General features: G+C 42.3%; 3 protein-coding genes and 1 non-coding gene across 8 annotated transcripts; 3 read left to right on the top strand and 1 right to left on the bottom strand.

Annotated features, from left to right (window-relative positions):
- Positions 1–18757: 18757 nt before the first annotated feature.
- TMEM131L (transmembrane 131 like) lies at positions 18758–89769 on the top strand. 5 transcript variants are annotated; one of them, XM_053403074.1, is made up of 35 exons: positions 18758–19071; positions 19901–19971; positions 30054–30097; positions 50582–50650; positions 51776–51899; positions 53270–53386; positions 56478–56588; positions 59739–59816; positions 61975–62128; positions 62237–62295; positions 62694–62802; positions 63920–64025; positions 66016–66169; positions 66784–66954; positions 67546–67615; positions 68109–68226; positions 69933–70071; positions 71606–71715; positions 72465–72537; positions 74264–74406; positions 74732–74874; positions 75268–75454; positions 77583–77768; positions 78558–78701; positions 79215–79831; positions 80573–80727; positions 82559–82683; positions 83189–83343; positions 84056–84241; positions 85075–85153; positions 85606–85691; positions 86247–86367; positions 86495–86586; positions 87377–87519; positions 89350–89769. In XM_053403074.1, the coding sequence occupies exons 1-35, from the start codon at positions 18948–18950 to the stop codon at positions 89626–89628; spliced, it is 4842 nt and encodes a 1613-aa protein (XP_053259049.1). In that variant the 5' UTR covers positions 18758–18947; the 3' UTR covers positions 89629–89769. The 5 variants fall into 5 exon arrangements, with proteins under 5 accessions (XP_053259049.1, XP_053259050.1, XP_053259048.1 ...); XM_053403073.1 differs by having other exon boundaries at positions 18759–19071; positions 78558–78707; positions 84059–84241; XM_053403072.1 differs by having other exon boundaries at positions 18759–19071; positions 78558–78707; positions 85609–85691.
- On the top strand, positions 58740–58876 carry LOC128421564 (small nucleolar RNA SNORA66). Its single transcript, XR_008332346.1, has one exon. It is a non-coding gene; the product is annotated as a small nucleolar RNA SNORA66 (small nucleolar RNA).
- A 9515-nt stretch (positions 89770–99284) lies between the features above and the next one.
- TLR2 (toll like receptor 2) lies at positions 99285–107214 on the top strand (the record flags this gene model as incomplete). Its single annotated transcript, XM_053403305.1, has 2 exons — positions 99285–99692; positions 104751–107214. Coding segments are annotated over 2 exons (2748 nt in total), but the record flags the coding sequence as incomplete, so codon positions are not given.
- Positions 107215–122998: 15784 nt separating this feature from the next.
- On the bottom strand, positions 122999–130054 carry SFRP2 (secreted frizzled related protein 2). Its single transcript, XM_053403070.1, has 3 exons — positions 129300–130054; positions 126848–126928; positions 122999–124457 (listed from the first exon to the last, which is right to left on the bottom strand). Exons 1-3 carry the CDS (start codon positions 129796–129798, stop codon positions 124153–124155), a joined length of 885 nt encoding a protein of 294 aa, XP_053259045.1. The 5' UTR covers positions 129799–130054; the 3' UTR covers positions 122999–124152.
- Positions 130055–131606: the final 1552 nt, after the last annotated feature.

Here is a 131606-nt window from a genome sequence, read left to right as displayed (position 1 = left end):
TTTCAGCTTCTTCGTGACAAAAACCAACAGGAAATATAAATGAGTGCCAGATGTGAGAAAAATGCAGCTTTTAGCTGCCCTCTGTTTGGAGCTCTCAGATGTTTTGCCTTTTTGCTGCTTGTTTAACATCTGGTGATGATGGTTGGATACAGATGGCCATGTACCAAATTATAACTTGACATGCGGTAAGCTGTTTGTCAGCCATATCTTGCCAAAGGGATGGTGAGAAATCTACTGCATTTCCAGATATCTGCAGAAAATGAGAAATAGTGAATTTCTGCTGGCTTACCCGATGATTATAAAATTGCCACTTGGTAAATTATTGCCTGAATTCACACCATTTCTTATGTGCCTTCTTGGATAGATACTCTGTTTAATTATAATTTGAAGGATTAACTCCATGACCAGATTTAGGAACAGTTACCTGTTCACTTAACTGCTGAAACAAAGAACTCAGCCAGTTTATCTTCTCATGCAAAGCTGGCAGACTAACTCATGAGACCAGTGTTCCCTTAATGTTCTGTTTGTTACTTTTGGGGTGGGGGGAGATTCTTATATTGGTGTCCATTCAACAAACTCTGTCTACGTGTGAGTGGTTGTGATCAGATCCAGGCTTGTCAATTTGTCATCTTACAGGACAGAGATAAATCATGCATGCAGATTGTGTTTCAGTGTGATGAAATGAGCTAGAGATTTTTTTGGGGGGGGGTTAAGATAGTCAAAAGTTGGTCAAATAAAGTACAGATACCAAAGATGTTCATTGTTTAGGATGCCATCAGTGGTCAAGAGCCATCTCTGTGTACCTCTCCCTGGCACTGCAAAGTGTTAAGGATCATAAAAGTAAAAGGTAAAGGACCCCGGACAGTTAAGTCCAGTCAAAGGTGTCTGGGGTTGCGGTGCTCATCTCGCTTTCAGGCCGAGGGAGCCAGCGTTTGTCCACAGACAGCTTTCTGGGTCATGTGGCCAGCATGACTAAACCACTTCCGGTGCAATGGAACACCGTGATGCACAGAAATGCCATTTACCTTCCCGCCACAGCCCTACCTAGTTATCTACTTGCGCTGGTGTGCTTTCGAGCTGCTAGGTTGGCAGGAGCTGGGACACAGCAACGGGAGCTCACCCCGTCGCCGGGATTCAAACTGCACACATTCTGATCAGCAAGCCCAAGAGCCTCAGTGGTTTAGACCACAGTGCCACACGCTCCCTAGTTAGGGATCATAAACTAACTAGAGCCCTCTGGACCATATTTGATTCAGTAGGTGTGGTTAGTGATAACTACCACACACGTCTGCTGACAAAATACCAGTAGGTTTCTGAAAGAATCATAAAGAGAAAGAAAAATACTATCTTGACTTACTATGTCTGCTCATGTTTTTATACTTAGGAACAGTTCTTTCAGTGTCCCACCTGTCCCTGGAAAAACATAATATTTGTCCTGGGATATTGCGATGGCACTTTCCATTTTCACAGCAGCAGACTTTTAAGCTGATATGGTCACAGAAATGGTTTCTGGGAAGCTGCAGGTGCATATGGATTCCAGGTAGCACATCATGTTATCCATAAAAAAAATACATTCCTGATGCAAGAATGCTTCACACGGAGATGAGCGTGGATGTGGAAAATCCTCAGATACTTTCACACCTGGTTCGGAGTTGGTCAAATCACTAGAATCAGATTCTTATTGACTTATAATAGGTTCTTCAGTTGATGGAGTTACAGTGCAGTTGAGGCAATAAGTTCAGAAACAGCTAATATGTTGCAAATACTGGTCTTTTAAAAATACATTTTGTCAAGTACTGTAAGCAGCACACATCTTAATTATAAATTACTCCATTTATAAACAGTAGTAAATAAAAGTTATGTAAACTTCAAAACATGAGTGTTCTCACAAATTCTCTACATGCTGTTCTTAATGTGCCAATGTTAAGTTTGTATAAGTACAAACAGATTTGTAAGTTTACTAGGATGACGTTTGCAATGTTTTAACAATTTGTTTTTTTACACGGTGTAATATGTGTTGTTGTTCATCTGAGGTTGTATTTACCTTATTTTAAGACCTGCTAAGGAACGGATGATTGTTAATTATGTCCTGATATGTAAAACCACAGAATTCAGACAGGGTGTACTTTCTTTTTCCCCTGACTGCATATCTACACACACAAAGAAATAACAGTCAAAAAACAAAAACAAAACCCTCATATACCCGTATATATACACAAACATACAAGAATTTAATCTCACAGATTTCATTGTCTTTAGGACACACTAGAATTCCTGAGTGCTTCATCTACCTCATGTTTCACCCAATCCCTTTCTTTTCTCTTAACTAGTGATATGAAACACTAATTAACACTCTTTCATCTGACCAGTTCTTGGTTGGAAAAAATCTTACTAATGTTGGATAGAGGACTGTTTATGGGGATCAAATGGATGTTGCCCCTCCAGTAAGCATCTTGCAGATAGAGAAATCCCACTAGTAAGTCATGGGTGAGAGTTTATTGGAGCCTTAAAAGTTCCTTACTACTTAGCTCCATATGTGTTCCCCACATCAAGGTTAGAGTCCTTAACTGTATCCAAATGTCCCAAGTATCAAATGTTTGATTAGAGATTGCCCTCTTGCTCCCTAAATTACATATGTTTAACTTAAATATTTCCATAAAACATTAAGCTCTTTTTGATTATTCTCTGTATGTTAAGAAAGCACAGACCTCACTTAACAACATTAAGCCTAAACATAGTAAATTGCTAAAAAGATTATTCCCAGTTGTGGTTTACAGGTTTAGCACTCTTTCTTTGTGTGAGCCATGAATCTTGCATCGGTGTGGGCAAGAACCCTAATCCTTATTTTTAAGCATGAAAGATGGTCCATTCTCTTGTTATAAATAATGCTTATTAGGAAATTGTCCCATCATCTTAAAATACATGGCTGTGTACTTGACTGGTGTATCTGTCAGTTGAATAACTATTACTCACTAAAGCATTTCATTATTTCCTGATTTTCAATAATTGCAAGGATGGTGAATATATGTGTATACAGGTGATTACATTTTTTTCAGCAGTAATTTTTTTAAAAAAAACAAAAAAGTAGATTATTTGGCTCCACGGTAGAAGGCTGGTGCTAATAGGCAAAAATGACATTTTAATGGCACGTTTTGAATAGGAAAACCACAGGTTTTGTTATGTAATATGGCAAAGAATTGGTAGATGCAGGCTCATACAGGTTTTGGCTGTAAACTCCACCCCCCAATCACTAGGCAGAAAGAAAAATAGGAAAAATAAGACATTATTACACAGTTTCTGTTTGGGCCTCTCTCTCTTTTTGCTATTTTACTTTAAAAGGCTGTCTTTTCCATTAGAAGATATTCCCATACATCTCAAGGAATCCTTCAGAATAAGTTGTTGCCTGGCGCTCCATTGCTGTCTGAGCCGTATCTGCGCTTTGCCAATGAGTGCCCTCTTTCCGTTTTTCTCCCAAGTGGCTCACTGCTGTTGGAAGTGGCAGTACTAGATCTGTCAGTCCTGACTCAGCTTGTGGTGCACATTTATTCCATCTTGACCCTATTTGCACTATAGATTTAAAGTGGTATCATGCCACTTTGGACAGCCAACAGATCCAGGCCGCAGTTGTTTCTTGCAGTTGCTGAGAGTTGTTTGGAGACCCCTTTTTGACCTCACAGAGCTGCATCACAAAATTGGGGAAAGTGTGAATTTCTAAAGTTGGCTGCACTGCATGTCCTGTTTTGGTACATGCAGATTAAGTAGGCACACATGAAACTGCAAACTGAACTAAGTTTCTTCCCTATCCCTAGGGCCTCTGCTGCTGCAGACAACATTCACCCTCATAATTTCCACCACTGTTGTGGGTTTCCATTACGGACAACCCAAATTCTTTTTTCTGTATGAAGCCTTAATAATCTCTGAGTGATGGACTAGCCTGTCCGTGATATCCCTGCTTCCTTTCCTGTCTAAAGCAGTCTGGGTCAGGCACAGTGAGGTGACCATCTGAAGTAGTGGATGCTGGGTGGCGAACAGCAGTGAGTTGTTGGAGCTGTGTTTGCTGTGCAGTTTGCCCTGTGCCTGCTAAGGTAGTTTGCTTCTCTCAAATGTGATGGAAAATGCTGTCTCCTCACCAGTGTTTCAAAGTCTAACTGGGGGCTGAACACAGAGTGTGGGGTGCTGTCTTGTCCTTCACTTTGGGCAGTAAAATTTAATTATTGGGCTGGTCCTAGGCTAGGAAAGTAGGACACCCAAGGACTGCAGAACACTATCAATGTCCCTCTAACTCTGAGAAGGCTTTCAAAAGCAGTTTTATCAGATAATGTTTGGGATCTACTGTTCAAAGGAGAAGAAAAGGCTCTTGCTGGGCATGCTTTCAAGTAGCTCTTTGGATCCCGGCCTCTGTATGTTTTTGTTTCAGTTTCACTAATTATTTCCCTCTGTGCTGTTAGGCTGAGGTCTTCTCGTTTACTGTTCCCCATGGTCCACAGGGATGATAAGTTTTTTAAGTACCTTTCGAAGGCTTGTTTTCTTGCTAGCAGAGAGTCTTTGAAATATATTACAGGCTGAAGAATTCTGAGGCTATGTAATTTCAGCTCTATATTTCTACACAAGTACACTGGCCTTATAGCACCATGTCTCTGAAACTGCTCCTTACAGTTTCTCTCAATGTTATAGATGGGCTTCGGATTCCTCCCGGGACAGGGTGGGGCAGGGGGAGGAATAAAAACAAAGGCCTTACCAACCCTGTCAATCTTTCCTCTCAGACTGCAATGTCAGTGCTCTTAACTCCCAACAAGTCCAGGCACGTTACAGCTGGTATTTTGGTCATGATCTTGACTTGACTTATTTAGTGTGTCGAACATAGCACTAGGCCTGTGGGGCTTTGATGACGACTGGATGTAATGTGCTTAGTCTTGTGTCAAGCCTCGAAGTCAGACTGCTGTCTGACCTTACCCAAGAGAAGGTTACCAATATCATGGCAACCCCAGCAACTCAGTCATAACATTTCTACAGCTGTCTGGAGAATATAGTAGTTCCCTTGCCATACCTTTGGTGTTTGTGCGTATGTTTGCACATATGTATATGTGTGTGTTTATATAGATTGTGTGTGTACTTCTATTTATTATAAAGACGTGACGTCTCCACCAGCTTTAATCTCATTCTGGAAGTGTGCATGCTGGATTCTTTCTCCAGTCTTAAGCATAAAGTAGATGAGCATCTTTCTCTTTCAACATACAGTCATACCTCGGGTTGAATATGCTTCATGTTGAGCGTGTTTGAGTTGCGCTCCATGGCCACCCGGAAGTAACGAAGCGCGTTACTTCCGGGTTTTGCCGCTCGCGCATGCACAGATGCTCAAAATGACATCATGCGCAGAAGCGATGAAAAGTGATGCGCGTGTGTGCAGACATGCTGTCGCTAGTTACATTTGCTTCTGGATGCGAACGGGGCTTTGGAACGGATCCTGTTCGCATCCTGAGGTACCACTGTAGTTCATAGAAGAGAGTAGCACTTTCTAGTTTGTTGTCAGGGACCAAGCATCCCTTCCATACTGAAGCTGCAAAGCCAGGAACTGTGGTCTGAAGAAGAAACAGTTCAAGGATGGCAAGAGAGAGAGAAGTTCGGGAACATAAAGCAGGGCTGGGAAACCATTTTATTCTGTGTGAGGAGCCTTCCATTGGTGGGTGGGGCCAGAGGCAAACATGGGTAGAGCTATCAATCTGAATTTTCCACAGTAGGTTACATTTGGTCAGAGGTTTCTGCACCCACATCTCCATCCAGGCAAGCAAAAGATTTTGGGGGACCCCCCCCCCCGTTCATATAATACTCTTTACTGTATCTTTGTTTTGATTGTACTGTTTATTGTTCAGTATTTTTATCTGTTAAGTAGCTTGGTGATGAATTTAAAGCAAACAAATGGACAAATCACAGTTCAGTCAGGCAGAAGCACATGAAGAGGATGCAGAGCGGGGCTGGTGAGGGGGCTGGCCTGGAGGGAGTCCTGGAGGGCCTCATTAGGCTCTTAGACCTCAGGTTTCCCACTCCTCATATAGAGCATGTCAACTAGGCCGCTGCAATGCCTTCTTTGTGGGGCTTACCTTTGAGGTTGGTCTGGAGGTTGCTGTTGGTGCAGAACATGGCTGCTAGGTTGCCTGAGAGGGTAAACTACTCCTAGCACATAACACTTTGTTTCTGGGACTTCCACTACTTACCAGTCTTCTACAAAATCAAATTCAAGGTTTTGGTACTGACATGATTTTATTTTGTAAACCGCCCTGAGTCCTGCAGGTATAGGGCGGTATTCAATATAATAATAATAATAATAATAATAATTAATAATAATAGTCCCTATACACCTCAGGACTAGGTTACTTGAGAGACTGTCTTATCCTTTATATACAGTGGTACCTCTGGTTACGTACTTACTTCGTTCCGGAGGTCTGTTCTTAACCTGAAACTGTTCTTAACCTGAAGCACCACTGTAGCTAAAGGGGCCTCCTGCCGCCACTGCCGCGTGATTTCTGTTCTCATCCTGAAGCAAAGTTCTTAACCCAAGGTAATATTTCTGGGTTAGCGGAGTCTGTAACCTGAAGCGTCTGTAAACTGAAGCTTATGTAACCCGAGGTACCACTGTACTCAGTACGTCACTATGTTCTGCAGGAGAGTTTCTCCTTAAAGTCCCCAAAATATCAGGTCTACTCCACAATATCTTGGAGCAGAGCTTTCTGTGGCTGCCCCTCTTCTGTCCATTTGACCCTTCCCTGTCCTTTTCTTCCGAGTTAAAATGTACTTTTTGTCAGTACTTATGTTTCTCTCTGCATGTGTGAGCCCTGGGCATGTGCCCCTACTGTTTCCCTACCCCCCCCCCAAAAAAGACTGAATTTAGTTATTCATAAAATTTAAAGACCATTGATCGGCTTGAGAAATATTTATTTCAGAGGAAAACATGTACATTTCAAACAAAATAGTGAGGAACTCTACAATGTCTGTATTGGTATAGTTACGGGTAGGTAGCCGTGATGGTCTGCCATAGTCGAAACAAAATTAAAAAATTCCTTCCAGTAGCACCTTAGAGACCAACTAAGTTTGTTATTGGTATGAGTTTTTGTGTGCATGCACACTTCTTCTTTTTTTTTTAATAATTTTTATTCATTTTCCAAACAAGTTTTATACAGTCAACAAATTATTTTACACTCATGCTTCAATTTTTGACTTCCCTCAGTTTCTCTGTCAATCTTTCGAAAAATTTCTATTTATTGACGCATTTCTAAACATGATATTGCCTTTCCCCACTCCTTTTCCTCTCTTTTTTGCAGTATTTCTTACTATTTCACAGAGTCTCTTCAAAACCAACAAGCGTTGTCTATCACATATATTTTTCAGATATTCTGTAAATTTCCCCCAGTCCTCGATAAACTTTTGGTCTTTCTGGTATCGTATCTTCCCAGTCAATTTGTCCAATTCTGCATATTCGGTCAATTTCCTTCTCCATTCTTCCACTGTTGGAATTTCTTCCTGTTTCCATCTTTGGGCCAGAAGTATCCTTGCGGCAGTCACTGCATATTGAAACAGTTTACAGTCTCTCTTATTGATGCATGCACACTTCTTGACACGGAAGCTCATACGAATAACAAACTTAGTTGGTCTCTAAAGTGCTACTGGAAGGAATTTTTTTACTGTGTTGGTATACTTACAGGTTCTGAATTCTAGGTCTGGGGCTAAATTGTGATAAAAGGCTCACAAAGGTTTAATCTGTAGTTCACTCACTACTTGATTATTTTCATACAATGCCTGGAGAAGTAGCTGTGCCCCATTAGCAGGAATTGGAGTCTGCTGTATGAGAAGAGAACATATGTCTTGAATCAGCAGCAAGGGAATGTTTGCAGCTGTATTATGTTTTCCACTGAAGCTTACCTACCTACTCTAACAATCAGTTTATAAGAAATTCTGGCATCAGGGTAAAGATATAAATATATCTAATTAAAAATGAATTGCTGTGTATGTAACCAGTAAGAGAGAGGTGGATACAATTAGTCAGAAAAGCTTAAGCATATTAAACATGCAGTGCATTTTTATATTTGGGGATAGACAAACTTCTTACCTGTCAATTGTACCTAACAAAGCAGAGGAAGGAAAGTAGCGTTCACAATTATTTGCTGAAGTGAATATCAATTTGAAAATATGCATTTTGATGAGACACTGGACAAATATTGATGCTTACTACAACATAACTCACAGACAAAATGAGGCAAGAGCAAAATTACTTGCTCTAGCAAGCAAAAAAGAAGCAGCAAATGTTTAGGTCCAAGATGTAGTCAGAATCACCTATAATGCTGAATTTAATTCCAAAAGTTAATAGAAAAAGGTGGGATTGTGTATGGAAAGAGTAAGTGTTAGATTTTTATAAATATGCTTAAATGTGTATCTGAAGGTTAACAGATAGAGAACAGATGTTACATTTCCCTTTGATCAATTATTTATGGATATATAAGGAGGATATGCAAAATGCACACATGCATAATAAAGCTTACAAGTTTATTGGTAGTATTCATTTAAAACTAAAAAACAATTCTTTTTTTAAAAAATGGTGTGTGGTTAATTAGTTTGCATGTAGTAAGGACTATAGCTCAGTGGTAAAGCACATTCCTTGAATGCACAAGATTAAATCCCGCAGCATCTCCAGAAACGAATTAAACCGTTTAAATTCCTAGAGTGCTGGTGCCACTTCAGTTGACTACACTGTGCAAGAAGGGTTGATTGTAAGGCATTTTCCTAAGTTCCTAGTCAGCACCAGGTTTTATATACTGTATGCTGCTAATCGCCCAGTGTGTCTAAGATACTATGAAACTGTTCCTGTATAGAGATAATATGAGCCACATACTGAATCAGACCCTTGGTCCTTTTAGCCAAGTACAGGGCTGATTGGTATTTCCCAGTTTTGTTATCCTAGATCCATTTTTAACTGAAAATTCTGCAGATTGAAACAGGGATCCTTTCAAAATACATGCAATTCCCTTGAGATATAGTACCCCCTACCACAACTCATATTCTGTACGAGGAGTTTGTTGGCAACTGTCTGCACCTTGAACCAACAAGGAATATATAGCTGCACATTCCATTGATGTTTTAATAGTATCTACTATTGCATATGGATTCTGATTCTGGGGGTAAATTAATATCTGGGTTTGGAACATGCTCCTGAATGGGAGTAATGAACAAATTCACTCATTTTCCTGTAACACTGGGTTCCTCAAGCACCTAATTGGTCACTGAGAGAACAGGATATTGGATTAGATGGGCCACTGGCCTGATTCTGCAGATTCTTTATCTTCTTACGTTAGTCCAACATTCGAACCACTCCATCATTCTGTTTCTTCCAATATAATTTTGCAATGAGGTTAGACAACCCTGTTTATTTGTTTTTGTTTTGTTTTTTGCCTCTGCAGAGAATAGCTCCAAAGTTGTAATATCATGCTGCTTAATTGAACTGTTATGCAACTTACTCAAAGGAGTTGCTTACATACATAAAATAAATGCAAAATGTAATAAAACGATAAGCTGGAACATCAGGCAGCAAGGATCAACAAATTGAACCAAATTCAGTATGCAGGTGGGCAAAATTAAACAGACTCACCAAAGGCTCATTAAGACCAAAGGGGGGGGGAAGACTCTTACAACCTTTCCAAAATATCCAAAACCTTTCCAAATAGTCTCCCATCACAGTGGGGAATACTAGTTATGTAACCTTTGGGAGAATTATTTTAAAATCTATGTTCCTGGTGGTAGATATTCTAATCAAATGTACTGGAAGTACACACACAGTAGAGCCTGATCCAAATTTAAATACTGCAAGGATAACTGTGATAATTGTTTTTCATGATTCCACATGGGAATGTGGGCCCTCAGATTGAAAATCACCCCCTACTCCTGATCTAGGAAAGAAACCCTTGGCTTCAAACTTGCTTCAATAGAGATATTTTAACCCGTTCTATGAAAGACATATATGTCTTAAGTTTTTATACCAGCATCAACTCTGTGTTGTCTGGATCCCGTATCTACCGTATTGGTTCCACCTTTAAGTGCTTAGCCGTGGCAGCCAATATTTGTCCAGGGCAAAAGGAGCAGTAGCATTCCTGCATACAGTTAGAGAAATATACAGTTGGGTTGCAAAAAAGAAAGAAGAATAGGTCTTTTCAATCTTACCTGCTTAATGTTTGCTGAGACATTATGCCAGAGTACCTGCACAGAGGTGTTAGTGGGGTTTTTGTTTGTCTCATTTTAAAAAAAAACCACAGTCAAGAATTAAACTAATGGTTTGTAACAACAACAAATAGATTTTCAGGGCAGACATGGCAATCAGTAAGGTTTCCAAACCTTACTGTCTTTTTAATGGAACTCTTTAAACACTGCCGCATTTATAGCAATATCACAACTGTTACTCTTGCTCTTCTGGTTTTATAGAAGAACATTAAAAAGAAACAATTGTTTTGACTTCCAGACTCCCTGTTGAATTAAATGTCCGTGTGGCATGCTAAGCATTATGAACATGGCTCTTTTTAGGAACAGAAGCTGCATGTCTAATCCTCCAGCGCTGTGTTAAAGATCGACTGTTTCTGTCCCAGCTGCTGGTTTTCAACTGTCGACAAGAAATGCAAGTGAATAGGCTCAGGAGTTCTGGGCCTGTGCTAAAAACTGCAAGATGGTTGAAATGAAAGGAAATGGAAAAAAAGAATGCAATGTATTAGAAAAGTCATACATATTTGAAGACCTCCTGCTTAGATTATTTAAAATTACAAGCTTGTTTGTTTTGAGATCCTTGTGAAAGGATATGTTTTCCCCTAAATCCATGGGAGTGAGGAAAATTTGGAATTCTTAACTAGATGACAAGCAAAATCTTCTTATTTATTTTTTACTGTCCTTGTTCATCAGTGAAATAGGCAAGCTGGTCTGTTCAGCCTCAGTAAAAACTTTGAAGCAGTCCTTCTCCCTTATCTTTGTTATGGCTGCAGTAGCCGAAGCCAATGTGGTTAGTGAGCTCCAGTGTGAGAATTCTTGTTACCTGGAAGGTCTGATGCAAGATCATAACACCACTCAGCAGGTGGCCTTGACTGGTCCTTATCCCTCGGCCAACCAGAATTATTTCCAGAATTGCTGTAAAGGTAAAAGGAGGAATATGGAGGAATGGTGGAATAGAAATAAGACAGGAACAAAGTTAGACTACAATCCTATGCATACTTACCTGGGAGCACGCCTCATTTAGCATTGTGGTATATACTTCTGACTAAACCTGGATAGGATTACTGAGTTACAGTACCATGAACCTTTGTACATTACTTCAGCTTCCTCCAATATGAATCTTGGTAAGTTTTTAGATACAGTGAAAGAAATGTTTTGATACGCAGTGCTGGAAAGGTTTCTCCACTAATGTACACGTGGGCCAAACTTGACATGATGTTGAAGATGCATGAATGCATCTTCCAGCATCTCTGTGTATGGCTAAAAGCAACTCTGTTATTTGAATAGGGACTATGGCATTGGAAGTGGGTCTAATCGTTTTCTTCTACACTAATTCCCCAATGCCTATTGCACCCCTATGTTGTTTGCCCCTTCTTAAGCTATTGGGGATGCATTCATATATCCTACATGTCAGATCTAGTTTAACCCTAAGCCTACCAGGTTGTTTTTGTTTTTTGTTTTGTTATGACGAAGTAGTAGACTGAGATTCCTGCATTGCAGGGGGTTAGACTAGATGACCCTCGGGGTCCCTTCCAACATTACGATTCAGTGGCTACATCTCATAAAAGCTCATTTCACAATACGTTATTCAATCTTTAAGCTGCCATGGGACACTTTGCAACAATCTAGCACCTCATCTAGAATTCTGGAATGAATAAGGAGATTTATTTATTTTTTTAAAAAAAAAGACAATTCAAGCTTGGATTTGTTTAATTTCTTAGCAGAAACAGAACTCTTAATTAAATCCAACAAGAAACTTTATCCATTCTTACCTGTCAGTTCTTGAGAGTCTTTTTGGACCTATGTCTTACAGGGTTCAGTTCAGTTCCATGTTTATTGTTGCTGTATTTAAAAGTGCTGTGAGATCATTTATGACTTCAGGGAATCCATCCAGCTTCATTGTCTTGGAAGATTTCAAAGCTTTGCATTCAGTTTTAAATGCCTTTTTAAGCACGGACAATGCTCAAACAGGCTTCCCAAAACTCAACGAAGCTTACAAAGCTTGGAACGCTGTTATAACGCAGTAGGCCTGACAGGAGTGGACTCCAAAATTATGCTTTGGATAAGTATCTGTGGTACTTAAGTAGAGGACTACTTATGCTGAACAATGTAGATTGAGCAGAAAGAAAAACACATGGTGTGTTCGTATCAGCATTTTCTTCTAATAATCAAATTATGCCACATTAGTAATTGGTCAGACTGCTGCTGTTTTCTCAAATGTGTCAGCAGCAACTATAGAGAAAGGGAACACCTAGCCTGGGAACGTCAAAAGGACTGGTACACACAAGGACATCTCCACTGTGAACAGGACATTTTGTCTTCCTTGGCCCTGAACAGTGGCTTTGCATGAGTTGGTAGGAGCATCAGCGATACCACCATAATGGATATTGACATATATTAAAGGGGTTTCAGTATGTGTGTTTTTCGATGAAGAGTGGTATTCACAGGAGTATTATAGGCTTTAAGTTTCACCTGTTATGCTCAATAATATATACTCCCTTGCTTTTCCATACCTGACACATCGTGCAATTATTAGCGAAACGGCAAGCAAACGTTCACCTCAGGATGAAAAGAGCAAGCTTTAATTGTTGATTTCAGGAATGACCAGGCTCTTTAAGAGTATGGCTGACTCAAATATTTCCAGTTGGACTGGTCAGCTTTCCAGGCATTGACAGATGCCATGTAAGCATTGTGTATAAAACATGACTCAGTGGTTAGTGAACTGGGGGTTACTTAAGGGGTGGAAAGTTCATCTTGTAATTCAACAGGAAGTCACACCTGAGTTCTTCAAGGCTCGCCCAATGCTGTATGCTTTCCAGGAGGCAAAAGGCGAGCAGATAACTTTTTGCAAGCAGAAGGCGTTGTTTTTTCCAGTGCCTACAGTGAGTAGGCAGCCCTCGATGCGTGTGCAAGCAGGTGTGTGTACCAAAGCAAGATAATATGGTCTGAAGCTATGAAGATTATAAAATTGCAGTGAATTCATTCTTAGCTGTCAAACGGTACAGTGGTACCTCAGGTTAAGTATTTAATTCGTTCCGGAGGTCTGTTCTTAACCTGAAGCACCACTTTAGCTAATGGGGCCTCCCGCTGCTGCCGTGCCGCTGGAGCCCGATTTCTGTTCTTATCCTGAAGCAAAGTTCTTAACCTGAAGCACTTTCTGGGTTAGCAGAGTCTGTAACCTGAAGCGTATGTAACCTGAGGTACCACTATATTCTACTTGCAAAAAGTTGTATGGTTTTTATGTACAGTTGGCATGAACAGCTTCGATATTTTATTTATTAATTAGTGCTTTTATAAAGAAAAAAACAATCCCGTGGTACCTCAGGTTACATATGCTTCAGGTTACAGACTCCGCTAACCCAGAAATAGTGCTTCAGGTTAAGAACTTTGCTTCAGGATGAGAACAGAAATCATGCTCTGGCTGCGCGGCCAGAGCAGATATTCCCATTAGTTAAAGTGGTGCTTCAGGTTAAGAACACTTTCAGGTTAAGAACGGACCTCCGGAATGAATTAAGTACTTAACCTGAGGTACCACTGTAATATAAATAAAATAGAGCAAAGAGGTCACAGCCGTACATGCCTTGGGAATATCTAATTACTGCCACATTATATATGGACTGTCCTATGAAAAGCAGCTGTTTTTCAGGATACAGCACCCTGGTACTAACTAGGTTGTGCTGCACCAATCATGTCTACACAGTGTTAACCACAGGCTTTTTGTTTCTTCCTTGGCACCAATGATGGCTGGGTGTGTCTTCTGGGACCAGAAAGGTGGAAAGCACAGATGGGAGCAATCCTTGGTGCCAGAGTCAAGGACATCCTCTTCCCTTTGAGTTTAACAAGGGCAAAACTGAGAAGCAGACAGCAAGCAGGGTCGCCTCCTAGATTGTAAGTAAGTAAGAAGGCAGGCAAGTGGTGACAGGCTGATGACAAGCAGAGGTTAGTGGGACTGTGCCCCATTTGCTCTAATGGACCAGCCTCCACTGGCACAATTCCAGTTCTGGATTTAGCCTTTAAAATCCTAAATGGGTATTTGAGGGCTGTGGAACCATGAACAGAGCCTTCTCAGTTAAGGCAATCCTCTTGTAGAGAGCCCTCTCCACACGTTTGCTTAGTGCCGCTGTTGCATTAATGTGAACAGTGGTTCCTATCCCCACAAAGCATCTCCACTCCATGGGCTCCCCATCCAAATTCTCAATGTCTTCTGCAAATCAGAACTTTCTTACTCCTAAATCTTCAAGTGAAAACTATTATTTCTCCCAAATACTGCCAGTTGTTTTAGTTGCTTTCCTGTGATGTTACTGACTGCATGTCTCTTTGGCCCTGGGTTTGTGTGGCATGTCAGTCAATTTTATTGTTGTTGTTTTGGAATGTGATGTAAATTGAATGCAAACATGGGGTATATGCTTTTCAGTAAACATAAATACACAACTGTCTACTGGCCATTTGTGTGAGTATACCACATAATTAGAGGTCTGGCCCCACCTCAACCTATGTGAGTGCTTCAATCACACACTGAAATCATGTCCCGGGTGTTTTGAATTTAATACTAGGTGTAAGTGGTTGCCATTGGTACTGCAGTGCATAGAGAGGTGTAGTTTAAGCCTCTGCTCTGCTCTTCTGCTGTGATCTCAGTAAAAAATCCCCCATAGCAATTGGCATCAGGGAAAATTATGTCATTGGGAGCCCCCTCCGATTCTAATTGCCACTCTGGGGGTGTTGGTGGTAACAGTATAGCAGATGATGATCCCTTGGGGGTCCCCATGCTTAAGTATTTCATTTCAAAACACCCAGGCCATGATTGCTAATCAGATTGTTAAAGTAGCATGTAGTTAGAGCAATGTGGAGTTATGTAATGGGGAAGTGACTCTTGCATTGCTGCAGGTGCATACAAATTGAGACACTGTTTTAGGCTGGGGGAAAGTGATTAGCCTGCAGGCTGTGCCTTGCTTGATTAAGTTAAGTCTCCACAATCAGTCAGGGGAATCCCCGATACTGGATGGAAACAGCCATATGTTTGATGCACGCTACTCTGCAGAAAGCAAGGTGCTCCCTGACTAAACCTTGAAGCAAAACTATATTTTTAAATATACAGAATGTTCACAATACAGAGCACAAACCATTTCTTTTGTCAAATAATGGGTGCATTTAAAGAAGAAAAAGCAATATTATTATTATTATTTTAAAAAACATTTCTAAACACCTAATTGTATGACTGCCCCTCTATTTCTTTCTATCCTTTGCATTTTAAAAATGGCAAATGCACACAAAAATAGAATCATATGAACTACTTTCTGCAAAGCTTTGATACACATATATGTAACAAAAAGAGTCTAAGAAATATGTAAAAATACTACGTAATTATGCAGTGTATAGAAAAGAAACCACAATTCTAATATATCTTGGCAGAAGAAACAATAATTGCTTTTAAAAAAAAGAACCGCTTTTGCTCTCCCCCTTCTCTCTGCATCTTTTGGGGCTGCTTCCTGACGAAGTATTCTTCTGCTTTAAAAAAACAGAAAGGGAAAACTCAGCACCCCTTTATCTCTTTGCACGTACTCAGGGCGTGCCTTTTTAAGTGAAGAGAAATTAAAGTTTTTGAATGCTGAATTTAAGCAGCTGTGAACCAGCAATTATCCGTGATCTAAGAAAGGGTGGGGCTCACTGTTTGCTGAAGAGGGCAAGTGGAACTTCGTGTTGGGAGCTTGCTCACCTACCTCTGCATTTCAGAGCTTGTTTCTTGCTTTAATATTGTGGAGTTCACAGATCAGGGGTTGAGAACTTCAAGGGTGGGGCTCCCTAGGCCTCCCTGTCTGACCTTGGAGACTCTTCCCCAGGCCATATCCATCACTTGTCCTGCTCCCACACCCTCCTCAAGTGCTTCTGCCTGGCTAGAATGTGGCCTTGAACTGGGACAATGTCTCTTGCTTGTCTGGATGGAGGTTGTGTGTGTTCACCACACTGCCTTTGGTGAAGCTGGAATGTAGCCCATTTTTGCCTCTGGCCTCACCTACCCCTGACATGCAGGTAGGGTGGGGTCAGCCCAGAAATCCCCCCTTGAGGGAATGCAGCCCTGAGGCTGGAAAAAAATAAATCCCTACCCTAGTCTTGGAGGAATAAGAGATTATGTGAGGCGATGGAAAGGGATAAGCAGGGATCAGCAAACTTTTTCAGCCATGGGCTGGTCCACTGTCCCTCAGACCTTGTGGGGGGCTGGACTATATTTTTTTTTTGGGGGGGGGAAATGAACAAATTCCTTTGCCCCACAAATAACCCAGAGATGCATTTTAAATAAAAGCACACATACTACTCATGTAAAAACACCAGGCAGGCTCCACAAATAACCCAGAGCTGCATTTTAAATAAAAGAACACATTCTACTCACGTAAAAACACGCTGATTACCGGACCATCTGTGGGCCAGATTTAGAAGGCGATTGGGTTAGATCCGGCCCCCGGGCCTTAGTTTGCCTACCCATGGAATAAAGGGACAATTCTATCCATCTGCAAGACTGCTAGGAGGAAAGCAAGCCTCAAACTGGGAGTAAATATGCTTATTTTGGGGGGGGGGGATGAAGCACAACATTCAATTAAAATATCCCATTAATATTTCCCCCCTCTAGTTTTAATTCTACTTTGACCACAAAGTTGGTATGAAGATGGAACAACCACCAGAGCCCCCCTTTTAGATAATATTTCATTTGTACTTGACACCAGAGTGCTGTCGAAGCCTAACCTACTGAAATGCCACCTCTTTGCTGCTGTTTTTCGAATGAGTGCAGTATCTTTGCTGACATAGACTAGGTGTTTTTGTTTTTCAGGTTTTGAAAGTTCTAAAATTTGTGAATTTGTACGAGGCGTTATAATATTACTATTACTATTATTTTATTGGTGTGAGTTTTGATCACCTATGAAACGGAATAATGCACAGCCAGGCAAATGTTTGCTACAGAACTGCTGTCACTGAGCAATGCCTCTAATGTGTTGTTTGCACTTGGTATTTGCATTCTAGGCTGTTATGTTAAACAGCCAATAACTCATTCTGAACTCAGCGATACTTTGTTTTAAATTTGTATAATATTGGCCTGCGTGTGGGTAGATGATTTATCAACAACGGAAAATTGTTTCTTAACACTCATAATGTTCTCAAAAAACTCTTCCTGTGCCCTTTGTAGGTAGAGATAAAGAGGTAGCAACATATTATCTGGATCCAGTTATGATTCAGATACATTGTTTTGTGTTTGGGTGTTGCAGCAAAAATATAAGAGTGTCGTGTGGTACCTCAAGAAGGCAGACACTTTGGTGGACGGGATGCACAGTGTAGTCTTTTAAGCTGCAACAAGACCCTCTACTGTGTTGTGTTCCAACATCAGAAAGTAAAGGAGGACCCTCATGAAATCAAACTGGAAAGTCCTTCTCATCTAGAATCTGAGTTTCTAGCTAAGTTTCTCATGAGATTCACACTGCATCTGTAACTGGAGAGCCAGTGTGGCACATGGGTTAACGTGCGGGACTAAAGTAAGACTTGGCAGATGACTTGCATGCACACCATACATTTAAAGCACATTTACCGTCCTGTCCGGACGCGGTGGTGCTGTGGGTTAAACCACAGAGCCTAGGACTTGCTGATCAGAAGGTTGGCAGTTCGAATCCCTGCAACGGGGTGAGCTCCCATTGCTCGGTCCCTGCTCCTGCCAACCTAGCAGTTTGAAAACATGCCAGTGCAAGTAGATAAATAGGTATCGCTCCAACGGGAAGGTAAACGGCATTTCCGTGCGCTGTTCTGGTTTGCCAGAAGCGGCTTAGTCATGCTGGCCACATGACCCGGAAGCTGTACACTGGCTTCCTCGGCCAATAAAGCGAGATGAGCACCGCAACCCCACCCAGAGTCGGTCACGGCTGGACCTAATGGGCAGGGGTCCCTTTACCTTTACCGTCCTGTCCCCCACATGGGAACTCTAGTTTCAGGGCACTGGGAATTGTAGCTCTTTGGGAATAAACTACAACCCCCCCCAAAAAAAAACTGGGTGTGTGAAATGTATGGCATGCATGCAGCCTAACCCTCAGCCATGGGAACTCGCTCTGGTCTCAGACCAGTTTCTCAGACGCATATTTCATCGAATGAATGTGCTTATAAAATGGTTGGCAGGGCTGGAGAACAAGGCTTACCACGTCAAGCCACCCAGAGGTCCTGAGAGGACAACAAATAAACATGCTTCTGGGGTCAAATAACTTGGGTTCTGCAGTCATCATGACTGGCGGGAATTCCCCCCCCCCCCAGCCCTGTTGTGCGGGTGTCTGGTGACTGCTCTGGAGGGGCTTCCGTTCTTCTGGCGCAGAGCAGGGGCTTCAAGCTGTGGCCCGCTCCGTCTGCCGAGGGCCTTCCCCGCTCTCTCCTGTCTTCCCCTCGTGCGCATCGGCCTGGCTCGCATTCCCATGTGCTCTGGGGAAAGAGCAGCGCCTCCGCCTCCTCCTCCTCCCGCGGGGCGGAGCCCAGCGCGAGGAGGGGAAAGCTGCCTTCTCATTGAACATGTCCCACCCCGCGCCTCGCCGCGCTCTCTTCCTCCCTATCTGTGTCGCACACGCGCGCGCAGCAGAGGGAGGCGGCGGCCGCCACCGCAGCAGCAGCAACAGCTGTAGCTCGGCCAGCCAGCTCCGAGCCTGAGCGCAGAGCAGAGGCGAGGCGAGGCGAGCGAGCCGAGACCAGGCAGCATGGCGGGGCTGCGCTACCCGCCGCAGAGCAGCTACTGCCGCGCGGCCACGGCCATGAACCTCCTGCTCGGCGTCTTTCAGGTCCTCTTGCCCTGCTTTCGCCCGGGAGAAGCGCAGGGCCAAGGTAAGAATGAATGGCTGGAAGAGGCGGCCAGCTTGGAAAGGAGAAGGGGGGCTTTTTGCAAAGCGGCGCTGAGGTAAAACGGGGCTGGAACGAAGGGAGACCCCCACACGGGCCCCCACGAGCCGCCCTCCTCATCCTGCCTTTGTGCAGCGGCTCTGCGCTGCCGCCTTAATGGTTCCCAGCCCCGCTGAGGCGACGGAGTTCCTCTTCCTGCCTCGTCCGCGGAGCTCCGTTTTGCTTCTTATTTGTTTATTCGCTTTGTTTGGACTGCGAAGGGCGGCTGCGACCTTGTGACAGGCGGGCAGGCGGCGGGGAAAAAAGCGGGCGGCGGCGGCGGCCCACAATGCGGGACTCCTTCCTTTCCTGGCGCGCTGCCGCTGCACGGGCTCGCGCTGCTGCTGCTGCTGCTGCTGCTTAGGCGGCGTCGGCGATGCCGCCCTGTCTGCAGCCCTCGCGGGTCACCGCTTGGAGGAAGAGGAGGCCCTTGTTTGGACTCGGCCCCAGGCTGATCTTTCCGTCAAAAAAACCCCCCACAAAACCCTGGCTTCCGACGCCCCTTTTGTGCGCCGAGTCTGCCTGCGTTTCGCACGTTGCTTTTGCTGCTGCAGCAGCAGCGTTTTAATATGGAAGCGTCTCAGGGACGAAACAAAACAAAGCCCAGCCTCCTGCTGCTGCTGCTGCTGCCGCCTGCAGCGCTCTGGCTGTGAAAGGCCCGCGAGCCCAGCTCGCGCCGTGTGCGTGTGGGTCGAGGCCACAGGCCTCTGCACGTCCCCCTCTCTTGTTGCTGGTGGAAATTGAAAGGAGCTTTCTGTTTTGTTTCCGCCCCTAGCCATGGACCCCATCCCCAACGTGGTGGAGTTGTGGCAAGCGGAGGAAGGGGAGCTCCTGCTGCCTGCTCAGGTAAGGAAATGAGGGGCGGGGCGCGGGGGAGGGGCGCGCGCGGGGTATTGCGCAGGCGTAGGAAGGTGGCCTTGGGGAGAAGTTCTCCTGCCTTTAACTCTGCGCAACGGGAGTTTGCCCTCCTCGACGATGCTGCCTGAAGCTCAGTCTGTTTGCCCTTTTTTCAACCTTGCATGATTTTGCAAGTTACGGTGGCTTCGGATTCGGAGATGGTGAGACCCGGTCAGTACCGGAAGTGGCGCTTCCGCCTCACCTTGCCAGGATTTTGGCAGCAGACGCAGTTATGATTTCATTATGCTTCTGAAAGGGGAATTGGGTAGGCATCAAATAACATGTGATGCTGTTGGGAGGCGCACTGAAGTCTGGCTGCAACTGATATTTGTAAGACAAACCCAATTGATGCAGCATCGCAGCATTACTCCTGCAGGGAGCAAGTCTTATTAAATTCAGTGCATAGGATCAGTTCTGCTTTTCTCTTCTGTTGGTTTAGTGCTTTTCGAGACTGCATCAGTTTATAAACTGTAACACTTATTTTCCCCTCACATTTACAACATAGCATCTTTCGTTTTCCCCTTAAATGCCAACCATAGTAAAGTGAGAAAATACAGTGTTTTAGAATTTTTATGCATAGTGAACAGGCTATTCTCAATTTAAGTTAATATTTTATTGAAAGGAATTTATTTTTATTTATACAAGTATGAATATACTGCTATATTATAAATATCAGGGCATTGTACATTAACACAATTCAAACCATACATAACAATTATTGAAGTGTCTGACTAATAAAAATGTCTTCAGCAGCTGATAATAGCTTGTCGGCATACAAATGCCTGAAGCCTGAAATTTGAAAACCAGATGACTTACTTACTTAGTTAACATGTTGAATGTTTCCAAATGAAATAATTATTTGTTTATTTATACTACGTTTAAAGCAAATGAATTGGTAGGCTGAGTGCAGGTGGGGAGAAATTGCCATTTCTTGTTACAGATACAATGGAAAAAAAAAAAAAAACCAAGCAGCTGCAACTTAAAAAAAAAATGGTTTGTCTGTAGTTGTACACAGGGAAGCATCAATAAATGCAGTTTTCGGAGAAATGCATGATTGTACATTGCAGAAATCTCAATTCACCAGTGCAGTGTCAGGATATTAGTAGATTGATCTAGTAAAGTCTGGTGTACTGAAGCAGGTGTGGGGAACCTTTAAACCTGCAGATGTTTCTGAACAATAAGTCATAACACCTGGCCATTGGTCATGGTGCTGGAACTACTAGGAGTTGCAGTTCAGCAACACAGGGACTACAACCCCCATCACCCCTAGCTAGTATGACCAGTGGTCAGGGAAGATGGGAATTGTAGTCCAAAAACAACTGGAGACCCAAGCTTGGGAAACCCTGCTCTAAGCCACCTTCACTGCCTACAAGCCTGGGAACCACCTCTGCTAACACTTCAGAAGACTCTCTGTTTGAACTAGCAATACATCTGCTGAAGAGCATACATCCTGCTGCAGCTTCTGCGGAAGAGGCTATATTTTACATGAGCGGGTGGTGGGTTGACTGACGGGTTTCCCCTTTTGCACATTGCCTCTTCATGTAGCATGTAGTGGTGAGAATGTTCTTCTCCTTTCTGATGCAAGTCCCCTGGGATCTTTCTTGTGAGAGAAGGCTTTGTTAGGGCTATGGTAGTCAACATGGTGCCCTGTAGGTATTGTTGGCTACTAGCTCCCATCAGCTCCAGCTAGCATGGTCAATATTTAGGGATGATGGGGTTGTAGTCTCTTGCAGAAGACAGAAGGTGATGGCCCAGGATGAGGGCGAGAGCTGCTGCATATCCAGAGTCCCATTGTTTTTAGTTTATTGTTGAACTTTGACTTGTGATATGTGGGTAGGGTGGGATGGGTTAATTGTATGAAGCATGAGCTTTTTATTGCTCCAGTACTTATTTACTTATGGGACGCGTATGGTGCTGTGGGTTAAACCACAGAGCCTAGGACTTGACGATCAGAAGGTCGGTGGTTTGAATCCCCACAACAGGGTTAGCTCCCGTTGCTCAGTCCCTGCTCCTGCCAACCTAGCAGTTCGAAAGCACACCAAAACTTGCAAGTAGATAAATAGGTATCACTCTGGCGGGAAGGTAAACGGCGTTTCCGTGTGCTGCTCTGGTTTGCCAGAAGCGGTTTAGTCATGCTGGCCACATGACCTGGAAGCTGTACTCCAGCTCCCTCGGCCAATAAAGCGAGATGAGCACCGCAACCCCAGAGTCGGCCACGACTGGACCTAATGGTCAGGGGTCCCTTTACCTTTACCTTTACTTATTTTGTCTTACTGCAGTTCTATTTAACTGTGCACTTTTTTATAACTTAATTTACAGCTGTTAGGAATCTTTTCTATGTTTCTGGGATAATATTGGATTTGGGATGCATGTGTAGGGATGTTTATTAGTATTCCGATGTTAATACTCTTATATTTTATATGAAATAGATACCAATTACTATTAATTTTTTTTAGATTAATTATGGATGTCCCCGGAGTGTTATTTCTTGCTTTATTGTTCTTAGTGATATTGTGGTAGCAGTTTACATAGCTGATTTGAATATTCATTGGAAAGTAAAAGCACAGTGTAAACAAGGAGTGAAATGAAGGTGGCTTGGTTTTCTGATTCGTTTACTGATTTCAGTTAGAAGAAACCACAGTTCCACAAGACATGACATGACTGTTGTTTGTTCTAGTGTGAAGCAGAAGGATTCACACCTGCTTACATGAGGCAGAGGAAAGGGGAACATTCATACTTAAGGCCCACTGTAGTTTGTTCACAGTAATTCAAAAGAGTCCTCACCAAGTTAGTATCTGCCAGATGTTTGTAGTACAATTCTCATCAGCTCCATTCTGGAGGAGAAAAGGTTAGGCAAGGTAGATCTGAACTATGGTTGTCATGGAAGTTAGGGATGCAACTGTTTATTGTGCATAATTTGTATTACTTATAACTCAGTACCTTGCGGGTAGGATTGACCTCTACCTCACCCCTTCTCAGTATCCGGTAGCTAGTCAGACCACTGCATCAGTTCTGCAAGCAAATACTTACAAATGCATGATCAAGTGTATTCAGTTGACATTGATAGGATAGCTGTTTTCTATCTTTTGATTTCCTGGTAACTGTTGCCTTTTAATTTGTATCATCTGCTGCATGAAAGTTATGACCTGCTGTCACATATGTTAGGGGAAGTTTAGAACAAACATTTTCTTTGCTTATTTAGTTAGCTGTAATTCCCTGTTCTGTGTGTTTTGTAAATAAAACCTGGTCATTTGGTTAACTACATTGGTGTGTTCTGATCCAAAGGGATTCTGATCAGCCTAGTTTATTGCACCCTATCTTATGGTTTTGGGTCTTCTTACCAGACACCTGGGATGTCTCAGTTGGTAGAGCACAAGACTCTTAATCTCAGGGTTGTGGGTTCGAGACCCACGTTGGGCAAAATATTCCTGCATTGGAGAAGGTTGGACTTCCTGGCGGTCATAACCCCTTCCAACAATAATAATAATAATTTATTATTTATACCCCGCCCATCTGGCTGGGCCTCCCCAGCCACTCTGGGCGGCTTCCATAGAAACCAAAAATACAGTAAAATATCACACGTTAAAAACTTCCCTGAACAGGGCTGCCTTAAGATGTCTTCTGAATGTCAGGTAGTTGTTTATCGCTTTGACATCTGCTGGAAGGGCGTTCCACAGGGCGGGCGCCACTACTGAGAAGGCCCTCTGCCTGGTTCCCTGTAGCTTTGCTTCTCACAATGAGGGAACCGCCAGAAGGCCCTCGGCGCTGGACCTCAGCGTCCGGGCAGAATGATGGGGGTGGAGACGCTCCTTCAGGTATACTGGACCGAGGCCGTTTAGGGCTTTAAAGGTCAGCACCAACATTTTGAATTGTGCTCGGAAACATACTGGGAGCCAATGTAGGTCTTTCAAGACCGGTGTTATATGGTCTCGGCGGCCGCCCCCAGTCACCAGTCTAGCTGCCGCATTCTGGATTAGTTGTAGTTTCTGAGTCACCTTCAAAGGTAGCCCCACATAGAGTGCATTGCAGTAGTCCAAGCAGGAGATAACCAGAGCATGCACCACTCTGGCGAGACAGTCTGCAGGCAGATAGGGTCTCAGCCTACGTACCAGATGGAGCTGGTAAACAGCTGCCCTGGACACAGATTTGACCTGTGCCTCCATGGACAGCTGTGAGTCCAAAATGACTCCCAGGCTGCGCACCTGGTCCAACTCTACAATTCTATGTTTCTAGCTGCTGTTAAAGTTGGTATCTAATATTGAGGGGAGTTAGGTGAACAGAGATTGAGAACTGGCAGAGTGGTGGCTTGGTGTGCCACTGAGATTATTCTTTCCTAAATAATTCAGAGTCATAATGACCTAATAGATGAGGTCAGCTAGTGATTCCTTGACCTATTCTAGGATTGTTTTAGTCCTGGTGGGAACACTTGGGCAATTAGATATACGCAAGTAGGACCCTGTGATAAAATGTTGCAGTGTTGAGTGCTTCTAGTTATGGCCCTCATCACTCCATTCAGTCCCCCCCCCCAAGAGTCTCTGCATCAGCAGAGCATGCTGAGGTCATCATTTGCCTTTTGGGGGTTTATTTGAGATTTTTGTGGTGGATGCAATGTGGCATTTCATTATTATGCAGTGTATATAGCATATCCGTAAATATTGTTTCTTGTACGCCAGTGTAGGGAAAATAATTCTTTCAACTTCAACGTAAAATAGTCTTTCTTCTTTTCTACCAAGAACATTTTCCAAGCTATTAGAAAAGGAAAGTTCTTATTTCCTTAGTGTATTGTATTACAGTGGTACCTCGGGTACCATACGCTTCAGGTTACAGACTCCGCTAAGCCAGAAATAGTGCTTCAGGTTAAGAACTTTGCTTCAGGATGAGAACAGAAATCATGCTCCAGCGGCACGGCAGCAGCAGGAGGCCCCATTAGCTAAAGTGGTGCTTCAGGTTAAGAACAGTTTCAGGTTAAGTACGGACCTCCGGAATGAATTACCGTATTTTTTGCACCATAACACTCACTTTTTCCCTCCTAAAAAGTAAGGGGAAATGTCTGTGCGTGTTATGGAGGGAATGCCTACGGGTGGCATGCCTACGGATTTTCCTCCTCTAAAAACTACGTACGTGTTATGGTCGGGTGCGTGTTATAGAGCGAAAAATACGGTACATAAGTACTTAACCCGAGGTACCACTGTACATCACTTTGAAAACTTTTTAGGTGATGAATTCCTGCTCATTTTTTATTTTTTTATTGGCAGACATACTAGTATCAAAATAGAGTCAAACTCATTTAGATATCTCACTGCTGACAGTTCTAAGAAGCAGCAGTGAATTGCTGACAGATCATCATTCTTTGCTGTAGCTGCTAGGAGAAGTGCATGCCAAACAGAAGGGCCATGTTGATCTTTGTTTGACTACTTCTTAAAATGCCTTACAAGGAAGGGATTTAGTTTTTAGATTCATATTGTTTCATTTCTCCCTATGGCTTGCCAATTTTTGTTCAGCCTGTATGAAATTCCAATGCCAAGATCATAGAATTGTAGAATTGGCACCCCCAAGGATCTTCTAGTCCAACCTCCTGCAATGCAGGAAATATATTAACAAAATGTTATAGTTAACAAAATGAATTGAGGGTTAAGTTTTTGTTTGTGAAAATACCCAGCCACCGGAGTAATTATTTTAAGTTCTGTCAGAACTTTAGTCATTGTTGGATGGCTTTGGAATGCCACCGGAGGGTAGAAGAGACCTTTTCTATATGTAGAGGTAAAAGGTAGTATGCAACTAAGTTTTACTCAGAGTAGACCCATTGAAATGAATGGACCAGACATAAATGGTCTGAGTAAAACTTACCTGAACACTGGTTGAAGGAAATATGAGTGCATTTGGGTGCATATGATACAGTGCAAATGTGGTTAAGTAATATGGGATGAGACAGTGCTATAACTGCTCTACTGAAATAATATTGTGCCATAGTATACCTATTTTTAGTCACTTGCAAGTTGAAAAAAATAAAATAGCCAACTTAAGCTTACCAGGCTGCATGGAGAAAACCCTCACTTTCTGCCAAGCAGTTGTGCAGTGACCATTCTCCCAATGATGTCTGTGCGAACAAGCCCTCCTATCCACTATGAATTGGAAAGAAATGTTGCATATACATATATGTGTCTGTGGTTACCTAAATTTCCTTGTGTGCCCTCAGCTGTATGACGAGGCCGTCTAGGGAGGCCTAGCCCATTCAAGAAATGATTTCCAGTTAACTTTCAGGGAAGTAGGAATGACTTTGTGGCAGTGGCTATATCTGATGCCGTCCCTACCCCCAACCTCTTAACTGCACTCCTTGGTGCCCAAGGAGAGCCGAACCTGAGTTGTATTTGGTGTGCTTTAAACAAGCATGTTTTTGTATTTATACATCACTACAACAGTGATTGCTGTATGTGAATATATGCCATCAAAATGCATATAAAAGCAACCACAAATAGCAGGTTTCCTTTGAACTTTCCTTTGTGGGAGCATTGGTTAATTTGTTGTGTTTTTTTTTTAAGGACTAGTATTTCCTTTTTTATTTTGGTGGTACTTGTGGGCAAAGATTAAATAAAATGGAGCAGCTGTGAAGGTGTTACAAATACAGTTTTGTCTCAATTATCAGCAAGCTTCCACATTTATTTTACTTAAGCTACTGTGGGCATTTCCTAAAGTTCTTGGAATCAGACTGATACAAAATATATGATACAGTTATAACTTGAAACTAATGAGAAACAAAAGAAACATTGAAACCAAGAAAAATTAAGCTGGACAAAGCCAAGTCTGGAAACATAAAGCAGCAGCTGCTGCTTCTCCAAATATGAACACTGCCCCAGATACATGAAGAAATTGGTGCAGAGGCTGCCAGCTGATTAGAGCCCTATCTTTGTTTTTGCTTGTTGCATGAAGAGCTACAGCCAGATAGAGTTAATCACTAGCTTGTGTAGGACTGCTGGTAATACTTTCCTTCATCTATATTTTGACAATACACTGTTGCAAACTTTCAGAGAGAGAGAGAGAGAGAGAGAGAGAGAGAGAGAGAGAGAGAGAGAGAGAGAGAAGGGAGATTGGTTAAAAAAACTGAAGAACTACCATTGATGGTTTAAAATAACTCTAAATATGGAATCTGCATAGCAGACTCTGGTTACAGAATTACAGGCCTACAAGGAGTCTGAAGGTCGTTTCAGTCTTTGTGTTAAATCACATTTATACCACAATTAAACTCCATTACAGATTAACTTTATCCTGATAACATGCCACAAGCCATGACCCGGAGCTAAAAAGTGCTTTGTTCTAAATTTCCCCATAGCCAACGGATTCATGAAATGTTTTATTAGGGCTGTCTATATAGTTCAATTGAGCAAACCTAGAAACATTTTGAAGGAAGGGGAAAGCAAAATCCTTAAGGGCATTGGCCGTCAAACCAGCATGCAAGAATATAGCCAACTGTAAGGAGAATGCACCCGTTTGTCTATTTTAAGGGTATTATTTGCACACATCCGCACATACACACCTGTGTTACAAAGCTATAGTTGAAGCTGTTGCAACTTTCAGAGGTTGCATGTGGTTTCATGGGGAAAATGGATTCTTCTCTTTCCTCTTGACAGAGATTCTTCAAGAGAGAATTGGGAGGTATAAATATAATTTGAGCATATCCACCTAGATTCCAAAATGTATGACACTGGATTCACTACTTGCCATGAGTCACTGGGTTGCCAGCAATGGGCTTTGGGGACATTGGTTTCCCAGAGTCTGAGCTTATGAATGGAATGCCATTCCCATCTTTTATGAATCTGTGATTTCCGGGACTCTCCCAGGAGTTTTCAAGCAGCTGTAATTTTCTGCTGATATGTAGGCTGTTAGCCAACTTAAAAAAAGAAAAAAAATATGGATGGTGCTTTTATTATTGACATTTGGTGGACACGGGTGGTGCTGTGGGTTAAACCACAGAGCCTAGGATTTGCAGATCAGAAGATCGGCAGTTCGAATCCCCGCAACGGGGTGCGCTCCCCTTGCTTGGTCCCTGCTCCTGCCAACCTAGCAGTTCAAAAGCACGTCAAAGTGCAAGTAGATAAATAGGTACCACTCCAGCGAGAAGGTAAACGGCGTTTCCGCGCACTGCTCTGGTTCGCCAGAAGCGGCTTAGTCATGCTGGCCATGTGACCCAGAAGCTGTGCGCCGGCTCCCTCGGCCAATAAAGCGAGACGAGCGCTGCAACCCCAGAGTCTGTCACGACTGGACCTAATGGTCAGGGGCCTTTACCTAACTGCAGAATAGGTGGACAGCATCAATTTGTAAGTGATTCTTCCAGACTTATCTTGACAGTGACTGTGCACTGGTATCCTATCCACATATTATATTATGCTCAACTATATTTTATACAGTGAATTATAGATAGCTAGTTTTTTGACATACTGAAATCAAATGCTATCTGAAATGATATCATGGTATAGTTAGCTTGTGGAGTTAATAAGATGCTGAACATTAAATAAAAGATGCCTGGATAATCTTGCTGGACACACATTTACAAATGCATGTATTCATATGTGTTCAGAGGAGTTGGTCAAACTTCCATGAGAATAGAGTTGGCAGTGCAGATGGGCCTGCTGCCATGTAAACCTTTGGATGCCCCCCCCATTACTTGTTAAACATGAGTTATTCTTGCTGCTCATTCCTATATCTGAGGACACATAGGAGTGAGGTAGGGGTAGAAAAACAATAGGCTTGCCATATGTCAGGAAAATTCCTGACATGTCCTGGTTTTCTGGTGTAAAAATGGCGCCAGGGGAATTTAGTCAGGGAAAACCTGGATCTATGGTAGTGCTATGGAAAAAGCAGCGGAAACAGCTCCAAAAAGCTTTAAAACACCATGGGGGGAGGTTTCCCCAGAAAAGCTCAACAAAGTTTGCGGGTGTTAGGAGTTGTACCTTTTGAAATATGGCAACCCTAAAATACAACAATTAAAATGCATATGTTTGACCTATGAAGTGCTGCATCATTTTATCCTTGGACCTTTCTTCTAAGATAGGCTTGGATGTTGGTCACTTGAGTGGTTTGTTTTTATATGAACTCAGAAGGAGCAAAGCTTATATGGGTACATTTTATGGCTTGTACATCTGTTTTCTCTGGATGACTGATACAGATTCATTTTGTCTAAATGCACACACTTTAGGTTTTTGGGTGGGCAACAAGCAACAGATGTGTTTCATCCTGGCACTTAAGGTACCTCAAGTAAAACAAAATAATTTTCATTAGAACCAAGTACCTGGATGTTCACAGGTACTTAAGTGGTTCCTCAAATTTGTATGTTCTCCTCGATGCTGTTGGACTCAAGTTCCCATCAGTCCCAAACAGCACAGCAGTGGTGAGGACTGATAGGCACTGTTGTTTGAAAGGATGAAAATGACTCAGTATTTCAAAATTCCAGTTCTGAGGGGAGGTTGTACTGAAAAAAACAAAAAACAATTTGGCACCCTCCAGCCTGAAAATAGTCCCAACAATTTAGGGAGGTTGTAAGGTTAGGAAATGATGCTTCAGTGCTTGTGGGGTTTTCTGAAGACCGTTTGGAGTGATATACTTGGCTGTTTATGCTACCTTCTGAAATTATACTGACTGCTTTTACTAATCTCAGAAGTGATGCTTGCTATTCTTTCACATCTTAACTTTTTTATTTAAAAAATGTAGTCTGGACAGATGAATGAATTTAATTTAGAATAAGGTATTATTTGTTTGTTTAAAATTATTGACCACTGTTAAACTGATAAATGTGATAAACCAGACTCTGCAATTTCCTCAGCTATATTGAACTCACTTGTACTGGTTCTTAAATTTGTCTTGTTCGCTGATGAATCAGTGATTAGCAAAATGAAGTGGGCTGATTCAAACATCATTCAGTATAGGGGGTCCCACTGAACAGAATATCCTTAAACAGCTCTGGGATTGCTAAAATACAAATGTATGCTGGAAACTTATATTTGCTGCTTATATTTCATGGTATTTTCTCTGTCCACTAGGCTGAATCAGAGGAGGATGTGGAAGAACATCCACAAGAGCAGAGGTAAGTAGTGTTAAGATAAAAATAAACATCTTCCATCATACAACAATAAAGTATGTTTGCATTATTCCCTATAGTAATAATGAAGTCGGTTACTTTGAATAATTTAATTTATGCTTGCTCTCTTAGTTGAGTGATGAAGATTAACAGCTTAACCTGTTGTTTTTGTCAGTGTTGTGGTTTTATGTTGTATGTTGCCCTGCAATATTTCTATGGAAATCTGGTTTATTTATCAATAGATCAATGAATGAGGCTTTAATAATAATAATTAAAAAATGCTTCTCATGCAGTATTCATTACCCATGCATTATAAGTTTAATTTTTTAAAATGTTGAAGTACCAGGGTCTCTTCTGATAAAAGAGTCTTTTTCCAGAGAATCCATACTAACAGAAATAAAATACAGAAGAGAGAGGGGGGGTGCCTTGTTGATGCTTTGTTTAATTAAAACTGAATTCAGGTTTTCTTATTAATGCATATTCAGTCTTACTGTCTAAGAGTATGATCAAGTTTCTTTTACCTTCTTATTGCCAGCAAATGATTAAAGCCTAGAGCAGATGGTAATTGCACTGCTCCTTGTTTTCCTGCCAAGGAAAAAAACAGGATTTTTTTTTCCAGTCAAGGCTGTTTTGAGAAGCGTATTGCTTCATTTAGTTTTCTGAATGTAAAAATTGAAATCTACTTGGCATTGAAGAACTTGGCATTTTCAGGCCTTTTGGTAAGGTAAATGTGTCACCTGCTGCAGCTGCATTCTCTCTCAGCAGCTGTTCTGTTCAAGGGCATTCATACCATATCATGACTAGCATTAGCCAGTACATACGGTATATTTTTAATAACCTTATGGCATTAACTAGTTGTATAAAAACACTAATCCATTTGGATTACTCCAATGCATTGTATGTGGTGCTGCCCTTGAAGATGGTTCAGGAACCTTAGGTAATACAAAGCACAGCAGCTAGATGGTTAACTTAGGCTCCAGAAACCTAGCCCATGTAACCAGTTTTAAACCCACACCGAGTTCCTTTATGGTCCATTTTGGGGCTTTACCCTGCTCCATCTATAGAGTTTTAAAAGTGATATCAAAGACTGTCTTTCCTCATATAACCTGCATGAGTATTCAGATCTTCATTCGAGGTCCTCTCTGGGTGTGTCTCCTTTCAGATGTAAGGTGATAAGGAATAGGACCTTTTAGTGCAGACACCCCAAGTCTAAAATGCTCTCTCCAGGGAGGCTCACCTGGTCCTGGGCTTGATGTCTTTTAACTCACTCTGGTCTTTCCTGGTATTGTAGTATAGAATTAGATCTTGGTATGGCTTCATCTTGCAAGCAAACCTATGGTTATTACCCACCTTGTGGAGTTAAAAAAAAACAACAACACAAAAAACTGGTTATATCAACTATCTCTCACACTTTATTTTTCCTTAACAAAGTTGACAGTGTTGGTTTTTCTGCCTGGAATTCTTTAGTACAGCTATTAATGATTGGAGCAAAGACTGGCTTACCTTTGCAGTGAAAACAGAATGGCTTGGTGCACCCAGTTAAGAGCAAAGTCCAACTTTCAACTAGTACTCTATAGAGTACATCTTCCATAATTTCGATGGCACTTTTTCTTTTAGTCTAAAAAAAGATTTAAAAAAGTTGGGCCCATTCTCAAACTATTAGACTTCAATGATACTTCCTAGAGCAGGTGTGGGGAACCTTAGACTCTCCAAATGTTGTTGAACTACAGCTCCCATAATCCCTGGCCACTGGCCATGTTTTCTGGGGCTGATAGGAGTTAGGAGATGCTTTGACCTCCCTCAGTAGCCTTCTCTCAACATGTGTTGTGTGCATGCGAGACATCTAAAAATGAGTGGTTTTAAAACTGGTTTGAAGTGAGCTGCTGCCTAATGCCTACACCAGACTTCACAGGTTAAAATTGGTCTCCGTTATTCTTTATTATCCCAGAAGATACGCTTTCACAATTTTAATAAGCTGATAGGTATGTATTCCTCCTATTCGGTGATCTGTCTTCTGTTCATATATTCAATGAACTTGGATCATGGAATTGCTTTAGCAGGTGAAGAAAAGACCTGTTCTGTTTTGAGCAATCTAGCTCCTTTCACTTATTCATGGGAACATTCCCTTAATATTCCAATAGCATGGAGAGAGAATCTAGAAGTTGGAATATATCTTCAACTTTTCTTAAGAATTTATTTTCCTATATTTGGATAAAAGTAAGCACAGGCCAGATCCAACCAACTCCCAAAACTCCCCCTCCACCCCCGATTTCTATAAAGAACAGGTACAAATTAATGGGCAAAAGCTAAATGCATAACAATTTCTGAAAGTTGATAAAGTATCTTGTAGCGATCTGCTATCATGTTAATTAACTCTTAGCGATCTGCTATCATGTTAATTACAGATAACTCTGTAGCGATCTGCTATCATGTTAATTAACTCTTAACTTCTTAGTCTAATTTTAGAAATAACCGGTGATGCACAGACAACTGACTTCCTGTGTGTATGTGTGTAGGCAAACCTCAGAATATCTCTATAAGGTCATTTAATATGATGTGCAGATAAGATGGTGATTCTATTACCTGTTTTCTTTATATCCAAAATCCAAATGTCTGCTTTGGGTTAGAACTGAATATATAAATGTCATTGTCCAAGATGCCATCATGCTAGACATTTTTGAAGAAGTCTTTCTCTTTGCAGCTTTGTAGGCTGGTCACCATAAATGTATCCTAATGGACTATTAGTTTCCCATAACCAAAGGGAAGATTTAGCTCATGTGTCTCTCATTGGTCTTAGTCTTTACCGGGTAGTTGGTATTTTGTTTAGTGTAGGAAATGTAGCCATTTACTAGGTGAATGCTTTAATTGAATCTACTTTCTTTATCTAGCTGATAAAGAAACCATCTCAAACTAGGAGACATTGAATGTTCTACCTGCTCCTTCCTAAATTATGGGCGGGTCCTTTGGGGATAATGGAAGCTATGAGTTGAAGAGCATCATTAGAAATGGGGTGGTAATAAGTTCCAGCAGTACTGTAGATTGAAATACATATTCTGACTTCTTAGGTGGACCCTTGAGGCCAAGCTCCCACTGCTATGTTTTGATGCCAGTATCCAGTGGGAAGGCTGAAACTGAATACATTGTTTACATTATTCACATGTTAGTGGAGAAAGCAATTCCCTGCACCAGGTGAACCAGTTGAAATAATGTAATAACTGCCATAGTTGAAATAGGTCAGCCAGACTGCCTATATCTGATTATGCTAAACTTTTTCAGAGACACTACTTTTCTACTTATTAAACTCCAGACAATCAGCCTTTCTGCTTGTCCTCCAAGTGCATTTTACCATGTTAAAATGGTGTGCAACACATTACCAGTCTGCTCATTGAGAAGCTGACATGAGATTTGGTTTTTGTGCCAAAACAGGTTGTCCTTGTGCTCCACATGGGAATCTCAGCAAATTATGTTTTTGCAACCACAAAAGGGTAGCAGCTGGGAGTTCAAGGAAACTATCAGGGGACATGCCTTAATGAATCTAGTATTTATGTGTCACTATTGGTAGTTCCATGTGGGCAAATTCCATTCTAGTTCTTAGTACTCCTGGGAAAATGTACAGTAAGTCACAAAGTTGATTGCTCTGGATATAAGCAATTATATGAATCTATAGAGATATGTGATGTCTCTGTTGTTAATGGATAATTACTAGTTTTTTGGTGGTGGGGAGCTAGTATGGAATCCATGCAGAATAAGCATGATGTGGTTACTACTTTTTATTATTCTTATAAAAGCCTCTAGTAACATTGTATATATATCATATCAAGGTTCTCCAGCTGCATGAGAGCCAGGATTGTGGTGCTGTTTGTGCTGCTGGTATTTTTCACAGCACATTGCACAGTCTACAGTTTTATCTTTTGAGGGTGGAGGGCATCTCAAAAGATCTTTTACTTAAAAGGAAAACAAAAATACTGCATAGAAGAACATGAATGTGGAAAATAGCTTTGTTATTCCTGTATTGATTAAAAACAGCTTTCTTGGATGTCAGAGTTGTGACATTTGAAACATTTTGGTGAAGCCTCATATAAATGCCTTTAGCTTGTTTACAATCCTAACATTTGAAGAGGGTTTTGTTTTCCAGGAGCCTTTAAACCAACATAATCATTCTTAATCTGACTATTCTTCAAATCATTTTAAAGTCTGAAATATTTTATGGTCCTTGAGTTTATAAAAGATTTCCATTATGGGTTCAAGTTAATGGTCCTTGAGTTTCTAAAAGTTATTCGGAAAGTATAAGGTATTATGTACTTAGTATAAGGATCAGGAAACTGCTAGTGTATTTATGTTCTTCTGAGAGTTAATGTTTATTTGTTAATACAAATGAAAGTAAAAAAGGCAGTAACACGTATTTCTTGTACGGTACTGCACATGTCTATACCTTTATGTACTGCATGTCAAAGCTGCAATTCCAGTATTAAGCCTACTAAGCAGTAAACCTTATTGGACTCAGTGGGATTTACTACTGAGTTAACATGCACCCTGTTGCACAGTTAATATATATTTCAGTTAAGACTGCTCTGTGTCAGGATTGGGAGAGGGGGAGTGTTACAAAATAAACACAGAAGCGGCAGTAAAATCACAAGACATGCTATCTACATTATAAATCTAATCTAAAGTTCAGTTGTTTGTCTAGCATCAGTCTCCTTGACATTGAACCATCAGACATTTTAGGACTTGGAAAATGAGGTTATATATGTTATGTGCTACTAAAAAAAATGTTTCTATATAGGTTAGAGATCAGAATATGCAGAAAGGGAGATCTGGTTCTTTTAGGAGCTGGGATTGAGTCTGTTCAGGAGCAACTACGTTGCTGGACATCCATACTGTTGGTAACTTTGATCACTATTCTTCATCCTCCCCCTGCTGTATCCGTAGGCCAACTTTGATGGGTGGGTGAGATTGCCTGCCTGCCAGTCACCTGATGGTCTAATGTCATGCGGACAGTGCATGTCAGAGTTAAAAGATCATTGTAACTGCAGATCAGCTGGCCAGTGGTTACATTACATTACAGGTGCACTCCTTTGTAGATGCACTTCCAGCGACAATCAGCTGATTGGCAGTGAGAGTGCACCTTCAAGGGGGTTTCCTGTAACTGCTGATCAGCTCATTTGCAGTTACTGGGCACTTCTTCTGAGTCTTTTTGGAGCAATCACTTGAAACACAAACTCCTTCCTCTGTAGAAGGAGGAATGACCTGTTTAAAGATGTACCATTTTTTCCTACATATGTTGGGGAAGTGGTTTGTATTCAAAGTGCTGCCTGCAAACGGAACAGTTTTTTTCTCTGCAGAGAGAAAAGTGCTCCATTTGGAAGAAGTACTTCGAATCCAAACTGCTTTCTCCAGCCCACTAAGCTGCTCCAGGCAATTAGATCCCAGTGGGATCTCATTATGATATTGTACACAATACAGCAGAGTACAATACAGTGGTACCTCGGGTTAAGAACTTAATTCATTCTGGAGGTCCGTTCTTAACCTGAAACTGTTCTTAACCTGAAGCACCACTTTAGCTAACGGGGCCTCCCGCTGCCACCACACCGCCGGAACACAATTTCTGTTCTCATCCTGAAGCAAAGTTCTTAACCTGAGGTACTATTTCTGGGTTAGCGGAGTCTGTAACCTGAAGCGTCTGTAACCCGAGGTACCAATGTATAATAAAAACAAAACATTAAAACAGTGTTTGAGTGCACAGACAACAAGCAAAACGGATCTGTTTCAGGGGCTCATAACTGTATGGTCATCAATTGGAATGACCAGAGTGATTTATACTGGGTCAGGCAGATGGTCAAGCTCCAAAAGGTGGCTATCCTAGTTATGGTACAGGCATTTCTAGAGCAGCAACTCTGTATAATGAGAGCAATATTACCATGTTGTAGATAGTGATAATGGTCAATTGTAGCTAGTTAACTTTTGCCTTTTAGCATAAAAAACTTCCCAAACCAAGCCACTCCTCATTGTAGGCTTGGGGAAACTGTGGTCCTCTAGATGTTCTAACACTCCAGCTCACATCAGTCAGCAAGCCCAATGGCCAGGAGTCTAGGAACATCTGCAAGATCACAGGTTCTCATCTCTGCCCTGTTGACTACCTAGATCTCCTGTTCTGGCTAGACTGATGAGGTGTAGTAGCCTCTTCTTGCCATTAGCTCCTTGTGCCGGTTCACTGGTTCTGTAAGCTCTGCTCTGTTTAAACTATGACCCCAAAAGGGTAATCAAGCGCCTAAAATACAGATCCTCATAAACAGTAATTTCACCATCTCATAATTTCTGTTATACCAATAATGGAATTCTCTTTCTCTGTACTGATGTGTTTAACCTATTCTAATGTACCACTTTTTGATATATTTATCAATATGCTATCCTGTTTGTGGTAATTTTTTTGTTCTTGTTTTGCTAAAGTAAATATGGCAATTTTATTACCTATATATTTTAGTTCTTGAACCTTGTAAATAACAGTAAGCATCAGTTTTGTAGGTTGCATTAAAAATTTATTAAGGAGAGAAGGAAGCTGAAATTACTTCAAATTAATTATCTGGTGTGCGTTTTCCTCAAGATTATCCCAACAGCAGCTGGTGAAAATAGCATTTGAGGACAAAAGAAAGAACATAGTCTCTTAAGTTTTATAGCTAGTGACAGTTGCTTTGTCTGGGTATTCGTCAAAGGGCAGCCAAGTGTCAGAATAATCCTCGATTCCTATCTTGAACTGAAGTAATTTAATACATACCATTTTCCCATTGCTAATGCTTCTCTCAATTATTTTTCTGACTGTTGTTTCTCTTTTGTGTGTATTTAATGGAGTTCCAATTTCAAATTAATCTTAAAAGACAAATATCTTGTTAATATTTTATGAAAGAAATGCAGGCAGACATAATTGCCACTTTTGCTGCAAGAGGCTGGAACAAGAAAGTGGAGCTTAATATAATTGTGAGGAGTGTAAGAGGTTTAAAATCAGAATGTTTTGCTGGCTATGTTTGAAAGTAATGCTAAACGATCATTTAGTGTAAAGTGATCAAGCCACAGGCCGTACCTGCAAGGAAGAGATTAGATGTTTTATCTTTCTCTTTTCAACTAAGCACAGTTTGTTCCTATGCCTGAATCTGGACAAGCTGTGTTAATGACAGGAATAGCCATTGAGATGCCATGTGGGTATTGGACTACAACTTCCATGTTGCTTAACCATTGGATATGCTGGCTGGGGTTGATGGGAGTTGATGTCAAACATCTGGAGAACGCACATCAGCTACCCCGGGTTGGGAAACAGGCCAATATTAGAAACCACTTGGCTTGTTTCCCTTGAGTTGAGACTAAACACAATTTGTATGGGTTTGGACATAACAAACACAGCTGATATTGCAGCTCTTGTAAGGAGAGGGAAACTAAAGCATAGCTTGTTATTATGCCTAAATCCAAGAATTGTGGTGGACAAGTTCTCAGTTTTGAAAAAAAAGGAGTATGAAAAACCAGAAATTAAATGTTTTAACTAGAAGCAGGGATATATCTGAGAAAAATGCTGGATATAATCTTAACTGGGAAATGATGCTTCAGAGATGAAATAACTAAAGCGAAATGAAAGAAAACAGACTCGGAGATCTAGTCAGATAAATACAGTTGGCAACGCAAATGTTCTGAACCATCTGTTGTGCTTGAGAGGACAAATCGTAAATTTACTGAATGAGGTTTCATTTTCCCTGTGGTTTCTTAGTTGAGTAGACCTAGCCAAAACTTATATTTTAGAGGTGAAGTGTTATCTAAACTTGGGTGTAGCAATGCTTTTTTGTTTTTTTGTTTTTTAAAAAGCTTTTGCAACGACATGGAAAATGTGCTGCCTTCTGAGGGGTTAGATTGTGTTGAAAGACTCTTCCACAATATCTTGCTGTTTGTCATTTTCAAAGCCTTGTTCACGGCAAGTAGCAACAGAATGCCAGGAGCTGAAGGGGCTCTTCTACTTGACCAGCTCCTTGACCCATGACTTACATGCTTTGTTGTGGCTGTTAACTGCTTTTCTTCAGTGCCAATTTGATTTCTGTTGCAATGTTTCCACTTTGAGTCTCTTGTCCCATCCCCCATCCTGTCACTCCCCTCCTCCTCCCATTGTAAATAAGTCCTGCTAGCAAGTACGATTACTGGTAGTAATCGTCCACTTTTTACAGCACTGGTGAATTTCTAAGATTGCGGTCTTTCTAAGTGCAGCTCAGATTGTCTGGTTTTTATACCCTGTTTTAAAGATAACATGTTTGGGAGTGTGTGTGTGTATTTGTCTTTTAAAGAGGTATACTCTTGCGCAGCTGATTTATACTGCTCTTCTCCCTCCTTTTTACAAATATACCTTAGCAGTGTCAATTAGAATTCTAGTTAAAAAGGTTGAGATTACTACTTGGCTTCATCCCAAAGTCCTAAAAGAAGGTACTGTACATTTTAAGGATAACCTAGGGTGTTATGTTCCATACTGCCTTTAAAGACAGGCTGTTTACAAGGAGAGTCGTGTCAACATCTGGATGTCATGGCAGAACGTTCAGTGTGACATGAATAAGCCAAGGTGAACTTCAAGCCCTCTCCTTTTCAGCATGACCACAAAGATGAGTTTGGAACCTTTTTATTACTGCTCAGTTAATGACTGATAATGTCTTTGGCTGCAGACATTGGGTTGCTAAAGGGTTCACTGGATAGCATTGAACAAATTACTTATTACATAACCTTTCCTATTTTATGTGGGATAATATCCACATACCTTGAATTCCTTGACGAGTGAGCAAAATACAAGTGTGACAAAAACAAATTAAGAAGTGGACACAACTGCAAAGCAAAAACATGAAAATTTGAAGGAATATCTGATTTCCAATGCATCCTTAAGAAAGTTGCAAGTTTTAAGAATGCTATTATCACGTGTTCCCATCTGGTGGTGCAGATTACAAATATGAGAGCTGCTACTGGTTTTGAGTTCCCTCTGACAATATAGCTTCCAAAGAATATACTAGAGCTCTGACATGCAAAATCACCTGTGGTCAGATCCACCTCTTAAACTGTAGCTCTGACCATGAGCAAGATGTGTGTCACAGTAGTTCTTCGGACAGTTACACACGAACAGCAAATGAAGAGGTAAAACTGTTCCACCTTCAGACTGCAGATGGAGCGACTGCATTTGTTTGGTGTTGTGTGGATAGAGCAATGGACTTGGCCCAGTGAGATTTATGTTAAGATCTTTATTTAAGTCATGAAGCTCACTTGAGTGACTTTGGCTCAATCACTCTCAGTCTACCCAATTTCATAATGGCCTGGTTGGAACATAATGTGAAGACATGGTTGGTTTAGCCAAGTTGTGGTTTGTTTAAATGTCTGAACCCACCATGGTTTGTTTTCTGGAAGCAAACTATGCGTTTTTTTGCTGGCTTGCTAATCATCGCTTGTTTTAACTGTGAACCCAACAGCTATTTTCATGGGCATAGCCAGGATTTTTGTTAGTGGGGGGAAAACCTCAGTTTGCTATGTATTTTTATTGATTGGGGGGGCAGCTGCCCCTTCCTGTCCCCCCTGGCTATGCCCATGGCTATTTTACTCTAGTTTATTGATTTGGGGAGAGGGGGCTAGCCTGCCTCAGATTCTTACCAGGCTACAGAGGCAAGAGCAGCTGGAAAAAGTTGAAAATAAAGGAGAAGATTGGAAGTGAGGTAACAGAATTCCAGCCTTTCTTTCTCCCCTAATGTGGTAATTAGCATTCCCTGTGTATGGTTTTTTTCATGGTAGATTAGTCAAGAATATGCCCCCACCACACTAAAATCCACATCTGTACTCCTATACCTGAGAAGCAGTTTACAGTTGCTGTTTCTGTGTAGATTAGGCCATAATGAAGTTGTTTGTGATGATATTAGGTTCTCTCTTCCTGTGGATAATAGATGATATTCAGTGTTAGTCATTGACTATTACCATTGAAATCAATTAGTCTGCTAATTTCAATGCGTCTGCTCTTGAGCATAACTTACTTGGATATCACCCAGTAACATTAGAAGCAACTGCATAGCATTCAACTCTCCCTGTAGCTAGTTTTCTTAGGGCATGTCCTTTGTGTTTAGATCTATCAGATGCTACTTATAAGTTGTTGTGCATTGTTATAGGTCACCCCAATCTCTGCTGAGTGGCAGCAAATTCCAGGGGTCTTGGCACTTAACCAGGGTTTGTGTTCTTTTGGAATGAGGCACAGCAGACACTGTCCTGTCTTTTAAAAATATGGTTTATTTACACATATTTACAGCTGAGTTTTCAGTGGAGGGGGTGCAGAACATTACACCCCATTAGTCTCTCTTGTTGCTCCCCTCATAGCTTCAGCAAGCTTGCGGCCAGAGCAAAGCCAGTCATGCTCCCCAGTTTTTCAGTGCAGCCTCTCCCAGCCTGTATGCATGGAGTTCTGGCCCCTTCCTCATTCTTCCCCAAAATCCTCCAAATGCAACTCAGGCTGTGTGTAAAAAGGGCATTCTTTTTTCCTGTGGTGACATCACACCTCCCGTAACCCTAGCAATTTCTCCCTCCCAACTCTGCTATTGTCTCTTGCTTACACACAGCTGGGGGAGGAACTCCCCCCCCCTTGACTGACACTGAAGGCCGATATCTTTTGTCAAGGCAATGGCCCTTCCCTCACCTGTCTTTGATGGCACCTCTGTCAACTGATCTCCTTAAACAGAAGAACTGGCTCAGCCTGTATTTTTACACCGTGCCAGGCATCTTCCCTTAGTACTCCAAATATTAGCTAAAGTCTACAATTTACTAAATTAAAAATTTAGGGGGAACCCCATAAAAAAACCCCATAATGGTATCTATCAGAAATTGAATATCTGCTCTAGCAGTGGGGGGAAAGATGCTCTGTCGTGACATTTTGATAATCAGTCCCTCTATATCCAACGTTCATGTTGTAAGTGCCATTGATTATGTAGCCAAAACAGTACCACCTGTGCAAGTGGAAAGCCCCGAGGCTTGCACAAGTAGAGAAAAAAAAAACCTATGGGGGATTTGTTTTTGTTGTTGAGATGTTTCACACAAAATGAAAAAGACACTTTCATATTTAGCATAAGGATTCATAGTTGTTTTTAGGTTTTTCAAGCTTGGTTTAATACTACAGAATTTTATATTGTTTACTGTCTTGGATGAATTTGCTGTGTGGGGTGATTGCCCAAGATGTTGAAATGTGAGCACATAAAGTAATAGTGCACAGGTCCCAGATGTTGAGTAAGAGTGTGCCGATTTCTTTCTTTTTTTGTGTGTGTGTGCCGATTTCTACATCGACACTGGCATCTGTCCTAACAGCAATTCTGTCACTTGTTTAGCCAATAGGTGTTCTTTTTAGTTTAGTGCATTTTTATAACTTTAGCAGTAGGATTTTGTATACCAAACAATTTCACCTGTTCTTTGAGTAGATTATAAGAATGCTAGAGGAATGTTTTTGACTTGCTTTTAGCAGTAAGTTGTGCTACTCATGTTGTCTTTATCTTACCACTAAGCAGAATGCTGATAAAGAAACATGCATTGCAAACAACTTCAGTAAGAGCACACACACAAAATCTGTCTTTCATCTCCATTTTGTAGCATAAAAATGATTGGCCTTTTCTACCCTATGCTTAAGGGGGGGGAACCAACTATACCATGGAAACCATTAGAATTTCATTTGGTAGATTATGCAAAGTGGCAATATAGATTTATAAAGTTGCAGGTAAAATATGAGTTTGTAGTGGCAAAAACAAAGGCTGAAGCTCAAAACAGTGTTAAAAAAGCAAGAGAAGTGTGGCACCTTCCAAAATAACAAATTTATTTTGGCATGTGGACCAGAGCCTACTTTATAATATGGCTGAAATGCCATTTTCTGTCGGTAGGTATAATACACATGGAAATGAAATGTAAAAAAAGAAATGTGATAATTATGTTAAAGCTGAAATAGATGCAAAATTAGCGCAATGACTACTGCACAGTAGCATGAAATGCTACCTCAAACACCTCAGTATTGCTGGGGTTAATTAACACCTGTAACAGTGTTTGTATTAGGATGTTTGTGTTACTATGGGAGCTCCTGTAGAAGAGTTTTGCTTCAGGGTAACAGCTTACAAAGAATATTCCCAGAACCGTCTCTCCATTGAAATTAATTGTGAAGCTCTGTGTGTACACTCAAGCCCCCTACCCCAGATAGTGATTAATATATGACACACGTACACTGAGTTGCAAAATGCCAGTGGATCAGGTGAATAATGATTTGACAAGCAACTCTCTTGGAGGTAGTGTTGCATGCCATTTGCTCTGCTAAATCGCTGTGTAAATACACTTAATCTGTTCTACGGTCACCTGACTTAATGAACAGCTAAGATATGCCCAATAAGATAAATAGTCACTTTCGTAGTGTGGCAGTTTGGTTACTAATAAGAAAAACAGGTCCTTTGTATTTGTATAGCTCTTCACACCTGCTGTCTTGATAGTCCTTAAAACAACGCTGTTAGGTACCCACCAGTTTTGCTGCTTTTGAGGCAGGCCATGTCACCACCACTTGCTACAGCCACTGACAAGTTCCGTGAGACTTCATCCAGCCCAGTGACACAGTATCATGAGGCTTGGTCAGCTGAGTCTTCTGGGAGACCTGTATAAGGCTTCTTTCCCCTGCTGCCTGACCTTAGTCATGGCTGTACTCTTTAAGTGTAGCAGGAGGTCCACTTCAATCTGAAGAGTAATTAAGCCACCTGAGGTGTTTCATGGCCCAGTCAGTAGAGTTCTGGCCTGGCCATGGAGCACCCACCAGGGAGCTGGTGGCAAAGGCTTCAGTGGTGTGGGAGCCACCCAGCCAATCCATAGTGATGTACTCTTTCTGCTGTGATTAAGTTGATGACGATGATTCATTTCGTTTCTATACTGCTTTATATTTTTAAGGAAATAAAACACCTCAAAGTGATTTACAAACCTGCATTAAAACATCAAATAAAGCAATCCAGAATAAAACATTACTGAAGAAAGCCAAATATAATGCATACATTCAAAGCAACAGAATGAACAGGAAACTAAAATATTATCTTAAAAGATTCCAAAATAAAACATTGCAAAGGAGATCAACTACAGATTGCGCATGTAATGTTAACACATTTTTTAAATCTTAAACATTTCCAGAGAAAACATTACTAAAGGAAGTCAAATGTAAAATGCACATTTAAAACAGCATACTTAGCAAGACAATACAATATTATCTTAAGCATAGGACATTGCTGCTGCTGCTGCTGCTGCTGCTGCTACCAATCCTGCCTAGGGTGGTTCACGGCAGGTGGCAGCTGTGGAAGCTCAGACTCAGTGACCTGGATCTGTACTAAGAGGCAGCCAAGATGATCTCTGGTTTCTTCAGCAGCTTCAGCTTTTGTAGTTGGGAGTCAGGGCCCCACCCTGTCAGGCCTGATGGAAAAATGCAAGGCAAGGGAGCAGGTCTTCCAGGTCTCAAAGCCAATATGAATGGCTCAGTCTGGTTTATAATAGGGCCAGGCTGCATTCCGGATGGGATCCTGAGAATGAGAGTCTAAGGCCACCCAGTGTTCTGTTCATGGCTGACTTGATATCTATAACATTGATTCCCATCCCCTACACAAATATACTCTCAACCGCATGTATCACTCTTATTTCCTGTTTTTAAAAAAAGATTCACGCTGAAGACTCTTGAGATCATTACGCTGCTCCTGAATGTAACATTTTATATTGTTGCTTTTATTCTGTACAAATTAGTTGTGATTGAATGTTTACTCTTGCATGACATGCAAAATCACATGCTGTTTTCTGACGGAGCTGAGATATGTCAAATGAAATGTATAAACCATATGGGAATTTGCAAGTTCACAAGACTTGGCTTTACATTTTTCAGGCTTTGTTTAGCTTCCCATTTGGCTGTTTTCCCTTTTTAGGATGGAATCGGGGGAAGGGAAGCAATTTACTTCTTCATGCTAGTATATATCACATGCACTGGAAAGCATTGCATATCCTTCAGGTCATAGCTGTATCCTACTATTTCCTGAATCTGTATTATTTCACTTATGAAGAAAACGGAAGGATCCAAAATATGGTTTTAATTGACAACCAACAGGAGAGTTTATAGTGACATGTTATTATCAGAATGTGGATACTGTATTAATAATTAAACTGATCTAGCTTACTTTGCATTTCCAGATATCTTAGGCTATGTAATGTTTCATGGCCTAGTTTAAACTGGTTCTGAAAAGATTGAAATAGGGATGGGATCAGTAGATACATGCACACAAAAACAGGTAGCTGGATGTAATGACATTTTAAACAAGTGTGTTAACTTCCTATTACTTTGAAACTACCTTGCATTTCCTTTCAGCTTCCCAATTTCTGTTGAGAAATGAGGTAACTACTTCTGGTTGGATGTAATAGCCTTTTTATCAAGTGTGTTAACTTCCTATTACCTTGCCACTACATTGCACTTCTTTCTGTATCCCAGTTTCTGTTGGGAAATGAGATTCTAAGTTCACACCACACTGCTGTAATAAACACATATACAAGAAGGTGAAATATTAGAGTTCTGGCTTGAAAATATTTAAGCACAATGAGCCTTAAACCCTAATTAATCTAAACCCAACAACATGCTATGATGCTAACGCAATGTATTTTTAACTCTTCTGTTACTTTCCTATGGCTTTGTATTCATTTCACTACTAGTATGATAGTAACTAGGGAAATATTTTCATGGGCACCTATTGACATTACTTTTTGGCTCTTTTTCACTATGCCTATAGTGCTTAAAAGTACAAACAAGGAGTGCTTCCACATTAGCCCTTTATTCATTATTAGGTCACTTGGGTTTTTTTTGCGAACAATCCAGGTGACATTCTCCTGAAACAGTTCATTTCCTATCCTGACCCATTCATGTTCTGCTTATTCCATCCTTCGTTTTTGTGTGTTTGTCTATTACATTTAAAATGCAATTCCGTGCCAGTGTCTTCATCACCATCTCTCTCTATTCTTCAATGAGTAAAACTGATAAAGTGTCTGTAGGTTTGGGGACTCTTGTCAGTTATCTCACATGCCCTGTCCATCTTGTTTTTTAAAACACATTTCTATATGCACCACTGCTGACGGGCGTAAGTGCATAATATGGTTTTATTCATAAGCATCTTCCGCAGAGCAGCAGCAGCAGTGTTGCAGATAGTGAGAAAGTGGTGGCCAGATCTTGTGAGAGAAGGCGAAAGAGCTGCTTGATCCCTTCCCCCTCAGCCCTGCAGCACTCTCAGCTGCCAGTTCTTGCGTCTGCAAGTTCCTTTTGTCTGCCTGCTTGTCACCTTATGCTGCCAAGGGGAGAGAGTCTGAGAAGGAGGGATGGGCATGGCAATAAAGCATACCTAGAGCCAGGAGGGTGGAGGAAACTTGGGCAGCTGCTGTTCTGTTGTGGGAGTGGTAACTCAGCAGGCAAGTGTGTCCAGAACAGGAATGGTACTTCCTTCTATAGACGCTGGCCATTTTGCTCAGTTGCATTACAGGGGAGATCTTTCCCTCCTGCTGCATCTCAGAAAATCAACCCACCCCCCTCTGACATCCTTCTAGTGCCCCCACCCATTTAGATGGTCCCCCTCACTTGACTCCGGCCCTCATGCGGCTTATTTCCAACTTCCAGATGATTAGAAAGTTCTAGCACAGGGCTAGCACTTACTACTGGTGCTGGAGGAGACTCTTGAGAGTCCCATGGACTGCAAGAAGATCAAACCTATTCATTCTTAAGGAAATCAGCCCTGAGCGCTCACTGGAAGGACAGATCCTGAAGCTGAGGCTCCAATACTTTGGCCACCTCACGAGAAGAGAAGACTCCCTGGAAAGACCCTGATGTTGGGAAAGATTGAGGGCACAAGGAGAAGGGGACGACAGAGGATGAGATGGTTGGATGGTGTTCTTGAAGCTATCAGCATGAGTTTGACCAAACTGCGGGAGGCAGTGGAAGACAGGAGTGCGTGGCGTGCTCTGGTCCATGGGGTCACGAAGAGTCGGACACGACTAAACAACAACACCAACAAGCACTTAATACACAGCATTAACAAAAGCTTTGGCATCCCCGCCCCCCAGAAGCACCCTGTTTGATATTAGACTACATTGTGCCTATGCACAATGGCTAATCAGAGTTAAGCAAGACTAGTCTTCCAACTGACATGTACATATTGGAACAGAGGTCTGCATGCACAAATTGGAGGCTAACACATATTTGGTTATAAAATCTAACATCAGGGCAAGGCAGTATAAATTGCATGGATTGAGACCACAGGAACTTGGGTCTACACATGTAAGTCTCTGTTAAAACATGACATCTACCACACAAATTGTTCTGGAGGTTGCAGAATGCAGGTAAGCTCGTTAGATCCTGATCTCTTACTACATGTTGGCACTCCGAGAGGCTATGCTAAACACTATGTTGTTTAGATTTCATTATCACCTAATGTTCATAAATGTATGTCAAGTATATTAGGTGCTATATGCAGATAAAAGTAAATGAGCATGTGCCCTTAGACTCACAAAACCTGCCCATTATTCAATACTCAAGACACTCCCCTCCCTAAGTACAGTTGAAATTGCCAGATCTTATGCATGCAGATCTCCTGTATTTGCTCTCCTGTTCACTCATGAAGAGGAATAAGTAAGCCTTATCCCTAAAGCCTTATCCCTAATATGACACCTGGAAAAACAGTACTTTGAAGATTGGAGCTAAAGTGCCTTTTTGTCTGCTTATGGGTTTTTTTGCTTTAGAGGCAACGTGTTCTCTTTCATGTTTTGTAGTAAACTAAATGGTTCTTGTTTGTGGCCATATCTGAATATAATGGTCTGCTGCCAGAGGAGGTACATGGGAAACAGCTGTGCCTGTCACTTTAAATGTCATGAAATCTAAGCACAGGAAGAACTAGTTCTCTAGTCCATTTTTCTTGATCTGGACAAATGGTTCCTAAAACCTTATTTTCAGTGTTTTGTTTTTTAACAAACAATGACTTGACAAGATGACAGAAGTTTTGTTGAGCTCAATTTTGATGTTAACACAGTTCCGCCTTTCTCTGATGAGCACCTATATTGGGGTGGGATGGGGGAGTAGTAGCCAGCGCATGAGATGCTGGCCAGCAAGGTGTCACTGGTGTTTGTGACTTTTTCCAGTGCTGATTTGGTACTTATCAAGAGTTGAGGTTGTGCAGTGCAATGCATGTTATAATTATGTAGTTGAGAGTGAGTGGATGGATGGATGGATGGAAGTAGTTCCATATTTTCCAGGGTGAAAGCCTGCTCTGGTATAGAATTCAGCCCCTCTCAAGTGAGAGAAGGGAAGGAGAGTATTTGATGGTACCGGGGATGTGGGACACGAGGCCAGTGCTACTTTAGAGTTTGGGAGAGTAACGTATATGCTTGGCAGCAATCCTTGACTGTGGGTTGTCATATGGTTTAGAGCAGGCATGTCCAAAGTCCATTTCAGGGGCCTAATCCGGCCTTCCGGTTGGTTTAATCCGGCCTCTGTGGCAGTTTATTTCCTGGGGTAACCCCCCCCCAAAAAAACGCAACAACAAAAAGGTCAACAACTTCAATCCTAAAAAAAAGTCAACAACTTTGGGTGGACCTTTGGTCGGCCCTCACAGCCCTTCACTTCATCAAATCTGGCTCTCTGGTTTAGAGAGTGGTGTAGATCCATGTGGTTGGTTGATGGAGATGTTTGAGGTCTTGAATGATTATACTAGTTGTGTGGAATGGAGCATGAATGAGATGGGTTGAGTTGGTTATATGAATGAGTGAATGAATCATGTGTGTTGTTTTGATGGTAGTTTCACATTATACTGCCTTGTAGTGCTGTTAGACTTTTATCAATATTGTTTTTAGGTATATTGATATTGTTTATGTATTCATGTTTTGATGGTACTTATATGGTTTTGATGGTACTTACTGTGTTTAGATGTATATTTATGTATTTTAATCAGTGTAAACCATTTCAAGATACTCAGATAGTAAGTGGTCTGTAAATGGAACCAATCCATAAATAAATAAAACAAAGTCAGGGTCGTGTAGTGGTTAAAATGATGGCCTAAGACTTGAGTGACTCTCCACTCTGCCATGAAGCTCACTAGCTGACCTTGGGCCAGCCAGTGTCAATCAGTCTAACCCACCTCACGGGGCTGCTGTGAGGAAAAGCTAGGGAGAGGGAGAACCATGTGCATCACCTTGAGCTCCTTGGATAAGAAGTGGAGAAGAAATGCATTAACAAACACACTAACTAACTAACTAACTAACTAACTAACTAACTATGAAGTCATGTTTCCATGCAGTGTTGCTGTTTGGCATCTATTGAAATCAATGTAGCTGCAGGCTTGTGTGTATGGAATAGGCCTTGTGTTCATGGGAGTGAACTGGGAAAATCACAAACCTAGGCATGCAATAACATGTGCTTTTCTTTGGCATTGCGCCTATGATGATTAAAACTAGGTTCAAGCTCCTGTGTAAGTTTTTGGGTAAACTCTGTGCTTTTTTAAAGTGTGTTTTTTTAAAAACCTGAAATGTAAAACCTCTGAGAACTTGGCAAGAAAGATTTCCCCACTGCAGATAAAAATAAGCAAACAAATATGTGTATTGCTGCTTGGTTTTTTTAAAAAAAGATTTTATTTATCAACATTTTAGAAAGCAAAGAACCTGTTAGACCATAAAATAGTTTGGGGGAGGGGGAGCATATGTAATTGCTTCATGTATATATTTGTGAGAATCTTACTTTAGAAACTAGTGCAACCCTATGCATATTTACTCTGAAGTAAGTACCATATACAGTAGGGCTTACCCTAGGGAAGTGTCCATAGGATCACAGATTTCGGCTCTTTTACAATAATTCATATTAGGAATAAAAGCTTTGAGCAACAAAAGAGGGAGGAAAACAAACTTGCAGGTGGTCTGGAAAGGTGTGCCAAGTTGGCCGGGTAGAAAGTCAAGAGAGCATATTGAATTATGTGAGCCTCTGAAGCTCCACTGCTGATTTTAATAATAAGGCTTTTAAATTAAGTCTTAACGTGCCAATTGATAAACTTTATGCTCTGGTTTCTCCTCAGATAGTACAAATATATTTATTTTCCCAGGAGTAAAATCCTGGTTCGTTGCTGACGTGTTTTGCTTTGTGAGCTTTAATTCTCTGGGTTTCTCCCTACCATTGCACCAAGGAAGGAGCAAAGTGGAAGCAAATACGTTGTGTACTAGCATGATGCTTTTTCATACTGTGGGTTAAGTGAGCCAAACTTATTGTTATGTGCGAACCTGACCTTTATCAGAGTTCATTTCTTGTTAACCCGAGAGTGTCTATAAGTGTCCTCTTGATTTTGAACAATGCCCACGATGGTTATCCACAGTTGTCATGAGGCTATTTATGAACCAGGGGAGTTGTGTTTGAGGACTGTTGATGTGGGATCTCTTCCACATCATTTATTTATTTTTGTCTATTCTCTGCGGAAGGTGGGGGTTGTGCTGCTTTCTGTTCAGAATACATATTTGGATCTATCCCTTATAAAAATTTGAATACTAAATGGCAACGGGAGGAGAATACAACTTTCAGAATCTGATGTAATTTTGTACAAATTGTACAAATGTTAAGCTGTTATGAGGAGTATATCAAGTTTATGGTATTTTATTGCTTATAATTGGATTTCTCCCTTTCCCCTGTCCCAGTTGCTTATGTTGTCCCTTATTAATTTTATTTGGTTGTTACAGACTTTTGCCTAAGCATATTAGCCCTCTTCAGACATTCAGCCAAAGACATGCCATAAATGGAATAGAGGCAAGTGATGTACGCACCATCTCAGCCCACTTCATCTGTAGGAAGGTCAGGATGAAGCAGGCAGGGACATTGGGACTGAGGGCAGTGCACCTGTACACACTAATGCTCTCACACTTTCAGCTGAATGCCTGAATGGGACTGTTGTCAGGCCTGTATTCCAGGTTTGTGCTTGCAGGTTTCTAGAAATAATTAATTGTGCATGTGCATTCTTAATACAGCGGTAGCTCTGGATGCGAACGGGATCCATTCCGGAGCCCCATTCACATCCTGAGTAGAATGCAACCCGCGCGTGCGCAGGTCGCGATTCGCTGCTTCTGTGCATGCGCGTGACTTCATTTTGCGCGTCTGTGCATGTGCTAGCGGCGAAACCCGGAAGTAACGCATTCCGTTACTTCCGGGTCACCGCGGAGCATAACCTGAAAACTCTCAACCTGAAGCATATTTAACCTGAGGTATGACTGTATTTTAGAATGAAGTTGCGTGAATCAGTAACAGTTTTTGATAGAGTTAATTTTGAATTGTGGCGTGGCAGTTATGGTCTTGATTTTCCTTGTATTCTTAAAGGCAAATCGAGCGATGCCAGTACAGTCTACATATAATCTGAGATCTTGTGAAAAGGGATATGGTTTTATAATTACTGTTCTCTTCTTTTTCAGCTTCTCTGCGAAAATGTCAAATGGGAGGGTCCTTCATTTTCACCCTTCAATTCTTCATTTTGGAATGCAGTGAGTATTTTGCATACTTTTATTCTGTATCCCAGGAAATTCTTTCCCCAGAAGAGTCTTTAATTCCCTTCCATTTTGCATTGCATACAATGTTTCCACCCTCCTTTTCTGTGTCCGGTTCCTTGGCAGCTTAGAGTACATAGTTCTTACTCAAGCAGGATTGCAACACACAACTAATAATAATAATAACACCACCTCCCCTTCACCAGCGGGCCCCAGGGCTGGTTGTTACAATAGAAGATTCTGAATTAAAAACAGTTAAAACAAGTTACAGCCACAGGAATAGGATGGGTCTTGAGAATAACCATCTCAGGTGTCAAAGGGCTAGGTGTCTTCAGATTTGCTGAAAGATGAAGGTGGCAGACACCTCTCTGTGGGAGGGAATTTCATAACACCCTTTTCTGGGGGGCCCTTCCTTGTACTTCTGAGGAGGGCAGAACCACCAAAAGGGGCCCACCTTCTGATCTTAACTCCAGAGAAGGTCTGTAGAGAAGGAGGTAGTCTCTCAGATTTTGGGGGCTAAAGTCCTATAGGGCCTTACACACTAAACACCTTGAATTGAGCCTGGAAATGAACTGACAGCAAACATAGCAGTTTTAGAACAACCGTAAGAGTTCTAAAGGCAGCCTTAGTCAGCAATCCAGCAATCTGGCCACTGCATTTTGAACCACTGCATTCAGAGTTATCTTCAAGAGCAGCCCTATGTAGAGCGCACTGCAGTAATCCAATCTGGAAGTTACCAGAGCATGGAGTTCCATAGCCAAGTTATCTCTGTCCAAAAGGGGCTGTAGCTGGTGAACCAGTTGGAATTAGAAATAGGCACTCCTAGCCATCAAGGCCTCAAGTGACAGTGTTGGACCCAGGATTACCTGCAAGCTATAACCATGTTCTGCTGGTTCTCATGAAAAGGGAACTCTGGATGAGGAGGAGGTGGCTTTTGGCTTGGATTTGTTCATGTCATGCCAAATCACATTGTGTCTGTATCACAAAGTTATCTTTGGTTTAAATTCCAATGGGCCCAAGTTGTAGGGGTTTTTCTGAACACTGTATGTTTGCGTGTGGAGTGGAAAACATGACTGCATTTTTTCCATTGCCATTAATACTTCCCTTTCTTCTCTCCCTTAGGTTGCTGGGACTGCCTAAAGCTAAAATGCTATGTGCTTACAATCCTAGTAAGGATAAAGATGTTATAGTGAATTCAATGTTTACAGCTACTAGGCATTTTCATGTGTCTCCTGTTCATAGCAGGGTGAGTGCTGATGTACTTTTGGAAACTATGCTAGGGCAGAGTGCCAGAGTTTCATGCTTTCCTTGGCCCTAAAGCGTTAGCTAACTGGTCTTTCTTTCCTACTTTCCCAGCCATCAGCTTGTTCTTGGTCTTCCCATTTATTTCTATTAGGGCTGAGCTGAACATTTTCCCATACATTTTCGGTGCCAAAAAAATAAAAATAAATGCCTTCTGTGTCCCTTAGAAGTATCTAATTTTCACTGTTGCTCGTTGCTTTTTCAGCCTCTGTTGCTTGTGGCTTCACCTGCATTTGGATTCCAATACACTTAAAACTCAATACATCCTTGTCAGTTGTCTTCTCTCCTCCAGCTCAATCATTCTCCGCCCTCCAAATGACTCTTACTCCCTCAGAAGACTCTGCCCTTTCCCCCTTGTTACTCTCCTCTGCTATGAGAAGCTTCTTGTTTTATTGAACTAGCTTTTATTTTATTTTCTAACAGTGGGTTATTTTTTTTTACACATGTAGCTTGTTTAAACTATGATTTGTTGAAACCAGCCAAGGTCAAACTGTGGTTGTTTCAACAAACAATCATTTAAACTTATGAGAGTTCCCAGTTTGAATGTAATGATATGCTCCTTTAAAGTTTATGTTTCCAATTTCCTCCTTGTGCTCTGGAGCCAGAGGAGAGGGCTGAGGGGAAGCATGCAAACCCAAGCTCATTCATATCATAGCTGTCAACCTTCCCTTTTTGGGGGCGGGAAATTCCCTTATCCCAGGGCCGTTTCCCAATGCTTCCTGCTGCTATCCCGGATTGTTAAATATCCCGTAGACTGTCCCCAGGACAGGTGAGGCTGCTGATCCCTTATTTTCAAATTTGAAAGTTGACAGCTATGATTCATATCATGCTAAACCATGATTGGGTTGCATCCAGACTCTATCTCTGTAAGTAAAGTGACTTGCAATCCTGGTTTAAGTTAAATAGCGGTGGTTATATAAGTTTGGATGCATTGGCAAGCTACTATGGTTTGCTGCTAACCATGATTGAAAGCTTCTCATTGTGACTTGTAGGAAAAGGGAGGAGGGGGCATATGAGCCTGAGGTTCCTGGTTGTTACGATTATAATGCTAAGTCATGTTTTAGTGCTGCATTTGAAGCCAGCCTCTGTCTTAGCATGCAGTCTCTTTATAGCTGCCCCTCCTTGTTTCTTATTGCTCTTCAGACTACATATAGGAAGGTGCAGGGGAGCATGGTGGCTATGGACCACTGTCACTATATTTAGTCTAGTGGGGCAAGGGGTGGGTGGTGACCCACTTTTTAAAATTTACAAGTCTGTAATAAAATTAATGCAATTAATTCTATTGAACACCAGATACTTTTATTTTATCTGTAGGTGATTCCAGCAATGGGAAAAAATTGTTTCAGAGTACTGTTTCTTCCATTAGAAGAAGGCAGTTTTGAAAGTACATTATTTATAAATACCTCATCTCATGGAATATTTTCATATCAGGTAATCTTTTGTTCATCAGCTTGAGATTTAGAAGGTAATTTGTTTTTCAAATGACGTAATAGTGGGCAAAACCAGGAAACATTGCCAGCAGTTCTTGGTCATGAATAAATAATACTTGCAGAGAGCATTATGATTTCCAAGGGACTGAAGCTTTAAGGGGTCTGTTTTTCTGGTCCCAAATGGCTTAAACATTTTCTACATTTGTGTTGGAGAAGAAGCAAGTGGGCGACTTTCCCCTCTGGTAGTTGAAGACAACCATCCTGTAGGTACATTTTCAAGTAAGCCTTTCTAACCTGGAAAAAAAAATTGTATTCCATGTTAAGCATTACAGACAATTAAATACAGTAGTTCTAAAAGTATATGTAGCCCTGCTTGGCCATGATTTATTTGCTGCTACAGAAAAAAGTGTAGAGACATCCAGAAAATCCGTGTTATACAGATTATACAAGGAATTATGCCTCAGTTTTATACCTGAAGGTCTTCCTAGGCTGTGCCTCAGTAGGTTGGAGAACTAAGGCAATGCTGCCATTGTCTATGCAGTGACATCTGGATCTTATAGCACATATCACTTGCTGGAGCCAGGATGACTGCAGTGTACTACAAGCCTTCCTGCTCCTTCCAAACCTTGGACGTGGCATGATGAGTTAAAGACTCCTCAGTTGAAGCAGAGGCAGGGTGTGGCTGTGCCTTTGCTCATGATCCTTGTGCAGTAAGGGCTGCATTGTATTTGAATGGCAGTTGTTGAGCAGCACAAGCAGGGGACTGCTATTGCACATGTGTCATTCTTGCACGCTTCCCATACACATTTTATTGACCATGTAAGAGGGCATAATGTGACTAGATGGACCTTTGGTTTGAACCAGCAGGGCTCTTGGCATTCACTATGATCTTAAACTTTGCATGCAAAATTTGGTGTTGTACACCAGTTTGCATTGTGCATGTATAAGACAATTTGGGATCTTCATTCATTATTTACTTATTAAATTTGTATACCACCCTATGCCCGCAGGTCTTGGTGCGGTTGCAACATCAAATCACAATATAAAAATATGAAATGAATAATAAAAATAAAACCAACCCAATAAACACACACACCCTTCAGTAGCACTCACTTCAAAGGGACTAGCAGAAGAGAATTTTCTCAGTGATCTGGATTGTGTCACAGGTTTGCACACACTCTACCTCTTGGATCAATAACACTTCATTGATAAACTGAAGGGATCTGTAAGGAGTTCTAAAAAAACAGTTTACTGTGGAATTTGTGAATAGAATTTTTAAAATAACAGAGAAACAAAAGGTTAGTAACATTTAACTGGGCTTTAAAAAGAAGAAAAAATAATATTTACTTGTGTAAATTATAATTAATATAATATAATATGCTTTTAAACCTTGGGCCTTCATCATAAAAGTTTCTAAATAATTACATATCTAGTACAAAAGTTTCCTTCACCTTTTTCTTATGTAAGACTATGTGCTAAATGAAAGTGCTTCAGATGTATTAGAAAACTGCAGCTGATACTCAGTTGCTCTTGTGACACCTGGTGTAGTTATTAATTTGAATTGTTCAGGCAGCAATACCCAAGACCCCCAAATATAGTATATATTCTTCTGTTTTTAGGCCCCTCGTTTGTTTATAGCACCCATCTCATGAATAAGTGCTAGAAATACTTTCCCACAGCCTCACCAACACTTCTGAATAAACATGCACTGAAAGTCATGCAAATAATGCTGGAGGAGGTTCCTTCACATCTGTCTGCTGTTCCCCTGTGATCACCTCTCTTGCAGCCACCAACCCACACACCCACACTGCATCTGCTATGCCCATTTCCCTTTTTTTGCATGTACTAAGGCAAATGAATGAGTTCTAGGCTTCAGAGATCGTAAAGTTGTAAATAATAATAATAATAATTTAAAAAAATTGCCATGTTAAATTTTTGTGAAATGGTAATCTCACTTGCATTGTGTCTGAGGTGGCAAAGCCTCTGGTTCTTCTTGACCAAGCAACTGTGGCTACCCTGGAATGTTAATTTACTCTAGTAAATTTCCTGCCACTGGTGCCTTCACTCCTCTTGATTCTCTTCAGTTGCCTTAGGAACCAAACAGTCCAGCTTCTGTGAGGGAAGGGGAAATTGTCCGTTTGGTTTGGATTATTGCCGCAGAGAGAGAGAGATATATATATACATTATTATTTTTTTGCTTTCTCCAAGTCCTAGTTCATAAGAGCTCAAGAGAGGGCATTTTTGTGTAACACTTGTCAGAAAAGTGGACTTATGGAACCACAATCATTAGTTTAAAAGACTGTTCTGTCTTTGATCTCCTTGCTTCAGTTTCATAACTTGCACTGCGGAACCACTTCAGCAAGAATTACTAGGAGATTATCTTCCCTCTTCCTTAGAAATCTCATATAGAAAGCCACTGTCCAAGTAAAATACTATATAACCATCTAAATAGCAGAAACAAATGTTAGCACACTTATCTTTCAGTTTCCCCTCAGCAGCCTATTTGGAGACTTCTGTCACATTATTCATTGTGAAAGTCCTATTCACATTTTAATGCATCTTTTGCTATTTGATGCATAAAATGCCTAGATTTGTTCTTACTCTTTTTATGTTTATCAGACCTGGCCCAGGTAGATGAAAAGTGGTACTTTTAGGAATGGCATATAAAATTGTCTAGAATGGTTCAATATGGTAGCTGTGGTCTGGACATTTTTTTTTAGTTCATGCTCAAACAGAAATCGCCTTCACTCTGAATTGACATTGAGATGTCACCACATGCCATATCTTACTGACCACATGGCATTAATATAATCACATTGACTGTCATCCCCAATTGCCTGGAATCACCTAGTGAAGCAGAACCTTCCCCCCAATTTTTAAAATATTGCTGAAGAAGCAATAAACAGGGGGAAAAATGTTGTAAACCATTGTGCGGAGAGGCCTTGCACTCTGGAAATGTTTTTATATATGAACATTTGGTGCAGGTGTGTTACTGAATAATTTCAATATATTCTGCTATTTTAGCATGTAACATGCTAAAGCATGTTATTTTTGTTTGAAAATAGTGAATGTAATGTACTGTTTTACACCAGGTCTTTGGAACAGGAACTTCAAGGACCATTTCAGAAGACTCTAGAAAGCAGCTAGCAAATACTTATTTACTGCTTCCACATATCAACAGTATCCAGATCTCACAGACACTGGTATAGTAACTTTTTTTAAAAAAAGTTATATTTTAGGGACCATGTAAGGTTGCTTTGTTTTTCAAAAAGAACTGTACCTCAGCTTTCTGTTTAATGTTAATGGAAATGGTACCATGGGGTTTTAAGGGCTATTGTTGTTGATTCTTGGCAGAATATTGTAGGGGGGAGGGAGATAGTAGTATTGTTGATAGCATCTCGCTCTGCAACAGTACAAATGGAGGAACAATAATCATTCCTGTGAGTTGCACAATTGACCACTGAAACCCCAGGTACTATGCACACATGTCCTAGTTTCATTTCCTGCGTTGCCCTTTGCTGCTCTCCAGTACAGTGGTACCTCTAGTTGCAGACACGATCCGTTCCAGGGTGCCATTTGCACCCCGAAAAGTCTGCAACTAGTGCTGCGCTTGTGCGCAATCGTGGAGTAGGATAGAGCGCTTCTACGCATGTGCGAAGCATGCAGAACACTTCTGCACATGCACGTGGGGCGAAACCCGGAAGTATACACTTCTGGGTTTGCCGCGTTTGCAACCCGAAAATCCGCAACGTGAAGCAAACACAACAAGAGGTATGATGGTACACTAGAAGTAGCTGCTCTTTGGAATAACAATATTTCTTACTTCTCATTGCTGATTATATATAGATTTGTAGGCAAATGGAAGTATAATAACAAAACAAAACAAAAATTGCATACCAGGCAAAATGTATGGAAGTAACCTTCATTCTTCGTGCCCTATAACACACACTCAAACCCCCCAAATCTGGCCCACCATCCCCAAAATGTTGGTAAACCCTGATGTGGACCAAACAGACAGGCTGTGCAGATCAGAAGAGGCCAGGATTTGAATAAGCTTTGTGTATTCCAAATCTATGCCCACACACACAATGTCTTGTGATAAACCCTTGAGAACAGAGTATTTAATTTCAGCATCTTGCTTTTCTCTCCGGATCAATCTGTACCTGCTCCCCACCCCACCAGCCCAAGAAAAAAGAAACAGACAGAGAGAAAGCAACACATTCTCTCCACTTCCTCTTCAAGGCTCAGATCAGCAGCTCGCGTAGCAGTCTGAGCTTTAAAAAGCACCTAGAGGTGAAAGAGGAAGTGGGGAAAGGGCATCAGATAAACCAGCTTCCTTCCCCTAGTTCTATGTACTTCTCAAGGGGAATAGGTAACCGCCCTCAACTACCTCATGCTTAGTGTGGGGGGGGGGACTCGAGGTCTTGCAGTCAGCAGGACAAATCCTGCGCAGTGCCATTGTGTCCAGAGTTGTCGCACTGGAGACTGTAGGTTCCAGTACTATTTCCAGCATTTCTGGGCAGGACCTGGCATTCAAAATTAGTGTGTTTTTTTAAGAGTATTGCTCAGGGTCTCTTTCCTAACTTTGCCACAGCAAATAAATTTTAAAATTTAAAGAATTGTCCAGTAGCACCTTAGAGACCAGCTAAGTTCTAAGACCAGCTATACTTCTTCAGATACCATGCACACAAAAGCTTATACCCAGAACAAACTTAGTTGGTCTCTAAGGTGCTACTGGATATTTTTAAATTTTATTTATTTATTTCGACTGTGTCAGACCAACACAGCTACCTACCTGAATCCTTTGCCACAGCAAGTTTCTTTCATATTGCGACCCAGCTCCTCATTTGTACATTAAAAAAAAATAAAAAAATCTGGTGTTAAAATATTGTTGTTAGAATCTTCGAAGTCAAATAATCTTGAAATCTACAGCTAAAGATTAGGCTAGTTTTTCTCTAATGGTTGCTAGGCCAGTGCCAGCTGGGATGCCATCTTGCTGAGTTTATACTTGAAAACTTGACTGGAAGCATTACATGCATTTTATAAAGGGAGAAGCTACGTGAGCGCAAAAACAAACATGCCTACCATTAGTGAAATGTGTAACAATGCTTGTGGGTCTTCCTTGTTGGGAAACATCTATGTAATTGTTCTGCTGCTTGTCCAGCAGCAGCAGCAGCAGCAGCAGCAGCAGCAGCAGCAGCAATGATTATCATAATCTGGTTTGAGCCACTTTTTATGCGTCTGCTTTGCACAAAGCAAAGTTTTGTTTGCAAGTATTTAAAACACACACAGAGGAAAGGATGGATTTGTATTTATTTATCCCTTAAAGTTACTTTAAATGCTTTATGAAATTATTGCAAACTCGATCACTGGCTCTGCCTGCTGTGGCAGAAGCAAGGGGAACAGGTTTGCTATATTAAATGTGGCAACAGAAGTGTACTGGCTTTAGCGTTAATAACACTAAGGCAGTTTATTCTGTAACATAACAGCTACATAGAAGATACTCTGTTCTTTGAGAGTTGGCACCGAAGATGTTCTGCAATTCTTACTGCATGGATAAGTGGCTGTTCATTGTGAAGGTTTATGTGAAGGTTTCTGATGGTTCTCATGTGTAACTGACAAAACCAATTATTGTTACCATCTTTTGACCTTGAATTGCTGCAAAATATGGTGGTTTTAGGAAAAGAAATTGAGATTCACGTTTGAAAAAAAGAACCAGCAAATAATTAAACAGTTAAATAATGGTATGATTAGATGTGCTATAGCTCCCCCTCATGGGTATTTGAAAGGATTCTTAACCAGAAAATAAATTGATATAATGGAAAGCTGACTTTGGCAATGGTACTGTTTATTAGTGAATTTAATTTCAAAATACCTGATTTATATAGGGTATACAAGCTCTAAGTATTCTTGAGGACCAAATTTAGGACCATAAGTTGCCATATTTGTTTGAAAATAGACCCATTTTTTGGCATATGGTTGAATTTGCTAAAATATTTTAGGTATGTATCAATGTAATCAACCACGTAAAACACAGAAGGCAACTATAAAAAGTTGTCAGAATTATATAATTGTCAAGGTTGCTGATAATAAAAATGTAGAGTTCATTATCACATTTATTATAACATTTTTATCCAAGGCGCTCAAGATGGCATACATTGCTTTCCCCCTCCCATCCTCGCAATAACCCTAGCAGACGGACAGACACTGGTTCAAAATTACTCAGTGAGCGTCACGGGCAAGTGAGGATCTGAAACCTGGTCCTAGTCTAACATTCTAAGCACTCCATCACATGTCTACACACCATACTGGTTTGACCTTCTTTGACTCTGGTTTTTTGTTTGTTTTTCCAGGCAGAAACTAGGAATGTCAGTCACTTAAAAGTTCGTCTTGAATGCCGATTACTTAACAAATTGTATCAGCATTTTAAGGTACGGTGTATACTTTTCTTCCTAAATCAGAGACTACACCAGCCACACACAGCTAAGCTAGTTGAGCTGGACTCAGCTGTGGTCTTGAAGTAGCCTTTACTTACTGTTTTGGGGGCATCAACGTATATGAACAAGGGTGAATCCTTAAGGCTAATTCAGGATATTTTAGCTTCTGTGACAACTTTAGGTCTATTCCATGGAACAGCTAACCCAGGGTATAGATGCTTTGGTTGAAATTCCTGCAGAGCAAGGAGTTGGACTAGATGACCCTTGGGGGTCTCTTTCAACTCTACTGTTCTGTGATTCTATGTGACACTGCACTGGGAAGTAGGTGCTTAAGTGATATTGTATGCTGAGATTACTCTGTTGTTGGAGCATTACCTCCTCACTGATCCCTTTCATCCTGTGTATGCTGGCATAATGAGCAAGTTACGTTGGTACATTCTATGTAGTGCATTGAATTCTTTGGGAATTTCCCCCATTGATCTTGCCAACTGTGATCTGACTGGCATCATTCGCTTTTTGAATTGCAGCCTGTCTTTGGCCGTTAAGAATGTCTTATGCCAAATCTGATGCTGACCGTGCAAAAAGCCGTAACATCATTCTGAGGACTATGTCTTAGCAGTGCCATTTTTATGGCTGCATGCCATCAAGTAGATCCAATCTAGATGGTGAATGGCTCAACGAATCCTTGCAGTTCCAACCTGAATATTGTTGTCTTTATAAGGAAGACAACAATATTCAGGTTGGAACTGCATGGATTCATTGAGCCATTCACCATCTAGATTGGATATTTCTTATTCCCAAATCTTTGCTTATTCCCAAATATTTTCTCTACGGGAAATTACCAACTACCATATTGACCTAGGCTCTATCTGCTCACAGTAACTTTAATTCAGTGTATCTGTTTTCTTCCAGCATGACTGCTTCCTTTTTAGATTCTGCCTCTTTACCTCTATCACACACAACTTAGAAAATCACTCTGCCTATTTTAGAACATAAATTCTGTGATTTCCTGTTTGCTTACATCGCATATATACATACATACAATCTATCATATATTTAAAGATGTACAGTATAAGACAGACTGTCCTTTGCTTGTCATCAGTGTGACCTGAAGATTGGCTCAAAGTTTCTTGTCACCAGTTCCCACATTTTACCATTCATAGGAGCCAACTCCTAGGGGCCAAGTGGTTTTCGCCCCCCCCCGTAAAATAATTGAGGGGGCTGCCCCCCTTAAGTTTATGGGCACTGCCCTTCAAATGGTGTGCATGCACCGCATCATGTGATCGATTATGTAGGGTGGGGTTTACCTGCCCCCCCCAATATTTTATTTAAGTTGGCACCCCTGTTGCCATTCCATATCAAGAAGTGCCTAACAGTTAAAAGGCACACTCTTACTGGAATATACTTTTGTGGATTAAGAAGTGGAGGTCTGCCTTGTCCACTGTCCATATATGACTGTAGATTTACGGTAATTCTCTTTTGAAGGTGCTAAACTAACTTTTAGAAGAAAGATATAATGGTCACGTTAGAAAACTGTATGTACATGTCTATTTACACTTATGTACCCACCCATCCTGGTCCCTGCTCCTGCCAACCTAGCAGTTCGAAAGCACGTCAAAGTGCAAGTAGATAAATAGGTACCGCTCTGGCGGGAAGGTAAACGGCATTTCCATGCACTGCTCTGGTTCGCCAGAAGCGGCTTAGTCATGCTGGCCACATGACCCGGAAGCTGTACGCCGGTTCCCTCGGCCAATAAAGTGAGATGAGCGCTGCAACCTCAGAGTCAGTCACGACTGGACCTAATGGTCAGGGGCCCCTTTTACTTTTTACCCACCCATCATTTTTGTTTCCTTAACTGTGTATAGCTAGAGGATTTCCAGTGCAGAATGTGCAGAGGAACAGTATTTATCCTAAAGAGGCAGAATGTATATCATGCTGTCCCATTGCTGTGCATTTGTAGCAGAACATTATTTCCTAAATTAGTATAACTTTCTCTTCAGATTCCCAGCAAAACATCTCCTCTTTTGGCATGCTAGACACCAGGATTTTTTTAAAGGGACCATAGCAGGTTAAGTCTTGCAGTTCTGAATGAATCATTCTGATTGTTCTCATGTGAATAATTTTTTGGATTTCCCTTTCTGTTTTGCATTAGAGTTGCTGCTTTGCATCTGATGGCCTAATGCTGCTAGAGATAAGCTTAATGGTCAAAATGGAAAATATGCAACATGAATTTGTGGACCTTAGACAGTACTTACTGGAAAACCTTTTTGTAGTTTATGTAGCAATGGACAAAACACAGACCTCTGGTAAGTCCAAGATGTGTCTGCATGTATGTTTCATTGATATAGTATGTTCTTGCAGCAATGGACACAAATATGGTTTGACCTTTTGTCTGTTATTCTTTTTTTGAACAGATGATTCCCCAGTAGTCTTGTATGTGTTGCATTCAGGGAGCAACCTTCTTTATGTGCAGGTAACTTTTTTAAAAATACATAATTTAGTACAGGGGTTCTTAACTTGTGGTCCAGGGAACCCTAGGGAGTCCATGGATAGCTTCAGGGGTTCCTTGAACCAGGTGCAATTTATCCCACCCAATGTTGTAAATGAAACTGCATGTAAAATTGTGTATGTATATGTTTGTGTGCATTTTTCTGGGAAATGAGTCTATAGCTTTTATCAGATTCACAAAAGGGATCCACGTCTGATTGTTAAGAGTATCATAATTAGCTTAAGAACTATCCTTGGGTGAATGTAGATGATTTGAGATTTGATCTGACAAATTGCAGTTTAAATTGTCGTGAAGATGAACTTCACAGCAGCTAAGGCAGTTATAGCATTATACTAATGTATACTAATGTGATTTCTTTGTAGGATGTAAAACACTTGTCACAGGAAGGAAAATTTTCTGTGCAGTTTGAGCCAATATTGCTGCCATCACTGACCACAAATTTCACAAGAGTTGCTTCTGTTGTTTGTAAAGGTACAGTGTATTCAATACAACATAGTCTGATGTATACCTTCCCCATTATACAATATGACAAAGTTTATTAAAGAGGATATGGCATGTAACAGATACACTTCCTGAAGATTATATATTAAGTGTCCATTTTCATGATCACTTCTAGCACATCTGTCCCCCCACCCCACCCCCCGCAGCCCCAAAAAGAGAGATGTAAAGTTCAGGACATCTTGAAGCCATGGAATAAACATTTTTCTGTGCAGTGGTGTGTGGGGAGATGAAATAATTGCATTCTTGTCAGAAATACTTGCATTCTTGTCAACTTAAGCTTGCACACTTACCTGCTTACCTGCTGGTAACTTGCACAAAAGTTCATGGCATTTAGTGTTGTGCTGTAAATCTATTATGTGCAATGTACCTACAACACAATGTTATGTACTATGTTAATGAAATTTACAAATGCCTTGGTTTTATTCATAAACAAGGACAAATGCTTTAGGAGTGTGCACAGATCTCAAGATTTGGCTTGTATTTGAGCATTAAAAAATAATTCAATTTTATTTCTGAGTCACTCTGTGCAACTTTGCATTTCAATCTGTAATTCTGCTCCTCCAGCACTTGGTATAGAACTGCAGTCTGCTGACACTCCACATTACCTAACAATGCACTGGTGTTCATCAGTTGGGGAAAGAAGCTCTTAAAATTGTAGTAAACAAATGGAAGTCTGCTATGGGCTCATTATTGTGATGCAGAAACAGAAGAAGGAATTCAGTAGTATAGCCTGATTGCACATAATAGGGCTGATGTGAGTAAGCCCCATTGAAGTCAGTGGAGCATGCTTCTGGAGTTAACCTGCAAAAGCTCAGGCAAGAAATCTCTCATAACCAGAGAGATTTAGTCATCCTGAACCCACATTTGTTTGATTTGGATCACATTCCATCCCAATCAGTAATATATCCTGAGATATTGGCATAACTGTGCAGGAAAAATGGAACCCTTTGAACACCCAATAAAACGTCAAAATGTAGATAAGGCTGAATCAAGAGCACTGCATTTAGCCTCCTTAGAATAACAACATTCTCAGACTATATATTAAAAAGTGTGTGCTACAATAAGATGTCTGTTTTCCTTGGCACAGGTACGTTGTGTGGCCCTGGAAGCAATCACATTGCTAATGAGAGGACGAATCTGTTAGACAGTACAGCTTTGCCAAAAGCATGCCATTCCCATCCTGTAATGGAAGGGTGAGTTTTTTTTGCTTAATGCTGCCATTTTAAATTATTAAACATATACCAAAGCAAAGAAGTTTAGAACATTTTTTGAAGTTCATGCTCTATATAGTAAATTTGTGTGAAAACAGAAGGGTGTTCTAGCTCTGGTCTAGTTCATGTGGCAGAGCACAAATGACTTGCAGGGCTTCTTTAAATGTCACGGAGCTCTACAAATCCCACCTCCACATTACATATCCAGGGCATATAGAGATTTCCATGTACTGCCGTTGTCTCAAGAGACAATGGAAGAGTACACCTTTGGGGGTAAAGTCAAACTGTTGGAGAGGTGGTTGTAGAGACTAATAAGGGGAAGCCCTGTTTTATAGCAGCTGGGGCAAGTGAAGGTGTCTGGTTTCACTGTTAGTAATACACCATGGCATTTCTTCTCTCTGCACTTCTCCCAGCGGTCACTGCTGTGGATACATGACCTCTCTTTCTGTCTCCAGACACTGCGGTTGTCTGCAAGTGATTTCCACATGGCAGAGTTAATGTTGCCAGCCTTTGTGTCACATTTGCAGACATCTTTGTAACACAGAGTGTCGTGCAGTGGTAAATTAATCTCACAGTCTTCTTTATAAACAGAATAAAACTTTTACTTGAGAAAATAAAGTTGTTCATAAACAGTATAGTCAAAGAGCATACACAGAGTGCTCATAGCAGCTATCTAACTCTTCACAGAGGCATTGTCTTAGTTACTGATTAACTGGAGTCCTGGAGCCACTCTGCCTTAAACAATACAGATACACACACCGGCTGAGACAAACAGGCACTGACTGACTGAGGCCCATAGAGAGCCTGGCTACTTTTATAGGGCATTCAAGATAAGTCACGAGTCACAGTGACTTTGCAGCTTGCTGCAAACGGTTACAGCTAGCAGGCTTGAATGATTTTGTAGGCCTTGCCTTACTTCTTCTGCTCTCAAGAACCTTTATCTCATGACACAGAGTTGGTCAGCCAGCAGGCCTGGTGCATGAAGCCAGCTCCCTGTAAAGCACATCTTTGGGAATCCTGCCATCTTCCATTCTGTGTACATGACCAAGCCAGCTTATGTATGATGTATATTTCCAATGTAGTGGATCTAGGGAAAGAACCACAAGAACCACATGCTGTGTTCTCAGACAGGACGCGGGTGGCGCTGTGGTTAAACCACAGAGCCTAGGACTTGCCGATCAGAAGGTCAGCAGTTCGAATCCCCGCCACGGGGTGAGCTCCCATTGTTCGGTCCCTGCTCCTCCCAACCTAGCAATTCGAAAGCACGTCAAAGTGCAAGTAGATAAATAGGTCCCGCTCCGGCAGGAAGGTAAATGGCATTTCCGTGTGCTGCTCTGGTTCGCCAGAAGCGGCTTAGTCATGCTGGCCACATGACCCGGAAGCTGTACGCCAGCTCCCTCGGCCAGTAAAGCGAGATGAGCGCCGCAACCTCAGAGTCGGTCACGACTGGGCCTAATGGTCAGGGGTCCCTTTACCTTTACCTATGTTCTCAGATGTTCTACTTATGAAGTGTGCATAGTCACACTTTGTGAGTACAACATCACGTGATGTCCTGGCTCATGTGGAAGACATAGTTCAAATCAAATAGCATGGATAGAAGTTTCTTCCTTGCCTTCAAATAGGCTTTCAGTGAAGTCAGTTCACATATTCACCTGTGATGCAAATGATGTATGCAGATGTGAAGCAGCCCTATCTAATTTGTGATCTTACCCTTATATTTACTTTGATTTCATCCATTTGAATAATTCTTAATGCAACTTCCAGGGCATGCTACTCTCACCAGGTGGTTTATAAGTCTGAAAAATGTATGTATATGCACACGCAACAATACAGAAATATAATCAAATAAGACAATATTATTTGATAAACAGCAATAATAAAAAGGTATGCTTTAAAGATCCTGGTTAGACCATAAGGCAGGGTGTGATTTTTTGCAAGTAAATAACAGCAGTGAACTGTTTTCTGTCTACAGGTATGTTGGAATCGATCCATTTGCAACGGTATTTTATATAGAACCACATCGCAGTATTTCTGCATCTTGGTTAATATGGTTTACCAACAATTTTGATTTTAGCATTGTGCTAAATGACGTATATGTTTCAAGAGAAACAAAGGATATTTTAAAGGTGAGTTTTTCTTGTAAGCCTCACTTGGTACTTTTCCTTAAACAATTAGCAATGTATATCAGCATCCCATTCATTAAAATCTCCATTTATATACTGGGCGTGTGTACTCAGCCCTAAAAAAAAAGAATCACATCAGAAGAACCAAGAAAAGTTTAAATTGTGTTGCTGGTTGATAAATTGTGAACAGTTATATTAAACTGCTTATTTTGTGTTTATTTTAGTCTGCTAGTTGTGGAATTTGGGAAGAGCTTATTCAGGGCATAAAAGTCCCAAGCTGACCAGATGAAAATAATAGCTTATCTTCCCATTTCTGTATTCTGAAATGTTGCCAGGCATTGCCTGCACATTTTTCGAATCTTTCCTCATGGGAGGCTTGAGGCTGTCATGGTGCCGATTTTTTCACCCATTGCCAAATTCCATACATGCACAGCATGACTGTTAAGGAATGCAAGCAGCCCTGCTTATACATGAATAATTAGATAAATTTCTTTAGCTAGGACCCAATCTGCCACTCCCCGTGTATTATTAGAAGCAGAAGATAACAAACGGCGCAAGACTTGCATGTAGATGTACTTTATATGCACTTGGTTTGATCTGATGTTTTTTGCCATTAGGTTCTGAACTTCACAGATCCTTTGACTCTACCTCCAGGATGTTGGAATGTGTTTTCCTTGAAACTCCACATCAAAGAATCAGTAACAAGTTTATTTTCCAATATTTTTGTGGCCACAAATATTGGAGTGATATTCGAGATACCGCTGCAAATTTATTCTGCTTTGTCCCAGGTAGTATATTGAATTGCATATGTTTACAGTAGTATATTCTGACTTGCATATTTTACAGTTCATAGAGTAGTAATTAATTTTTGAAGTGATACTACCTTTTCAGAGTATTAGATTTTTGGGAGGTTTATCCAAATTTCAAGTTAGGAAAATGTTGTTAGGAAAATGGTTGAATGAAGTCTTAATTTACGCAGAGTCACTGGAGCATCAAATATTCCTTATGAATTCATTTTGTATTGTATTGAATAGGGTGCAGAACTCAAACCAGGATACTATGGAACACTTTGCATATTATTTTAAGTGGTGGAAATTGAAAGTGCACATGATTCTGAAAGCTAGTGGAGATGGTTTAAGGTGCAAGCACTTTTCATCACTTCCATCTAATGTGCAAAGTGGCTTGATTTCCTCCCCTCATTTGTATTTTTAAAAAAACATTGGGTGTGGGGAAATATTGAAAACCGTAGAGTTGTTCTTTACATGCTGACTTAAATACAATCATAGAATTGAAGAGTTGGACGGGACCCCAAGGGTCATCTAGTCCGACCCCCTGCAATATTTGTTAATTTATTTAGTGCTTTAATCAATGTTTTTCAGAAGGGAGATCTTCATTTTGAAGCCATAGCACATCGTGATGTGTACTGTTCCTTGCGAATGTCAGACACAGGTAAAAGCAGAAAAGAAGGATGTTCCCATCTATGATACTAATGTATAAATAAGATGTGTTGTTTTTTTAAGTAAAAATTATTTCTTTCTGAACACCTAACTTCTTGGTAGATTTTAGCAGCCTTCTGGTCATGCTATGTTGAACATCTTATAGTGAAGTCAGTCTGCTTTAGATAGTCTGCTTTTGTTCTGGGGAAAGAGGCAATGCAGATTTGTGAGCATGGCAGGGGTGCTGGTTTTGCAAGAGCCTAAAAGGGAAGGTGGGACAGAAAATTGTGCAAGAGGGAGAGAATAATATTGGGGCATATTTTTTAAAAAATATAGAAGTTTGTGGTCTTGTGCATAAATATGGGGGGGTTGTTTAAGAGCTGTTATGCATTCGTCATACTATTTCTAAATGTGCTCTCTTTATGACTTCTTGAAATCAAATTTTGGAACAAAAGAAGCAATAAACAAATATTATGTATCAATGAAACGGAATGTTATTATTTTAGCAAATCTGCTTTGGGAAAGGAGCCTATCTCTGGACAGTTCTACATGGAGTGTGGATTCTGACCTTGCATATCAGCTCCACGAAAAATGGCAAAAAATTAAGCACAATGAAATTTGCAGGTGTGTATACAGAATGTTCTTGATTTCAACATTAGAGTGGTAAAATCTTGCTATGCTTACAGTCAACGTGTTAAAATCCATGATGTAAGGGCTAATACTAAATAGTCACATCCTGCATTACAGAGGGTGCAGACATAAGCACTCCTGATTCCTTAAGCATGGTTAAGGGAACAGGCTGTGGACCATAATATTACATGCATCTTCTGCTTCCTTCCAGTACCCCCTGTCCTCCTAAATCCCCAAACTACTTCCTGCTAGCTTTAACTACAGTTCAGGCTTTTACATGCACTAGAAATAGCTGCAAGATTGAGAGACTCCTTATAGTGCCTAACAATGTGTTCCCTCCTATGGGGGCCTTTTCTCTTTCCAGACTACCCCCCTTTTCAGCTCTTAAAAATGCTTTGCCTCCACCACTGAAGTCAGGGGTTACAACCTTTCAATTACTTCCTTTCGCTGCTTCTCGTTTTCTGAAATTTTCATTCACTGTTGACAGCAGCAGAAGATGGCTCTCATTCAGTTGCTTCCAGTCACAGTACTCCATTCCCTACAATGTCCCAAGTGGGGAAAGGAAATGATTTGCCTGGAAGGTGCCACATCAAAGAGGTCTGCTACTGCTGCCTCCTATAAGAACCAGTACTGGAAGCCAGTGTGGTGTAGTGGTTAAGAGCAGTGGACTCGTAATCTGGTGAACCGGGTTCGATTTCCCCACTCCTCCACATGCAGCTGCTGGGTCACCTTGGGCTGGTCACACTTCTCTGAAGTCTCTCAGCCCCACTCACCTCACAGAGTGTTTGTTGTGGGAGAGGAAGGGAAAGGAGATTGTTAGCTGCTTTGAGACTTCTTAAGGGGAGTGAAAGGCGGGATATCGAGTCCAAACCTCTCCTCCTCCTCCTCCTCCTCCTTCAAAGTCTAAAAGAGGGACACAAGAATGGTGTCAGTGGCCAGCCCACCTGAGCTGCTGAAGCTTTGGCATTTACCATCAGCATTGGTTTTGACCAGATGTTTATAAACCATGTAGTTCCTGAGCAATAATGGACCCTGGTTAGCATTCACCATGGTTAAAACTGGGGCAAGCATATGCTTGAACCATAGTTAAAACCAACAAGGGTTTTGCATTGAAGAAGGGAACAAATGAGTGTGATTCTAATGCTTTCACTGAAGTGAAGGAATCTGAAGCATTGTGCTTGCATCAGCCCTTAGAAGTGTGCAGAATTCATTGTCAAATTTTCATTAAGTGGCCATAAAACATTTACAGTTCTCTCACTCTTTTTTAAAAAAGGTATGGCACTGTGTTGTAGAATCTCTAGTAGGAGATTTAAAAGTAAAAGGATGAAACTGAAGATTCTAAAATATTGCAAACACAAGGCCATAATTAGAGGGCTCTTGGAGATTTCTGTCTCTGAAAGAGATGATCTGTCATAACATGGCAAGCCAAAAGTTTCTTGTTCTTTTTTGATACTTTTTATTACATTTTCCAAACGTAAAACAATACAAACTACACAGCCTCATAAGCATAACGACCATTTCACAGCACTGCAAAACAGTTATTAGCAACTGAATGAAGAGATTAAACTAAACAAAGGATATCTGTCCAAAACTAAAATTGGGAGGGAGGAGGATGGATCGATTTATCACTAATGTTGACATAGCTAGTAAATTGAAACGGGGTGTCTTGAAACCTCTCTTATTTATGTTCTTATTAACAGGAGAAATATTGGGGAACTTGTTCAAGCGTCTCATCAGAAGGATCATAAAGAAGAATCCTTTGCATTACCTTTACCCCACTTGGTTACAGAGCTTGGTCTCACATTGAACTTCAGTGCAGCTGCACCAATGAATAGCATGGTGAGGCCATTTTTAGATTTATTAAACTTTTTGTCATAATTCCTCACTTGTCTCAGTTCCATTTTTGGTTTTGAAAATAGAAAATTGTAAGTACTTATACTCATTGTCTTATACAGTCGTACCTTGGTTGACGAACGCCTTGCAACTCAAACGTTTTGGCTCCTGAACGCTGCAAACCAGTGAGTGTTCTGGTTTGCGAATGTTCTTTGGAACCTGAACATCCGATGCAGCTTACGCAGCTTCCAATTGGCTACAGGAGCTTCCTGCAGCCAGTTGGAAGCCATGCCTTGGGCAGGGGCGAAGGAAGGCGGTGTGACACCCGGGGCAGGCATCGCTACGTAGGGCGTACGTGCGCCATCGCTATGTACAACGCATGTGCCGTACATAGCGACACCATACATTCGCTGTATAGCGGTTTGCTGCCAGCGCCACTCCAGCGCCGTACGGACGGTGCCAGGATCCTCTGCTTGCAGCTGTAGTGGCAACGGAGGTATCCCGGCACCATCCATACAGCGCTGGAGCAGCGCCGATGGCAAACCGCTATACAGCACATGTGCAGCGTAGCTACATACAGCGCATGCATGTGACGCCACACACGTGCTGCACTTAGCGGTTTGCCATCGGCGCCGGGATCCTCTGCTCGTGACTGCAGCCATGAACAGAGAATCTTCCACATGTGGCTGTGTTGGCGCGATGGCTGCTCGCGCCCCCGTGGGGTGGCTTACTGTTACCCCCATAGACATGGAACCTGGGGTACAGCGCCCCCCTGTTGCGATGCCACTGTGCCTTGGTTTCCGAACGTTTTGGAAGTTGAACAGACTTCTGGAACAGATTTTGTTCAACTTCCGAGGTACGACTGTACTTAATGTCATTATCAGGCCTGTTGGGGTCTTATGTATTAACTGAAAAAGCAGGCTAAAAGCAGCAGTCTCCAGGTTCTTTTAAACTTTATGGGTCTATTAAAACCTGATAGCTGTGGATATGTGAAATTCCACACAGACTGTGTTCAGATAAAGTGTGATGTCTTGTGATGGGAACAAGCCTGCCCAAGCCTTATGCTTTCATGCTTTACCCTTTCAGGCACGGTGGTAGCAACAGCAGAAGAGGGGGGAAGTAGCTGTGATCTTCTCTCTGGGAACCTGTGTGTTTGCTCATTCTTGTTAAGCCATGCTTTGGCTTAGTATCACATTCAAACTACGCCATAGCCTATATTGTCTCATTGTATAATGCATTCAGTACTTTTTAAAGAATTTTTTTAAACCTTAAATCTACCCCATTCTTTTTCAAGACACTCTCTTATTTTGAAAACAAAAAGAAAAGGACAGACAAAATTGTTTCTAGCTCTGATTTCGCAGTTTTTATCAACATGAATAAGATGTGTCAATATTTCTGTACATTTGTAAATATTTCGGAAAACACTCCAGATTTTTAAAAAAACGTTTTGTACCAAAAATAGCAGAATTTGGGAGTAGGGAAGAGGCTTGAATTCTAAAACATGAAGTATTAATATTGTTGTTTTTTCCCAATTATGTAGGTAAAATATTTTACGCTAAGAAACCCTTCATCTTTCCCAGTTATGTTGCAACTCCTGCCTCTTTCTTTTTATCCGGATCCACGTGCTCCATTGACTCTACTCAGCAAATGGTAATGAGAAATAGTTTCTTGTGGTAATTTAAGAAATAGTATAATCTGAAAATAGTTCCTTTCCCTCCGTGTATTTGGGTGGGTGGGGAATGAGCTTGCATCTACCAGTCATGTTCTGTGCATGCAAAGGGTCTTCATGGTATTGGCACAAAGTTTCTAATGCCATGGAAGATCCCACTTGTATTTAGGCTTATTTCACAATAAAGTGGTACCTTGGTTCTCGAATGAAGTCCGCTCCAGAAGCCTGCTTGGCTTCCAAAACGTTCGAAAATGGAGGCACGGCTTCCCTTTGGTTGCAAGAGCTTCTTCTACTCAGCGGAAGCTGTGTCACATGTTCAGGTTCTGAAAAACGTTCGAAAACGGAAGCATTTACTTCTGGGTTTTCGGCATTCGAGAACCGAAATGTATGGCAACGGAGGAGTTCGGGAACCGAGGTTCCACTGTACCAGCCACTAACATGTGGCGATCAAGGGTTAGAACCATAGACTTGCAGCGTTGGAAGGGACCGTCTCATCCAGCCCCGTGCACTGCAAGAATCTTTTGCCCAACATGGGGCTGACCCTGAGATTAAGACTCACATTCTCTACCAACTGAGATATCCCAAATTAATAGAAGTGCCATGAGAAGTTGTCTTACTTTTTCCTCCATTCATAATTGAGAACTATATGAAAATGGCTTTTTATGGTTCTTTACTTTCTATAATTTTTTTAAGAGTTTATACATGTATATTCTTTTCTTGGTTTATATAGGTTTGGTGCAAATGTACAGTCTATTAACTTCACAACCACTGAATTTAGATTGACAGAAGATTATGCTCACAGGGTAAGCAGTGTCTCATGTTACTCTCATATATGTTTTTCACTCTCAGAAATGGAACTTAAGGTGCTCTTTGCATTAAATTGGAAAGAAACAGCCACCACGCAGCTGAGAGTTTGTGGTTTATGCAGAAACATGTTTGAGCATGAAAGGAGTTGGCCATTTTTTAAATAACCTGTAACCTGCATTTAATTTTTGGATTGCTTAGGTCAGGAATTCCCAAACTGGTGGAGCGCTCTGTCACAAGAGACTAGGGCCCTACGGGATTTGACATCTTTCCACAGGGCCTGCAATGCAGAGCTGTTCTACCTGGCCTTTGGCCAAGGCACAGTCTGACCCCCTCCTTCTGTAATCCTCATAGCACTCTAGCCCAATGGTTGCCATTAATTTGATTTGAATTAATTTTATAATGAAATGATTTTAGAATGTTGTATAATTTTATTGTTGTTGGCCGCTCTGAGCCCAGCTTCGGCTGGGGAGGGCGGGATATAAATAAAATTTTATTATTTATTATTATTATTATAACTGTGGTCCATGGACCAACAGTGGTCTGTGAGCTTCATACAGGTAGTCTGCAGCATCTATGCATTGAATAGCCATATTGATTGTCATTGTGTTTTTATTTCTTCTATTGTTTCTTATATTGTATATTACAGTTTGAACACTAGGGAATTCAAGTTGCAATACAAAACATACAAGACATAAGAGATGCAATGAAATACAATTAAAAAACATGCAGCATATAACTCAGTGGATTCCATTTGCTGTAACAGGCAGAAAAAAGTATTAAGTAGTCCACCAAGGCTATCAGATTTTCAAGTTACTGGAGGGTCAGGGTTGGGAACCATTGATTTAGCTATTAAATGGAAAACAATTTTTGAAACATTTGGAGTTATAACATTTATTTAATATATTGCTGATTTAGAAAAAAATCTTCAAAACACTTGCACTTTGCACTCCTCAATGGAAACACCAGATAATAAGAGTGCTTGTAATTCCAGAAAGGGTTCAGGAACTCTGTTAAATGCGGCTTTATTATTCCTACCCACAGCACTGAAAACCTCAGTAGACACGGGCAGGTGGCACCTGTATTTTCTGTATCCCCACCCCTCACACACATTGCTGTAAACATTTTCTCCCCTTTGTTAATGGCAGTGTCCTGGTATGCTCATCCTTCCCCTTTCCCCAGTATTAAGATGAGGTATGACTGGGGCAGATGGGGCAAATAAAATACCGTATTTTTCGCTCTGTAGGACGCACTGGACCATAAGATGCACATAGTTTTAGAGGGGGAGAACAAGAAAAAAAAATCTCTCCGTCTCTGTGCAGCGCCCCTTCAGCTAAGCGGCCGGAGAAGCGGAGCCCCTTCCATTTCTCCTCCCGCTTCGCTGAAGGGGCGCTGTGCAGAGAGGGAAAGCTGCCCAGCGCCTCTCCTGGCTTCAGCAAAAGCAACACGAAGCCTCGGGGCGCAGCGGAGACTTATAGAGCCTGCATTTGCTCCGTAAGACGCACACACATTTCGCCTTAATTTTTGGAGGGGAAAAAGTGCGTTTTATAGAGCGAAAAATACGGTGCTCTGTTGCCTCATTAGTGGAATGGGACAGTCAGGCAGGACAGGCGTAAGTATGCAGGGCAAGTGGAACTGTAGTCTTTCCTTCTCTGCTTCTCATCTTCCTGATTTCCCTCAGGAGCATGGATGTTTTAGTAATGGTTCGCTCATGTTGTTTTGCAGGACGAACTACAGGAAGACTATGATTACATTGGATCTAGTTCAGAGCTGCTTTATTTAAAACTGCAGCCTTTAGAAACTAAGAGAGTTGGTGTTGTCTTCACGCCTATTGATTACAAAAGGGTAAACTCCCTTATACTGGTCAGGTAGGTCTCTTCTCGAGATTCTGTGGGGCGAATTAGGCACTGTTTTAGAAAGCTTTGTTTCATATTTCCATCAGTGAGTGTAGGCCCCAGGGCTACATCCAAATTTGATCTTTGGTACTTTCCCTCTTAAAGCTTGGATTTACTGTATATGCAAATTATAGAAATATTTCGCATCCACAGGAATTGTATTTGGTCTTGGCAAAGCATAGCAGTGAATTTTACCAAAAGATGCCCACATCTTGCAAGTTGGTGGGAAGACTGCTTTTCTTTTTCCCCTTTAAATTTTTATTTATTTATTTATAAAGGCATCCTTGCTTTATTGCAGGAATAATTTGACTGTTCTGGATGTGGTTTATGTCGAAGGCATTGGAGCCAGAGAGCTGTTGAAAGTAGGGGGAAGGTTGCCAGGGGCAGGAGGATCCCTTCGATTTAAGGTGCCAGAATCAACCCTTATGGACTGCAGGAGACGTGAGTGACAATCTGAGAAGGACTAAGTGAGATTAGTTTAACCAAACAGATGTGCATGGTTTGGAGGATAAAGTGGCCAGTCCCATGGGCACAGCTATGTGTGAATAACATAAACATCTGTTTTCACATGCATAACCATGGTTGTTGCTGCGCATACTTAAGGTAATACACATGTGCAATCCTCACATAGACGGTGTGCCCTGATTTAGGAAGAGTTGCATGTGAAGTATTACATGTCATCATTCCAATTCCCATCTCCCTTTCATAATACGGATGAAGACTTGAATATATTGTAACATAGTTGTAGGAAAGTACGGTTTCTGCGACTTAGAAGTACCCTCAAGATGACTTTTAATGATTACCTTGAAGTAACTTGCATTTTGTTTTCTTTAGAACTGAAAGATGGCAAGCAAATTTTATCCATCACAAAGAACTTTAAGGTTGAAAACGTTGGTCATCTTCCTATCACTGTAACGTCTATGAAGATTAATGGGTACAGCTGCCAGGGTTATGGATTTGAAGTACTCAATTGCCAAGATTTTTTTCTGGCACAGAACTCTTCGCGGGAGATTAGCATTGTGTAAGCATTTGCCGCTTTCCATTGACAAACTGGCTTACTTTAGAATTGAGTTTAAAAGGAACCACACTATTACACTTATATCCTACCTCAAAGGAGCTCAAGGTGTCATACAAAGTTCATATAAATAAATAAACATTCCAAGAAGAGGCTATCCTTGTTTCTATGACTGTTTGGAAGCACTCTATTGTGTCATTCTTTACAGTGCTAACTTTGCCTTAAGGGCTGCAGAGCTTACAGTCTGTTGTGTGTGTCAAGCATTTTGTTTTCCAGTTAGGGTCATGCCGCACAACATTGTAACTTTGAGAGGGCAATTTCAGAGCTGAAGGAAAAATAACTTATCCTACTGTGGAACATGTTATGGGGCAGAGCAGAGTAGCACAGTTAAAGGCTGCAGTGGGAACATCTTTCATCGATTTAATATCAAGAAGTCTATCTCCATTATAATGAACATTATTCAACATGAATCATAATTAATTCTTCTTAATTAACCCAAAGGGGGGAAGATCCATTTGTACCTTAAATTTTGTGGATCCAGCCTTTACTTGAAGTCTTGCTAATGGGATGTTATCGCTGGTACTGGTGGGGCAGTTTTGCCAGTCTGCCTTTTCCTCCTGTAGTCTCCTGAGCATCCCAAAGCAGTGGTTGGGAGTTCTTCGGGGACAGCATGTGAATTGGGCCTTCCTCCATTAAATGACTGTCTGCCCCAGTGTAAAGTGGTACCTCGGGTTACATATGCTTCAGGTTACATACGCTTCAGGTTACAGACTCTGCTAACCCAGAAATAGTGCTTCAGGTTAAGAACTTTGCTTCAGGATGAGAACAGAAATTGTGCTCTGGTGGCGCGGCAGCAGCAGGAGGCCCCATTAGCTAAAGTGGTGCTTCAGGTTAAGACCTCCAGAATGAATTAAGTACTTAACCTGAGGTACCACTGTATTTACAAACAAAGCCAAACTAGCTGACTGACTTTTAGGTAAGGTATGTGATTGGGTACTAGACAGCTGATGCGTTATTTCACTTTTCATCTTACTCAGTTGGAATCAATGATCTAGCAATATTCAGGATTTCTAACTTGGTCTCCATACAGTGCCATAAATGTGGTGATTGTAAGCCCTTATACGAGATGGAAATACTTTCATCAAATACTGTTATAACATATTTTACTCAAGATATAATTATGAGTTGCTTCACTGAACAGGATTTCTCTACTGAAAAGTTACACCTCTGGATGTTTGTGATACAAGTCACAGGGAGCCTAGCATGGACAGAAGGGTATGGAAAGAATACAGAGCTAGGTGGGCAACCACTGACCTGTGGACCAAACTTGACCCACTAAGCCTTTGCATTTGGCCTGTGAGGCCATTTCCCCCAAACCACACCACCTGCCCCACATCTGATGTCCCGTGTGACATCAGTTGTGGGGCAGGTAGAGATGTGATTGCAGAAAGCAGGATTGAACTTGCTGTACATCCACTGATACATGGGGTGTTTGATCCTGCTTGGTTTGGGTATACCAGCAAGTTCCTGCTAGAAACTTGCTGATGTGCCTGAACCACTTTGAAAGCAGAACTGAATGGTGTGTGGCGAATTCAGTATTGCTCAAGCAGGATCTTCCCCCGCACCCACATGGGTCAACTTTTGACAGGCGTAATGTCATTTTCCCATCAGGTGGGTGGCCAAAAAAGTTCCCCACGCCGACTGAAGCCAAGTGCTTTGGGCCATAAATCTTGCTGAGAGGAATAGTGATGATGCTGACCACAGTGGTTGATTGAAAGCATACAGAGGAACATGCAGTGCAGTTATGTGTCCTGCTGAAGGCACCTCCTGCTCAAGGAGTTTCAATAACATCTAGGACTTCTACTTGAATTCTTTTCAGACAGATGGGAATAAAGGTTATTGTATGTCATGGGTATGTGCAGGCTACAGTCATGTGTATTAGGTGCTGTGTTAAAGGATTCTCATTGTGATCAGGGGTCACAAGTGAATCACAAACAGTGGTAGGAGGAAGCAGGGGGTTTGATGTTGAACAAAGGACTTTCATGGGACCTGATTCTCAAAAGAGAGAACTGCAACAATAAAAGCTAAAGAACCCGTCAAAATGTCACTGGCTTTTTAATTTTTTGGTGTGCAGGTTTACTCCAGATTTTACTTCTTCGTGGGTTATCCGTGAGCTGACTCTGGTGACTGCTGGTGGTGTCGAGTTCCACTTCACTCTCAATGTGACTCTTCCTCACCATCTTTTACCACTGTGTGCAGATGTGGTACCAGGACCCAGCTGGGAAGAGTCCTTCTGGAGGCTTACAGTGCTCTTTGTCAGGTAAAGCATTTATTTATACATCTTAAAAAATTTATAGACTGCTTCGTGGCATAAAGCCTGGAAATTTTCAGTCTCAGACACCTAAACCTTAGATTTTAAAGCAGCAGCAAGATGATATCAAGAAAAGGAAACTTGGCCACCTCCTCACTGTCTTACTAGATCTGGTTTTTCCTTGAGCAGGAAACACATTTCCCAGCTAAATGCAAACCCTTCTAATACAGAGATGGAGCATCTAGTTCTGTCCAAGAGGTTACTGGACTACAACTCCCAGCATTCCTTGCTGTTTGTTGTGGGTGGGGCTGATGGGAGTTGGAGTGCTACAGCATCTAGGGAACAAGTTGGATACCTTTTTATATGCCTTGAAAACATACCCAGGAAGTATGATGTAGCAGGCAGAAAGTCATAGGACAGGCTATTAAACAGAAGATGGGAGTTGCAGTGGCTAATTCCAGACAGGTTGAGATTAAGAAGTGTTATACCTAAAGAAGGGATGCTCCAGGCAATACAGTGTTGTTGGGAAGAAGGAATCCCTCCTTTAGCTGGAGATATAACATGCTCGGTAAACTATCTGAAGATTACCAGGTTCCATGCAGAGGGAAATATTTCCAGTCAGTCTCAGTGATCCCACCTTTATGAATGCTGGCTGTAACAACTTCAACACTGAACACAATTAACCCATTCAATTTGATGTTAGTTCCAACCTCCTGAATGTAAATCTTGATTTATTTCTACACACACACATCTTGCTGAAAACATTTGTCTTTCCCTGTCTGTCTGTCTGTTTTGCAGTTTGTCTCTTCTGGGTGTGATTCTGATAGCTTTCCAGCAAGCGCAGTACATCCTATCGGAATTCTTGAAGTCAAGACAAAGGCAGAATCCCAGTCCTTCTGCACTGCCAAACAACAGTTCTGTGGACATCATCAGCTCTGAAACGTACAAGTAATAAATATTAACTTTCTGTTAGGTGCCTTGATGTGAAAATCTCTTTAAAGTGATGATGGTGTTGCTGTTTGATTCTGAGAATAGATAGGTGGTTGGAAATGCTAATTCCTCAAAAAAAGGAACAATTTCTTGACAATTGATGTTGCTGTTCAGATGCTGATAAAAAAACTGCTCATTACACATCACAGAAGTTGTGTCCTCAGTGTGGGAAGAGAGAAATATGTAACCTGCCTTCAGTATATGATGGAGATGGTGAGGGGCAGGAAATATGGGACAGTCGTGCTTCTTGATACTAATCTGAAGCTAATTTTCTGTACAGTTGCTAAAATAATGAAATATACTTTTTGCAAAACAGGATAAAAAGTATCAACATGGCTTCCAGGAAAAAATAGTGTTCAGTGTTATGCCTTATTTTCCAGTCTCTCCCCGGTCTTGATAAAATGATTTTTGAACAATATGATCTTTGTGCCATAAATAAATGTAATCACTTTATTTCTGATCTAGGAGCAGTTGCAAAACCTTTACGGATACTTACGGTTCTTCTGATAAAGGGAAAGGGAAAGGCTCCCTTTCTGTGGGCACAGCAACTAGCCGGAGTCAGAATGCTGCCAAAAGGAGTCCAGCAACATACAGTCATTCTCAGAAGAAGCACAAGTGCTCTGTATACTATGGTAAACCAAAATCAAGCACAGCAACCAGCACCACTAGTCTAACAACTGATGACAAACAGAACCCAGTGGTTGAAAATCAGACTCCAGCAGCAAAGGAGGACATTTGCACTGTTAGTGAGACTTGGCTGAGCCTGAAATATGCCAGTAGCATAAATGTAAACATGCAAAAGAACTTGACGCACCCAGGGAACTTTCTAGATAAAGAAGAGAGTGCATTGAAAAATGCAACACCTATAAAAAATACTTCTTCAGAGTGCAATTTGAAGGAGGGTCTTCGAACAAGTATGTTTCCTAAGGAAACGAACCTTAAGACTTCAGAAAATGTAGCTGAGCTCAAAGAACCTGAGCTGTGTCCTTTGAAGTCATCAAAGAAGCTGTCTGAAAGTCGCTTCCCAAGACATTCACCTCAGCAACAACCAGAATTTCAAGAAGTTTCTAGGAAAAACAATGGTAACATTTTTTTAAAAATACAGAAATAAATAGTTTTGAGTAGTCTGAACTGAACTAATACTGAATTAGAGGGGGGCATTTTTGAAATGACATCAAAAGGAAAAAAATATGGAAGAATACAGTAATTTCTTATCGGACTTACAGACTTCATTATTTTTAAGCACGTGTACTGTAGTCAGTTTAAATGCTTGTAGAAATTTAAATTCTTTAGTTTTATTTAAATTCTAATTAAGACCCAGTGTTGCAAATAGAGTTGCAGACTGAAATACATCGTGGTTTTTGCCAGTTGGGGAGAAATGGTGAAGAAAATAAAAACCACCAACATCCATAGCAAAGAAAAAGGGGAAAAAAAATTTGAGCAGTATGTGGATTACCAGTATTACACAAAAGCAAACATACACAGCCCACCTATAGCTCTCTTCAGTCATTCTTCTTACTCACATGATTGCCATTTTGTGAAGGAGTAGGGTACTGCCAAGGTCCATTCCCTCCAGCGCATCTGCAGAGACTCTCCATGAGTAGAAGATCTCTGCCCATTCATAACTTTGTCCTCTCAAGTCTTGGAGGGCTGAAAACAAGGAGGGAAATAAATAGCACACTGGGATGGGGGCTTGGTAATGTACTGTTCCTTGTGCAGTGGTTATTGTGTGAGTAAGCACTTACCTGACGCAGTTGAATTTCACTTGAAATATTCTTACAAGGTGAGGTAAATACTGTATCGTTTTTGTTTTTATTTTGAAGGGAATAGCCAACAAGTGTCTCTCAGGAATGAAATAGAAAGCTGTGACTCTTTGAAAAAGCAGGTCAACACAAAGCCCTCAGCAGAGAAGGCGATAAATAAAGGGCCTAAAGATGAACCGCAGTGCTGTGGAAAACGGGAAGTTTCTTCTGCTGAGGTTTGAATTGTTACATGCTGCTTTAAACATTTTGGAACTGGGATTTTAAATGCAATTGCAGAAAAACACCTAAAAATAAAAATGGGGATTACTGGGACATAAGCAGTGCTTTTTTTCTTTAAAAATGTTTAGGGGTACTCTCATTTTCCTACTCATATTGAAATACTGCTCCTCAGTGAGGCCAAACTTACTGTATTTTTTGCTCTATAAGACTCACGTTTTCCCTCCTAAAAAGTAAGGGGAAATGTGTGCGTGTCTTATGGAGCAAATGCAGGTTGCGCAGCTATCCCAGAAGCCAGAACAGCAAGAGGGATTGCTGTTTTCACTGCGCAGCGATCACTCTTGCTGTTCTGGCTTCTGAGATTCAGAATATTTTTTTCCTTGTTTTCCTCCTCCAAAAACTTGGTGCGTCTTATAGAGCAAAAAATACGGTAGATTCACAAAATGTTCAGAGGTATGTGTGCCCCTGCATACCCCCAGAAAAAAAGCACTGGACGTAAGATCCCATGAGTATCATTGATAGTGGCCAGATTTCTATTGCTGGCAGTGAGAATAAGGAGCCAATTAATTATGTGAAGCTTGAAGGATTATCTCCAGGCATTTATTTACCCGAGGTTACTCTTTGGCTTTGTATATATCTGACTTACTGTTGCTACGCTGTTACAATTTTTCTTGTATTTTGCATTTTGGCATACTGTATGTTTCTATTTCTGGTTGTTGACTGTAATGAACTGATGATGAAATCAGAATATGTTTATAGTGGAGAAGTATACCCAAGTATTTCCGTATGTAGAAATTGAAGGAAGTTTCTACACAAGCTTGTTGTCTCATGGGTTTCTAGCTCATTCAGTGACCTTTGTGATCACTTTGCGAGTAAAAATGTGATGAAAGAATGGCATAGCCATTTTTACATAGCATAGGTTACATATTGGGTTGTGTTCAACAAAGACATCACATTAGCTTAAGGACTTCCACCTGGGCAATGGAACCGTCACTTCCTAAACACCTCGTGCCATGTTCAACCCAGAAGAGATTGTGGGGGGCATGGAGAAAGGAAAGGCAGATAAAGTGCCATTGTATAGACAGCTAATGGGACAACATAATTGGATATAATCTGGCATTTCTTCAGCCTCAAAAATAGTGGTGTAAACTTAGCCTGCCTTCATTCATATCGTACTATAAATAGAGAATTCCAAGACCTGTTTTAGAAATCTAGAGGCTGAGTACATGCTAACTTTTGCTACAGTATATCCTATGAGAGGCCCTTTATACCCATTGATTTGAACAGTACAGATTTGTAGTGCTTATGTGTTCTTGAAGAAACAATCTTACGGTTGAAATTTGCATTCCCTGTTCCCATTGCTTTGGAATAGTTGTAGCTGTGTAATCTAAGCTTGAAATAACTTTTCAGGCAAGTTTGTCCCTTAATAAAATAGCAATTCACGTAATCAGAACAGATGAGGTTAAAAAAAAAAGTGAAGAAAGGAAGAATTTATGGAGGGCAAGTTTAAAACTGAGCTAGTCATAAATCTGACAGGTGGTTCTGGTTTTAATCAAGGCAAAATTGTGTAGGCCATTGTTTCAGCCCTTTATGACTGTGGTATTTCGCTGAGGAAAGAATCAAGGAACATGGAGGAGAAAAAAATTGCATGCTAACACATTTCACAAAACTATAGTTTTTTTAACATTAATATTAATGACAATTTTGCATGATAATTATTTTCTGATTAAAATGTTGTGCAACTGTAGTCTGCCAGATTTTGAAGCCATTGATACAAACTCATAATCTTAAGTAATATGTCTTAATAAGTCCTGTTTTTTTACCTTTCAGCAGGAAGATACTCACCGAAAAAATGGGTCTCCAGAGAAAAGAGAAGGGCATGTACCAAATACAAACTGGAACAGAAATAGGACAAACAGAAAGAATAAGAAGAAGCATGCTAATTTATCTGTAAGGTATGTATGGCTGCTTCTTTATGTTCAGATTTTTAAATTTAGGAATGCAAACAGTATTTCCACCACTTTTTCTTGTTGTTTTTCTTGTTAATTTTTGTTGACAAAACAATTTTTTGGTTAATTTTTACTTTTGTGATTTTTTTACTTTTTCCTTTCTATTCTTAATTTTCATCCTACCCTTCTGCCAAAGAATCAAGAATGGCATTAGAGCCATTGAACAAGCCTCTAGGCCAGCCTTCCCTAACCTGGTGTTCCCCAGGTGTTTCCGACTACAATGTTCATCATCCCTAACCATTGGCTACAACTGACTGAGGCTGATTGAAGTTGTCACCAAAAACATATGGGTGGCACCAAGTTGCAAAAGGCTGCTCTAAACTATATGTGAGAACCCGTGTCAGGACTGTTCTGTTTCAGTAGCATGCAAACAGATTCTTCACAAAGTTAACTAATTAACAGATGTAACACATGTAAGATAACCACCCCCTTTTGTTGTTGCTGCTTGTAGGGTTCCTGAACAGACTGAGTTGAAGCATGTGTGTAGTGGTTTTGAAAGACCTGAACTTAGAACTAACGTTAATATAAGAAACTGGTGTGGTCAGAGCAATGGAGAAACTTGTAAAGGAGAAGAGAGAGGTGGCTTACCCACACAAAGAGAAGCAGGTATGTAATCAAAAGTGACTAAAAAGCAAATGCTATGCATAACTAGTTTTAGTAGTTTGCTTTTGATTCCGCTCCTATTTTTCTATTGCACTTTGTCTTTAAGATAGAGCAGTGCTACATTGTGATGAATCTTCTGGTTCTTTATCCCCTTTTGTGTATGAACATTCTCAGCCAAGGAGAAAGAATTGGGGAATTCAAGCCAGTGATAAATAGACTTGACAACCTTCAGTTCCTAATGTGGGGAGGGTGGGGGGGAGCTTAAAGATGCCTGAATGCAAGTTCCAGCCTCATTGTTGAGTAGGAAGGTTTGGGTTCCTAAGGATATTTGGGTGAATGTGCTTAGAAGTCTCTTCACGATTGGGAATGTGGATGAGGCAGGAACACAGGAAGATCTTGGCATAGGAAGGTCTGAAGTTGAGCCACCACAAATGGGGAAAAGTGTTCCTCTTGACATTATGTCGTATCAGTATGTATCTGTGAAGGCTTCTGAAGCTCAGGCATAGAAAGCATTTATAAATTGGTCCCATCATATTCTATCCACTTACCCACTTGGAATATATGCTAAATCTGTTCAGTAGTTTACCTAGTTAACAAAATATAGAATGGATAAGAATGTTCAGTGTCTGGTCAATTGCATATATTTGCCAGCGAGCTGGAATAAGTTTGCGAGTCATAAACTTCTGTTTTGTTACGAATTTTCCAAATTGCCTAGAAGGTTTCTATCAGTGGCCGAAGAAGAAGTGCCTGGAAAGGTTTTGCTCGGATTCAAGCTCAGACTGCGGGAGTTCCTCAGGGAGTGTTCGTGCCAGTCGAGGCAGCTGGGGGAGCTGGAGCAGCACTAGCAGTTCCGATGGCGACAAGAAGCCAATTATTCCTAGCAGGCACTTCCTTCCTTCTAGTAAGTGCTGTAAGAGTGTGTGCATTCTGCATTTCTTGAGGCATTAGAGTCTGAAAATTGCAAAAGAAGAAGAATCTGCTGCTGCAATAACTCAATTATTACAGAATTGTCTTTTAAAGCCTTAACTGGGCAACATTAAATTCATTTAGAAAAAATATTTATATGCTGCCATATCACAGAAATATATCAAAATGGTATATTTAATTCTCCATCTCCCTTAAAACCATTGTAGAATTATTGAATATGGGATTAAGTGAATATAAATACATAAATTATATATTCAAATACAGCCAAAGAGAGAAAAGCCACATCACCTTACAAATTGCTTCTACCATGGTTTATGCTGCAGAAACCTAAAACTGCATTCAGCATTGGCAGTTAGTATGGGGTTCGTAAGGCAAATAAAGCAGACCAGCATAAATCTACAGCTTTTTTGCAGCCCTGCTTATTATCAACACAAATCTCTTCCTCCAATAATCTGCTTGGCATCAACCTTGGCATCATTTCAGCGCCAGGCAAATACTTTTTCTGGGCATTTGGGCCATGATGGGATATTTTTTACCATGCTTACATTTTTACTTACGTTTATGTATTTTTACTTTTTTGTTGTTGTTATATATCAGTTCAGGACTTTTTGTTGTGAAACTATACTAAAACTCTATACACCCCCACCCCCAAAAGAAAGAAGAAAATGCTTGATAAATATTTTGTTCATAGCTTCTGACCTGTTACATGTTTGTACTTGATTATCTATGCAGTCCTAGTATGTAGAAAACTGTATTGTATTATTTTACCAAAATGTCGTGTTCAGTTTTGTTCTGTCATTTGCATAGGGGAAAGTATTTCATGCAGCGATTTTCCAGCTGAAACACCCATCTCTTTAAACCCATCTCACAACATCTGCAACACCAGGTAAATACTTTAAATAATCACATTCAAATGTGATTAGCAAATGAACTGGGGAGGGGGAATACTACTAAACTAAATTTGTAATGCTCAGTAGTGTTTTTGCATTATATCTTATTTTATGCAAAACAGATGTGCTGTAATATATTTTCTTTCTAATAGCTTGTAACTCTTCAATTGCCTTTATGTTGCTTATGGTATTAAATGACTATCCCACCACTGCCAAACAAATGATGTTTGCAGCACGTACAGACCTCTATATATTTATTTTTGTATGAACCTGTTTAGTGTGTGTCTTTTTGTGTGTAGATAAATTGGGTTTGTTAATTGAAATGCATAGATTTCCCACCCGCCCCATGCCTGCAGGAAATCTGTTTGACATACATAGCTTCCTTGTATTAGGACAAGGATAGTTGATTTTTCTAAATATAAAATAATTTGTTCGCACTTGTCTTCAGCAGAGATGTGAATGGTGTCCCTCAGTATCCAGAAAACCTATGCCCCAACTTCCCTGACATAAGTGTAGATCCAGACAAAAATAAAGGTTAGTTAATCCAAATGAAACTAGATAATGGGACAACTTCATTGGGTACAAACCCTTGTTTACTGGATGGTATGTAAATATTGCATTGTACACAATATAAATAAAATCAAAACTAAGGCACAAAATGTTTTAAATACACAGAGGTGCACAAAAATGCTAAGTATTATTAGAATATTCCAATTTGTTGTATTCCTTGGACCTGGAAACGTAATTATTAAAAGCATAGTTAATTTGAACTAAGCCAGTTTAAGTAATTATTCTTTGAAGTTGGCTTGTTCTGAAACTTAACCATAGTTAATGTGAAACCCACACTTGTATCAGACTGTACAACATGACAAGCCATACTTAACCAAAAGATTTTGATTCCCTCGTCCTGGCTATATGGGAGGAGGTAAAGGGAGAGGGGAAGAGAAAGTGCAAGGCTCACTGCATTTCACTCTTGCTTGTGGAGATTGTGCAAATGCAGCTGGAAAAGGCAGAATTGAATTGCTTGGTGGTGCTAATGCTTGACTGTTAATTTAGAGGTCATGATTTCAATTTTACTTGTCCTCCTAGGTCTTTATCCAGCGGGGGACCTGTGGCCGCCTCAACCTGTGTGCCTGCCAAATAGTGTGAACTACAACCTTGAGAACAACATCCCATGCGTGATCCAGGAAAACCCTTCATTACACAATGGGCAAGTTTCTTTCCCTCACCCCTCCTGTTACACATTTTACTAAAACAATGGTATCGTTTTGTAAACTGCTAGTACATGGGTATTTTGTTTTTGTTCCTGAAATGCTAAGTTTTGCTTTGTCTTTTAGTAGCTTCATTGATTGGAATCCCTCCTGTGATGGTCAGTTTACCAGCGTGTACTGCCCAGTGGAAGTGAATGAGTACAATGCTTTTCCAGAAGGTAAGTCTCCTACCAAACCATGAGTGGTTTAGAAACAGGCACTTGTCCTTTCCCATCAGGTGCTCAGGGTTCTGGTGACATATCCCATATATCAAAGGACAGCTTCCCTGTCTCATCTTAGCTCTTGTGAACACCTTACCATCTCCCCACTGCCCCATATGCCTCCCAGCTCATTGCACTGACTTGTGTAACTATAGTGCTCAAGTCCACCTTGGACATCTGTTGGGAGATAATGTTTGTTATCCAGTAAGGTAAAGGTAAAGGGACCCCTGACCATTAGGTCCAGTCGTGACCAACTCTGGAGTTGCAGTGCTCATCTCGCTTTATTGGCCGAGGAAGCCGGCGTACAGCTTCCGGGTCATGTGGCCAGCATGACTAAGCCGCTTCTGGCAAACCAGAGCAGCGCGCAGAAACGGTACCTATTTATCTACTTGCACTTTGACGTGCTTTCAAACTGCTAGGTTGGCAGGAGCAGGGACCGAGCAACGGGAGCTCACCCATTGTGGGGATTCAAACTGCCGGCCTTCTGATTGGCAAGTCCTAGGCTCTGTGGTTTAACCTACAGTGCCACCCGTGTCCCTTTTGTGGTCCAGTAAGCCTATCTATATTCTTCCTCAGCACAGCCTGTATCTTCCTCTTCCCACACCCTACCTCCCAGTGATCTACAAACACACAAACACAGCAGGCTAATAGGATCCAACTGCTGCAGTAATTAAGAAAAATGTAGAACCACCTTACAGAATTAAGTTAATTGTTGGTTGACAAATCTGCCCTTTCTCCCAAACTATAGAAAATATGAACTATCATAATGGCTTCCCATGCACTGCGGAAGTTCAGAGTACAGCCTTCATTGATCACAGCTGCCAATCTACTTGGAGCACCCCACCTAATATCCCTCCAACTTGGGAGCCAAGCAATTACGTCAATTCAACAGTGAGTATAACGGGTGTTATATTACTATAATATAGTAACATAGTAGCCATCTAGTTATATGTGACTGTCCCTTACATCCTCTTGCTGATCTTTTCAACTTGCTAGGCACATCGGTATGGGATTCTTTTAAATAAAAAAGTGGGGTGGGGTGGGGGTGGGACCTGGTGAAATAGCAGATGAAACAGAAGTGTAGTCAGGAAATTGCCAGCATGAATTTTTGTTTTGTTTTGGAATATGCTTTTGTTCCTGTTGTAGGCCGATCAGTTTAATGCTATTTTTTCCAGAGTTTATTTTGGCTCTGAATACTGAAGGAGGGCCAAAAAAGAGACACTGAATTGTTGCTCATTTCTTTCCAGAGTGGCACAGAGCATTCTGTGTTTCAGGTTTTTTTGTTTAGGTAGTGCTTTCATTTAGAAGCTTTTTAAAACTCGTGATAAAGCGAATGGTGCTGGTGAGACAATTCAGAGCAGATCTTAAAGTTCTCCAGTTTTGACAGGAGCAGGACACCTGTGCTCAGACTTGTTCCTGGCCCTGCTGCTTCCCTTATGCACTGCTTGGCTCCGTCAGTAATCGCCTTAAGAGGGTGTGTTTTCCCACTGACTGAAGGAGTGAAGGGATGGGTGAGAAAACAGGCAATATCACACTGTTGTCTTGCCTTACTGTTGTTTGTCCACACAAACGACACATTTTAAGCAGTTGGTCCCTTATCTCTCTCGCCCTGACCTAGCCACTGTGATCCACACGACGGTCACCTCCAGACTGGATTATTGTAACTCGCTCTACATGGGGCTGCCCTTGAGACTGACCCAGAAACTCCAGTGGGTGCAGAATGCCACGGCGAGACTCCTTATGGGGTCTTCGCTGCGAGATCACATTCATCCAGTACTATACCAGCTGCACTGGCTCCCGGTGGAGTACAGGATCAGGTTTAAGCTGCTGGTTTTAACCTTTAAAGCCCTATACGGCCTAGGACCCTCGTACCTATGGGACCGCCTCTCCTGGTATGCCCCACAGAGGAACCCACGGTCTGCAAATAAAAACATCCTGAAGGTCCCAGGCCTCAGAGAGGTTAGGCTGGCCTCAACAAGAGCCAGGGCTTTCTCGGCTGCGGCTGCAATCTGGTGGAACACTCTGTCACAAGAGACTAGGGCCCTGCGGGACCTGACATCTTTCTGCAGCGCCTGCAAGACAGAGTTGTTCCACCAGGCCTTTGGTCAGGGCGCAGCCTGACTCCCTCCTCTGGCAACCTGCACAGAATTTTGCTTAACTGTTGCCATTAATTTGATTTTAATTAATTTTTATAATGAAATGTTTTTAGAATGTTGGATTATTTGATTGTTTGATTACTTGATTGTTGTTAGCCGCCCTGAGCCCGGCTTCGGCTGGGGAGGGCGGGATATAAATAAAAATTATTATTATTATTATTATTATTATTATTATTATTATTATATAAGTGCCGTGCAGGAAACGATTTTAAGAGCGCATGTTGTTAAATATTTGCTCTTAAGCTAATTAAATAAGGAGTTTTGCGGGGGTATTGAATCTCTTTATCTCCCAAGCTGCTTTCCCAAACATTATCTGTTGAGTTCTTTGTTTCTAAATGTGTATGTTTTATGGCACACCCAGTTCATGAAAACTTTTCTCTTCAACGAAGCTTTGGGATGATTAACATTCTATGGCCTTTTAAATGTGTCTTTAGGAAAGGGGTTAATGGTTTGGTTTGGTTTGCTTTTGCTTTTGTGTTTTTGGGTGAAGGGCAGTATACAAATTTAATAAAGGATAGTGGTAATGATGACGTTGTTTTGTGTTGCCTGTTTTTTCCTCTTCCAGTCCTACCTCTCAAGCACCAGGAGTTTGTCACCCATGTCTGGACTCTTTGGTTCCATTTGGGCCCCCCAGAGTGACATCTATGAAAGCTGTTGCCCAGTCAGTGCCACCACTCAGCATTCAGCCCAGGTGGAAAACCAGGCAGTTCTTTGCAAGCAGGAATGCTACCCGAGATTTAACCCATTCCGTGCCTATATGAACTTGGACATATGGACTTCAGCAGCCAACCGGAATGCAAATTTCCCTCTTTCTAGGGAGTCGGGTTACTGTGGAAACATGTGAAAAGGAATTTTATTTTTAAAATGTGAAATAAAAGATGCTTTCAGTTTTGATTACTAGAATAAGCTGGTTGTTGAACTAGACTTCAATGTTGGTGGATATTTTGGCACTTTTGTATGGAAAATAAAACTTTTTTTTACTGAGGTTTCTGGATTTTCCGTTTTCTTTTTATTGTTGTTGTTTATTATACTTACTAATTGCACTTTTTGTGAAAGTAACTCAGAGCATCTTACGACAATAACAAGCAGCATATTCATTAAAGCAATCATAAAACAAAACAGATAAATCTATGAAAATAATATTTTAAGAAATGGAACAACAACATCTCTCCTCCCCAAAAAAACCCCAAGCTAAATAAAAGTGCAACCTGGCAGCCTAGAATCATAGAAACTGGAGTTGGAAGGGACACCAAGGGTCATCTAGTTCTCCCCTTTCCCCAAGGAGCAGGACTAGGTTCTAATAGAATTAAGTTACAAGAAGGCAAATTTGAGTTCAATCTTAAGATATGCTTGACAGAACAGTTTGACAATGGAAAAATGTGGGTTCTCCCTGCTGGAAGACTGTTTGTTTGTTTTTCAACCACTAGATCAGGAACTGTCATACATTTTGTAATTAGTTGTGCAGTGTTTACTAGCAGGAAGTAGCAAATTTGCTAAGGTTTTTGAGAGCTCTGCATTCTTTCTGTTTATAGGAACTCTTTCTGAAAGCAGTATGTCGAGAAACTAGTTTTGCAACCACCATTAGTCATATTACTCTGTTGTTATTATAGAACTGTCTTGGCATTGTCATCCTAAATCGAAGTCTTCAAATATCTGAATGGCGGTCACACAGAAGATGGTGCATACTTGTTCCATCGCTCCAGAAGTGCAAGTCCAGAACTGATGGGTGAACACAGGAGAAGACACTTCCTAATGGTAAGAGTTGTTGAACAGAACAGAACAGTCTCCCTTGGAGGTGGACTCTTCTTCACTAGAGATACTTTAAGCAAAGGCTGGGCACTCAGGTGTCAAGAGGTGCTATAGCTGCATCTTGTGTAGATCCTACATGGAACAGAGAGTTGGACTAGATGACTTATTAGACCTCTTCCTTTCCAACTCTGAAATACTATGATAGAGTGCCAGAAATCAAGACTGGTAACAACAGAAAAAGAGAGCAAGTAGCTCAGCTTCAAAAACAGCCCAAGATTTAGTCCATTTCCTGGCACCTTCAGTTGGAATGATGATCTCAGCAGTCCTACAAGAGGCTGCCTGAGGCATAGCAAGCCCACGTGGTACCCAGTGCGAAATTTTTTTTGTCCCTCCCCCCCGTCCCCAGATTGACAGCTCAGGGTAGGCTTGGGAGTTGCAGGCGGGCACCGAATGTCCACCCCCCCCTCCTATGCATCTGCACCCCCACCCCCGCGACTCCCAAGTACCCCGAGCCGTCGGGGGAAGGGGGGAGCTTTGCCGGGGCGCTGGCAAAGCTGCGTCCTCTCGGGAGCCACGGCTCCTGTCCATCCCCCTCCCACCCAGCTTGCTGTAAAGCAGCAAAGCGGGAGCTGCTTACAGTGAGCCAGGGAGGGAGGGAGGCTGGGAGCAGGGCCCCCGCCTTGCTGTAAGCAGCTCCTGGCAGCAGCAGAGGGATCCCACCGCCGTCCGTACAGAGCTCCAGCGGCGCTGGTGGCAAACCGCTATGTACAGTGCATGTGCGACGTCACTACGTACAGCACATGTGTGACACTGCGCATGTGTTGTACGTAGTGGTTTGCCACCAGCGCCGCTCGAACGCCGTACGGACAGTGGTGGGATCCTCTGCTCGTGGCTGCAGCCGTAAACTGAGGATCCTCCACATGCGGCTGCTGCAGCACAATGGTTGCTCGGGCCAGGGGAGCAAGGCAAGCACCCAGCGGGGTGCCTTCTTGTCACCCTCCCAAACATGGAACCCGGGGCACACCGCCCGTCCCGCCCCCCGAACTTTGCGACACCACTGGCCTGAGGGTCTGGGGAGTCAACTACCAGTGCATAACTAATAATTGGGTTCTGTATTGAGGCCTCATTAGCTAAAGTAGTGCTTCAGGTTAAGAACAGTTTCAGGTTAAGAATAGACCTCCAGAACGAAGTAAGTACTTAACCCGAGGTACCACTGTATATGGAATTAGGTCCTTTAATGTAATCCTTCATTGTTGTTTAAAACATGTAGCTCAAGAAGGGCTGCTTTTTATGTCTGAATCTGTTATTAGCAAAACAGTGTTTCCAAAACTAAATACTTTATTATTAACTTTCATTAACAAGATCTATATACTGCTTAGATATAACAAAATATGGTTGAGTAGGCACATATGGGATAAAGCAATCATGCAAGTGGTCCCAAGTAATAGAAATTAGAGGAAGCTGCTCACTAGTGTCCTAGTTTTAGGTAAATAGTACTGATGGTCCAGTTGTATATTTGAAATGGGAGTTTTCCCTTATTGCTTTCAAAATCTGTTATAACTACACTTGTATCCCAGATTTTCCTGACAATTATATTTCTGCTCCTTTTTATTATTTAAGTGATAATTTTTTTTATATAACAAAGGTAATTCTAGAGATTTGAGATTATGTGGAACCACAAACTGGTTCTGCTTTGTCATTGAAATTTGTAGCTGAAGCAGAAGTGGCTTCTTAACACATCCACACTTGCCTCTGTGGAAACAGGAAGCCTGCTGTCATTTCCCAAAACACAGACTGCAACCCCTTCCCAAACCCCACACTTTAGCTTTCTTTTTCTAGAAACAATGTCGTTATACAGCAACTAAAGTTTGCAAGTGACACTAATGTGAGCTTGAATACATTTATTTACAGAATGTTCCATATTTACAGGCCTGAACTGCATTTGGGAACTGCATTGAGGAAAAACAGTGTTGCGTACCTATACCTCACCTCTTATATATCCAAATGATCGCTGGGCTCTACAGGGAAGGTCGGTTCCACACAATGTAAGAATTGGGTCTTTAGTGTCATGGCACTAAACCTCTGCCTTCACAGAGGTTCCTCACACCTCTTCTAGACCTTCTGTAAAGCAAAACAGAAACCCACAAACACACACTCTCTATAGTTAATGTATTATTTCCACATAGTTGACCACTCTTAGTAACTCTCAGTGAATCAGATGGTTTTAAAGCTCCTTAAGACATGTCTAACAAGGAAGTAAAAGAGCAGTTTTTTAAAGTGATCATCACAGCAGATGGGACGGATATGCTTCAGTAGATTTCAAAGTTTCTGTTCCTCTATATTGGCCAGTCTAATGTTGGTTGTCATGCATAGTGACTCAGAGCTGCGGAAGAGAATGCACATCGGTTTGCACCAAGTGATGCAGCTAGTCTGTTCAACAAGGTGGAGATAAGCTTAGGGATGTGTAACAATGGACTTTGAAGCAAAACTTCCTTTTTCTCTCCTGTCCTCTCGAGCCTTCCATACATCCTGGAGCAGATTAAGGGTGCGGGGAGGGATAGTAAACTGAAGTTCTGTTCCACCATATTGAACATATGTCACATTGGCTACAAGCTATAGGCACACAAAAATGGTAAGCAAAGCTCTTTAGCCATGAATATTATCTCTCCCACCTTTTTACTTGTGAACTATGGCCTATTGTAAGTGATAGGTTAAGGAAAACCATTTGTTCTGAGTTAACAGAGGCTTTATGGCCTCCTTCTAAGTTGCTCATATGCAGAAAAGAGCTGGAGTGGTACAATGCTTAGTGTCCAACTTGCACCAAGGAGACCTGCTCCAGACCCCAATCAGCCATGAAGCTCACTGGGCGACGCTGGGCACAGACATAGTCTCACAGCCTAACCTTTACCCTACATGTGAACATGGAATAGGGATGCTCCATTTCCCTTTGAGCATCTTGAGGAGGAATGGGTTAAAATGGTGAAATAGTGTGCCACACAATGTTTCTCACAACTGTATTTACAAAGGAGGGGAAAGGGTATTGGATTCAGTCATCATTCATGCCCGGAACAAACCTACAGGATATTAATTGATTACAGAAGTACTTCTGCTTACAGTCCTAGAAAGAAGAATCTCAATTGTGAGCAAAAGTATAATTTTTTTTGGGGGGGGGGATTGCTACTGCCAATTGCAGGAAGTTAAAGCATAGCTTTTTAGAACTGGGTAATAGATTAAAACATAAATCGTATTTGTAGAAAATACCCTACCTGGAAACTGGTCTCTCTGACAAAAGTTTTGCAATCTCCACAGAATCAAAATGTGCAAAATAATCTGTTCTCACATGGTTAATTTTACTGTATTTTACACATGTGGAAACTTGTTAAGATTATAAAACAGCAAGTTGGCATAAAAATACAAAAACTGCACTCTGGATCCCACCAGATCATGAGAATGAACGAAACTGGTGACATCTCTTCATTGTCATTCAACATTCTACAGCAATAATTCATTTAATAGTTGGTTGTTGCAATCTCTGTGTTTTATAGAGGTAACATAAGCTATCCTATTTTAAGAAGAAATTCCCACAGCTGAATGAATACATGTCTGTTTTGTGCACTTCAGAGGAAGTAACAGCAAAGCATGTCTCAATTAAAAATACTTTCAGCTGTTTGCTCTATCCTAAAGACCCCCTAAAAGGGATGCGGGTCCCCTGTGGTCTAAACCACAGAGCCTAGGTCTTGCCGATCAGAAGGTCAGCGATTCGAATCACTGTGATGGGGTGAGCTCTCGTTGCTTGGTCCCAGCTCCTGTACGCCTAGCAGTTTGAAAGCACGTCAAAGTGCAAGTAGATAAATAGGTACCGCTCTGGCGGTAAAAGGCGTTTCCATGCGCTGCTCTGGTTCTCCAGAAGTGGCTTAGTCATGCTGGACAAACATGTCTGCGGACAAACGCTGGCTCCCTCGGCCTATAGAGCGAGATGAGAGCTGCAACCTCAGAGTCGTCCGTGACCAGACTAAACTGTCAGGGGTATCTTTGCCTTTATCTAAAGACCCCCTTGCTTAATTTGTGGCATATCAATTATTTTCCCTGACAGCTAGTGTGTACTCTTGAATTTGAGGGAACTATTCCAGGAGACACTTATCTCTTGCTTAGGAGAGTGAAACCTGTAGCTTTTCAAATATTTGTGGACTCCCCATCAGCCCCAGCCAGTATGATCAATGGTCAGGAATGGTGAGAACTGGGAGCCCAATGCCATCAATCTTCTATCCATGGCTCTGCCCATTGCTGTTTACTTACCTGTTTTAGACAAAAGTATATTTTGAAATGATGATGGTTTTTATTTTGCATACCCAATATCACATAGAAGTGGTTTTCTGAACAAGGTTTACATAGCATTTAACAAGTGTTTTCTTTAGCAAACATTAAAGAGGATACACACAGTGCCGGATTTACATATAAGCTAAACAAGCTATAGCTTAGGGCCTCACTCCTTGGATTCCCCCCAAAAAATTAAAGGGAAAAACCTGGATGTACATTTCCAAAATATAATATAAAAAACAAATAAGATAAAACGTACATACAGCAACAGTGTTTTGTGTTGTGTTGGCTACTATTTGTTATGTTCAAATGGCTTTAGATACCTATTAGGTCCATAAATTACCATAGAGCATATATTCAACATGAAAAACAGCGACAATTTGTTGTTGACAAAGGACAGCTGGATAGATAAAGGGCCCCATTACTTTCAGTAGCTTAGGGCCTCATCAAACCTAAATCCAGCCCTGGATACATATAAATACAATTAAAACTATTTCACTAGCACTTATAAAATCCTGGGACTTACCTTGAGAGCTGAAATGGTTTGTGTGGATGAAGGAGATCATAAGACTTTTAGGCCAGTCTAAACACCCGACCCTTCACAAGTTGTTTCACACTTGGAAATTCCACTTGGAAATTCCACTTGGAAATTCCAAGGAAGAATTTGGCAGAGAAAAACATAAACTTAGTAAAGGCATTTAGCAGCTGAGCAGCTTACTGCCAGATGAATAACCATATACTAGCTAGAAGAAAAATACAATTCCTTCCATGGAATGGAGGGGGAAATGGGTGGGCTGGTGGGCTCTGGGTGTGTCTGAGAATAAGAGTAAATTGGGATCTGCATTTGCATATTCAGAAATGGCGCAAATTGCTTCAGAACTGAAGAATGGCCTTTAACAAGACTACTTTTGAACATGCTGGGTTTGGGTTTGAGATGTGCTAACAAAACAAAACAAAAAAGCTTTATATGTAATCCTGTTTGTGAACTAGCCATAGCCTTCAGGCTTCCCCTGAATGCTCTGGCAGATTGAGCGGACAAGATGGATGGTGGGCCCAACAGTCAAGAAGGCAGTTTCTGCAAATGCTGTAGGGGGAAGTGGGGGGTGCTGATGGGACTCATCAACCTGGGAAGGTAGCCCATCTAGGAGAAAGAAAATTCTGATCCATGCAGGCTCCACTGCATGCCTATCAATATCAATAAAGATATATACAGTAGATATATATAGTTTTAATTCTATCAGTGTCTGATTAAAACAACTTTTTAGCTGTTCTTATTTTATATGTAAGCTGCCTTGCATCTCTTTCAGGGGGAAAGTGGGATATAAATAAATACTATAATAACAATAACCTGAAGGGAGCATCTCCACCCCCATCATTCAGGCTGAACACTAAGGTTTCCTCACTGTGAGAGTAAAGTTACAGGGAACTAGGCAGAGGGACTTCTCAGTGGTGACACCCTCCCATCAGCTGTCATAGATAAATAACTATACAACTTTTAGAAGACATCTGAAGGCAGCCCTGTATCAGGAGGTTTTTTAATGTTTGATGTTTTATTATGATGGGCAGTCTGGTGCTGGTGCTGGTGTTATTTCTGCTGCTTATTGTCTTCCAATGAGAGCAGTTGCTTCTGCTACCACTTTTGCTTGCCCTTCCCTTTTGGGGACTTGTGGTTGAAAGCTTAGTGTGGTGTCTGCTTGACAGGTATTGAGCTGCAAGAGGTGCACTGCCCAGCCAATACCCCTTGCATCATACAGTGCGGGGAAAAGCAGAAGCCCTTGGCAGAAGATCAGGGCTTGCATGGGACCGATAATCTGCTGATGAGACGGATATATTTAATTTAGCCACTGATGACATTAACAGGAAACCACAGACATGAACATGATGGAAGAGCCTGAAGAACGCCGTCCATGAGGAAGTAAAACAAAGGTTTTTTTAAAAAGCTGTTGCGTAATTTCTGAATCAGAGGTTGCCAGATTTTTTGTAGGCACCTTTCAGTTTTGAGAGAGGGACGCGGGTGGCGCTGTGGGTAAAAGCCTCAGCGCCTAGGGCTTGCCGATCGAAAGGTCGGTGGTTCGAATCCCCGCGGCGGGGTGCGCTCCCGCTGCTCGGTCCCAGCGCCTGCCAACCTAGCAGTTCGAAAGCACCTCCGGGTGCAAGTAGATAAATAGGGACCGCTTACCAGCGGGAAGGTAAACGGCGTTCCGTGTGCTGCGCTGGCTCGCCAGATGCAGCTTGTCACGCTGGCCACGTGACCCGGAAGTGTCTGCGGACAGCGCTGGCCCCCGGCCTCTTGAGTGAGATGGGCGCACAACCCCAGAGTCTGTCAAGACTGGCCCGTACGGGCAGGGGTACCTTTACCTTCAGTTTTGAGAATATGCCACAGGCAGCAGTCACAAAATGGCTCCCATATCTGAAAACAGAAAGAGAGATGGGACCACAAAATGATGTGGTCATGCACCCCATCAGTGTGGGAAACGCTCACTTGCATCAGCCACCGCCATGCTTGTTCAGAGAAGCACTTTGAACCTTCACTCTTGTTCAGAACAGATGGTGTGCACTTGTGCTGGCATTCAGAAAAGGTAAATGCCTCTTTTCCTTAAATATGTGAACATGTTTAAGGAGAGGTGTTCCGTCTAGAAGAGGCTGAGCCAGTACAAACAGGTACTGAGCATGAAGTGAAATCTCTCATACACGGTGGACTTCTAGGGGATGTTTACTGAGACCTTTTGTGGGCACCAGAAGTAGTACTGGGGGCATACTTTTGCCTGTGGGTTCCACACTGCTGACCCCTCTGATCTAAAGGGCATGCTGCTGATCCCTTGTGACCTCATTTACTAGGATTCCTGTGTTGTTCTACTGAACCTGTTGTATAGGTTTGCTGACACTACAAAATTATTTAGATGACTTCAGTATTGCAGGATAACATACGAAATGGCTTGCTTCTCTGTGCACTGGCTTTGCTGAAAATAACATAAAAACAACAGCTAGCAGAGGGACATCTGTAGGTGAGAACTGTTAAACACAATTTGCTCCTGTTGCACTGATTTAAGAGAAGGGGACTTTTAGGTTCTTAAAAAGAACTCCCTGGTAAACCAACTCCACGCAACGGACGATAAGCCTGTTCCAATGGTAAAAGCTTTCCTTGAATTGGCTGGAAAATGTCCAATATTTGCTTCCAACTGAAGACTGGAGGACTGGATGTTCTCCTTTGCTGCACGTGTCAAGTGAACAGCCAGTGACTTGTCTCCTAGGTGCTGCCAGATGTCCCAGTGGGAAGCCCACACACAGGACCTGCGATTCCCAGTAACTGGTATTCAAAAGCAGTGAAGGAGGAACCTAGTAATCATGGTTAAAGTCACTGATGAGATCAACTTAAAATGTTCACCATTTTTTAAAAAAAGGTGTAAAAATTCACTGGAGAAGTAGGCAAAGATTCATCATGTCTTGAGCAGCTCCCCACCTTCCAGGCTTGCTGTCCAGGACTGGTCCAAGACATTTTGCTGCCTGAGGCAAAGAACAAGATGACACCTCTCCCTGTTCTACACACCACACCAGGAAAGGCAACAGGACTCCATCCTCAAAGCAGGATGCTTTGTTTCCTATCATCGCTTGCCCTGTATCTTCCTGCTGAATTCCTGTTAACTCTTCATACCACAAATGTTGTGTCGTTGTTTATGTTCTGCTTTGGTTGTGCTATAGCACAAGTGTTCCCTTGTAGATGGGCGATAATGCAGCAACATTGGGGAAATTTGCAGAACTGATCAAGCTGATTGATATGTCAATGGCCACTAAGGCATTATTGTTGTGTCAATAGCATATCACAAAATATATCCCCACCCCCACCAAGAACTCTGCTCCGGTCTGGAGGGATCCTAACTCTTTTTAATGTGCTGGGTGGCGAAGGGATGTACGAGAAGGGCTCCATTTTAGGCAGCAAAGTGTTTTGAGGCAGCACTTCCTCCATCAAGACCTAGAAACCCATAACCACACCGTGCATGGAAAGCACCCAGCTCTCCCCAAAGAATCCTGGGAATTGTAGTTCAGCCTCTTCAGAGCACTCTTAACAAACTACGCTTGAGATTCCTGCATTGCAAGGGGTTGGACTGGAATAGTCCTTGAGCTCCTTCCAGCGCTACGATGCTATGATTCTACATTTCCCAGGATTCTTTGGGTAAGCCAGAGGCTTTAAATGTATGGTGCTGCAGCTGTGACCCAAGGCTGCCTTCAATAAAAGTTCATTTAATATGGTGCGTTCACTTGAGAGCAGCCCTTATCCCTCTTCGTCGCCCCTCACGCCCAGAAACCTCAAGCTTCCCTTCTGCACGATTTGCTCCCGGTGCTGCCACTCACTGTGCTGCGGGAGCAACGGGCTTACTGCCCCGGGGTAAGAAGCCCGCCACAAGCGACTCCGGAGGCGAGCGGCAAGCGCGGTGACCTCCGGCTAACTCGGCAGCGGGGCAAGGCCGAAGGGTCCCTCCGCCCGCCGGGAGGCCTCGCGCTTCAGGGCCCGGGGGCGTCTGTTCGCCCCCGCCCCCGGGGCGACTCCGGCACCTGAAGCCTGGCGGCAACGGCTGCACCGAGTCGTCCCCCTCCCCCGCCGGCGAATGGCCGGCTGCCCGCCCGCCGCGCTCCTCCCCTTCTGGCTCCGTCCTCGCCCGCGTCTGCAAGGCAAACCCTCGGAGGCCCGCCAGGCACTTCCCCTCCGGGAAATCCAGTTGCGGAGAAGCGGCGGAGGGAGCCGGGAGCGCGGCGGAGAGGCGCCTTCAACTCTTGCAGGACGACGCGGACTTTGCGCACCTGAGGAGCCCCAACCCCTTGGAAGAGACTCTGCATGCGCTGCAGGTGGGTATTGTATTTTTCTAGTGTTTTTATGTGTTTTCTTCTTGCTGCGGCTCGACGCTTTCGAAGCAAGCCCACAGCCTCCTGCTCACAAGTCCGTCCCGCTGAGTTCCATGGCATTTACTGATAGTTAATAAGTATAGGATTGCAGCTTAAGCCGATGGTTGCGCTGCTGCGGACAGGGCAGTTCTTTCCACGTTTATGCTGGGGGAAAAGTTCATGGAGTTTGTTTCTGAGGAAACGTGCTGCGCTGCTTAATTTTTGTTTTTCCACTTTCCTTCCCTCTGCAATGGGGATGCAAAAGCAGCTGCATTATCTTTGACATGCATTGCATGGCGATGCTCATTTGAAAGCCCTTTCCCCCTCTCTCTCCCACTTTAGTCACACGTTTACAAATAGGTCTGAAAGTGAAACGATCCACAGGTATTTGTGTGTGAAAAAATGGTCATAAGAACTTCCCAAGTTTTAGACATAGCTTGACATGCATGAAGTAAGCATCAGGTTTTTTCTTTTTTATGGGGACCTTGCCACTGGGTATCCTCCAATGCACCTTCTCTTGTGCAGTCCACTGCCATTGCTCATTCGGCCTGCAATTGCCCACACCAGGCACGGAGGCGCCATGTAGCTTGAAATGATGCCCCTGACCCCCACCCCCTGACCCCCAACAGCCCCACTGTGGAAGCACCATTTGGTGTGAACTATTCAGGTAGCAGATTTCCTTCTGGTTCTGTCATCATCATCAACCTTTTATTCGACCGTCAGTCAGAAAAAAGTACATTTGTCAATACACAGGAAGATTTTAGAACTTAGCCAACACTAAAATGGGCTAAACAGATAGCCCCATATCAATACAGTCAATTACAGTCTTGCGACGCTTAAAAGCTAAAAAAAGAAATTTGGCCACCAAGGAAGGTATAGCTCTAGTGACATTATTCAGCAAGTGTAAAACCTGGTTTTCTCCGGGTAGGAAGCTAAATTGACATAGGAGTGGGTCTATAAAATTTTGTCTAAGCTCTGCATAAGAAGGGCAAGTCAAGAGAATGTGTTCGGTGGACTCAACCACACCCATGGCACAATGACAGGTTCTCTGGGCGTATGGTACTCCCCTGTACCTTCCCCACAATATCACAGAGTCAAGGACATTTAATCTAGCCGCTGTAAGAAGTCTGCGGTATTCCACATAGTGGATTTCTGCAAGGTAGGGGGCTGGTATGGTCTGATAAATCTGGTCCCCTAGGAATATCCCTGGTTTTACCTGGGCTATGTCCTCTTGTCTGGCAATGTCACTCAGTCTCCGGGAGATCACAGCTCTAGCTTGATTGTACGTCATAGACTCAAAGTAAAGGTGAGACAATCCGCAGGATTGAACCTCGTTAATGACCTCCCTTTCCCACAATGATTGGAAATCGTCCCTCAATATCAAGGGGGCAATACCCACTGGTTTAAAACAAAGCTTGAGCCATAGCCAGAGCTTCGTCTTCAAGGCCACATACCGTAGAGCTTGCCAGCCGACCTCTAATCTCATAACCGCACCCGCTACCGAGGGGGGAATCCTAAGGATGGCTCTAAGGAATCGCGTTTGGATAGAATCCAGTTTCAAAAAATCCCTACGGGAGCCTAAAGAGATGCCCACCAAAAGAAGGGGGAGGACTTTCATTTGAAAGAGTCTCAAAGCTATCTTCACTGATTGAGCCTGATTCTTAGCATATAGAGATCTAATCTGGGTGGCTGCTTTAGATGCATTAGTTGTTATATAGTCTCTATGGGCCAGAAAAGACCTATTTGACTGTATTACTTGTCCCAGATATTTAAAGCAGTTAACCTGCTCTAGGGGGATCCCGTTCATCGACCATCGATGGAGTCTTGGTTGGGCAGAGAAGACCATGATCTTGGTCTTAGCATAGTTGGGTTGGAGCTCATGCTGATCACAGTATTCATGTAGAGCTTGCAACGTTCTCCTCAGTCCAATAGGGGATCTGGCAAGAAGTGCGGCGTCATCCGCATACAGAAGAACATTCAGAGATCGGCCTGCTAATTTGGGGGGGTGGGGTGGAAAGCATCATTGGCCATGTGAGTCACCAGTGAGTTAATGTAAAAGCTAAACAATGCTGGGGCCAATAGACAACCCTGTCTTACCCCTCTAGTGGTGGTAACAGGGTTGGAGACTAGGCCTTTATTGTCTAGCCTGATTCTCAGAAAGGTGTTTGTATGGAGGCTGATAATCAGATGAAGGAGACGACGATCGATCTTTGTAGCAGCCAGTTTTGTCCATAGCTGCTTTCTAGAGATTCGATCAAATGCCTGCTTAAGGTCAATAAAAGCCACATGAAGAACCTTTGGGGCTTTGCCGGCATACTTTTCCGCCAGGTGATTCAAGGTTAATATTTGGTCTATGGTAGATCTTCCAGGGCGAAAACCCGCCTGTTCATCGGCAATGATATTGTCGTCCTCCATCCATTTCGATAGTTTGTTTAGCAGGTACCCCGAGTAAATCTTCCCAATGACATTTAGCAAGCTGATTGGGTTCTTGAGTGTGTCAGACAGAGCCCATCCTGTGTTGCATGGCAAGCCCCCGAGCCCCACCCATTTCTTAGATAATGAAACACAGGGACACCAATATTTTGGGTTAATGGGATAAATAAGGCTACAACTTTATTGGTTACAGATGTGAGTGGTATTGGCTTAGGCCAGGGGTCAGCAACCTTTTTCAGCCATGGGCCGGTCCACTGTCCTTCACCATGTGGTGGGCCGGACTATTTTTTTTTTGGGGGGGGATGAATGAATTCCTATGCCCCACAAATAACCCAGAGGTGCATTTTAAATAAAAGGACACATTCTGCTCATGTAAAAACACACTGATTCCTGGGCCGTCTGTGGGCTGGATTGAGAAGGCGATTGGGCTGCATCCGGTCTGCGGACCTTAGGTTGCCTACCCCTGACTTAGGCAATGGAACTAAACCGACTATATCTGACTCCTGCCCATCATGCAGGTAGTCTCATAAGGGTCAACCACCAGTAGGGGGAACCCTGTTGATGTTATCAACTGTGAGCTCCCCCAGGGTCACCGATGGGGTCGTGGCATGGCGCTAACCCTTACCCGGGCTTTGGACAGGATCTACACCCCCGGATCCCTTTAACAGAATACCTTTAAAGAGGAGGGGCAGGTAAAGGCCACAACCTCCCCTCCCATAAACCTGGTTTACCAATGCCTAACTGCCAAACCTTACAAAGTTGTGACGATTGCTTCAAGGCAGGTGAAAACCACATTGCTGGTGCCAGTTCCCCAAGTGGGAAAATTCCTACCTGGCTCCCTCAACAGGCGACTAACTGTAGTCCATAGCAAGCACAAGATGGCGTATGCATAGAAATAGGGTGGGAGATCTGACGCAGGAGGAGAAAAGGAGACTGAGCCCCCAGCCACGCGGATGTTTAAATCAGGTAAGCCACGCCCCCAATGGACCATATTGGTCAGCCGTGGGGCGTGACACGGCCAGGACTCCCAATGACATGGGCAGCATCACTATGCCCCCTGCTGTACACAGGGAGTGTTCGTGGCCAGCCTGCAACTCGACCTCCCTGGGAAGGTGAGCGGTTTTTCAGAACCCAGTGTTTGGAGAAGCTACTTCATTTGTATTTGTTGTTTGCCCATTTGTTGTCTGCTAAAACACTAAGGCTGCAGTTCTAACCCCATTTACCCAAGGGCAAACCCTACTGAATTCAGTAGGACCTACTTATGAGTAGATACGTTTAGGATTGTGCTGTTGATCAATTAACTTGGGTGCAAGTGTGCAACAGCCTGTAGGTTTCCCATTGCCAACTAATGCTTGTTGTTTCCAAATTGCTACTTGACAATAGCAGATGGAGGGGGGGGGAGAGAGAAAAGGCTTTTTTCAGGTTTGTGCAGTTGTTTATGTTATAAATGTGCCTGGGACATTCCCAGCAAAAGCATCTGGAATGAATCGAGGTCACCAGCCTTTCTTGCATGAATATGAAAGTGCAGGCAGTGGTGGGAGGGGGGAAGTTTTGGGACTTTCCCATCTGTTGGCACAAGATCCAGCCAAGCAAAAGCTGCTGGGAGGGCAGCCAACTGAACCAAAAGTGCAGGACGAAAGTTTGGCTGCTTCAAAACAGCTCAGAAATTACTGCTCTTTGGTTTGGTCTTCAAGAGACCAGGGCTCAAATTCATCTCTAGCCCTCAACTTGTTGAGCAGCCTTCAGTTGATTCCTTTGGTTCCCCCGTCTGTAAAATGATGGCTTGTGTCGCTTTACAACAATTGTGAGAATGAGAGTTGGCCCATGTAGACTAAAGCACTGTTTACATGGACAATAGCTGTCCTGTGCTACAGTTTAGTTTATGAGCACCAAAATAACAATCAGTAGGACAGCTATTGCCCATGTAGTGCAGCTGATGCTGCCAAACATCTGGAATGGCCATTTTGGATTTACTGCCTGTCTGCAGGATACCTTCCAAGGTGGCAGTGCCCATGGCAACAGCTTTGGCAAATACCCACAGCAGCGATTCCCCCCAAACAGCCTGTGGTTCAACTAAGTTTGACTCAGTTTGAAATGGATGGGCATTAAGTTAGGGTCACTAATTTCTTTAGATCTACTCGTGAGTAAAGCTTCATTGAAGGCCACCCTTGATATTATTATTAATTGAATTTCTATACTGCCCTATATCCAGGGGTCTTAGGGTGGTTCACAGAATGAAATCAAGATATAAAACCACAAAATAACTAATAAAAATAAAAGCAGCAACCCAATAGCCCACCCCCACCCCAAACAAATACATTTTAAAAGGGCATGGGATGTTAAAAAGGAACATTTTTGCTTGGCACCTAAAGGTGTCTGTATATTAGTGGCTGAAGCCAGGGGCAACCGCCTGATTGGTCCTCTTGTCAAGCCTCTATCTATCAGTGAACTTTCTTATAGCAGTTTGTATAAAAAGTTGTTAAAATACTGACTGTGTGATTAAATGCTTTTAATAGTGAATTAAAAACAAATTCACACAATTCTGTTTCTGTTTCTTTCTTCCTTTTTCACCCCTCCTCCACCATTTAGACAGTCATGTTTGAGCAAGTCTGGTGCCTGTGGTTCATCTCTGCTGTTGGAGCTGTGAGTCTCTCTGCCCAGCAGATCAGCCCGTTTTGCGATGCCACTCACTTTTGCAACTATTCTTCAAGGGCTTTACGTGCAGTTCCTTCTGGGCTAGAAGATGATATTGTGAAGCTGGATTTGACCTCCAACAGTATAGAGCACATCGGGGAAGAGGACCTGAAGTTTGCCATCAATCTGAAAACTCTTTTGCTCCAATCTAACCAAATTCGGACAATTGATGAGAACGCCTTCCGCTCCCTTGTAAAGCTGGAATACTTGGATTTATCAAAGAACAAACTGTCTCACTTGTCGGCCTCTTGGTTCAGGCCCCTTTCTTCCTTACAGAAGTTGAACCTAATAGGTAACAGCTACCAGATTCTTGGGGAAGCTCCACTGTTTTCTGAATTGCCAAAACTGAGATACCTGTACTTTGGAAATGACAACTTCTCTGCTTTACAGACACATGACTTGGAAGGAATTTCAACTCTTGAAGAACTGGAAATTGAAGGACACAACCTCAAACAATATGTAGCAGGAACTCTGAAATCAATTAAGTTGATAAATCACATTATGTTGAATATTCCCCCCGATGCCACTTTAGCTGCAATTATATATGATGTTACAGATTCTGTGGTGTGTCTTGAACTGAGAAATATACAAATCCTTGATATGCCGCCCATTCCCTATTCTGATCCAGTGCTTCTTACAGCTGTGCAGAAAGTTATCCTTAGAAATGTTGAACTTTCGGATATGTCTGTCATTCGGATTGCACCCATATTTTCCCGTATGAAACAAATGCAAGAGATAGAGATAGTAGATTGCAAGTTTGAAGGTACTGGGCATTTTTATGGTCTTCAAGATGCTCCAACTTCCCTGAAAGTGATAACAGTCAGAAATTTGACAATTACCAAGTTTTATTCCTTTTCAGATCTGTCTTCTGTGACGCCTCTTGTGATGAACTTTACCAGACTTACACTTGAAAATGCCTTTGTTTATCTAGTGCCCTGTGATCTTGCAAGGCACTTCTATTCCCTCCTGTATCTTGATTTCAGTGGGAATTTGTTGCTAGATCCGTATTTGAAAAAATCATTGTGTGCGGACGCCTGGCCTAGATTACAAACTTTAAATGTCAGTCGGAATTCTTTGAAGCAGATTTCAGTAGTAGCAGAAAGCGTAGCTCTTAGACGGCATCTTATTAACTTGGATATAAGTCAAAATAACTTTGAAGCAATGCCAGCCTCGTGTGTTTGGCCCAGAAGTCTGAAATTTTTAAATATATCTGGCTGTAAATTAAACATGCTCACAAACTGCATTCCTCAAAGTCTCAAAGTACTGGATGTTAGCCATAATAACCTCAAAGACTTCAGATTGAGCCTTCCTGACCTGCAGGAGCTTTACATCAAAGACAACAGATTGACAACCCTACCGGATGCTGCCTCAATTCCTAGTGCTAGAATCATAAATATTAGACGAAACCAAATATTCGACTTCAATGAGCAGCAACTTGTCAAATTTGCAAAAATCGAGAAACTGGATGCGCGTTACAACAGTTTCCGCTGCTCGTGTGAATTTGTATCCTTCACGCAGTCGCAACAAGGACCATCTAATGTCTTTGTTGCGTGGCCAGAAAACTACATCTGTGACTCTCCGGAGCATGTAAGAGGGAAGCGAGTGGGAGCTGTTCAGTTTCGGCCCTCTGACTGCCACCTGACTTTGATGGTGTCCTTAATCTGCATCCTGATGCTGTTGGTCGTCGTGGCGGCGGCTGTTCTTTGCCACAAGCTTCATGCCATCTGGTATATGCAAATGACCTGGGCGTGGCTTCAAGCGAAACGCAAGCCCCAGAGAAACCACAAGAAAGAAACCTGCTATGATGCCTTTGTTTCCTACAGCGAGCAGGACTCTGAATGGGTGGAAGACTTCATGGTGCAGGAGCTGGAGCAAGCTAATCCCCCATTTAAACTCTGCCTCCATAAAAGGGATTTTACGCCTGGCAAATGGATTGTGGACAACATTATCGACTCCATTGAGAAGAGTTCTAAAACTCTGTTTGTGCTGTCGGAGCACTTTGTACAAAGCGAGTGGTGCAAGTACGAACTTGATTTCTCTCACTTCCGGCTTTTTGATGAGAACAACGATGCAGCAATTCTGATCCTTCTGGAGCCCATTCCAGAGAAGACCATCCCCAAAAGGTTTTGCAAGCTCAGGAAACTAATGAATACAAAAACCTACCTTGAATGGCCAAAGGATGAAGTTCAACAGCAAATATTTTGGTTTAATTTGAAAATGGCAATAAAATCCTAGCAGAGACTGTAGGGTACGAAGGGATGGGAGAATCTGTGGTTTCCTGTTTCTCTCAGCTTCTCATTTTACCAGCCTTAAGTTTTCCACATTTTTACATCAGTTTGCACTTTACAAAAAAAAAGAAGTCCTTATGAGAATTCAGCTAATTTTTCCTTCATATGCACATTTCTGCAAAACCATTTTGTGCGTTGTATATGCATTTTTATGTGCCCATGCACATGCATTATTTGCAATACTTGGTTGAAAAACTGCATTGCGGAATTCAGAGAGTTTTGAAGGGTGGCTGCATTTCTGTACAGTTTCAGAAATTTCAAATTATATGAGTTTGCCTTTAAATGTGAACTGGATCAAACTTCTTCCTCGTCCCTGATGTATGTGATCCTTTCAGTCTGAGCTGTGTGCTCCACTCTTATGTGAAGCATGTAACAGGGTAGGCAGTTGGTAGTTGGGATGAGCAGATAAAAAAAGAGGATAGCACTCTTGCACCTTTAATATGATGGAATTCTCTCTTCTTCATAACTACTAAAGGTGCAGGAGTCCTAGTCCCTTAATTTTTTTAACCTGGCCACCTTACTGGCAGTCCAGACCCAGCCTAATCCTCAGGATTCTGGCACCTGACCCCCAAGATGACAGCTGAATCCTAAGGCATACACCCCTTATGCAACTTTGCCTCCACACTGCTTCCAGAAAAATTAGCAAAGTGTAATGCCTCTCCATGGGATGCGGGTGGCGCTGTGGGTTAAACCACAGCGCCACTTGCCCATCAGAAGGTTGGCGGTTCAAATCCCTGCGATGGGGTGAGCTCCCGTTGCTCGGTCCCTGCTCCTGCCAACCTAGCAGTTCGAAAGCACGTCAAAGTACAAGTCGATAAATAGGTACTGCTCCGGTGGGAAGGTAAACGGTGTTTCCGTGCGCTGCTCTGGTTCTCCAGAAGCGGCTTAGTCATGCTGGCCACATGACCCGGAAGCTGTACGCCGGCTCCCTCGGCCAATAAAGCGAGATGAGCACCGCAACCCCAGAGTCGGCCACAACTGAACCTAATGGTCAGGGGTCCCTTTACCTTTACCTTTAATGCCTCTCCAGGTTGGACAGCAGCAGTTGCTCCTTTGGAGCGTTCCCTTTTGTGCCTCAGCTGCTCATATTTGCGTGTAAGGCAGGACACCAGCCAATGGGAGCAAGCTGCACAAGCTCCTAAGGCAGGCATAGGCAAACTCTGCCCTCCAGATGTTTTGGGACTACAACTCCCATCATCCCTGACCACTGGTCCTGTTAGCTAGGGATGATGGGAGTTGTAGTCCCAAAACACCTGGAGGGCTGAGTTTGCCTATGCCTGTCCTAAGGAAAGGATGGTGAACCTGCGACCCACCAGATGGTGGTGGTTTATAGCTCTCACCACTCTTGCCTGAAGATGCATAGTGAAGAGGGACTGCCCCTCTCAGTGCTCTCAGTGCTCTGAGCTGTGCAAGAGCACATTTGTACAGGTTGCTATTTATACACTGGAAGGGCAGGAAGCACTTGCTGCGTGGTCTGAATGCTCTTTCAAGCTTGCTGTATGCTGCTTCACACATTGACTGATGCCATTATAGTTTCCTGTGTACCTGGTGTCTTTGCTGGCCAAGTCCTGCATTTTGTAACGTCGTAATAAAACATTCTTATCAAACACATTGTGGCTATATGGTCATGAATCATTCAACTGCACAGATACCCACAGAAGCTGATTCACAACCCAGTTAAATGAAAGTCCTTGGATTGATGTTAATTTAGCTCCACTGAAGAGTGATGCATGAGGCTTATGACATGTTTATTTATATTTTTTTTCCAAATTGTCACGGTGTTTATTATTATTTTTTTAAAAAAATAATATTTATTACTTTTAAACCTTACAAAAAGGAGAAAAGAAAAGAAAAAAAGAAAAAGCAAAAGAAAGAAAAAACAATACAGTACAATATATAAACAATACACAACACAACATTAACACATTAAACAAAACGAGAGCAAAAACAATTCAAAAAACACACATCATACCATCTCAATACCCTCTCTTTCATTCCCTTGTTTCATCGACCTCCTCTCACCTCCCTTTTTGTATTCCATTTCTATTAATTATTTCAGCAAATCCTTTCCATCTTTCTCTATTTTCTATCATATGGTTATCTTAACATATTTTAACCCTATTTTCCATTAATACTATAATACTTATTTATGCTTAATTCCTTATAACATTTCTACTAAAGCCGTATAATTCCCTTCCAACATTTTTCTAACACTCATTAATTTTACATTATTTCCATATATAGATTTTAAACTTTTTCCAATATTCTTCCACCGTCTCTTCTCCCTGGTCTCAGATTCTGCCAGTCATTTCCGTCAATTCCATATAGTCTATCAACCTGGTGATCTTCTGTCCGAGGCTCTTAACTCTTTTCCAAGTCCCTTCTGCAAGTTTTCTTCATATTTATACATGCACTTTACTTTGTCTTCCCCTGATCTTGTTCTTATTTTCCTTCCTTTGATGCTGAAGAGTAGATCTCGGGGAAATTCCCACCTGGCAATGTTTTTATTCCTTCTCGACAAGTCAGCCAATTCTCCATAGTTAAAACTAAGATTCAAAAGATATTTCCAGACGTATTTCAAAGTTCCTCCAAATCTGGCGGTCCCCACAACTCCAGTCTCCTCCTGACCCAAGTCCAGGTCCCAAAGGTCAGTAAATCCCTGCATGAAGGGATCTAGCCAACTTTCCTTCTCCAGTCCAAGCGGGGCTCCAATCCTCAAAATCTGACTTTCTCTAAATTCAATCATAAAAGGCATCAACTTATAGTCATCAAATTGCATCTGTAAGGCTGGGGCTCTCTCCCTCTCCACTTGTGCTACTTTAGGTTCCACAACAACAACTTTCTCCCCCGCCTTCTCCTCAATTTGCCATGTCAAAGTAGATCCCTGTATCGATTCCTGAATAGTTTCTGTATTAATATTCACTTTTTGTCCCAAATTAGTCACTTTTTGTTCCAAGTTATCAATTTTTATAGTCATCGCATCCGTCTTCTTATGGAGCTGTTCCAGTGAATCATTTATCTTACATAATGCAACCACTAAGGCTTCTTCTGTCAACATTCTTAACGGTCCAAGGTCAATCCCAGATTCTCACAGTTTTTTATCTTGCCGCTGGAAATTCCCCCAGCTCAGCTCATGTAACAATTTCAAAGGCTTCCTCTAGGGGGAAACAATTTCTATTTGTATCAATCCTTTTAAGCACAGTTCAAGCAATAAAGTTAGTTTCAATTTTCAGTTACTTTTACTCCTTTTTAAACGCAGAAGGAGACAATGGAAACAATGTATTTCTCTTATTTAACTAACTGTCAACAAATGATCTATTCACAGTCAATGAGCATTTCCAAAACTTCAGTCTTACTAGCAGCCCGTTTCCAGGTTCAGAGCGGTGGTAATTTGACTTTCTTCACTCTCTCCTGCAGGCTTATGCAATCCAAAATTTCCCCCCTCTTCTCCTGCTTCCAAGGGGGGTTTGATGATTTTAGCCGATGGAAGTTTAATCCTTTATGGAAGGCTTTCCAAGACTTTAGCTTGCAGCCTCTTTGCTTCAGTCTATTTACAAAAGGGGAAGGCGGACTTCCTGTTTGAAACCTCCCCGTTTCGGTGCCAAATTAAGATGTTTAAAAATCCAATTTTCCATTCTACTCACGGGTAGTTGTTTTAAGATCAAATTGTCCACAGGAAAAAGTCAGCGCTCTCCGGCAACAGCAATGCGGCTTCACTCCGTGAAAGAAGCAGTCAATTCGAAGCACCGCGCCACTCACCCCACGTCGCTCCGGATCCCCGAAACCGGGTTTCCCCGCAAGTAGGGGAGGCGCAAAAGGTGCCAGCCGAATCCCACGTTCACAGGCTTCTCCCGCCTGTGATTTTTTGTGGGTCCCTGCCTTCGCCGTGGCGGCCAGACCCTAATTTCCACGAAGCAAATTTCTCCCGATCAGAGGAATTCAGCCATTACCGGAGGCGCTAACCCAGAAGTCTGACATGTTTATTGATGAAGGCTGCAATCCTTTGCACACTTTTTTTTAAAAAAGTACAGTGGTACCTCGGGTTAAGTACTTAATTCGTTCCGGAGGTCCATACTTAACCTGAAACTGTTCTTCACCTGAAGCACCACTTTAGCTAATGGGGCCTCCCGCTGCTGCCGTGCCGCCGGAGCACGATTTCTGTTCTCATCCTGAAGCAAAGTTCTTAACCTGAAGCACTGTTTCTGGGTTAGCAAAATCTGTTACCTGAAGCGTATGTAACCTGAAGCGTATGTAACCCGAGGTACCACTGTATGTATGTCTCCATGTAGTCTTGGGGGAACTTGAGACCTATTTATGTTGGTGGGAGTTGTGCATATAGCACATGTGGCCATTGTGATTTTTACTATGAATCCTCTCAATCATGCTCCTTGTAGGAAAGAAAGTGGGAGAGATCCAGCCAAAGTTTATAATTATTCCCATTCATAAGAACGTAACAGCTTGCTGGATCAGGCCAAAGATATATCTAGTCCCTCTTGTACTTTCAACAGCCAACCAGATGCCTGTAGGAAGTTGGTCAGGAGGACTCAAACCCAAGAGCCCTCTTCCCTTCTGCGGTTTCTAGCAACTGTTGTTCAGAAGCACACAGCATCAAACCATGGAGGAAGAGTGTTGCAGCCATAATGAATGCTCCTCCGATTGTGGGCACCCTTTGTGGGACTGCGTGCAGCACCCCAAGTCATGTGGGACTTACCAGCTGGCTGTGCTGGCCCGGCTCCCTGATGTCGCAGTCGTTGAGGGTTCCTGCCAAACCCCGGTTCAAATAATCCAATCAGCGGCATTGGTGGAGGTGGGGCCAGCCGAGCGGACCAGTGAGTGAGCAGGCTTCACTCAGGTCCGCTGGAGATGAATATAAGGGGGCGGAGCCAATGGCAAAGCATGGCTTGCAGTCATTATCTCCATGAATGTGTTTAACCTTTTTAAAGTCATCCAAGTTGGTGGCCATCACTGCCTCCTTCAATTCAAGGGGAGGCATTTAAGAGACGCTAAGTTTATGAAGGCCCTCCCTTCTCAGGCCCAATTGGCATCACCTTTTCTGGTTTTCTGGTGCCAGCTAAAAATGCATTCATTTGCCCAGGTCTTTGGTTGATTTGTTCATCAGCAGTGATAGGGAAGGCTGTGCTTCTGGATCGATGTAACTTGAGGGGGGTGTATGTGTGATGTAACCTTTTATTGGTTTGTTTAATGTGCTTGATTAAGGTTCTTAAATTGTACGATGCACTGGGGTTATTTTGTGATAATTTAATATATTTTTAAATGATTATTATTTTAAGGAAGAGCAGGGGCTATATGGGTGACACCTGGCTTGAGAGCACTACATGTGAAAAGGATCTAGGAGTCTTGGTTGACCACAAACTTGACATGAGCCAACAGTGTGATGCGGCAGCTAAAAAAGCCAATGCAATTCTGGGCTGCATCAATAGGAGTATAGCATCTAGATCAAGGGAAGTAATAGTGCCACTGTATTCTGCTCTGGTCAGACCTCACCTGGAGTACTGTGTCCAGTTCTGGGCACCACAGTTCAAGAAGGACACTGACAAACTGGAACGTGTCCAGAGGAGGGCAACCAAAATGGTCAAAGGCCTGGAAACGATGCCTTATGAGGAATGGCTAAGGGAGCTGGGCATGTTTAGCCTGGAGAAGAGGAGGCTAAGGGGTGATATGATAGCCATGTTCAAATATATAAAAGGATGTCACATAGAGGAGGGAGAAAGGTTGTTTTCTGCTGCTCCAGAGAAGCGGACACGGAGCAATGGATCCAAACTACAAGAAAGAAGATTCCACCTAAACATTAGGAAGAACTTCCTGACAGTAAGAGCTGTTCGACAGTGGAATTTGCTGCCAAGGAGTGTGGTGGAGTCTCCTTCTTTGGAGGTCTTTAAGCAGAGGCTTGACAACCATATGTCAGGAGTGCTCTGACGGTGTTTCCTGCTTGGCAGGGGGTTGGACTCGATGGCCCTTGTGGTCTCTTCCAACTCTATGATTCTATGATTCTATAAATAAAAACACATCTCTCCCATTGAACTCCATGAGGCTTATAAATGGTGAACCTTGGATTGTACATAATGCTGGCAACATAAGCCCCAGGGTTCCACCTGGCTTTTGGTCTCATTCATAGGTACAGTGGTACCTCAGGTTACAGACGCTTCAAGTTACAGACGCTTCAGGTTACTGACTCCGCTAACCCAGAAATAGTACCTCGGGTTAAGAACCTTGCTTCAAGATGAGAACAGAAATCGTGCGGTGGCAGCAGGGGGCCCCATTAGCTAAAGTGTTGCTTCAGGTTAAGAATGGACCTCCAGAACGAACTAAGTTATTAACCCAAGGTACCACTGTACAGTTGACCCACAACTTACTCTCACTTCACATATGTGATCGCAACCTTATGCAGGTGGGAAGGAATAAATAAATGGGAGCAGGGGGAATCTGTTGTTCCCCTTTCTCCATTTATCTCCCCGCCCATGCACCCAGCAGGTTCTCCTTGCTTACCAAGCTCTGGGAAGGAGATGTGAGGGCTTTGGCACGCTATAAGAACTCCCTTTGCCTTTTCTGGAAGCATCCCAGAGGCTGTCAAGGAAAGTGCTGTCTTGCTTACTGGGCTCTGGGAAGGTGGCAGGAGGACTCTGCTAGTTCACCTTTGCACAAGGACCCTAGAACCAGACCCTTGCGTAAGTGGCGGACCAACTGTATATGTCAATAGTTTTAGGTTTTGTATGTAAAGTCTAAACTGCTTCAGAAGGCATCAGCAGCAAGATTAAGGTAAAGGTAAAGGACCCTTGGACGGTTAAGTCCAGTCAAAGGCGACTATGGGGTGTGGCGCTCATCTTGCTTTCAGGCTAAAGGAGATGGCATTAGTTCACAGACAGCTTTCCGGGTCATGTGGCCAGCATGACTAAACGGCTTCTGGAGCAACGGAACACCATGACGGAGTGCACGGAAACACCGTTTACCTTCCCGCCACAGTGGTACCTATTTATCTACTTGCACTAGTGTGCTTTCGAACTGCTAGGTTGGCAGGAGCTGGGACAGAGCAATGGGAGCTCACTCCATCTCACACAGGCCAACCTTCTGATCGGCAAGCCCAAGTGGCTCAGTGGTTAGACCACAGTGCCACCCACATCCCTAGTGAGGGTACATAAAGGCAGAAAGTGGAGGCTATGCAGCAAGATCTTTTAAGGCGTTGGTTCTGGTGGGAGGGTGGGAGGGAAACTATATGGGCCAGCTAATCATAAGATAAATAATTTCAAAGCAGAATTGCATTTCCAACATGCCATTGCCTATTACAAGCCATTAAATGTCACTCATTTTGAAAAAGAGTGATGTGTCAGTTTTGGTCATGGTTGCCCACTTTGTGCTTTCTGCCTGACCTTTTTCTTGTAAAAGAAGAAGGGAAGGAGCAGTATTTTTGTGAACAAGTGATGACATCCCCAAAAGCAGCCTGCACAGCTTTATGATAAAAGTGATGCTCACATCTACAGGATGTAACTGTTGTATGAGGAAAGCAGAAATCAATTTGTAAACAAACAAGCTGCTTAAGCGGCCTCTCTGTTTTTGCAGCCGTAGCTTAATTTAGCATTTCTGTTGCAATTGCAAATCTGTGCAAAAAGTAGAAATGCATCGCAAACTATTTATTGCAGCAGCTATCACAGTACTCCTGCATACCAATACTTCAAGGGGGGGGGGCGATAACCTTTGGCTCTCCAGATGGTGTCAGACTTGCAACTCCCATCAGCCTCAGCCAGGATAGCCAGTGGTCAGGAATGATGGGAGTTCTAGTTCAGCAACATCTGGAGGGCCACAGATTAGCTGCTTATTAAAGAAAACTTTAATAAAAAGTATTTTTTAAAAACTTCCCCTAGACGGCAAACAGTAATAATGATGGCAATTATGCAGAGAGGTCAACACCATAGGAAATGAGGCAACAACTGTGACTGGTGTAAACATTTGGTGAAATTGTATCCTAATATATTGGACTCCTGGGGCCAAAATGATTGGTTGGCACGACTCCACAGAAAACAATGGCGCTGACTGTAAATTTGGCTCTAAAGAGTCTTGTAAAGTCGGAGTCCCAACACCAACATAAGTCCCTAGCGAATCAGCCATGAAAACACACACACACACACACACACACACACACACACACGGAGTTACTTTCTAAGGATTGTAAAAGTGTAAGCAGAATTTTCTTATGTGGTTTCAGTGTTAATTTGCTGTGAGTAATGTTGACAAGAATAGAATCGTAGAGTTGGAAAGAGCCTTCAAGATCATCCAGCCCAGTCTCCACACAAGAAAACCACAACATTCCTGAGAGGCGGCCATCTTGGCTCTGTTTAGAAACTTGTTTGTTTAGGTCTCCACTTTTGTTCACTTGTGTGTTTATTATGAATTGGTTTCTCACCTGCTCTTCACCATTAGGGACCCAAAGCAGGCTTGTGTGAAGTGCTTCCCGAACTCTAACTTAGGTGTCAAAACCCAGGATGCATTAGCCTATGACAGACTGACTTCATGAAGGTGTCAGATGCACCTATATTGGGAGGGAATTCCACAACTTGGCTTCTCGGCCTTATTCATAGAAGCCAACTCCTGGGGGTTGAGGTCCCTTTGTGTGTCCCCCAATAATATATTTGAGGTCCCCCCCAAAATTGACATGAATTACCGTTCAAATGGTGTTGCATGTGCCAAGTCTTGTGATGATTATGCGGGACAGGGCTTACCTTCCCCCCAATTTATATTCAAGATGACATCCCTGCCCTTATTTATGTTCCATCTTAAGCACCAAGAGAGAGCCCTGATAGATCAAGGGTCTAGCTAATCCAGTATCCTATTTCCAAGGTTGCCAGTCAGATGCTGCCAGGCTCACAAAGTGGGGCCTGAGGGCAGCAGCCCTTTCTCATCATTTGCTCCCCACAGACAGATATGCAAGAACACAGTGCAAGACCTGGTCTCCATTAATTTCTCTTCTCTTTAAGCCAGGGTTGAAGAACCTCTGGCCTGTGGGTCTCGTCAAGTCTGCCAGTCTTGCCTGTGGGTCTCGTCAAGTCTGCCAGTCTTGCCCATTTGGCATGCAAAGGCTTTTTGGACAAGCAACACCCACCTCCCCATCACGTCTAAATTGGTTTGTGATGTAAGTGGGATGTTAAACAATTTGGATGAGGAGATCTGGGATGTTTTGTAATTGCTGCAAGTTGCAGGTCATGTGCATATTGAAAAAGAGTCATAAGTTAAAAGCAACGTTAGATTTATCAGCTAAATAATACAGAGGGCCTGATTGCTTACTGCAGCTTAAGAGCTGTGGTTTTGTTTACATCCGGTGCAAAAAAACAACTCACCAAGCACGGATTTGGAACCAAGCAGTTCTCAGTGCAGCCTAGCAGAAAGCAGGATGTCTGTAAATAGGCATAAGGTAAGCTAAGCTTGTATTTTGGTTTTTTTGCTGAAGGGAATTGTGCTGCACTTTGTTTGATGAGGTAGGATGTGAAAAGATGTTGCATAGAGACCAGTGATGTTAGGCGGTGTCTTTAAAAAGCAGAACCAAAAAACAGCCTTTGGTGGTTTATGTTTGGAGAAGCTCAGATTCTGAAAGATAGCTGTGTATTGGTTCACACATTGGTTTTGAATTGGGTAAAGGTAAAGCGACCCCTGACCATTAGGTTCAGTCCTGACCGACTCTGGGGTTGCAGCACTCATCTCGCTTTATTGGCTGAGAGAGCCGGCGTACAGCTTCCGGGTCATGTGTCCAGCATGACTAAGCCGCTTCTGGCGAACCAGAACAGTGCACGGAAACGCCATTTACCTTCCCGCCAGAGCGGTACCTATTTATCTACTTGCACTTGACGTGCTTTCAAACTGCTAGGTTGGCAGGAGCAGGGACCGAGCAACGGGAGCTCACCCCATCATGAGGATTTGAACCGCCAACCTTCTGATCGGCAAGTCCTAGGCTCTGTGGTTTAACCCACAGCGCCACCCGCGTCCCATTTTTGAATTGGGTACATTAAAATATAAGCCAAACAGATGTTGCCCTCATCCATACTTTAAGCTAAACTAGCAAGGCATGCTGCTGTTGAGTGCGATCAGTGTTTCGAAATATACCTGAGCAGCTGCAGTATGTAAAATGGTAGGTTGCATACTTCTTAGGACCAATCTAGGGGTGAGGTGGAGGAGCCTGTAAATGTGTTCTCATAGAATCACAGAGTTGCAAAGGTTGCAAACCTTAACCTACTGGAGGATCTACATGCACCTAAAGATTTGGAGCTGATTCCATCCTGACAAGGTCCAATTGGAAAACTAAGATCCAAACTATGTATATGACTGCAACATACAAGTAAAGTGCATCCCCCCCCCCGAGAATTTGGGGAACTGTAGTTTGTTGTGGGTGCAGGGAATTGTAGCTCTGTGAGGGGTAAACTGCAGTTCCCAGGATTCTGTGGGGGAAGTTGTGTGCTTTACATGTGTGGTGTTCAAAGATTACCATTTAGCATATCTGGGTTTTGTTTTTAAATAGCAACCCCAAATAGGGGGATCAACGCAGTGGATCAAGATTGCAATGGGCACCTGGTGGCAAGGGAACTTTTCCTTCCAAACTGAATAGCAGCTTTTGGGAGGGTGGTTTTCACTGAGACTACAGCACCCGGGGGGGGGGTTTAGAATAACCCCCCCTTCCCATATGTGATGCAGTCCTCATCCCTATGGGGTTCCCCTATGGTTACTGTTTAAGTAACAACAACAAAATATTGCCTAGTTGACCCCAACATTAGGGGAACAAAATCAAGAATATTATTTGTCAGGGACCAAAAAATGGGGTCTGTCTTTGGTAAATATCTGGGAGTGCATTGGTGTTTTGTTTTTAAATCACAGTACTTCTGTGGGGCACCACAAGTTTCATACCAAACATATACAGACCTTGCCCATTAAATCAGGCCTAGGTAATCTATAGGCAGGCATTTGTAAAACAGAGAGCAAACTTCTATCATGGTTTTGACTTTCACCCGTGAGGCAGTGTGTCAGCATGCTGTGCAATAAATTAACAGTTTTAGGGAATATAAATTTTCTTAGGGTTCGGTTTTGTTACTATAATCTGCCTATATATTGTGTATTACAATTGCTATTCTCCTTACTTGCTTTAGCCATGTGGCTTTTCCCACCAGAAAGTAGGAATTCAGCTCTTAGAGTGCCCCCTGCTGGATAATTTGCAGAACACATGCCCAGGGATTCCGAGCTTGAAACTTAAATGGAAAAACAATATTGCATATAACCCATACATTTTGCTTATCAGTTTGCATGGGATGAAGCCTTTGCAGATGATCCAGGGTGGGTTCAGTCCCGAAGTCACAGTCCAGTGGAGTCCTCAAAGCAACCAATCAATGGTCCATCAAGGAAGAAAGATGAACAGATGTAGAGTCTCTGCCTTGCTGCCCTTTTTCTTGATTGATACATCTGGGTTTGCTCCAGCAAACCCAGCTCAAGCAGCTCTCTGCTTGACGAGGCATGATCCTCACCTGCCCTGAGCTTAATTCAGCTGAGTGACCACAAACCTCCTCCCAGACCTAACAAGCCCCATGATCTCCACCTGGTCCACTAACGAGCTGGGCTGTGTTTCCTTGCCTGCCTCAAACTCCTAGAACACCTCCTGCTGTTCCTAACACCTCAGAGCCCGCAGTGTCTGCAGAGATGGGACTACCTCTGGTTCGGATGAAGTGCCACCTTCCCCTGATGTCCTGTGAGTACCTCCTAAGCCCCCAACCTCCCCTTCCCTATCTTCAGCCTGTCCTGATGTGTATTAATCAGAGCTACTCACCTCGCTGGGATCCTCTTCCCCTTTCTTGGGTTGCTGCCAGTTTATGGCAGCCAGCAGGCCTAGTACCTGAAGCCAGGTCCCTGTAGAAGATGCCCAGTTTGTGTACATGACTAAGCCATAAATTGTGAAAGATGTGTGTATATATTTGAATATGGCCTTATGTGTTGCTTGGCTTTAATTGGACAGGGCAAGTGGTCACAGCTGGATTCAAGACACCATCATGGTGTGTGGCAGTGGCTGTACCAGTTTTCAATCTTTCTTTGTGGTGCAAGGAGCTTTTCTGAGAGGGGCAGAGGGAGGCAAGCAAGGTGGACATAGACACTGGCCAGGACCCTTCCTTGTGCCCCTCACTCATGGCTAGAGTATAGTTCTCCAAGTCTGTCCTTAGACCAAATGATGCCCTAGGAAAGGAGTCTCTTTGATTCTTCCTCCATTTTTTTTAAACTGATTTTTTTAGGCTAACTGGGAATACAAGTATCTCACAACTTAGGTGCATTCAGTTTTATGTGCTTGGCAATTTTTTATTATTATTTAAAGGGGCAGGTGTCCAGGAAAAAAAGAGAGACTTTGGCAATCCCACCCAACATTGAACCTGATGTGTTTGGGCTCTACGCGATTTTGGCTTTACTTGCTATCCACACATTGTAGCCCCTGCGCCAGCTGAGAGTCACCTGAACTTTATTTTGAATTTGTAATTCATTTCACAATTATGATTGACGGCTTATATGCATGATTCATCTCTGTCATAGTGTAAATTTGCATGTACCGATCTGATTGGTTATATTCGCACCATATGTTTGAATGGACATTGGAGTTACGCGTTTCCCCCCATGAACAGTTAAAAAGGTCAGCATTGGCCACTGAAACAATTTGTTGTAGCTGTATAAAACTGGCCCTATATGCCCCAACTGGAATTGAACTATCAAAAATGGAAGAATGGCTACATATGTACCATAGGTTTACAGCTCTCGACTTCCCACCAAAGAAGCCTAAGAACCGTAGTTTGGTAAGCGTTCTGGGAATTATAGTTCTGCAGTGGGTAAACTACAATTCCCAGGATTCTTGTCATGTGTTTTAAATGTGGTGTGTGTGTGCAGCCACTTACCTGTAGCTGGAGAGAGGGGGTGATACCCAGCATCAGTTATTGTCCCAAAGGACCCATGGAAATTATTGGTTAATCTGAACATGATTCAGTTGGCTCAGTTTTTAAAGTGTCAGATTAGTTAATAACATCATTTACAACTGTTGCTTGTCTTGCTCAAGCTAATAAGAGGAGCTCTCCCAAACTGTGATATCTATATGCGGTGTATGGCCACAGGAAACAGTTTCCCCCATTTTTATGTGTGTGTCATCTTCGTGACTTCAAAGAGCCAGGAGAAGCTGATGACTTCTGCTTTAGTGTGTTTAGCAGTCCATTTACCTTCCATTCCTCATTGTTCCCTTTCACAACCTAATAAGGGGAAAATGGCGGTGTAAATAAATAACAAAAAGAGAGGTTCCACAATCGGGCCTGTTGTGGTTGTAATACTCCCTTGAAAGGAAGCTGTCTGGGATGTGAATGGGGCAGCTCCTGGCAGGCAGGAACAAGGGAATTAAATGACTTGGCATTGGGCAGTGGCAGCCAGCAGGGTGCATGTGGCCTAGGGAAGGGACAAATGATGGTTAATCTGGCCCCTTGAAGATCTAATTGAGAGGACATTGTTTAACTCTTTACCCGTAACTAAACTGAAACTTGAAAAGCCTTCGGACACATCTGGCTGCTACCCCACTTCAAAAGCTTAATAGCTAAATAGTGGATCTAAGCCTCGGACAGAAAGCCAAGATTTGACGAAGTGAGCACAATGCACTTTACCCTCTTATGCAGATTAACCGTTTTGCAAGGCTATTATGTACTGGAACTTCGGTGCTGCGTTTTGATATTGGCCGGTATTTTGCAAGATCAGCATCACTGCAGGATAATTGAGTTGTGTGGCCTAATGCTAATTGCCCACTTCTGTATTCTTCACTAGATTTGGCGATGGGAGAGAAAGCGTCCTCATGCAGGGCTTCGCAGACTTTATTAAGGGTTCCGCCGGTTGTCCTTTGGCCTTGCTTAGAACCTGTTTTGTCTGTGACACCCTGTGACCTGGAAATCACCCGTCGATTTAACGCTTTGTGAAGCTTTGTTTCTGGGTGCTCACTTCTGACAGGGTGGCGACCTAATCACCAGCTTCCCATGACCTAGTCACCGTATGAGATTTACTGGCTTGGAATCTCATTTCTTGGAAGCTGTACCCAAATAATGGGATATGCATGTGGCGGGGTATGCTCTGTGAAAAGTGTATCTACCTATTGGGCAAGGATTATTTCTACTCGGAAGTTCCACCGGAAAGCCCATGGTTCTTAAATCTTTAGTGCAATATTTTTAACCATTTTACATATTTATATATTTAAACATCTTTGGAGACATTTTTAAAAATCTTTTAAATAATGGCTTAAACAAAGCCCATACCTTATGAAATGAGGTTAAGTAGTGTGTGTTGCAATTAACCTTACTCCAAAACAAAAAAGGATCCCCAGGTAGTGTTTCATAGGTCCACAGCAAAGCAGGGTAATTTAGGCTTAAAGGGAAGGTGGCTGTCCACTGTCTAACCTGTATTTAAAGTCAAGAGAAAAACTTTGGTTGCCATCTAAACCACAGCTATAACTGTGCTGGAAACCAATATTCTTTTTAAAGCGTCAATGAATGAAAAGAACAGTGTATAATCAATATAATAAAGTGTATCATTGTGGAACATGGGACAGTCTCCTCAAAAGCTTGTTATATCCCTTTTTGGGGGGAAGAAATTAAAACAGGGTAGAGAAGACCTTTGGCCCTGGACTCTAGCTCCTATCAGCCCCAGCCAGCATTGCCTGGGATAGCTCAGTTGGTAGAGCACGAGACTCTTAATCTCAGGGTCTTGGGTTTGAGCCCCACGTTGGGCAAAAGACTCCTGCATTGCAGGGGGTTGGAATAGATAACTGCCAAGGTCCCTTCCAACTTTACAATTCGGTGATCTCTAGGAATGGCCAGGGATAACAAGAGTTGTGCTCCAACATTTGGAGGGCCGTGTAAGATTATTGAACCGTGGGTGTTTTGTTCTATTAGCATTCTGTAATGGCAAGGCATGATTGTTGCACACACTAATAGCTGCTATATGCAATGTTTCTCTGTGCTGAGCTGTGGAACCCAACCGAAAAGCTGGAGCTGTGTGTGTACTCAGACCCCTGACATCATTTATTCTCTGTTGAGGGGACAACCCAATCTACCCTTTTGTTTCAGCCCTGGGTCTTCATCACAGAATAACTTTGGGGCACTTATTTCTTCCCAGTGGATTGAGCCAACATTTTGTAGTACGTGTGTGATGTTGAAAGGGCTTGATGAGAGCTTGGTATATGTGCATGACCTTGATGAGAACCTCATCTATGTGTACTTTACCAAACAAGAGCTGTTCCAAGTTTCTGAAGATGTTTACATGGCGAGTGCAAAAAGACTTGTGCCTACATGACTCATGCATAATCTTTGTCAGCTCTTTCTTGCGGTCCTGAAGATCATTCAGAGTTTTGGCTGTCCTAGGTTGAATAGTGCTAGAAGTCAAAAAGAACTTCAGCAATAAAGAAATAGCCAGGGAAGCATTCAATGTATGTTTGAGGGAAGTGCATGGAGTAGCTCAAACCGAACAATTTCATCTGCATCTTTTAAAAGCATTCTATCCTGGACACCTACAAATGCTACTTTGGTAAGAGAATCCGGTGAAGTTTAATTTACACAGTTACCACATTACCCACCTTAATGTATTTGGTGACCATGCTGTCTTCACATCTAAACAGGATGGATATATTACATCTAAGGATACAAACGTGTATAATATGGCAGGCTTTCATGGGCTAATGTTGGTGGGGCAGAGGATAAATAAAAAGTTCTGGTTGTATGACAAGTAAAATAAAAATAGCTAGATAGTATGGAGGTAAGACTTATTTCTTACAGCCTCACTTGATCCCCCAAAGAACAAAGACAAAGGGTAAACTATGATGTAAAGTTTATATACAAGAATATAAGGTTTATCTGGAATATTTACAAGGTTTGTTAAAGTAATATTTTACAACTCTTTCAGAATAACCACTACTTATATTACAGTTAGACTAAGGAAAGGTTTAATTTGTGAAGGCAGTAGTACCAAAATAGCACAAAAAGAAACCTTCCTAAAATGTGCATTGAGTCAGTTTAAAACTATTAACAGGTTTGTATAAAATACTGTGTGCAAATGGTTAATATGCCTTTATTGACGCAGTTCCTGCATAAGTAGCACATGTGACAATTGTACTTTCCCTATAGTGAATAAAAATAGGGGACATGTTTATCTTGGGTGAATTGTGGTCCAATATTCAAGGTCAAAATGAAACAGAATGCCCACAATTCAACACGGATTTATAGTGCAATCCTAGGCATGTTTACAGACGTAAGCCCCACTGAGTACAAACTCCAGGATTGTAACTCTAAGCTATGCGAAAGCCCACCGAACTCGGAGGACTTAAAGCAATCCTTTTAACTCTGTGTTGAATTGTAGCCCCAAATGGAAAAGTGTCTAAGTGGCAATCCTAGCTCTCCTTTGCCTCAGAAAGTGACTTGACATCGTTGTCAGATTCCCTTTCAAATAGACCAGAAAGTAGCCATATCTGGGCTTTACTATCTTCTGAAGATCTATCACAAGAAAGAAAGGGCAACATCATTTCATGGAGCCCTTTTCGCACCGCATCAAAACTGAACCTGACCAACTGGACTTGATGATTAACAAAACTAACGTGTAATATAACCTATACAGAAACGTTAGCCGCATTGAAGGACTGTTCAAAATGGAGAAAACCAAAACAAAAGATTAAAAAAATTAAAGTCACATTTTGCACCGATGCAAATAGCTAGCTCTAAGCAAGATACTTTAATACAATCATAAAAAGTATTCATGTTTTTGTGTTTTTTTTGTAATGAGAGTTTTACTATATGTACAAAATTGGGGAGGGGAGGTTCCCCTTTCCTCTCCCTTCTCCCCCACCCCAAAGAAAGAAAGAAACGACGTTTTGTCTCCCACGCCTGCTGTGCTTTGCAGTGGAAGCCAGGAGGTGCAAGGCGCTTGGAAGAACTTGAGGCTGGTGACTAGACAGGGCCAAAGGTGGCAAGCAACTAGCACTGCAGTTTGCGAATGCTGCGCGAGAACCTCTTGAATGCTCGCTGACCTTTTTGCCATCGCTTGACGGAGGTGATCACCAGCTCGCCAGCCATCCGCTGTCCCATCACTAAGTAGGGTGCGTTTATATCGTTCATCTCGTCGCAGGTACACTGCAGGCCACCTTTGAGCCAAAGCACCGTTTTCTTCAGATCCCTTTCTGTCACCCCATTCAGCTTGTAGATGGTTTTGCTCTTTGTTTCCGGAGTGATCTTGGTGTCCCCATTGATGTAGGCGATCTCCTTCACTTTTATCTTCAGGGCTAATAGGGATAACGGGGAGCGGGGAGGGGGGCACGTTGAAAGGAAGAAAGAGAGCGAGAGAGCGAGGTTTTTCCCATTAGTGCAGATAAAGAGAACCTGGGGAGGGAGGTCTTCTATTGCTAATTAAACTGTCAGGGGCTGACAGAACGGACAGCAGGTGGCTCCATTTCTAAAGCCACCAAGGGCATGCAAGTCATTTCAGTTTGAATCAACCTTGGGGTGTGTTTGTTTCTTTCTTTCTCTTTTAAACAAAACTTTTCTAAGTGGGCCTTTTTTCTCCAGCTTTTCTCTCTCTCTCTTTCTCTCTCGTTTGCAAACACAGGAGGAGGGGGTGGGGAAACCAAGCCCCCCATTTTTGTACATTAATTATGCATTAAGGTTTCAACTTGGCACAATGTCTTCTCACCAAAGCTGCTGGGGTGTGTGGGGAGGAGAGGCCTACGATTCATAGGGAATCTGATCGCGACTGTTGCCGAGATCTCGAGGCTTAATTTACGAGGTTAGAAAGATTCTTAGGTGAACCTGTAAGGAACCGACATTGCTTGCATGCTGTATGCAAAAGAACAGGCCAAAGAGGAGGAGAATTGGTTTAACAGCTGCATTTGATTTGGAAAAATAACTGGAAGGAGGCAGGAGGAACACAAGGCTCATTAAGAAACCTACACAGCATGCTTCACACACACACACACACAAAAAGCCACCAAGAAAATGTTTATCTGAATATCTCATACTGGATGTGCCACATGAAAACTTAAAAGACTAGTTACACAAGCAGTAAGTCATTGTCTTTGCAATTCCCTTCTGATAAGAATATTATCCCTGTAAATTCCGCCACAAATACTTTCCCAGCTCTAATCTGATAAAATTATAGCATGTGTTTATAATAATAAACTTTATTTCTATGCCAACTATTTTCTCATACGTTATCTGCCGCACTCAAGAGGCCTTTCCAATTACCAGCCCAGAAATGTTTATGTCTTGTAGGGATATGCCACCCATCTCACCTCAGGACTGCCATTCTCAATCTGCATCCGCCAAAGCAGTTCATGGCATGCTGGGTTTTCTGAAGAAACTTTGAAAAAAGAACAACTCTGGAATGCAAAGGCTTTGCCATGACTCTTGGGGATGAACGTTAAGATCTGTAAAGCACTTTGCATGTCAGAAATGCCATAAAGACCAGGTGGTTTGGAAACAAATGAGGACGAACCTCAGCCCCCTCTCACATCTTTGCAGCTTTCTCGCCGCCCAATAATCCAAGTCAGGAGGAATCCCTTTCTGACTTTGTTCCCATCAGACTGGGTGCTCAGCATTCCCTCCCTCCCTCTCCATGAGAAGATGGGAACTGGAGAGGATAAAGCCTGATGCTCTCAGATTCACAGCAGGACAGGAGTTCAGCCTCCCCTCCCATTCACCCCCTCCCCCTGCAGAAGGATCAGAAGGGAAACAGAATGGAGCCAAGGTCCTCAGCACAGCTCTGCTGCCTGGGTCTACTTTGAAAGGCTCCCAGTTGCATCCATCCATGAGTATCGGTGTAGCACACAAGCAACGGTCAGCAAAGTATATGCGGAATATACTTTAAAATTTTATGTTGCCTTTGGTACACATGGTAGAGATTGCCATGCATATCTACAGAAGATGCTGTGATGCTCCAGCATTACTGCAGATGATTTTTAAAATACACAAATATTTTATGTGTTGTTGCTGTGATCTGTCATATTCAACGATGACCAGGCTTTGGGACCTAGGGTGGGACTATACAGATGAAGATGCAACAATAGTTCGATGAAGGTAGAAGCCATAGAAAATCAATCTGATCTCTACTGACTGCCATGGGACAGTATATTATGCAAAATGTAAAAGGAGTGGAGGAGGAGGAGCTTCTACCTTAATAGGGGCCCCACTACTTTCTTCCACATAAGAGAATGTCTGCCAGTTGCTCCTATGCAGGGAAGGAGGAAAATGAGGCACGTGGTAGGGATAGATCTATCCACTGCTGCTGATGCTGAGTGCTTGGCTCCTACCAATAGGGACCTCATGCAGTTTGTCTTCCTCCATAGCTTTCAATAACAGATGCTGACACTACACAGGTACTATAAGCCACACTGACATTCACCTTGTTAATAAGAAGCGAAACTTCTTTGCCATGTTTATTCAGAGGCAGAACTCTAAACAACTTGGAAGCCTGCTATCCTATTGGCACTACTTATCCTAACCGGCTTTGATTGTCCCATTGCTAATACCAATGCCTGAATCTACTTGATTCTGAAGAAAGCTAAATGCCGGTTCTGTATGTGTCTTGCAAAACTGCTTGGTTATCATGGCAGACAGTACGACAACTCTTCCCCATTTTTAATTAGAGTGACTTTAAACAACAACAACAACAACTTACCAAAGTCATTTTTGCAGAGGTTTTCCACAATTTCATTGTCATCCTCATTCTTGCTTTTGCAGGCATCGCAAACTTTTGGTGCTAGAATGAAATATATTTAAAGAAAGAAAAGAAATCTTCAGCAGAGATGTTCAAACGAGAACAGCAGGTGGCGTTTGGAAACAAAGTATGCTCCTTATATATCTATATATACAGCTGTGGCCGCCAGATTCTGCCTTTTTCTTGAACCAGTTCCATAAATCAGCTCCCAAACCCATAAAGTTGTGATCCAGCACTGGATATCTGGCGAGTAAGCCACACTGAACACAGTGGGACTTACTTCCAAGCAAAGCAATACATAGGATTGCTCTGCACATCAGCTGCGTTGAACCAACTTTAAGGCAAGAGGGAAGACCCTGTGAAATACAAAGGAAAAAACAGCAGAAAGCAAGATGTATAGCCCTCAATGCCTTTGTCAGAAGCTACAGGGACAGCTTATAGTGTACTCTGAGCTTAAAAGAGTAAAAGCATTTTGTTTTAGTTTGGAAATAATAATAGCTGAAAGAAAACTAAACAGTCATGCTAAAGAAATATCTTGCAAATTCAGTGGGAAGGCTCAATGGAATATTGAAAAGGCAATGGATGTGAAGGAGATTAAAGCTTTCTCTCTCTCCCCCCCCCAACCATCCTTAGGCTCTCCCAGGAGGAAAAGAAATCAATGCCTTGATGGGGGGCATTGAGTGGAGGAAAGGAGAGTGACAATACAATACACAAGGTTTCCCTGATGGGTTTGCTTCAGAAATCTGCCCTCTTCTTTTCTCTCCTTTATTAAAAAACTTGGGAAAGTGTCACCCTCCCTCCCTCTCTCTCTTTCCCCCCACCTAGCTAATTAAAACCATCTAAACTGTGGCTGAAAGCATTTTATTTATTTATTTAAAATGAGAAGACATGACTTTGACACTCTTTGCATTTGATTCCTTTATCAACAAATTTATTTAGTATGTTCCCTCTCCATATTCTTATCAGTAGGGGTGGGTGAGAGAAACCATCAATTAAACAAAATGCAAACCTCCACAACAGTTTAAAACAATGCTAGCCAGTTTAAATAGGACAACCTGAGCAACAGGACATCCAACTAAGTCATATTTAGATTGCAATCAATGAGCTTACTTAAGCCTGTTTCAATGGGTTTGCTCTGAGCATGGGCTAATGGGTTGAATATGATGTTTGATATTACAGTTACAGAGTACTGTGACTAACACAACTTGTGAGTAAGCCCACTCTCATTAAATGAAATTTACTTCCATGCGAACATGGACTGGACTACTAAGAGTGCACTGAAGTTCATCAGGTCTAAGACTGTAATCCTATAAGCATGCTTACTATGCGATTTATGGGACTTTCTCTGAATGAACAAATCTGCAGTTGTAGATTTGAAAAAAACTATTTGCACCCTGACAATTACACACTAAACATACTATAAGCTTAACAGTGGAATTCTATACCCACTTACCTGGGAGCAAGCCCCACTGAACTCAAAGTCATTTATTTCTGAGTATACATATTTAAGATCCCACTGTAAGTCTCAATGAATTCAGCTTGGCTTCATTCTTATTAACTGTGCTTAGGACTGCACTGAGCATTTCAGACCTTGGAAAATTGTAAACCTGTGGCGTTTGCTTTGTTAAACTGTAGTTTTCTGGAGTAAGGGGCATCCACTGAATCATTGTTTGGTGCTGTGATGATCTGAAAACATATCTGAGGTTCTGGAGTGATTAAAGCATATCTATAGTTGGACCCTGGATGTTGAAAAGTAACAGTTCCATTGTACTATAGGAGGCTCTGATTCTTCCCTTCCAAAAAAGATGCCATTTATTAAAGCTGAGATATTTGATAAGAAGAGGGTTTTTATTATGTGGCTTTGCTACGTTTGATACCTTATTCCTTTAAAAAAAGGGGAGGCAAGCAATTCACTCCTAAACATTCTTATCCATCCAGGGGAGTCTACTGACTTCAATGGCACTAGCTTTGGGGTAAGTGTCCTCAGGTTGGCAGCTTAAGCCTGCAATCTGATTCATGCTCATCTGGGCGAAAACCCAAGTCAACGCACTGCGATTTGTCCCCAAGTAAGTCAGGCTGCTTGGTTGCAGTCCCTGGGCACATTCACTTCGGAGTAACGCCACTGAACTCAACGGGATTACTTCCAATTATGCACTTCAAGGGGTAGCCAACCCTTCCCTCCCAGAGAGACTTTCGAAGCATTCTTCTGCACGGTTATTCACTCAGTAAGTCCCCCTGCTTTCAGTGGCGCTTATCCCCTAGGAAATGTGACGAGGAGCCCATTGGAAATGCCCACGATCGCCGTTGGGAATCTGCTTCCCGCAGGCGTGCCTAGTGCGCGCTCCCCATCGAGCAAGCTCCGTCCTTGCGCTCGCCCTGCTCGCAATGCTGGTGCCCGCAGGCGCCCTCTTACCTTCTCTGGGAGTCGGCAGGACGTGCTCGCTGCTGGCCGGCGGGATGCACAGGTCGTTGTCCTGCGGGAAGCGGCTACAGTCCAGCATGTCCGGCCACGGGAAGCCGAAGGCGGACATGACGGGCGCGCAGCTGTCCTTGACCTGCTCGCACAGCGAGTGGCAGGGCTGGATGGTCTCGTCCAGGTCGTCGATGCAGACGGGCGCGAAGAGCGAGCAGAGGAACTTCCGCGTGTCCGGGTGGCACTGCTTCTGCACCAGCGGGATCCAGGCGCCCGCTTGCTCCAGCACCTCCTGCATGGTCTCGTGGCCCAGCAGGTTGGGCAGCCGCATGTTGGGGTACTCGATGCCCCGGCACAGCTGCAGCGACGTCGGGATGGGCTTGCAGTTGGAGCGCTTGTAGGAGAACTCGGGCTGCCCGAACAGGAAGAGACCCCGCGCCGAGCCGATGCAAGGCGTGGCGAGCGCCAGCAGGCACAGGAAAAGGGCGCGACGCTGCATCGCGGGTCCGGGGAGAGGAATCTGGAGGCTGTAGGGATGGGCCTGCTTTCAAAAGGGTCCGCTCTTCTGGGGATCCAAGAGGGTATCCCAAGGCTGCAAAAAGGCAGAAAGAAAGAGAGATAGGGGGGTGCAGAGGAGGGAAGAGCGCGCGCGCAATGCTCAGCTTCCCGCAGGCTGCACGCAGCTTTTGCAAAGCGCTCCTTTCCCCGCGCCGACGGCCACACTGACCCCAGACGCGAAGCGCAGCGGAGCTTTCTGGCAGTTTTCTTATGCAAATCGAGAGGGGCCCGTTGGGCGGAGCCGTCTGACAATCTGCCGGCAGGGATTGGCCGCGACTAGCTGGGGGGGGGGGTTCGTTCACCCCCCCATGGTCTCTCCCCTCGTGGTTGATCTTTCTGGCGAGAAAACTCGCAGAAAATGTTTCGGGATGCGCGGGCGCGCGCGCGCGCGTTTTAACTAGGGCGAGCTGAACTGGTTTCAAGAAGCGGAATGGCAAATGCACTCCCTAAGATAAACTGTTTCAGTGGAAAATCTGAAAAGTTTATTTTTAAAAAACAACAACCATCACCGTTACCTAAAAGTAATTTGCAGTATGTGAATGACCTGCTTCCATTATTCAGCCACTATCTGGAAGGAACCTAAATTGGAGGCTGTTATTACTACATCCTAGAGCAGCACATTCTGCAGTTTAACTATGTGGTCTGTGAAGAAGTATCTCTTTTTGTCTGCCCAGAATCCTCCAATATTTAACTTCATGGGATGACTTGGTTTCTAGTATTACTAGAAAGGCAGGAAAGCACATTCCCCCAATTTTCCCACACCATGACATAAAGGTGTTTTCCTTTCCAGCAGATTTTTATATTTCTCCCAAAATCTATACAGGTTCTTCCTAAGGATATGGTTCATAAAACTTTTATAAATTTTTGCCTTCCCATACCAAAGGCATGCATGCGTAGCTTGAATTTTTTACATTTGATTAGTGCATGCGTAAACACTTGTGGTCTAAACCACAGAGCCTAGGGCTTGCCAATCAGAAGGTCGGCGGTTCGAATCCCCGAGACAGGGTGAGCTCCCGTTGTTCGGTCCCTGCTCCTGCCAACCTAGCAGTTTGAAAGCACGTCAAAGTGCAAGGAAGGTAAACGGCATTTCCGTGCGCTGCTCTGGATCGCCAGAAGCGGCTTAGTCATGCTGGCCACATGACCCGGAAGCTGAACGCCGGCTCCCTCAGCTAATAAAGCGAGATGAGCGCTGCAACCCCAGAGTCGGCCACGACTGGACCTAATGGTCAGGGGTCCCTTTACCTTTACCTAAGCAACAAACAAGTTGCCAGATCAATTTTGCATCTCTCTTTCTCCCTTTCTGTTTCCTGCTATATCTCTCTGGTTCTCTTTTTCTCACAACAATGAAGATAAGAAATTCCTTGTTAAGAAATAGACCAAGCTAAGGGTTAAGTTGAGGGCACCTGCCCTTTAACATATTTGCCCCTTTGCAGAGATACCAAGGAGGGTTTGATATCAAATGACATTTTCTGGTGAAGGGATTTCACAAGTTTGGCTTTATTAGGATGGCTTCAAGATTTCTTTTTTCTTGCTTCCATGAAATGATTCTAAGAATAGGATTAGATTTGCACAAGGCTCCAGTTTCCCTTTTTAAAACTGGTATTGCGTTTCAGCCTTTCTAAGTGAAATCATGTTTCAGGACCATCAGTTTTAAAGAATAGGATAGGAGCAATAGCACACCAGTATATAAAGCTTTTCTAAAAGGTAGCTTAGCTTTAGACCAGAAGGACCATTCATATTGCTCAAAGG

Source organism: Podarcis raffonei, chromosome 9 (genome assembly GCF_027172205.1).
Source record: "Podarcis raffonei isolate rPodRaf1 chromosome 9, rPodRaf1.pri, whole genome shotgun sequence".
NCBI classification, from domain to species: Eukaryota; Metazoa; Chordata; class Lepidosauria; order Squamata; family Lacertidae; genus Podarcis; species Podarcis raffonei.
This window is presented reverse-complemented; position numbering and strand designations above follow the sequence as displayed.

Bases quoted from the DNA above. Each gene is read 5' to 3' on its own strand.
- TMEM131L (XM_053403071.1), top strand. From the start codon at position 18,948: ATGGCGGGGCTGCGCTACCCGCCGCAGAGCAGCTACTGCCGCGCGGCC. The intron at 62,129-62,236 runs GTAAGTCCAAGA...TTTTTTGAACAG, and splicing joins GGACAAAACACAGACCTCTG to ATGATTCCCCAGTAGTCTTG. The intron at 74,875-75,267 runs GTGAGTGACAAT...TGTTTTCTTTAG, and splicing joins CCTTATGGACTGCAGGAGAC to AACTGAAAGATGGCAAGCAA.
- SFRP2 (XM_053403070.1), bottom strand. From the start codon at position 129,798: ATGCAGCGTCGCGCCCTTTTCCTGTGCCTGCTGGCGCTCGCCACGCCT. The intron at 126,929-129,299 runs GTAAGAGGGCGC...ATTTCATTCTAG, and splicing joins CCTGCCGACTCCCAGAGAAG to CACCAAAAGTTTGCGATGCC. The intron at 124,458-126,847 runs GTAAGTTGTTGT...TATCCCTATTAG, and splicing joins CCTCTGCAAAAATGACTTTG to CCCTGAAGATAAAAGTGAAG.